Genomic DNA, 144179 nt, shown 5'->3' on the forward strand with positions numbered 1-144179 from the left:
CACAGTCAGGCAAATAGACAAATTGGACATTGGGAAGCACATCATATGTGCATGTGTGCAAGCCACAGATATGTCCATGCAAATGAAATGTGTACAGAGATGTTCACAAATTGTTAATCATGACACACCCAGTTAGCTGCAAAGGATGATATGGATAACGATCTGATTAGGATACACATTTCATGGACCACATGGAGTACCTCACATCAACACCTCAGTATTCAACATTTGAAATACAGCATTACAACTGCAAGTTCATGCTAAACATCATCAACATAATGTACAGCTAAATCAAATTCACAAGGATAAAGCAAAAAGCTTTATTCAGCAGATGAAAAATTAAAACTCCGTTCAAACCAAAGGCCATGGCCAGTACATTATCAAATTGCAAGAAGTGAACTTGAGTGACAACTATCACACGTTGCTTGCCTGCACTGCTGAGGACAGGGGACATCCCCTCGGAGGGGCACACATGGGGGCAGGCCAGGCACTGCAGGGACAGGATCAGGGAGCAGCAGAAGGAGACAGTGAAGGGGTGGTTGATGCAGGACAGCCACTGGCAACTGCAGTGGAGCTGACTGAAGTAGTGGGTGCAGTCACAACTGTGGGGCACAAGTCAGATGGGGTGGGTGCCGGCACAACTGCAGTGGGCAGGTCAGATGGAGTGGATTGGGTCCCCACTGCAGTGCCCACGTCAGACGGGGTGGTCGAAGACTCCACTACAGTGCATAACTCAATGTGAGCGGAATGGGGGTCAGGTGAGGTCGGCAGGACAGAGGGGGGACACGGTCCCCACATCAGTGGCACTAATTGTCTGACTGGGGGTGGAAGAGCAAGTGGTAAGGGGGAGGGCCTCAGCATTTTGGGGATGGTGTATCTATGGGTGGGGGAACCTGGGGCAGGGTGTGGCGGGGGAACCTGTGGAATGGTGGCCTGGGAGATGAAGGACGGAGACTTTGTCGTGGAGCTGCGGGGGTGGGGTCTTGCTCTTCCGGCTCCGGGGGGACTTGCGGGTGGGGGCCTCAGTCTGACTGCGCCTGGGGGAGGGTGTCTGGGTGTGAGGGCCACTCACCTCTGTGTGTGGGGACTTCCTCTTCCCCTTGTAAGATGGATCTGCTGGGTCAGTGGGAAAGAGGCCAAGGTCACAGAGGAAGAGCTTCTGGGGAGATTGGGTTGCAGGAGAGGCAAGGGAAGGGGTCTTGGAGGGAGAGGTATCTGAGGACTGCGGAGTGCTTGTGGATGACTGTGTGTGTTTTTGCAAACCATCCCCTGTGAGTGTGTTATCAGTCCCCTGAGGTTGCTTGTGTGCACGTTTAGACCTTGGTTTGGGTGTCTGTGTGCTGCCCGTGACTGTGGGTCTGGGTGAAGGTGCTGGTGTGTGTGTGCTTGGGACAGGTAGGGTACTAGGAATTGTGGGTGGTGCAGGGGTAGGAGGGGTGCGGGACTGTTGGAGGAGGGACACTGCTGCCATCAGGGAGGAGGCCACGGACTGATTGGTCCTCTGTAGGGCAGACATGTCTGATGAAATGCCCACCATGAATGACACCAGTTGTGTTAACAGACTGTTGTGTGCATGGAGGACACTCAGCATTGATGTCTGCCCTACATAGATCTGTCTAAGCAAGTCCACAGACTCCTCACTCAGGGCAGCAGGGGACACAGGGGCAGGGGGTGCAGTGCCTGGCATGAAGGAGACATGCTCCCGAACACGGGAGCCTCCATGGACCTCTGGGATGGGAGCCGGTGGGAGGGTGGTGATGGTGGTGGTGTGGGCGGGGGCGGGGACAGCTTCACTAGCTGGGGTTTAGTGACTGCTGACACTCGCCTCCACAAGGGAGTCATCCTCCGAGCTGCTGTGGCCCTCAGCTGGGGTGGATTGTGCTGAGGACTCCTCGATGTGGCTCCACTCGCCCTCCGTGCCACTGGGTCCCTCCGACTCCTTGCCTTCTGTCCCAGTCAGGCTCTGTGGCTCCTCCTGGTCCGTAGAGCTGTCCCCTACTGTGGCCGTGGATGTATCTGGATAGAATTAGGAGACAAAGAGAACAACATACATAGAGGAGTTGGTCTTACGGCTAGGGCGCTCGACCTTGGACCTGGGGGAACTGGGTTTGAGTCTCGGTAATGACGCTAAACATCCTGTGATTCTGGGCAAATCACTTAATCTCCCCGTGCCTAACAAAAAAATGAATGTGTGCCCTCATGTAACGTAACAGTAACTGGTGCTATGTAAAGCGCTCTGATACCTGATTGGAATCGGGTCACGTTCGCGCTATATAAAACTCTTAAAAAAAAACAAAAAACCCATCAGTCACCAATCATGTAAAGTAAAACAAATAAATACACTACAATACCCATAAACACCAGTGGGTATCACGTGACAACCATAGAGAAGACCCCTATATAAGGCATACAAGAGAATACCATATCCTCTTTCTTTGCAGGAAAAATAAACAATTAAGTCCAAGAATAATCAAAACACATGGTGACTTCCGGAAGCAGCTGAAAAGGCAGAACCAAGCATGGAAGGAAATCCATCAGCCAACGGGCAGGAACAAGACTTGAAGGCAGCTTCAATGGAACAGCTGCTCATGAAGAGATGTAAAACAAATCCATAAGCGAGGAAGAGTAGCAACTTAGTTGAGATCAGAACCTGAAATGGAAAGACAAGCCGTAATACCACACTCCCATTAAGAGGGACACATAATAACAAGGGGGAAGGGTAGAAGACAGCAGGAGCATAGAATGCGATATATACAGCATAAAAGCAGAAATATAATATAATACAGAATCAAGGGTTGGATAATCCTCGCCTCCGTGTACTTAATAGAATTGAAAATTCTTGTCACTTATGTTCGCAAATTTGGAATTCTATGTCAGGACAGGAGGCTCCGATTATGCTTGTTCAAAGCTGCGCCACCACAACAGATGCAATATTTACAATTGGTTTATAATAAAAAGTTTTAAATGTAGAATCAGATGACCAATCAGCTGCATTCATAATGTCCAACAAACTGACACCTACAGGAAAAGCTTTAGATGCCATAGCACCACGAGCAGAATGAGCACCAAATCTTGAAACATCAATACAAGCTTCTCCCAGGAGCCACCGCACCCATCTTGCTAGGGTAGCTGGGGTCACTGGTTGAAAAGGTTTTTGTAAAGCCATCAACAATTGACCCCCCATATCTTTGCGAAAACCTGCAGTACTTACCTCATAATCCCGGATACATTGTACCACACATATTTTAGGATTACCAGGAAACATGGGATAGGTGACAGAGGAGATGTTACATTTAGTGCGTCTGGTGATCAAGAAAGTGACACCCTCCGGAGAAAATCTAGGCCTCAGTCTGACTGCGCCTGGGGGAGGGTGTCTGGGTGTGAGGGCCACTCACCTCTGTGTGTGGGGACTTCCTCTTCCCCTTGTAAGATGGATCTGCTGGGTCAGTGGGAAAGAGGCCAAGGTCACAGAGGAAGAGCTTCTGGGGAGATTGGGTTGCAGGAGAGGCAAGGGAAGGGGTCTTGGAGGGAGAGGTATCTGAGGACTGCGGAGTGGTTGTGGATGACTGTGTGTGTGTTTGCAAACCATCCCCTGTGAGTGTGTTATCAGTCCCCTGAGGTTGCTTGTGTGCACGTCTAGACCTTGGTTTGGGTGTCTGTGTGCTGCCCGTGACTGTGGGTTTGGGTGAAGGTGCTGGTGTGTGTGTGCTTGGGACAGGTAGGGTACTAGGAATTGTGGGTGGTGCAGGGGTAGGAGGGGTGCCGGACTGTTGGAGGAGGGACACTGCTGCCATCAGGGAGGAGGCCACGGACTGATTGGTCCTTTGTAGGGCAGACATGTCTGATGAAATGCCCACCATGAATGACACCAGTTGTGTTAACAGACTGGTGTGTGCATGGAGGACACTCAGCATTGATGTCTGCCCTACATAGATCTGTCTAAGCAAGTCCACAGACTCCTCACTCAGGGCAGCAGGGGACACAGGGGCAGGGGGTGCAGTGCCTGGCCTGAAGGAGACATGCTCCCGAACATGGGAGCCTCCATGGACCTCTGGGATGGGAGCCGGTGGGAGGGTGGTGACGGTGGTGGTGTGGGCGGGGGCGGGGACAGCTTCACTAGCTGGGGTTTAGTGACTGCTGACACTCGCCTCCACAAGGGAGTCATCCTCTGAGCTGCTGTGGCCCTCAGCTGGGGTGGATTGTGCTGAGGACTCCTCGATGTGGCTCCACTCGCCCTCCGTGCCACTGGGTCCTTCCGACTCCTCGCCTTCTGTCCCAGTCAGGCTCTGTGGCTCCTCCTGGTCCGTAAAGCTGTCCCCTCCTGTGGCCGTGGATGTATCTGGATAAAATTAGCAGACAAAGAGAACAACATACATAGAGGAGTTGGTCTTACGGCTAGGGCGCTCGACCTTGGACCTGGGGGAACTGGGTTTGAGTCTCGGTAATGACGCTAAACATCCTGTGATTCTGGGCAAATCACTTAATCTCCCCGTGCCTAACAAAAAAATGAATGTGTGCCCTCATGTAACGTAACAGTAACTGGTGCTATGTAAAGCGCTCTGATACCTGATTGGATTCGGGTCAAGTTCGCGCTATATAAAACTCTTTAAAAAAAACAAAAAACCCATCAGTCACCTGCACTGACTGCACACACCACAGTGAGTACATCACATCACAGGGAAAGCCATGGCACCATCAGCTGAACACTGCTCAAAGTGCTCACACCGTTTAGAATAAGCAAATTGTCAGTCTCACCATCAAACATGGCACTCATACCCCTCCTGGACTTGCACCCATATGTCTGTTGCATGTTGGATGCTAATACCCCAATGTGTCAACATGCACCACCTACACATTTTTTGGACATGCAAGTGAACATGTAGGAGTATGTCACTATACATACATCACATCTCTTGCCACTCAGGAAGTACAGGTGTCAGGATGAAGGGATGGCCAGAGTCTCATTTCACATGCTTGTGATGCATGCCAGCAACACACACTATGATGTTCTCATGTCCTGATAGTCAATGCCACAATGGGGTTCCTGGAGCACACTTGAACCCATTGCAGGATCACTCTTAGCAAGTCAAATGCCATGGCACTGGCATGCCTGGAAAGTCAGTCAACACTGTCTCCTGTCACAGGGGCAGGGCATCCAGACAACAACAGTATGCACTGTGTCACAATCATAGCTCAGGGGTAAAGCAGACTCTGCAGCTGACAAGTGCACTTGCCCATCCCCTGCAAACAACATATCCTGGACCCAGAAGACCACACATCATACAAAACAGACATATGAGTCTCTGCGAACACAACTCTCTGTACATTAGCACATCACAGTCTGCTGTGCATGTAACACAGCTGCCTGAAGTGCACAGTTGCATACACCATTGTGCACTGTCAAATGATCACACACCTATATGTCACACAGGGCTTGTCTCTCATAGTCACATCTCAGATGTCATGCTGCCCCTCAAACTCATGAACACCCCAGTTGTACGTAACAGGAAGCCACACCACAATGACACAGAGGCAGACACCTGAAGGCACATGTCACTAAGCACAACCTGTAAATTGATACACAGGAGTGGGATTACAGAGTGTTTCTAAATTCCCTTGAGTAGGCATGACTGCCCAGGTCTACGTGAAACAGTGTTTAGCCCTGGACAGTAGTCAGGTGGCTAAGCAAGTGTGACACACTTCAAAATTTGCGAACATATGTGAAAAGAATTTTCAATTCTATTAAGGACACGGAGGCGAGGATTATGCTTCTCAATTTTCTTTACTGAAAATTCTCAGCAGCCAATCATGTAAAGTAAAACAAATAAATACACTACAATACCCATAAACACCAGTGGGTATCACGTGACAACCATAGAGAAGACCCCTATATAAGGCATACAAGAGAATACCATATCCTCTTTCTTTGCAGGAAAAATAAACAGTTAAGTCCAAGAATAATCAAAACACATGGTGACGTCCGGAAGCAGCTGAAAAGGCAGAACCAAGCATGGAAGGAAATCCATCAGCCAACGGGCAGGAACAAGACTTGAAGGCAGCTTCAATGGAACAGCTGCTCATGAAGAGATGTAAAACAAATCCATAAGCGAGGAAGAGTAGCAACTTATTTGAGATCAGAACCTGAAATGGAAAGACAAGCCGTAATACCACACTCCCAGTAAGAGGGACACATAATAACAAGGGGGAAGGGTAGAAGACAGCAGGAGCATAGAATGCAATATATACAGCATAAAAGCAGAAATATAATATAATACAGAATCAAGGGTTGGATAATCCTCGCCTCCTTGTCCTTAATAGAATTGAAAATTCTTGTCACTTATGTTCGCAAATTTTGAATTCTATGTCAGGACCGGAGGCTCCGATTATGCTTGTTCAAAGCTGCGCCACCACAACAGATGCAATATTTACAATTGGTTTATAATAAAAAGTTTTAAATGTAGAATCAGATGACCAATCAGCTGCATTCATAATGTCCAACAAACTGACACCTACAGAAAAGGCTTTAGATGCCATAGCACCACGAGCAGAATGAGCACCAAATCTTGAAACATCAATACCAGCTTCTCCCAGGAGCCACCACACCCATCTTGCTAGGGTAGCTGGGGTCACTGGTTGAAAAGGTTTTTGTAAAGCCATCAACAATTGACCCCCCATATCTTTGCGAAAACCTGCAGTACTTACCTCATAATCCCGGATACATTGTACCACACATATTTTAGGATTACCAGGAAACATGGGATAGGTGACAGAGGAGATGTTACATTTAGTGCGTCTGGTGATCAAGAAAGTGACACCCTCCAGAGAAAATCTAGGACCCGCGAGGTCAAGAGCGCGGATATCGGACACTCGCTTGCAGGACACTAGACAAAGCAGCATAGTTAACTTAGCAGAAAGTTGTTTGCGAGACAGAAACTGATTATCTGGCCAGGCGTCCAAGAAACGTAAGACAATGCAAACATCCCAAAGCTCTGAATACTTAGAGGAAGGTGGTTTCACCAACCGAATATCCCTGAGCAGTTTACCCAATAAAGGGTGTTCACCAATCGGTTTGCCATCAATTGGTACATGACCCGCAGAAATGGCTGACCGGAAATTATTGACAGTGCGATAGGCGAGGCCGGAAGCAGCAAGGGATGCAAGAAAATTCACTACCATGGAGACATCTGCTGAAGCGGGATCCACCTCCCGTTGAGAGCACCAATCACACCATCATTTCCAGGCTGTGGCATAACGCTTGTGTGTGTTGGGTGACCAAGCTTCACTGATAAATCGGGCAGCGTCTCGCAAAAGGCCTGGGACTTTCCAGCGATCCCCGAAATTCGCCACGAAACCAGCAAGAGTTGGCCGGATGTTACCACAGGGTGAGGGGACTTGAGAGGGTCTAGCAACAGATTCCACCGAAGGGGAAGAAGAAGGGGAACCGCACATAACATTTCCAGAAGTACTGGGAACCACGGCTGAGCCCGCCAAAGAGGAGTGACTAGAATCAACTCCAACTGATAATATTTGGTTCCGGCCAAGACCCTGGGAATCATTACAAACGGAGGAAATGCATAACAGAGAGACGGAGGCCACACCTGAAGAAAAGCATCCGTTGCAAGAGCCTCCGGGTCGGGACACCAGCTGAAGAATGCTGAAAGTTACGTGTTGAGTTGGGAGGCAAAAAGATCGATCTGACAAGGACCCCATGTGTGTATCAACAACCGGAACACTCGAGGATGAAGCCTCCAATCACTGAAATCCCGCAGATGTCGGGAACTCCAATCGGCAACTTGGTTGCTGCACCCGGGGAGATACTCCGCCACCACAAACAGTTTGTTTTGAAGGCAAAAGTGCCAAAAGTCCTTGGCAATCTCCGTCAGAAGTCGGGACCGAGTCCCGCCCAACTTGTTCACATAACGAACCGCTGACACATTGTCCATGCGGCGAAGAATGCAACAATTCGTCTGACGAGGAGAAAGGCAGCGAATTGCAAAGGAACTTGCCAGAAGTTCCATGCAATTTATGTGGAGATTTAATTCTTCCGGAGACCACTGGCCGCCCGTGGACACTGGACCGCAACGGGCTCCCCAACCCCAACGACTGCATTCGGATTCCATCACCACCTCCGGAGTGGTGCTGAAGAGGGCTCGACCATTCCATGACTCCATGTGTTCTAGCCACCACAACATCTCCCACCGCGCCTCCTCCGAGAGAGGAATCTGGTCGGAATACGGGAGGCCTTTCTGGAGATTTCAGATCTTCAGCCTTTGAAGCGCCCGATAATGAAGGGGACCCGGGAAGATCGCTTGGATAGAGGAGGCTAACAAGCCGACGATCCGGGCTACAGGACACAATCTGCTTGTGCAAAATCAACCTCAACTCTCTCTTGATTGATCTGATCTTCTGATTGGGCATGAGGAGTTGACAAGTAAGGGAGTCTACAAGAAAGCCCAGGAACTCGACAGACTGAGACGGAATCAACACTGATTTCTGAGGGTTGATCAAGAAGCCCAGATTCTGCAACAGATCTACCGTCCAAGCAAGATGTTCCATGACTAGAGGAGGACTCCGACCCATGATGAGAATATCGTCCAAATAAATGATCAGGCGAACCCCCCGGGCTCGAAGAAGCTCGACTACAGGCATCAGAAGTTTTGTGAAGCACCAAGGTGCTGACGAGAGGCCGAAAGGAAGGACTTTGTACTCGTACCAAATTCCCTGCCATTGGAATTGAAGAAAACGATGATGAGGTCTGTAAATGGGCACTGACAGATAGGCATCTTTTAGATCCAAGCGGACCATCCAGTCCCCTTCCTGAAGAAGATCGCGGAGAAGATGGATTCCAACCATCTTGTGACGATATACAACCCATCCATTGAACTCCTTGAGATTTAAAACAAGCCTGGATCCACCCCCCTTCTTCTGAACGAGGAAAACGTTGCTGACGAAACCCTGAGGATGGCGATCCGTCCTCTCTATGGCCCCTTTTTGAAGAAGAGACTCGATTTCGATGGAAATGAACTCTTGATCTTAAAGGGAAAAAAATCATTGGGCGAGGAGCGAGAGACTGAGAGGGGGAATGAAAAAACTCTATTTTGTAACCCTGTACTGATTCCAGGATCCACACATCCTGTGAGATTTTTTGCCAATTGTTGAGAAAAAATTGGATTCTGCTCCCAATTGAATTATGGAAAAAGGAAGCAGGCTCACCTGAGGTTGACGCATCACGTTGACCTCCCTGGTTGCCTCCATAACGACCTTTCCGGTTGTTGTTGCGGGAACCACGCGTTGGAAAGAAGGAGGAGGAAGAGTCTTGAAATTTGCCACGGGTGGTATTATATCCCCGCTGGGCGCCTTGTTGATAACCGCGGCCGAACGACCGCCCCCGATGTCGTCCGGCCAAAAACCGGGCGAAAAGCCCGCTTTAGTGAACCCTGTGCCTTGTCAAGGCCGCTGAATGTTGCGACAAACTTAGTTAGTTCTTTTAAAAATGGCTGCCCAAAAAGGAGACCTTGTGCCAAAGGACCAGCCTCAGAGGTAGACAATTCCGCCAACTTTGGGTCAAGTTTCAACAGAATAGAGCGGCGGCGCTCACAGGACATGGCACAATTGGCATTGCCTAACTGACAGATGGCTCGTTGAGCCCAGCCTATCAGGTCGTCAGGATCAATATTTTGACCTGAAGCCTTGGACTTGAATCCTAAATCTAATATTTTGGTAAGGGGACCAGTCAAATCGAGCAATTTATCTTGGCAGGAACGCCATGCCCGGTCGATTCCCTTTTTAGGATCCTTGGTATATTTCTTTAAATAGGTGAGCATAGAGGGGTCCACTTCCGGAGTGTCCGCGACCTTGTCCGCCAAATCAGGTCTGGGGCATTCGGAACGCAAGCACGCAGGGACATCCTGTGGAAAAGCTTGACGCAGGTGGGACTGCACATACTCAGCAACCTCCGTAGAGCGGAGCCAAGACGAGGAGTTTGGATGGACAATTGCGGTGGGCTCAAAGGTAAGTAAATGTGGATGGGTGGGAGCATCGACAAAACGTTCTTTGAGTTTCTTCTTAGCTGGGGAAGGAGAAGCCTCTGACTCAGAGGGCACATCAGAGGAGGAATTTCCATCATCTCTGAGGGGCGAACTAGAGGAAGCGTCCTTGGAAGAACAACCATAAGAGTGGTCAGTGGAAAGGTTTGTAGCCAATTTAGCACAATTCGAAGAATGCGGATTTGTTGGAAAAACCCACTCCCACGCCGGAAGGGTGGTGGTGGTGTTCTCCCAGACACGCTGTGGTAGCTTGGCTCGAGCGGTAAGGAAGGCACCGTGTTAAGCATACGCTATACCCACACAATAACCATGCGTGCATCCGTTCCAAAAACGACACTACACCTTAAAAATTATGAAAATATCTCTGTGTTTATCTTCTTTTCTCTTAGTTACTGATTAAATAAATAATAATACAATCACAGTACACAAGCTTCTCCTTAGAAAGTGCAGGTCAAATAAATAATAACACTTTACAGGTGCAATAAATAGGATCAGGTCAAATAAATACTGTGAGGGAATAAATACTGTACAGGAATAAGTTAGCTCAGGACAATAAATACATTACAGGAATAACTTAGATAAATACAATAAATACAGTACCCTCAATAAATAATATCAGCCAACAATGACATTTGTAAAATCAGATCACATTTAAAATACTATGGGCTGATTTGGCCCAGTCACAGCTTGTGGTTAGGTGGATGGCCTGAGGGTGTCTCACCTAGCTTGGGTAAGGCTGAGGCTAGAACTGAGGTAGATCAAGGGTAATCTAGGAATCTGGCTCTCCCAAACTACACAACCCCTCACACAGGTCACTGTATCAGTCTCAGTCCACCCCTGGCACTCCCAGGCTGGTTCTAACACCTCTTTATCTCTTAGGATGGTCTCTTAGAGCTCCACAGGGCCTTAGGCGCCCTCTATTCCACTTACTGCCCTTTTTATGAAGCTCCGACGCCGCTGGAGTCGTGTCGATGCCGTGAGGCGGTTCCGGTTCGATGTCGGCGGCCTCGGCTCAATGTCGACCTCCGGTTCGATGACGTCGGGCAGTCTTGGCTCGATGTCGACTTCCGACGGCTCCGGTTCGATGTCGGCGGCCTCGGCTCGATGTCGACTTCCGTCGGCTCCGGAGTGCGATCTCCACTCCCGACCTCCGGTGCTCCTCTCCTCGGGTTCCGGCGACTCCGGAGTGCGACCTCCACTCCCGACCTCCGGCACGATTCTCTTCAGGCCGGCGACTCCGGAGTGCGATCTCCACTCCCGACCTCCGGCACGCTTCACCTCGGTCTCCGGCGACTCCGGAGGGCGGACTTCACTCCCCCGTCGACGCCGCACACTCGACCTCAGGTGACTTCCTCCTCGACCTCTGGTACTCTCTACGACCTCCGTCGGCGCCCTCTCTCGACCTCTGGCGGCTCCGGGTACGACGTCTGCTTTCCAGTCAGCGCCGCTTCTCCACCTCGGGCTCCAGGTCTCTAGGCTTCACGACGTCGGACTTCAGGTAGTTACCAGTAACCAGGTCAGGAACTTGCTGTTCTTTACTTTTAAGGCCTGTTCCTGCTGTCCAGGTCCTTAAGATGGTTTTTCTTGCTTTCTCCCACACAGGGCTCCAGGCTGGGCTCAGTCAGTAGGGACTAGTATCAAGGGTGGGTTTATGGACCCCACTCCAGGCACAAGTTTCCACCCCTGCTGCCTCACTCCTTCCTCCTTCAGGTTTCTGCTGCTCTCTCTTCACCAGTCAGGTGCCAACTGCCAACTCCAACTGTCAACTCTGGCTTAGCTTCCCAACATTCTAAACCGCCTCCAACTGTCACAGGGTTCCAGAATGTTGCAGAAGGTTCTAGTAGGTTCCAGTGGGTTCTGATGATGTCACAGGTGGCCACCATTTTGTGCTCCAGGCCCTCAGACAGAAGTTCCAGGGGTAGATAAAATGGCTCCCTGAATCTGCATCAATACTAAAAAGTCTGGTGGTTCCCAAAAAGGAAAAATACTAACAGGGTTTGAGGCAAAAGTGGGACAAAATAAATAATGATGAGGAGGGACCACCCAAAGGGCTGACAGGTCTAACACGCGTCCCCCCCAGCTGAAAGTGGGGAGAGCTACCCAACCCCTTGGGAGTTCTCATCACTAAGGCGGAAATACCTTGAGAGACCGTCTGCATTGGCGTGGTCCACTCCAGGCCGATGTTCCACCTGAAAGTCCATTCCCTGTAGGGAAATAGACCACCTCAACAACTTGGGATTCTCCCCCTTCATCTGCATCAGCCAACGAAGGGGTCTGTGGTCGGTCTGAACTAGGAAGTGCGAGCCAAACAAGTATGGCCGCAACTTCTTCAGAGCCCATACCACTGCAAAGGCTTCACGCTCTATTGCACTCCACTTCTGTTCCCTGGGAAGTAGTCTCCGGGATAGGAAGACCACGGGTTGATCCAGACCCTCTTCATTGAGTTGCGATAACACTGCCCCAATGCCATGTTCTGATGCATCCGTCTGGACAATGAACTCCTTGGAAAAGTCTGGGGCCCTTAAGACCGGGGCATCGCACATGGCTTTCTTCAGTCTCACAAAGGCCTGCTGACAAGCCTCCGTCCAGACTACCCATCGAGGTTGTTTCTTGGACGCGAGCTCCGTGAGGGGGGCTACAATGGTACCGTACCCCTTCACGAAGCGGCGGTAGTATCCCGTGAGGCCCAGAAAAGCTCGGACCTCAGTCTGTGTCTTGGGGGGTTCCCAGGCCATGATGGCCTCGATCTTCGCCTGGAGGGGTTGCACCGCTCCCCTACCCACCAAGTGTCCAAGGTACACTACCGACCCCTGCCCGATCTGGCACTTGCTGGCCTTGATCGTCAATCCAGCTTGTCTCAGGGCCTGGAGAACAGCTTGCAGGTGACGCAATTGATCCTCCCAGCTGTTACTGAAGACGGCTATGTCATCCAGATAAGCAGCAGAGAAACTCTCCATTCCGGTGAGGATCTGGTTCACCAGACGCTGAAACGTGGCAGGTGCGTTCTTGAGCCCAAAGGGCATCACACAGAACTGGTAGTGGCCATTGGGCGTGGAGAAGGCTGACCTTTCCCTTGCTCCATCAGTCAAAGAGATCTGCCAGTACCCCGAAGTAAGGTCAAAGGTACTTAGATATTGGGCAGCTCCCAGCCGGTCAATCAATTCATCCGCCCTAGGGATCGGATGAGCATCAGTTTTGGTTACTGAATTCAGTCCCCGGTAGTCCACACAGAACCTCAGTTCCGGTTGGGCACCCGGTGGTGCAGCTTTTGGTACTAACACCACCGGACTGGACCAGGGGCTGCTAGAAGGTTTGATCACTCCTAGCTCCAGCATCTTAGTGACTTCACTGTGAATGCTGGCCTTCACCTTGTCTGACATCCGGTAGATCTTGGACTTCACAGGTGGGCTGTCTCCTGTGTCCACGTCATGGACGCACAGGTGAGTCCTACCCGGGACAAGGGAGAACAACGAAGAGTACTGCCCCAGGACCTGGCAGCAGTCCTCCTGCTGTTCAGGAGTTAGAGATGGGGAGAGAATCACTCCCTCCACCGACCCATCCTTCTCTTGAGACGCAAACCAATCGGGGAGAGGCTCGCTTTCCACGTCCTCTGCTCCGTCAGTCACCATCATCAAGATGACTTCGGGCCTCTCGTGGTGGGGTTTGAGGCGGTTGGCGTGCAGCACCCGTAGGGGCTGACGAGGGGTCTTAAGGTCCACCAAGTAGGTAGCCTTACCCTTCTTCTCCAATACCTCAAAGGGTCCTGACCAGCGATCCTGGAGGGCGCTAAGCTCTCCTGGTTCGATCACCCACACTTTCTGGCCAGGCTCCAACTCCACCGGGTGAGCGTTGTGGTCATACCACGCCTTCATTACTGCTTGGCTGGCTTCCAAGTTGTCAGAAGCTTGCTTCCACAACTTAGCCATTTGGCTCCGGAAGGCCAGCATGTAGCTCACCACATCCTGGGGAAGCTTTCTGGGAGTTCTTTCCCATCCGTCTCTCACCAGGTTGAGAGGTCCACGTACAGGGTGCCCATACAAAAGCTCGAAGGGGCTGAAGCCCACTCCCTTCTGTGGCACTTCCCTGTAGGAAAACAATAGACAGGGTAGGAGGACGACCCATTTCCTCCGCAGGCTTTCAGGCAGACTTCTGATCATGCCTTTCAAGGTTTTGTTAAACCTCTCCACCAGACCATTGGTCTGGGGGTGGTAAGGAGTTGTGAACCGGTAGGTCACTCCACACTCCTTCCACATGGCCCGCATGTATGCTGACATGAAGTTGGTCCCCCTGTCGGACACAACTTCCTTGGGAAAACCCACTCGGGTAAAGATTCCCATCAGGGCCCTAGCCACAACAGGTGCTGTTATGGTCCTCAGAGGTATTGCCTCTGGGTACCGTGTGGCATGATCCACCAGGACCAGGATAAACCTGTGACCAGCTGACGTTGGCGGATCTAACGGACCCACAATGTCGATGCCCACCCTTTCAAAGGGGGTGCTAACGACAGGAAGTGGTTCCAGGGGAGCTTTCAGCTTCACCCCTGTTTTCCCACTGGCTTGGCAAGACACACATGTCCGGCAGTAGGTATCGGATGACACTTTCATTTGAGGCCAATAAAAGTGTGGGACAAGACGGGCGAAGGTCTTGTCTTGCCCCAGGTGTCCTGCCAAGGGGATCTCGTGAGCCAACTCCAGAAGGAAGGCTCGATAACGTTGAGGGACTACCAAGGCTCGTGACGATCCATGTAGGGGTGCCTTGGGTTCACTGTAGAGGAGGCCATCCTCCCAGTAAACACTGTAGTTCCCTTCAACGTTCCCTGCTGCCTGGGCTTCGGCCTGACGCCTCAGCCCCTCAAGGGTAGGGCACTCCCTCTGGCCCTGGCAGAATTCCTCCCTGGACGGGCCTCCCTCCACGTGCCACTCGGCCGGGATGGGTAGGTCCTCCAGTTTGGTAACATCCCCCACCGCAGACTCCTGGTACACCACCTCCGGTGGCCTATCCGTCCTACGGGGTGTGGACGCCGAGGCAGGCTCCTCCTGTCCTCGGTTCTTCCCTTGACTGGCAGCTGGCTGGGCCTTTGTTCCAGGCTCCAGCCGAAACGAACTCCCTCTCCGGGTAGTCGCGGACCCTGTGCTCACACAGGCCCAGTCAGGTGTACCCAGCATCTCAGTATGAGTCCGGTATTCCACCTCCTTCCAAGCATTGTGCTCCATGTCATTCCCCAGCAGACAATCAACTGGCACGGCAGGGCTTACGGCAACTCGAAGTGAACCTGCAACCCCCTCCCATTCAAAGGGAACCTCGGCCACCAGATAGTGGCCTGTTCTGCCGTCAGCCATCGCGGCTGGGTGGAGTACATCGGGAATTACCTGCTCTGGAGACACCAGTTGGCTACGTACCATAGTCATACTGGCTCCTGTGTCTCTCAGAGCCTCCCCTCTTTGGCTGTTGATGGTGACCCACTGCCCATACTTTACGGTATTTGCGGGCACCTGGATCTTAGGAACCATCTCCCGTTCTCCCAGGGACACTAAAGTGACACCCGCCCACTCCCTTCCCTTAGTTAAGGGCATCTCCTCCCCGAGCACTGCACTAGCTACTCCGGGGGTCTTTCCTCCAATGGGAGGGGGTGGTCGTTTCGGGCACTTCGCATCTCCCTTATAGTGTCCAACGCCACCGCACTCGTAGCAATGGACAACCCTTGGCTGCTGACTCTGGCCAGGATTAGGGTTTCTGGGTGGGGTAGCCCTAGGGGTGAATCCTGTTCCCTTTCCTTGGAAATTATTTTGGGGGCCTTTGGAGAACTCCTTTTTCTTTTCCCCTCCCTCTTTCTTCTGGGGGGCGCCCTGTCCGGCCTTTTGAGTATCCCCTCCAGTCCCCCTTGTGGACACCCGGTTACTAGCCCAAATGTCCGCCTCCTCAGCAAGCTTCCGGGGACTGGTCAGCTTGCTATCCACCAGGTGTTGACACAGTTCAGGGAAACATTTCTCGAGCAGGTGTTCCTTCAGTACTAAGTCAAACAACCCCTCGTAGTTCCTCACTTCACTGCCCTGAATCCAACCCTCTAGTGCCTTCTTTGCATAGTCCAGGAAGTCCACCCAATTCTGTGTGCCCAGTTTGTGACTACCCCGGAACTTCTGTCTGTACTTTTCGGGTGTTAGTCCAAACTTTCTTATGAGCGCCAGTTTCATGGTGGGGTAGTGGGTCTGCTCATCCTCCTCTAGGGCCAATAATGCATCCCTACCAGCTGGAGGCATGTACTTGTACAATCCCCCTCCCCAGTACTTCTCTGGAACCCCATGGGCCTTTAACGAGACCTCATAGGCCGCTAGCCACTTGGCGATATCGTCACCCGCCCCATAGCTAGCTACTATGTCCTTTGGCAGGTAGGGTTTGGGTTCCCTGGTGATTTCTTGGTCTTTGCTGCCACCATTAGGAACAGTTTGTGCCCCGATCCTTAGGATCTGAAGATCTATCTCTTTCAGCCTTAACTCGTGAGCCATCCTCTGTTCCTCCTTCTCTTTCTCCAGCCTTGCTAAGTCCCATGTGAGCTGTCTTTTCTCCCTCCGGTCTGTTAACTCCACTTCAGATAAGCCACCGCTAGAGACAGTGCTGCCCTTCCTGGAAATGGTTCTGGGCCCCGCTACTAGGTTCCCCACCTCAGGTTGGTACATCCCAGCCCCCTCGCTGTCAGGCTCTCCATCCCTGTCTTCCTCCTCAGCCTTGCTTTCTCGTCGTGCCTCCCCCCAAGCCCTTAAGCTGGTTTGTAATTCAGCCTTCTTGGCTCCTGGGGGACAATACACCCCCTCTCTCTGACAGAACTCTCTGAGTTGGGCCACAGTATAACTTTCCACATTTTCTAAGACAAATTCCATTTTGCCCACTCAGAACAGAAGACAGGTTTTGACAGAAGCAATGCAGGGGGGTACCTTATATAATACCTCCTCCCACCACCAGAGTAAATTTGGAAAAAACAAAAACTCACAATTAGGAAGGCCGCTTTGAGAAAACTCCAGGTGTAGGCCTATGGACTACCCACAGTTATTGTCGAGTATACGTAGGCACAGCTCAATCCCGCCGCTGAACACCAATCATGTTGGAAAAACCCACTCCCACGCCGGAAGGGTGGTGGTGGTGTTCTCCCAGACACGCTGTGGTAGCTTGGCTCGAGCGGTAAGGAAGGCACCGTGTTAAGCATACGCTATACCCACACAATAACCATGCGTGCATCCGTTCCAAAAACGACACTACACCTTAAAAATTATGAAAATATCTCTGTGTTTATCTTCTTTTCTCTTAGTTACTGATTAAATAAATAATAATACAATCACAGTACACAAGCTTCTCCTTAGAAAGTGCAGGTCAAATAAATAATAACACTTTACAGGTGCAATAAATAGGATCAGGTCAAATAAATACTGTGAGGGAATAAATACTGTACAGGAATAAGTTAGCTCAGGACAATAAATACATTACAGGAATAACTTAGATAAATACAATAAATACAGTACCCTCAATAAATAATATCAGCCAACAATGACATTTGTAAAATCAGATCACATTTAAAATACTATGGGCTGATTTGGCCCAGTCACAGCTTGTGGTTAGGTGGATGGCCTGAGGGTGTCTCACCTAGCTTGGGTAAGGCTGAGGCTAGAACTGAGGTAGATCAAGGGTAATCTAGGAATCTGGCTCTCCCAAACTACACAACCCCTCACACAGGTCACTGTATCAGTCTCAGTCCACCCCTGGCACTCCCAGGCTGGTTCTAACACCTCTTTATCCCTTAGGATGGTCTCTTAGAGCTCCACAGGGCCTTAGGCGCCCTCTATTCCACTTACTGCCCTTTTTATGAAGCTCCGACGCCGCTGGAGTCGTGTCGACGCCGTGAGGCGGTTCCGGTTCGATGTCGGCGGCCTCGGCGCAATGACAGTTCTTGACGACGCCGGTAGGCGGTTCCGGTTCGATGTCGGCGGCCTCGGCTCGATGTCGACCTCTGGTTCGATGACGTCGGGCAGTCTTGGCTCGATGTCGACTTCCGACGGCTCCGGTTCGATGTCGGCGGCCTCGGCTCGATGTCGACTTCCGTCGGCTCCGGAGTGCGATCTCCACTCCCGACCTCCGGTGCTCCTCTCCTCGGGTTCCGGCGACTCCGGAGTGCGACCTCCACTCCCGACCTCCGGCACGATTCTCTTCAGGTTCCGGCGACTCCGGAGTGCGATCTCCACTCCCGACCTCCGGCACGCTTCACCTCGGTCTCCGGCGACTCCGGAGGGCGGACTTCACTCCCCCGTCGACGCCGCACACTCGACCTCAGGTGACTTCCTCCTCGACCTCTGGTACTCTCTACGACCTCCGTCGGCACCCTCTCTCGACCTCTGGCGGCTCCGGGTACGACGTCTGCTTTCCAGTCAGCGCCGCTTCTCCACCTCGGGCTCCAGGTCTCTAGGCTTCACGACGTCGGACTTCAGGTAGTTACCAGTAACCAGGTCAGGAACTTGCTGTTCTTTACTTTTAAGGCCTGTTCCTGCTGTCCAGGTCCTTAAGATGGTTTTTCTTGCTTTCTCCCACACAGGGCTCCAGGCTGGGCTCAGTCAGTAGGGACTAGTATCAAGGGTGGGTTTATGGACCCCACTCCAGGCACAAGTTTCCACCCCTGCTGCCTCACTCCTTCCTCCTTCAGGTTTCTGCTGCTCTCTCTTCACCAGTCAGGTGCCAACTGCCAACTCCAACTGTCAACTCTGGCTTAGCTTCCCAACATTCTAAACCGCCTCCAACTGTCACAGGGTTCCAGAATGTTGCAGAAGGTTCTAGTAGGTTCCAGTGGGTTCTGATGATGTCACAGGTGGCCACCATTTTGTGCTCCAGGCCCTCAGACAGAAGTTCCAGGGGTAGATAAAATGGCTCCCTGAATCTGCATCAATACTAAAAAGTCTGGTGGTTCCCAAAAAGGAAAAATACTAACAGGGTTTGAGGCAAAAGTGGGACAAAATAAATAATGATGAGGAGGGACCACCCAAAGGGCTGACAGGTCTAACAGGATTCTTAGAACTTTTGCCTGCAGTAGAACGTGACGTAGACCCAGGAAGCCAACCCTATTGTAGGGCATAGTTACACAGATGGCGCTTTAAAGGCTCAATAGCCTTGACCATGGCTTTATTGACAGAGTGCTGGTCTCCTGCATCAAGAGCCTCGACAAGCTCATGCTCCAATGACCCCGAAGGGTCGTCTTCATAATAATCCTCTTCATAATAATATTCAGACATTATGTCACTGGAGTAGAGACAGATATACCCACCAGAGGATAAGTACGGAGCAAATAACCACTGTCTGCGCAATAAGAGGAGACCCTGAAGTTGCGAGGGACAGACAGTGACGTAATAAGGGGGAGTGGAGAACCCCAAGCAAGCCACAGCAGTACAAGTATGTATGAATACACTGTGCACTGTAACTGTTTGAATGTGGAGGGAGGGCTTGCCTATGAACCCACTCTAGGCAGAGCCTATGCGTCAGTATACAGCCCAAGGCACATAAATATATAAAGCCTGAGCGTCAACAGGAGGTCTGGCAACAATTGGTGGGTGAAGGGCACTGTCAGCTGCCCTTGCGCTCTGTGAGAATCTGAAAACCGTTTGAAAAAACGGTAGAAATCACTGAATTCGGATTCAAAATGGCCGCCGCGCATGCGCGGAACGGCCCGAGAATTGCACCTGAAAGAGGATGCGCATACCCACCTCCGTCTCCCGCTTCACAATAGTGAACGGGGGCGCACGGCGCCCGGTCCGGGAGGTGAAACGCGTTCCCAAATCGCCAGAAAGCCAAACAAACAAGCGGTAAGGGCGCGCGTCAGTAACCAGGAAAGCCGACGGCACACCAAAGGCGTTAAGGCACAATACAACAAGAAAACGAAGGAGTGCAAGTTGCGCATAGTAAATGCAAATTAGCCAAACTTGTAACAATGAAGAGCAAGCGCATCAAATCCCAGATTAACACAGCACAATGAACGTAAAATAAGGAAGTAATGCACTTAACTGCCTGCGGAGCAGCATAGAAAGAGGATATGGTATTCTCTTGTATGCCTTATATAGGGGTCTTCTCTATGGTTGTCACGTGATACCCACCGGTATTTATGGGTATTGTAGTGTATTTATTTGTTTTACTTTACATGATTGGCTGCTGAGAATTTTCAGTAAAGAAAATTGAGAAGCATAATCGGAGCCTCTGGTCCTGACATAGAATTGATATACAATCTCCTGAGGCACACAAATTGGAGTCCCCTCATGGCTTTGTTTGAAATATCCCAGCCACATGCGGCAAGTCAGACCAGCAATTGGAACACATATCAAGGGCACACACAGATCACATGTCAGATCTCAGGCATTGGGTAAACAATTGACCCACCCATGAAACACACAACAGAGTCACCGGAACAGATGCTGTCCGGAAGCTGAAGCATAGCTGACTGCAGGGACACAGTGCCCTAGTGACACAAGCAACAGACTTTAGGGGCCACACCTGTGGATCAGATGAGGAGGGTGAATCACACAATTGAGGGACATGAATATTGGACTACAAGACCTACGTAATGTGGAAGTGTGACCAGGCCAAAAGACTGCAATTAGCACGTCAGACATAGTACACAGATTAGGCATGGACTTACCCCCTCCTTGCTGCTGTCTGGCCTTCAGCTGCCTATCCAGGTCCGGGAAGACACTGCCAGTATCCGGAGCATGTGGGGGGTCAGGGCCCGGTGTCCGCCCCTCCTGCGAGGAGGCGACAGCTTCAGCTGGACCCTTGCGATCCTCCGTGTCCAGCCCCGAAGGTCCTGCCACCTCTTCTGGCAGTTACGGATCCGGCGCTTGTAGACCCCCACCGAACTGACTGCCTGGGCGATGGTCAGACATATCTCCTGCCTCTAGTGGGCATCAACCTGTGAGGATGACAAAGTTAAAAGTCCATTAAAACAACACAAGCCCCATACTTGTGCTGCACACATTTGGATATACATGTCATCATCACAAAGGAAGATGAGTGACACAGGCAGTGCACCCATGGAAAAGGACAAATCCCCTGCATGTCTGACATGTTAACAATGCCTGGGAAGTTTAAGCTTGCACAAATGCACTTTAGCTGCAGAACACCTGTTCATTATATGTACCTACACACTTTGGGTGATGGAAGTACTCAGTGAGTATGCTTGCCACTGGTGTACACACTGCTAGTACTGCTAGTCAGACAACATGCATAATTAGGAAGGCAGTGGACTGCACACTCACCTGATCCCCTGGTTTCTCATACAGCTTGCTGTACTGTGGAAGGAGTCCGTCCAGCAGGGCCTGGTTCTCCTCCTCAGTGAAGGCTGGGGCCCTCTCCAGAGTACGTGCCATAGCAGGAGCCAGAGGATGCAGAGACAGTAGCAGTGGTAGCAGGGATGTGGTCCAGTAGCATGTAGTGTAGGCAAGTGAGCACCCTGGGGGACAGCCAGCCTTATATCTGTGCCGCAGAGGCAGACTCTGTGTCATGTGTCCCCAGTGATAGGTCCAACACGGTTGCATTCTATGAATCTGGCCAATCCATGGAAATGTACGACTCGTACACGTCTTCCGCATCGTTCAAATCTTCACCTTCATGAAACCCTAGCAATTGCAACATTGTTGTAGGCATCCAACTGAATTTCCAGTTCACAACTCGTGCATGTTTTGAATCTGCATCCGTCTCCATGACAGTCCAGAGCCAATGGGTGCGCCCGGCTCGGTCAACTGACTGTACAACGCATATTTTGAAAATACACATGCACCCGTCTCCATACGATTCAATGGCCAAGGCGTACGCCTGTCTCGGACCATGCCTGCCCGACGCGCATGCATGATAGTCACCCATGTTGGACCCCATTGCAGTCAATGGCAAAGCGTACGCACGGCTCGGTCATGAACCGTGCAATGTGTACGCATTGTCACCTACGTCGGGCCTCATTGCAGTCAATGGCAAAGCGTACGCACAGCTCGGTCATGAACCGTGCAATGCGTACACATTGTCACCCCCATCGGACCTCATTGCAGTCAATGGCTAAGCGTACGCACGGCTCGGTCATGAATTGTGCAATGCGTACGCATTGTCACCCGAGTCGGACCTCATTGATGTGACTATTTGACGGCTTCAACACACAATTACTTGCCAGGGACACATGTGCACACCTACCACACTACAAGATTGGCCACGCAGTGTCCCATGGCATGTAAGGCTGCATTCCCTGTGTGTTGGGGGGCAACATTTTGTTTGTTGGGTGGCACTTTTGTTCAGCCACTCCCAGGCTGTGCACGTGTTCATGGGGGCAGAATCCTTTGTGTGTTGTGCACATTACCATTGTGATGTGCAACTGTACAGTTATGGGCATGAGTCAGGGACACAGTTGTAGGTTGGATATGTTTCGGACATGTCACATACACCCTGAGTCCTGGGGGTGATGGCATGTATGTCACAGTGAAACCTGTAACCACAATTCTGATGTACACCCACAGTTTATGTGCATGTTGTGTCTCAGATGTGGCTGATCAAATGTGCCCAATGGGAGACAGTCTCCACATCCATGTGGTATGTGCAGCAACCTTGCTGTTGTGTGTGTGTCTGAGAGACATCCATGTAGGGCCTGCATAGACAACAGTGGCCACTACCTGTGGGACTCACGCTTGCCTTGTGGCGTGTACGTGATATGCCAGGTCATGCCAGTGTCGATGTGGCAATACAAGGACCCTGGGTATCTGCATGGCAAAGATCTGTGATGCCTGGGAGACCTCAGGCCTCACTTGTCACTGTGCTGTGTGTTTGTAACATCACAGCAGTACATAGTTAGGGTGACACAGCCCAATGATTTGCCATTGCACTACATGGGACTCATGTGGACATGTGGTCATGAGATGTGAGGTGATGTCCATGTATGTGACATATGTGTCCATGCCCAACAGCCCACACCTCAGTACATTGTGTATTGTCATGATGTATCATGTGATATTTTGCTTGGTCATGGCCACACGGGTGGATGAACTGACAATCTTCCTTTGTGCATCTCTGTACTGCAGGGCACCAGCTGTCCATAGACCATTCTCAGACCTTGCGACCACGCAGGAACGCGACTGCATCAGACGGTACCGCTTCACCAGGCCAGTGATTGAGGAGTTTGTGGAGCAGTTGACGCCACATCTGTTACCTGGCGGGACATACCCTACAGCACTGACCCCAGAGGTGATGGCAGCCCTGCACTTCTTTGCTACTGCTACCTTCCAGTACACTTTGGCTTCTGCTGGCGGTATGTCACAAACAATGTTCAGTGGTGTGCTACGCGATGTCTTGGAGGGGATGTTGCATTTCCTTGACCTGTACATCAAGTTTCCGAGCCCAGGTCAACTCACTGACATCAAGGATGCTTTTTATACACTGGGGAGGATGCCGAACGTCATCGGATCTATTGATGGTACACATGTGGCCCTGGTACCGCCACGGGCACATGAGCAGGCATACTGGAACAGGAACCACTACCACTCCATCAATGCTCTGGTGGTATGTCTGACAGACATGTGTATCACACATGTGTGTGCACGTTTCCCCGGTTCTGCACACAATGCTTACATCATGCGGAGTAGTCGATTTGCAACGCTGATGTCACAGATGCCAGGCCAGCATGCCTGGCTTGTTGGTGTGTACTGACTGTTTGCCATTGTGTGTGTTTGGCAAAGTTGTATTCCACCCTCTTTCAGAACTCAGCTAATTGTTGAATTGTTTGTATGTAGGTGACTCGGGATACCCCAACATGCCGTGGTTGCTGATGCCCCTCCGCAAGCCTGACACACCAGCCGAGCTGCGCTACAATGGGGCACATGGTCGGAGCAGGAGGGTGATTGAGCGGACTTTTGGTCTCCTGAAGACCCGCTTCCGCTGCCTGGACAAGACCGGAGGGGCCCTCCCATATGACCCTGCAAAGGTGTGCAAAATTAACCTTGTATGCTGCATGCTACACAACCTGGCAGTGCGGAAGAAGTTACCTCTCATCCAGGACGTCGCTTACCTACCTCCGCCACCTGTGGAGGATCCAGGCCTGGGCCACGATGCCAGTGATGATGATGATGAGGGTGACGTCAGCACACAGCTCATCAACAACTTTTTCACCTGAATGTGAGTTCACAGGTTTTTAATGTCAATGTATTGAGTTTGCCTGAGATGTGTTAAGGCTGCTCTGTTGCTGTTTGAGTGTGTCTGTGTGCTACTTGACTGTATGCGTGCAGTGATGTGTCCTTTCAGGTGGTCTGTACTCCACAAAAGTGTCGAACTGCTAACTTTTTTCTGTGTAGGTTTCTTTTGACGTATTTTGTGCATGTGTATTGCATTTCCCTCCTGTTCTGCTGTGCTTTTGACTGTGTCTTGTGTCTGTCCTTCTCAGTGTACTTTGCCTGTTGTTTGGTCAACACTGACCCCCAACACCCAGAATCCAACACCAGTGTGGAAGTTGTCAATTCCCATCAACTGATGTACCACAAATCCCTGGACTTCAATTCTCTGACACTTTGTGACCATGTGTCCACTGTCACGTAGAATTACCTTGCAAGTATTGTGGAATAAAGATGTTGCGGATGTGTAATGAACCTGTGCTACGCTTTGTTATGTGCGTTGTCAGTCTTCCCACATCTGACTGACATCTGCTTACCTCACCTGTGGACTTGTTACCACTGACTGGGGTTGGTGTTGTGTCTGTGCATGCCAATGTGTTTCAGGTCAACTTCATTGTGTGGGATGAGTAACATGGCCATGGTGAGTATGTGTTGTGGTGCCATAGTGGTGTGTCTCCCTCAAATGTGTTACGTCACCATGACTCACATAACGGTGGTCACGTTGTTGTAGTATTTGGCATGCACTGTGTTGTTTAGCAGATCCACAACTCCATGTCACATGACAAGTTGGAATCACAACAGAGGCAAGTATGGTGTACTGGTGAGTTTATTTACGAACATGTCTGAGGAAAGTGCACAGAATGGTGGGTGCTGTACATTGGGTTTTGAATCCAAAGTTCACAGTAGAGTTGGAAGTGTTGGTAGATGAAATGTCCAGAGTAAAGTCCACAGTCGTCTGCTATATTGGACTTACATGAACCCTCTATGTCATGTGGGCGAGTTGTGTCGAATCGGACAAGGTGAACGGGTTGCGCACAAATAACATTGTCCAAAACAGGTTTAGAGGCCCTGGAGGATGTGCAGGGACATCTGCCTCTCACATGTCCTTCTTCGGACGACCCCTCTTCTTCCTGGGGGGGGGGATCCTCAGATGCAGGCCTCTGCAGCGCAGAGGACCCTCCTCCCTCCCTGTGGCACTGGCAGATGGTGTGGCAACAGATGTTGTGGCCACACAGGGAGGTGTGGACATGTTTGTGCTGATCTGGCGGAGGCAATGGAGTATGTCCCGATGCACCGCAGTAAGTGCATCCCACTTTTCCTCCATGCAGGCATGGTGGGCAGCCTGCTCCTGTTGTATGTCCTTGAGGATCCCCACTACCTGGCCAAATCCTCCGGTGCTGTCCTGGTACGCATCTATGATGCGTGACAGTTGGGGGTCATCATGCAGTCCAGACCCCTCTGCAAGGCACGCCCTCTGCCTCCCACCCCTCCCAGCACCCCTATCAACACGGGCAGGAACAGCGGCGGCACGCACAGGTGGCACTGGGACCCCTTGGGTGGTGTTGCTGGTGGTGTTGGCTGCAGCTTCCGGGGGGGTCCTGTGTCCCTGTGCTGTTGGTGTTTTGTGGACTTGGTCTATCCGTGTTGGCGGGGGTGCCTTGTCTGTTTCCAGATGCTGGAGGTGTGGGTACAGGGGGTGCAGATGTTGGTGCTGCTGGTGCTGCATGATGACTCACACCGGAGGTGCCAGGTCGTTCGTCGTCATCCGAAGAGGACAGAGACAGAGTCAAACCAGAGAGCTTAGTGCCCGCCAGAGTCTGGGACTGGGAATCCTCGTAATTTGGTGCTGTGTCCCCAGCACCACCTGTGTTTGGAAAAGACACACAATGTAAGTTGGGTTTCTACAGGCATCAATGGTTCACAAACATGACATTTTCTACTGTACGAACGGATGCCTGCCTGTACACTGCTTTGCTCCGGGTTGTCACGGACAGGGATTGATATTGTTGTTGCACATTGCCCAGCCAAGATGAAACATTACAATGTGCATGTCAAAGTGTGTGCATGCCCGGCTCATGGATAGATTTGTCTGTACATGACCATTACTACTCAAGGGCCATCACATGCGGACACAGGTGTGTCATCCCTGTACACATGTGAGATTTAACAAGGACATACATGCTATTCCACTGGGGATCTGTTGTACTATTGGGGCATGGGTGGTAGCAGAGTTAGCTAGTCATTGTGTGCCACATTGGTGTATTGGTACGACATGGTCACAGTCCGGTATGCCTGTGATCTCTTTGGGGAAGTGTTTTTTCCTGTGTTCCTAGTTCACATCTCATTTCATACAAGTGATGATGTCACCATTGTTAATGAGTCTGTGCTGAGTTTTGTACGTGCATATGTGATTTGACTTGTCAATGTTCTCCATGTTGACATGGACTGGGCAAGGTAGCAATCTGGCTTTTCAATGCTCATGACAGTGAGGGCCGGTGGTGTGTGTGTAGCAGCTTGGCTGATGTGAGTAGCATGTCTCCTCCAATGCTGTCCAGGTTTGACCTTGAGTCTACAGTGTCTATGTCAGTGAGTGGTGTGTTGTGTGAAGGATGCCTATGTTTCAGCATGATGTAGGAGTGTGATGCAGCTCACAACAGCACCAAGTGTGAATGCAAACATGCTATGGTGTCGGCTATATTGGTGTGTCCATTCCATTCACTGTCAGATGTCCCCTGTCACTGATGTATATGTGAGTTCCTGTGTGTTTTGTGCAATGTACCATTTATGGTTCTCCACATTTGTCATCTGCAAGACACACCTCCCCTGCCCGGCCAGGGGGCACCCCTGGACACTGCATCCCCAGAAAATGATTTGGAACATATTTCATTCAAAAGGGTTCAGCACCGTTCTAAAATAGTCAATAAGTGTTCAAAGAAATGTTCAAGACGTCAGTCATTTTCTTGAGAAGATTCTCTTTTTTTTATTATTGTGCAGTCACATGGAAATGAAGAGTCATATTCACATTTGACATGAAGGATCTTAGCCGACGCGTTTCGTCTCTTACAAGGAGACTTCTTCAGGGCTAATAGAAAAACATATATAACATACAGTTATCACCATGAAAAATAAAGCAACATGTGCACAAATACAATTATCGAACTACACATACCTAGAGTATCAAAGCTAGTAAAACAATTCCAATATGAAAAAACAGAGCCAAGAGTGTATCTACGTCATAAATCATGTCTATGGTATAACAAACCCAAGTTAGAGATATATATCATGTGAATATAAATGTTCAAATTAAAGAATCTCTATAACCAACACAATAAGAGATGTTGATCATTTAGCGCGTCAAATCATTATCTTTCACCATGTGAGTATTTAATTTCATACCTTTCTGTTAATGGACAATTATGATATTTGCCTATTCCAAGAAACATGGCTACGGCACATTCCAGTGAGGGCGGGCTACGCATCTTTTTCTGTTCCTGCGGTCCAAGGTTCCAGGGTCAGACCTTCGGGGGGGTTAGTTGTTTGGGTTGCAACCCACTTAGGTTGCTCTGTAAAGCCCGTAGATTCAAAGTCCCCTGATATCTTGTGTCTGTCACTTACCTTTCCTGCCGGATACTCGCTGGTAGTACTAAATGTCTACCTGCGCCCCTATCCGGTACAGCTGGGTCTGTCGATTCTGGGTGCTATAGATGATATATTACATTCCCTTCCCCCTGCGTCTCATAAATTAATAGGTGCGGATTTTAACTGTCACTTTGAACCCCTCCTTGGGATTCCCTCTCCTACCTGTGATGAGGACGAAAACTATAAAATTCCAGACCCTACCATCTATCCTGCCAAACGTCTTCTCCCACTAGCCCTCGAGATCAACAAGCTTGCCATCGCGCATTCCTTGAGGGCTTGCAATGGTAGACTTTTTCCCGATGTACCGGGTTCATACACCTTTAATAGACCCGGGAATTGTTCGACTATCGACTACATCCTGGTGAATGTGGAATTTTTGGGCTATTTAGCAGCTTTTTCTGTTATACCTAGGGTCGATAGTGACCACAACTTATTGTCATTGGAACTGGTAAATAATATTGGTGGCAGCGTAGTCCCACAGGGCCTAACACCATCAAATAGTGAGAACTTGGTGCTAGCTGCAGGAGGTAGACGGATTAGGTGGGCAAGGGTCGTGACCGATGAGACAAAGCTTGCAGCATTATATAGCAGTGTCACTCGCTCCCTGGAGGTGGTTTCCCACCTTTTGAGCCCCAATGGGGATATCCTGCAGAATCATCTCCTAGATCTCCAGAATATTCATAAGGAACTCCTCGGTGGCCTGGTTGGCTTTTTCTACAGTTCTAGTATGCCAAGGCCAAGGGTTTCAAGGCCTGAGCATTGGTACAATAGCTCTTGTAGGCTGGCCAAGACTGCCCTGATTAAAGAGGTAAAAAAGGGTACACAGTCTAGTATCCAAGCTGCGAGGGCCTTTTACAAAAATCTGATTAAGGAGGCAAAATCTGAGTGGGAGGATCTAAGGTGGCAAAATATGAAGCAAGCATTAGCAGATCGTGATTCGAGGGCTTTTTGGAACATTGTTCGAACCGGCACGGCAGCAAGCAGCCCTGCTATTATTCCCAATCTCAGTGAGGAGGTTTGGCTTGCGCATTTTAAACCCCTTTATTCTCTCAGTAACTCTAGTGGTGGATTTGACCCGGTAATCCAGCCTAACGCCACTGTAATGAATCAAATGGACCAGGAAGATTTAGTGAGTCGATCCTTTTCCCTTCCAGAAATAGAGTTGGCCCTTAGCACCCTATCAGTAGGGAAAGCTCCGGGGCTCGATAGGATCCCTGGTGATCTGTATAGAAGCGAATTAAAAATTTGGGCCCCCTACATTCGGGTATACTTTAATGCCATTCTGCAGGGCCTTGAGATCCCGGATACCTGGTTGGGAGCAGAAATTATACCCATTCATAAAAAATCTTCCCCTTTGGATCCAGCTAATTATCGCCCCATAAGTTTGATCGATGTCTTACAGAAGCTGTTTGCCCGAGTCCTTTTAACAAGACTGCAGACCTGAATGGAGGACCATCAAATCCTAACCTCCCTCCAAGCGGGGTTTCGAGCAAAGGTTTCTACCATTGATCAATTGTTTAGGCTTCAGTTAATTTATTGGAAGACAGTCTGTATGGGTGCAGGCAATCTTTACTTGATTTTTGTGGACCTTCGGTCCGCATTTGATATGGTCCAAAGGGAAAAACTATGGGTTCTATTATTAGAGATGGGTGCTCCCCCCTACCTTTGCCATCTATTCAAACGTCTGCATGAAGGCACTTACGCAAGGGTGAGATTTGGGAGATGCAGGGAAATTTCAGGGCCATTTCCGGTTGAAAAGGGTGTGAGGCAGGGTTGTGTCCTGGCCCCCACACTCTTCTCCATTTTTATTAATGGGTTGATTGAGCATCTCTTGTGCGCCGCCAATCTGGATTTCCCAATCCTAGCGGGGCGTAAGATACCGGCCCTAATGTTCGCGGATGATACGCTCCTGTTGTCTAAATCTTACATGGGCATCCAGCGTACATTAGAGGCTTTCTGCTCCTTCTGTAAAAAAAGGGATCTGGAACTGAACCTATCTAAAACAAAATTTATGGTTTTCAGCTCTAATTCAACCAACTGTCCCCACCCCAAGATGGGAGATGTTGAGCTGGATAGGGTTTCTACTTTTGATTATTTGGGGGTAACCCTTAATGACAAAATGAAATGGGGGTCTCACATGGCGAAGGCAAATTTGAAGCTAACGCAATTAGTGGGGGGTATCCTGAAGGTTTTTAATAACACTTCTTCTAAACCTCTGGGCCCCCCCATGGAAATCTACAAATCCCAAGCAAGAGGGGGTGCGCTTTACGGCGCTGAACTCTGGAGATATTGTACTCCTGCTTCTTTATCGTCAATTGAGAATTCTTTTATTAGGCGACTGCTGAAACTACCCGTGAGTACCCCCTTAATTCCCTTGAGATGGGATCTAGGTTTAGTTCCTATCGAAGAGATTGCGCTGAATTGCCCTCTCCTGTTCTGGAGACGACTCTGGTCAACGCCCGAGCTTGCAAGTTATAGGCATGATCTCGGCGATATACTGTCAAGGGGGAAATTGGGAAAAATTCCTTGGTTAACATATGTAAAGAACCTTTGTTATCTCATAGGGATGGGGGACCTATGGTCCGCACCGGAAGAGACAAGCCGCTCACTAACTAAGAAATCACTGCGGGAGGCTTTACAATTGTACCGGAAGGAAATTTTACTGCATTCCTCTTTGGGAAGGCTTACTGACACCTTTCTGGATATTAAGAGTAGTCCCCAGTTTGAAGTTTTCTTGGATGTTATCCAACCCCCTATGGCAAAGAAACTTTACATTCAGTTTAGACACGGCTCGTTACCACTGAGGGCCTTTACACATAGATGGTCCAATGCATCTGACCCCTTAAGCACATGCCCTGAATGTATTGATATTTGTGAAACAGAGCTGCATGTTGTTCTTTTCTGTCCTTTATATACCAAGGCAAGGAAGAAGTGGATCATCCAGCTCTGCAAGTCTAGGGGTCTCAGGGACTATCAGGAGGTGTTTAGAATCCTGAAGTACGACACTACCCAATTGATAGTGTTTGCGATGGCTAAATATCTTCTTTTTATGTGGTTCACCAGGTCCGAAAAAATGCTATCTGCCACATAACTCTCTTGCTTCTAGTATTGTTATTACTGTTATTATAGAAGCTTGTGGTGTAGTGAGAACACTTTGGGCCTTGGATATAGTTCCAACAATATGTTTTTATGTGGAAAAACCTTGTTTTTAATTGTCCGTGTAATTTTTTCTTACAAAAACTTTAATGTTTTGATGGATTATACTCTATGCAATGTCTATTTAATCATGTTTTATTGTACATAATTATTTATGTCTTTTTATGGTATTTTACCGAAATAAAAGCTTTGACTGACTGACTGTTACTTTTGTTTAATTTTGCATATGTTTTACTGATGAAAGGTTTACGCATCATTTCATGGAATGTTAAAGGTATTCGTAACCCTGTCAAGAAACAGCGGGTGCTGTCTCACCTTGCTAGATTGAAATGTCATGTAGCACTGTTACAAGAATCGCAACTTAAGGCACAAGATTTGCCCTCACTACGCAAATAATGGGTGGGAGAGATTTATTGTTCTCCTGCTGTTAATAACAAAAATGGTGTCGTTATTTGATTTCATAAATCTGTGAATGTTCTCTTACAAAATGAACTTAACGATACCAATGGTAGATGGATTTTTTTAAACACCAAAATCAATAATACTCAATTTTCTTTCTGCAATGTATATGGCCCTAATGGTATTGATCTATCTTTTTGGAATGAGTTCTCTACTCTTCTCTCCTCCCATGCAGATGAAAATCTGATAGTAGGTGGTGACTGCAATCAATTTATGGACCCCTTTCTTGATCGGAAATCCCAAACCAAATATATACCCAATAAGATGCAAAAGATTTTTCACAAGGCTATTATTTCCAGAGGACTTGTTGACGCATCGAGAATATATCATCCTGATGTTTTAGAATTTTTCTTCTTTTCCCCAGTGTACAGATCTCACTCTCGCATAGACTACATTTTTCTTACACAACCAATCTTACAATTCATGACCAATGTAGAAATTGGCTCCATTCTTATTTCAGATCATGCCCCCGTTATTTTAGATATGGAATATCCCTCACCTGCACCTACATCTCGGCGCTGGCGTTTTAACAATTCCCTTCTCCTGGACTCTCAATTCGTAGAACATTTCATGATTTTTGCTCAGGAATTCTTTCATAACAATCTCTCCTCTGTCTCTCAATATCATTTTATTTGGTACGCCTTTAAAGCGGCCGCTAGGGGCTTCATAATAGATTTTGTGTCACGGAAAAAAAAGAAGGCTTTCTCAGACTCATCTTCTGTTCTGAAACAGATTAAAACTTTAGAGCATAAATACTTTACTTCCAATTGTCCTGACACGTTGTCAAGTCTTATTAAGGCAAAAATACAATATAATAAATTGTCTTGGGACTCCGCTTGTAATAATCTCCTTCAATTTAATGCGAAAATGTATGGTGGTCGGAACAAGGCTGGTAGATCTTTAGCCAATTATCTTAAAATCAAAAAACAAAAATCTAAAATTGTGGCTATAATGGATAATTCTGGAATTCGGCGTACTTCAGATACTAAGATCTTAGATTGCTTCACTGATTTTTATACTTCCCTTTACACTCCGGAGTACCCCCGACTCCTGATCTAATTGACTCCTTTTTCCAAAATATTCCTAAACCCCCAGAGAGTCACATTGATCTCACATCTTCGAATGTTCCCATTTCAGAACAAGAGATTATTGAGGCAATCACTCTTCTACCCAAGGATAAGACACCAGGCCCTGACGGTTTGACTGTTCGATTTTTTCTTCACTTCAAATCATTTCTGGACCCTCAGCTCTTCTCTTTGATCAACCATTTTTACACTATTGGCACATCACAAGACTCTTTTACCCAGGCAATGCTTTGTTTAATACGCCAAAAAGATAAGGGCCCCTCCTTATGCAAAAATGATATACCCATTTCCTTGATTAATACAGGCTGTAAAATGTTTGCTAAATTACTTGCCCTTCGTATCAACAAAGTAATCTCTGACCTTGTTAATATTTACCAATCTGGCTTTGTCAAGGGACGCTCTATCACAGACAACTCACGAACCGTTCTTAATATTATTCACTTTGCTTCTAAAATTGACTCACCTATCGCCACTATGACATTAGATGCTGAAAACGCGTTTGATAGGGTTAATTGGGAATTTATTTTTTGGTGCATTAAAGTGGCATGGTTTTAGCCCTCCTATCATTAATTATAACCGATGCTATATTCTGCTCCCACTACTTCTATTTGGGTGAATGGTAGTCAACCTCGTCATTTCCCCCTCCGTAGGGGGACTAGACAGGGTTGTCCCCTTTCCCCCTCTCTTATTTATTCTTGCCTTAGAACCCTTTTTAGAAAAAATTAGACATTCTTCACACTATACGGGTTTCCAATTTAATAAAATTGATATCAAGTTTACTGCATATGCAGACAATATTTTATTATACATTTCCAATCCGTCTACCTCCTTACCGGCTTTCTTCTCCTTGTTACAAGAGTACTCTAACATTTCTGGCTATAAATGGAACATAGACAAATCAGAAATCTTGCCCTTAAATAAGTTTTGCCTTGCTTCCATGTTTCAGGATACTGGCTTTGAATGGAATTCCAAACATATCAAATGTCTAGGCATCCTTTATGCTAATACTATTCAGGAAATTATTAAAATTAACCTTGCTGACATACTTAAAAAATTATCTGCTTTGATTGATGGTTGGTCTCCACTTTTTCTTTCCTGGTGGGGTCGATTAGCTACAATTAAAATGACGCTCCTTCCAATTATTAATTTTTATCTTTCTATGCTTCCTGTGTCTCTTACTAATTCTTTTTTTAGTACTATTAATAGTTCCTTGTCTAAATTTCTCTGGAATAATCGTAAACCCAGGATTTCACTTGCCCGTCTTCAATTGTCTAAGGAATTGGGTGGTGTACACTTTCCTAACCTTAAACGATATCACTCCACTTTTACTTTGAAGCTGATATGGCTCTTTCTATCTGAAACCACAAACTCTACTATAACAGCGTGGAGCTCGCTGGAACAGGCCCAACATTCTCCTTTCTCCTTTATTTCAGCTACTCGCCTCTCTCAACCTCCAAAGCGTTTCTCTTCTCCTATTTTTGTTCACTCCAAAGCACTAGCTATCTCCTTGCTCAATACCCTCTTCTATTGATATAACTTCATGTACCCCACTCTGGTACAATAAGCATTTAAAGATTCATAATAGAGCTTTATGTTGGAAAGAATGGATTGACAAAGGCATTATCACACCTGCTCAGCTCATGAAGGATGGGTCCTTAATGGACTTTTCAGATATTCAAAATGTTTACTGTATTTCTTCTTCACACGCCCTACATTACCCCTTGCTTAAGGACTCTCTTATTCGTCTTTCCCTCCAGAGGAACCCAAGTGTCACATCCGATAAAAATTCCCTTCCCTCCTATTGACTTCTCTATTCAATTTAAGGCTGCTGTTACATATAAATTATTATCTCACCCCTCTAAAAATAGAACTAAATCTAGTCTGGAGCTTCAATGGGAAAAAGACTTGGCCTTAGATCTCTCCTTTCAAACATGGGACCCCCTCTGGTCAAAAATTCATACCTCCTCACGCTCTGCTAGCGCAACTCAGACATCATGGACTTGTTTTCACTCCCACTGACCTATATCGATTTAAACTACTTGATTACCCAAAGTTTTGGTCCTGTCTCCACGATCACAGTGATTTTTTACACATGTTTTTCCACTGCCCATTAGTTAACTCTTTTTGGTCTCGTATTTGATTGAAATTGAATGAAATTCTATCAACTAATGTCACTTTCGATATCATACATGTTTTTCTAGGCAGCTGTTCGACTGTTTGGACCGCCCATAGTAATGTGGTTAAATTTATTGTTTATTTTTAGCTATTACTTTTCAGATTATAACTACTAATTGGAAGGATACTTCAAAAATCTCATTTCAAGCTTGGTGGAACTTACTTTGTCATCATCATAGACTGGACCGTGCTTATGCCACCTCCACTGCTTTGTTGATCAAAAAAGATTTGTTATGGTTACCATTAACATCTTTTCTTTCCAGGTTGAATAATTGATTTTGCTCATTCAAAAACTACTTATTTCAATTTTTACATATTTATATTTCTAATTTTTTTCTATCTTTTTTCTTATTCTTTATCTCTTTACATACTCTTTCTAAAGGATTTACCTTTTTTCCTTCTTTTGCCCTTCCCCCTCTTCTTTCTCTCTCTCTTCTTTTTCTTCCCTCTTTTCCTTATCTTTCTATCTTACTCTTAAAACACTAAAAAGCATTTTGCCTTTGTACAAGTTTTTCCATTAGAGGATGTTGTTTTCATATTATGCCATTGTCCTTTTTCATATGTATCCTCTTGCTATATGACTTTGTACTGATGTTTTACATTGTTTATTACTTCAATAAAGCATTTTAAACTTAAAAAAAACATCTTTAACAAATAATACTCCTTGTCCTGAGCTTCTTCCTTAATTTATTTCTGAAATGCATGTAGGGGGCAGGTTGCTCTAGCTCTCAAGTTTTGTTTCTTACTAAACTATTTATTTGTCAGTGAAGACACATTTTACACACTCATAAGAGGCTAGTTGTCTGCTGTTTGAAGAGTGTTTCTTTTTTGTCAATTGCTTTATTTTTGCCAGAGGGGTATCAGCTTGTCTCCACCCTGAACTTTCGAACCTAAACAAACTCATTGGGTTTTTTTCCCTGCTAATTTAATATTGTAATTCCACACATTGGCAATATAGGTGTTAGTTCTGGTCGATGTAATGAGTCTCAGGAATGTTTATGTTGAAAAATTGGTGGTCAAAGGAATGGTTGGTCTACATTTTAAGGTACAGACAATGTGAGATAGGTGAAAAAGTCTTTCTCCTAAAATCCTTTGAATAAACTGCATTTCAGGTTTTTTTTCACTGAGGGCCTCATTACGATGTTAGTCAGAAAGGCTCTGAACGTCATTTGGATTTTCCTAACCTGTGTCGGAACCCATGTTTCCGGCCAACTCGGAAATGTTTACGACCGACCAATTATGATGGAAAGGTAACCATTTGGTCTTTCTGACTCAGTTCCGACTGGTATTCTGAGACTTCGAGTCGGTTAGAGCCGAATCGTACAAGTCTATGGACCGTGCTTCAGACCAACGTATTACGATGTTGGCCAATTCTCTAAATAATTCCCACTTTTAGTGCAAGTTTTCTCGATTTTCAAAAGGTAGAAGGCCCAGAACCGCTTTGCCACCTTTGCTCGCCTACAACATTTCTGCTGACTAGCTAGGCTTTAACTCATGACACCAGAACTGTGAACGGACAGCAGCCATTAGCCCTAGCCTCACACCACCCTATGCACTCACGGATGACTTAATATCATCGGGCCCGATTCACAGAACTAACTTAAGACAAAATCCTAAACTTACTACTTTTGGTATTCACAGAAGTTAGGATTTTGTCTTAAGTTTGTCTTAAGACAAACTTAAGACAGACTCAAGACAGACTTAAGACAAACTTAAGACAAACTTAAGACAGACTTAAGACAAACTTAAGACAGACTTAAGACAGACTTAAGACAGACTTAAGTTAGGATTTTGTCTTAAGTCTGCCTTAAGTTTGTCTTAAGTTTGTATTAAGTCTGTCTTAAGTCTGTCTTAAGTTAGGATTTTGTCTTAAGTTTGTCTTAAGACAAACTTAAGACAAAATCCTAACTTCTGTGAATACCAAAAGTAGTAAGGTTAGGATTTTGTCTTAAGTTTTTCTGTGAATCGGCCCCATCCTCACTGCAGATATGGTAGCACGCTCCAATGAAATACTGTAGAAACATTAGAAGAGAGACTAGTACTATGCTAAAACTGTTGCTCTTGATCAGTTTTTCAGTTTTCTACAATGTTAGTGCTTAGCGGTTGATTACAATATTAAATGACATACATGCAGACTTACATACACACATGCTGGATCACGATTCCTATGGGCTACATAGTTGCTTCATTCTGAAATTGCAGCTGCTTCACTGATAAATGCAATAACCACTGTCTTCAGTAGAGAATCTTCCAGTTGACCCTCTTGAGTCAGACTTCTTGTGTTTGACCCCACAACTTAATTTTGCATCCAAAAAATTGGAGACTTGCTCCAACTCTGGTCATAGGTAGAAAGTGGCAGAGAGTGTCATTCTCAACAAGACGTCTGAGCCCACTATTCAAGACTGTGTCAGAGATACTGTGATTACTGGATAGTTCTTTTTTCTAAGGAACCATTGACAAAAGAGCCCTTACATTATTTGACCTTTTATTGGTATTTGACAAAAAAAAAAATTCATCCTGTTTTTTTATGCTAATGATGGTGCCAAGACTTTAAAAAATGACATTCAACTCACTCTGGGACAGACACTTGTCTGCCAGAGTTGTCTTTGAGGATTTTGTCTTCATAATTGTTTTGATAAATTATATCTTTGGCAACATTTTTTCTCTATTATTTATTTACAGAGGGATCTCTGCCTCGTCTACCTATCTCCCCTATCGCTTAATTTTGTTTTCTCATTCTGTTAATATTATTTTTATTGGGCAGCACCACAACCCTCTTCTGTCTCCACTTCCAAAAAAGATAAGGGAGCCTGGGGTTCACTGTCATATTCTACTGTAACTTATGTCTCTTAAGTCCTCATTTATTTCCAAACATTGAAACAGATAGTGAATTTCTGGGGTACACCTTAGCTCATAATTTCCTTGCTGTTCATGATGAAAATATCAGTTGGTATGAACAATTCTCAGAGACAAATTTAATAATTGACAATTCATCATTGTGGCCTTTAACATCAAAACATAGCCCACTCCTGTATAACAGAATAGGTGCGATGCAGGAATAATGCGGCGACCAGATTACTTGCCAAGCTGAATAAGAAAAGTGTATTTGTTGCTATTATTATTATTATTATTATTATTATTATTTGTACTGTTGTTGTTATTCAGTTTTTTTCCAGTGGGCTTCTTATGGGCACATGGGGCCAAGATCTTATAAACTCTCTATAATGGGGGCTTTTACTCCTTGTCCCACAAACATAGGAACTATGGGCCTGTTCAAATATCCCCTCTCTCCCCACCCTTTGATTACCACGACAAATACTATGAAGGTAAATCCCTCTGTGCCCTTGCTTCCAAAGCATGACACACATTTCCAGGACATATCTGCAACATCAGTTATCTCTTCCATTAACTCATCACATATATGTCTGACGAAGACGAGCGGCAATCAACGGGGAACACATTAAGCACTGATGTAAATATTATTTATGCAATAAAACAAGAAAAGGCATTTTAGATTGGCAGTATACGTACATATTTTCCACAGTTCAAGCAAACACAAAATTACAATAAATTAGATTCAAGTCAAGGAAGTGTAGGAAAGGACGTGCTCTGCTGTGTGCTCCCTTAAGTGTGACCTGTTGAATGCCTGCCATTCACCAGCACCGAGGTCCCAACATACATATAGCATCACACTCACACACATTTCTCGACACATGCTTATAAAAGCTCCATTAGTCCACGCATCATGAATATGAGCACCATGATGAGACTATTAACATATCTAGAGTTAGTATCGCAAAGGAGGAAGGTCAAAGGTCGGTGAAAGATTGTCATTGCAAGGTGGGTGAGTGATACAAAGGTGGCTAATGGGACATTTCAACGACCAGTTACAATTTTCTAAGAAATACATTTGAGAGTCCATTCAATGAAAGAGGCTGTTTATTAGCCAGCGAGAATTTTCAAGCGGATGAACCACGATCCTTATCTGCAGTGATCATTCTTGGGTGGTCAGTATCCTCTAGGCTAGTTCATTGCGCATGCCCAGAGTCTATCAGAAGCAGACGTTTGTGAGTTACAGGAGCCTCAGTCCCAGAAGTGAGAGCTGCAGTTCGTTCACTGTCCAGATTCAGGAGAAGTCTAGAACCCAAGCATCAATAGGGTAATTAAGTAATCAGGTTTACTCATTGGCATATCACACATGACAGAAGCGAGGCCAGTAGAGGAAGCATACCTTTACTTTGAAGACCAGCCTACACCGCTGCCTGGAGTTCAGGCTGGCAAAGTACTCATGGGCATTGTTGCAAGAAACATCATCACCCACACAGTATGTACAACAAATGGGAGTAAAGACTTTGTGGTCTGTAAAGCTATCCTCTGTCATCTCTTAAAGCTTCAACTGCTAATCAATTGCCTGCAGTTCAGAGGAAATTCTTATACATGTATATTTCAATATCTGTTCCCAACATCAGTTATGCATAGTCCTAGCCCTGCACCTATATTGAAACTTCTAACCCCATAAACACAACAACCACCATTTTCTCTCCCCTAGTAGATAAACATCCTCCCCTTGTCACAAACATGCCACTCCTCTACACCTATTGGAGGTAACTCTTTCTCTTTCTCTGGCAAATACATCTCTTGATACTTCACTCATTAGTTGTTTGTTAACCATACAAATAACATTAGAGAGTCTGTAAATCTTGTCTATGTGTGAGTGTCTATTAATTAATCCAGGTGCCATTCGCCACTCACAGTCACAACAAATCATTGGCAGCGGTGATCAGAACCCACATATCAGAATTGCCAATGAAGCCATGACAACTCATTCATAGAGCGTACTGATGCCAAAAAAGTCCACAAAACTTAGTTGATCATTCACAATATTTCAAAAGGAGGCCATTACATTTCACTGACAATTTTAACATGGCAGCCATCTTTGTATGGGGCAGCCATTAGACCTGCAGATACGCTCTACACTGTGCAGGAAATTCAGCTTCATGTGGTATCTTAGGCAGTTTGAGACACCAACTCAACTAAACAACAACAAATGTCTTTCTTAGGTAGTGTTTTCTTAATGAAAAAAATACATTTCATTTTTATTATTTATAAAGTTACATTTTCTGATCAATGAAGCATAAGGACATTGGAAAACAAAAGGGCACACTTAAGGCTAGAAGCCTCATTGTATTCTTTTGGGTTACCTATGAGAAGAATACACTATATGCTTTTTGAGTCAAACATATATAATCTTTATTATTTATTGCACATTTCAAACCATATTTGCAACATTATATCATTTGCTTGTAGTTTCAGTAGAGTGTTTTAGGTGTTTCACCCCTCAAATGCATTCTTGGTTTGGTAGTTGAATCAGTTGGCCCATATCTGTGTTGGTTTTTCTGGTCATTCTCGTTGCACTTTGAGCTTTCAGCTTGTTTTTTAAGGGTTTTCGATCTAAAATATATATAGTGTCTGGTTTACCGAAAAAGTAATATATCTGCGACCAGAGAAGTACTCCTTGAATGGGTGCAAATATTCTTCATTTTGGAATTCACAAGTTTTGGCAGCAGCAGGCTACGAAAGCTGTGCCAGTATCATGTTTCCAGGAATGATATTGGCAAAGCAAACATCCGAAGGGAATGGAATGAATGCCTGAAAATAGTCTAATCAGTGGCAATTGCTCAGGGTCGCATTGCAAACCACTGTTTGTAGCCCACTGTGCCACTCTAGACAGAGGTCCACCTAAGGCAAATTAGTACAGTCCATGCACCTCATAGAAACAATCCATCCCAAACCTTGGTCATCTTACCCCACCCACCCTGCAGCAATCCATTGCTTTTTCAGTTGTGATATTTTGGATTTACACCCCCTGAATCTCACTAAGCTATGCCCCTAACACCCAGGCCAGGAGGAGGTCAATAGATTACAAAAAGAGATATACCTGACTAAGTAAGACTTTTTTTTCGGCACATGAGGAATATATTCATAGTTTTAATGCCAAGACTTCATTGGTATGCAAGTTGGTTCCGAGCATAAAAAAACTGTCAGGTATGAAGTTGAATGGGTCTCTCTCCAAAGAATAGCCCCTGCAATACTGTTCTTCCCAGTGGATGTGTGGAAGTTTCCGATGGCAGACTTGCCTGAGGCCATCGGAAAAACAGCAGTTCCCATGACTCTTAAGGATGCGCGAGAAACAGCAAGAGTTCAAGCCACCATTTTGCGTAATTTTGCTTAATTTTGTATTATTGTCCGTAATTTTGCATAATTCCTGCTTAAGGAAGTTACACAAATGTTACCCGGTCCTATTATCAAAAGATTAGAGCTAGGGAAATGCCCATTTTAAACGATGTCCCCACCACCCTCAAGTCTAGCTCTTCCTCCAAGTGCAGTGCTCACTTTCTGTGTCTTCTGTCACTCAGACCCTCATTTAAAATTGTGTGGACCAACAGAAAAGTGCCTGACAGAGTGGAGGCACTGCCTCTGTTGAACCAGTGGTCCACCCAATTTACAGTTCCCTACCTGTTCATCACTTTCAGACAAATCTGTCAGTGCCGGTCAGCCTGTGATGAACATGCCGGCATTTTTTTCAAAAATCAACTTCTAGTGAATGGTTTGTTGTTGAAAACTTAATGTTCCTCTTGCACTGGGACTTTTCTGCCAGCGTGTGAAGAATACCTTTTCTATTCTAGGACCACCAGGCTGTTCACAGGAGGCAAAACCAAGAAAAAACGGTGGAAATGGCATTAGAAGTCTTGACGTAAATAGGCCATCACACGCTGTTGACAATGGTGGTTCTGTGGCATAGTTTTTATTAAGCCTGGATGGTAAACCCCACTCTGCTCCTGGGGTTTGCAGAATTTGGGCACTCTGCCCTCCGCAGAGGAATGTGGAATTTCTGAATTCTGCCATTCGGATGTGAAGCAAAGGCTTTTTTAACGCTCACGCCCAAGTTTTCTTTTGGCACTCAACTGCAAGCGCCAAGACTCTCGGGCCGCTTGCGAGCACACACAAGACTTCTCACACTGCTAGGGAGCTCCTGCAAGACTTTGCACTCACTAGCATGGCTCGTGGCCACGACGGCACCAATCTAACATCCTTAGTGCTGATCGCAAACAGTGAGCAGCTTTTCTGCTTGAGAATGCAGTTGAGAGGCATTTGGAGTGGATTTTCTTTTCAAGCTGGCCGTTCGAGTTGTTTTTTTTGGGTGAGAAGGCATTTTTATTAAACTTTTATTTTCCAAACCAGAAGGTAGTGCCCCAGAGACTCCAACTTCCTTTTACTGTCCAGCAGGCTCCTCACAGTGCTTTTTCTCTCTCCTGGTCACCTTTCATTGGGATTTGGAGTTGAAGTATCACTCTCCTTGTCTGCTGCATATATAGCATTGGAGTTAAGGACTTTGTTTATGAGATATTACAAGTAAGATGAAAAACTAGTGTATAAGAGTGTTGCTTGTTTGACTGGGGGCATGCAACTGGATTTATTTGTACTTTTATTACATTTTTTAAATATATTATGGTGGGTGGCCTACAGTTTCTGTAGGTGGCTAGTTATTTTTTTGCATTTGATTTTTCTTTTTTTGTGAAGGAAAAAAGTTGTACAGTTTACTCCATTTTCTCCCTGTGTTAAAAAAAAAAATTTGCAATACTGATTTATATCATTTTGTGGGCTTGTCTTCCAATGGGCCTTCCAGCCCTTAGGCTCTGTACTATTCATGGGTGCATGAAATATCTGTTTCTGTGGAGTCTGTTGAATTGAAACATCATTTAGGCCATGGATAACATTGGATTAAAATACAAAATGTATTTATGTGGGATTTCACGTTTTAGGTTGGGTAATGCCTTTGAAGGATGTGTGTTGTTGTGAACATTGCTAGCCATGTTACTTTTCGTTTTTGACATTGCTGAATTAATGTGTTACCATGCCTCTTGTATGTGTGGTTGGCATAGGCCACCATTTGTCTTTGTTGTTCATTATGTCATATGGCCAGAAACCATTTTGTATAGTCAGTGTCCATCCTAGGCCTGCATTTGTTCTTTGTATTCCAGGCCTCCTGTTTGTTGTTGTGACCATATGGCTGGGGGCCATTTTGTGTAGGTAGCCAGTGTGCTTTCCCCATTGGCCTGCATGTCTTCTTTGTTTGTGACCATGCCTCCTTGCTGGTTGTTGTTGTGACCATGTGGCTGGTGGCCATTTTTTATAGCCAGCCAGTGTGCTTTTGCAATAGGCCTGCACATCTTCTCTGTTTGGGACCATGCCCCCTTGCTGGCTGTTATTGTCTGACCATGTTGCTCACGGCCATTTTGTGTAGCCAGCCAGTGTGCTTTTGCCATAGGCCTGCACGTCTTCTCTGTTTGCGACCGTGCCTCATTGCTGGTTGTTGTTGTTCTCTGACCATGTGGCTGGCAGCCATTTTATGTAGGCCTCTTGTATGTGTGGTTGGCATAGGCCACCATTTGCCTTTGTTGTTCATTATGCCATGTGGCCGGGGACCATTTTGTATAGTCAGTGTTAAACCTAGGTCTTAATGTGTTCTTTGGATTCCAGGCCTCCTGTTTGTTGTTGTGACCATATGGCTGGGGGCCATTTTGTGTAGCTAGCCAGTGTGCTTTCCCCATTGGCCTGCATGTCTTCTCTGTTTGTGACCATGCCTCCTTGCTGGTTGTTGTTGTGACCATGTGGCTGGTGGCCATTTTGTATAGCCAGCCAGTGTGCTTTTGCAATAGGCCTGCACAGCTTCTCTGTTTGGGACCATGCCCCCTTGCTGGCTGTTATTGTCTGACCATGTGGCTCACGGCCATTTTGTGTAGCCAGCCAGTGTGCTTTTGCCATAGGCCTGCACGTCTTCTCTGTTTGTGACCGTGCCTCATTGCTGGTTGTTGTTGTTCTCTGACCATGTGGCTGGCAGCCATTTCATGTAGGCCTCTTGTATGTGTGGTTGGCATAGGCCACCATTTGCCTTTGTTGTTCATTATGCCATGTGTCCGGGACCATTTTGTATAGTCAGTGTCAAACCTAGGTCTTAATGTGTTCTTTGTATTCCAGGCCACCTGTTTTTGTGACTATATGGCTGGGGTCCATTTTGTGTAGCTAGCCAGTGTGCTTTCCCCATAGCCTTGCACATCTTCTCTGTTTGTGACCATGCATCCTTGCTGGTTGTTGTTGTTGTGACCATGTGGCTGGTTGCCATTTTGTATAGCCAGCCAGTGAGCTTTTGCTATTGGCCTGCACGTCTTCTCTGTGTGTGACCATGCTTCCTTGCTGGTTGCTGTTGTTGTCGCCAAAATATGGCTGGTGGCCATTTTGTGTAGCCAGCTAGTGTGCTTTCCCCATAGGCCTTCATGTCTTATTTGTTTGGGGCCATGACTTCTTGCTGGCTGTTATTGTTGTCTCACAGTGTGGCTGGTGGCCTTTTTGTGTAGCCAGCCAGTGTGATTTTACCATAGGCCTGCATCTCTTCTCTGTTTGGGACCATGCCTCTTTTCTGGTTGTTGTTGTCTGACCATGTGGCTCGTGGCCATTTTGTGTAGCCAGCCAGTGTGCTTTTGCAATAGGCCTGCACGTCTTCTCTGTTTGTGACCATGCCTCCTTGCTGGTTGTTGTTGTTCTCTGACCATGTGGCTGGCGGCCATTTCGTGTAGGCAGCCAGTGTGCTTTCCCCATAGGCTTGCATGTCTTCTCTGTTTGTGACCACGCTTCCTTGCTAATTGTTGCTGTTCTGACCATGTTGCTGGTGGGCATTTTGTGTAGCCAGCCAATGTGCTTTTGCCATAGGGCGGCACTTTTTCTCTGTTTGTGAGCATGCCTCCTTGCTGGTTGTTGTTGTTGTCTGACCATGTGTCTGGAGGCCATTTTGAGTAGCCAGTCAGTGTGCTTTCGTCATTGGCCTGCCCACCTTCTCTGTTTGCGACCATGCCTTCTTGCTGGTTGTTGTTCTGACCATGTGGCTGGGACCATTTTGTACAGCCAGCTGGAGTGCTTTTGCCATAGGCCTGCATATCTTCTCTATTTGTGACCATGCCTCCTTGCTGGTCGATGTTGTTCTGACCATATGGCTGGCGGCCTTAGGTCTGCATGTCTTCCCTGCATGTCTTCTCTGAAATTGTGACCATGCCTCCTTGCTCAGTGTTAGCTGTTGTTGATAACCATGTTGCACTGGCTGGCAGCCATTTTGTGCGTCCAGCCAGTGTGGGTGTATGCCATAGGATTGCATGGATGCTTAACAATGATAGCAGTTTACTAAAATTATATGCCTGCGGACATTTATTATTGTTTACTTATCTTCATTTTATTTAATTTTTAAATTTTTTACTTGTTTCAATGTTATTTTTTTAGTTTTACTTTTTAATGTATTTATTACTTTTTTAAATTATTTTGATTTTTTTATTTAAATTTTTGTTGTTTAATTTTTTTATATTTTCAGTTTTTAAACTTTAAAAAAATATGTATTTTAATATTTTTATATATTTTTATTTATTTTGGTATAAAATATTTTTGCCAGTCTCCTAACATCTGGCATCAACCCCATGACTGAAATAGGTGCACTGCACAGCAGCATTCATTGTCTAAGGATTATTCTATTGTCATCTGTACCTCCCTGAGTGCCACATCCCAACATGACGCACATAGAGCAAAATGTTACATCAGTATGTTGCTGTTGTTGCTCTTTGTGATCCTTCTTGAGTGTACTGCACACAATGAAAGTTTGTTGGTGTGGTTTTACGAATGGATAGCTAGACTGTATTATTGCTAAGTCACCACACTAAATGGTATTGTTTGTTTGTACATCTACTCAAACTGCTATAATGCCATGCTCCACTGATGTTTTTCTTGCTTATTTGCTTTTAGGTGCACAAGAGAAGGGACATCATCCACAGTACTGCCAGACAGAAGGCTTGTGCATGAGGTGACGTGTGGCTGACTACGCAACATGTTCATCTATTCAGCTTTTTGTGAAGCTAAGTGCCACTGCCAACTGACAGCTTCAAGATGGCCCCAAAGCAAGGTGCTGCCAAGAAAGTGGCTAGTAGGGAGCAGAAAAAGCAGATTTCCACCACTGGCGTGCAGACTGCAACCTTTTTCTGGAAAGTTGTGCCTGCAGCACCACCCTTTGGCATTTCTATTCAACCAGCTCCAAGTGATGTGGCACAGGTAGTATCGCCACCAGCTCCAATATTTGGAAAGCCCCAGCGGAGACCTGCACCAACCCCTGCTTTAGGAGAAGCAGAGAGGCAATCAACGAGATGCCCACCTACCTCCAGTTCTTTTTCAGGCATTGGCAGTGGCCCAGTAAGTACTTCTCCCCAGTTTGGGACTTTTTTACAGTTAGCAAAGAGGGGAGGCACTTTGCATTATGCACCATTTACCACACAAATGTTCTTCAAGCTAAGCCTGGAACACATTATGGTACTGGAGGCCAGATGACCCATATGAAAAAACACTACACAATGAAGTGGGAGGAGAACCTTAAAAAAATTGCGGAACATTGTCGTGGCAGTGGGGAACATCAGCTACAGGTCCAATCACAGGAGTAAGTGATGATGATGAGGAAGAAGAGGGTGAGATCTTCACACAAAGCAGCCCTGTCCCCAGCAGTGTGCCAGCAGATTCACCCACCTCAGCGATTTCACAATGGCACAAGAAGACTCAGAGTGGGATGATGGAGACACCGCAGCATAGAGTAACTGCCCCACCACCACAACACACATTGAGTCTACCACTAGCATATACTTCAATGTTATTTTTTTAGTTTTACTTTTATAATGTATTTATTGATTACTTTTTTAATTATTTTGATTTTTTTATTTCCATTTTTGTTGTTTAATTTTTTTATATTTTCAGTTTTTTAAACTTTAAAAAATTTACATATTTATATATTTATATTTATTTTTATTTATTTTGGTCTAAAATATTTTTGCCAGTCTCCTAACATCTGGCATCAACCCCATGACTGAAATAGGTGCACTGCACAGCAGCATTCATTGTCTAAGGATTATTCTATTGTCATCTGTACCTCCCTGAGTGCCACATCCCAACATGACGCACATAGAGCAAAAAGTTACATCTGTATGTTGCTGTTGTTGCTCTTTGTGATCCTTCTTGAGTGTACTGCACACAATGAAAGTTTGTTGGTGTGCGTTTTACGAATGGATAGCTAGACTGTATTGTTGCTAAGTCACCACACTAAATGGTATTGTTTGTTTGTACATCTACTCAAACTGCTATAATGCCATGCTCCACTGATGTTTTTCTTGCTTATTTGCTTTTAGGTGCACAAGAGAAGAGACATCACCCACAGTACTGCCAGACAGAAGGCTTGTGCATGACGTGACATGTGACTGACTACGCAAAATGTTCATCTATTCAGCTTTTTGTGAAGCTAAGTGCCACTGCCAACTGACAGCTTCAAGATGGCCCCAAAGCAAGGTGCTGCCAAGAAAGTGGCTAGTAGGGAGCAGAAAAAGCAGATTTCCACCACTGGCGTGCAGACTGCAACCTTTTTCTGGAAAGTTATGCCTGCAGCACCAGGCTTTGGCATTTCTATTCAACCAGCTCCGAGTGATGTGGCACAGGTAGTATCGCCACCAGCTCCAATATTTGGAAAGCCCCAGCGGAGACCTGCCCCAACCCCTGCTTTAGGAGAAGCAGAGAGGCAATCAACGAGATGCCCACCTAACTCCAGTTCTATTTCAGGCATTGGCAGTGGCCCAGTAAGTACTTCTCCCCAGTTTGGGACTTTTTTACAGTTAGCAAAGAGGGGAGGCACTTTGCATTATGCACCATTTACCACACAAATGTTCTTCAAGCTAAGCCTGGAACACATTATGGTACTGGAGGCCAGATGACCCATATGAAAAAACACCACACAATGAAGTGGGAGGAGAACCTTAAAAAAATTGCGGAACATTGTCGTGGCAGTGGGGAGAGCCGGGGAACATCAGCTACAGGTCCAATCACAGGAGTAGGTGATGATGATGAGGAAGAAGAGGGTGAGATCTTCACACAAAGCAGCCCTTTCCCCAGCAGTGTGCCAGCAGATTCACCCACCTTAGCGATTTCACAATGGCACAAGAAGACTCAGAGTGGGATGATGGAGACACCGCAGCATAGAGTGACTGCCCCACCATCACAACACACATTGAGTCTACCACTAGCATATACTTCTCAAAAGACGCCTGTGTCAGTGCCTCAAGTAAAAAAGAAAATCCAGGCTACTTGTAAAGGCATGTTTAGGCAGGAGGGCCCTTCGAGGACGCTGGCAAAAATGTTAGCACTGGACCTTGTGCGCCTCTCTTTTGTAGAAGGGGTGGCATTCTTAGAACTTGTGGCAGCCATCTACCCAAAATGGAAGGTACCAAGTAGGTCCTATTTTGCCAGAGTGACTGAACCAGTGCTGCATTGCGATGTGCTGCAGTTGGTTGGACAAGTTTTGAAGCAAAGTGTTGTTCACACCATCCACCTGACAACAGACATGTGGACCAGTTGTCAGGCAAATGATCACATGTGCATCACTGCACACTGGATCTCTTTTGCAGGGCTAAAGCAAAAGATATCTTGAGATCATGGCCTAAAGAAAGTTTCAGGGCCCAATTCACAGAACTAACTTAAGACAAAATCCTAAACTTACTACCATTTTGGTATTCACAGAAGGCACTTACTCATTTTGGTATTCACAGAATGCACTTACTCATTTCGGTATTCACAGAAGTTAGTAGTCCTTACTTTAGGACTCCTAACTGCCTTCTGTGAATACCAAAAGTCTTAAAGTTAGGATTTTTCTCAGTTTAGGAGTAGTAAAGTTAGGACTCCTAACTTTAGGACTCCCAAATGCCTTCTGTGAATACCGAAAGTATTAAAGTTAGGATTTTCTCAGTTTAGGAGTAGTAAAGTTAGGACTCTTAACTTTACTACCCCTAAACTGAGAAAAATCCTAACTTTAAGACTTTTGGTATTCACAGAAGGCATTTAGGAGTCCTAAAGTTAGGACTACTAACTTCTGTGAATACCGAAATGAGTAAGTGCATTCTGTGAATACCAAAATGAGTAAGTGCCTTCTGTGAATACCAAAATGGTAGTAAGTTTAGGATTTTGTCTTAAGTTAGTTCTGTGAATCGGGCCCTTAGTTTTAAGAGAGTTCAGCGTCATGCAACAGTGGCCAGAGTAGTGATTGAGAAATCACATACAGCTGTAAACATCTTGGAGGAATGTAGCAGAAAGGTGTATGAATGGCTGCAATCCAGACTTAGAATTGGATTTGTTGCCGCGTACAATAGCAGTAACATAGTCAAGGCCATATCGGATGGAGGCTATTTCAGGGTCCTTTATTTGACCCTTTGCCTCAACCTGGTGGTGGAAGACTTCCTAAAAAAGGAAGGCATACTCAGCAACATACTGACCACCTGCAGAAGAATATACACCCATTTCAGCCATTCTTTTAAATCCCGGAAGCTGCTGCGGATTTTTCAGCGTAATAATAGTGCACCATTTAAAGCCCTGATACAGGAGGTGCCAATACATTGGACTCCCCATTTACATGCTGCAACATCTATTTGAGCTGTTCTACCATATCAATGACTATGTCATTGAAAGAGGAAGGTAAGCAGTTGGGAACGCTATGACCACGGATGCGGACAAATGGGGTCTAGTCAAATACCTGACACAGATGCCACTCCGTTTTGAGTTTTTTATATGGGAAGTTAGCAAGGAGGACAGAACAATGGGCCAAGCTATCCCGTTGTTGCATTTCCTACAAGACCAGGTAAAAAAAGAGTCTGAAAAGTTTGCCCCTGCAGTTGTGAATAAAAAAACAGAAGCATATGCCTTGGTTGGGACCTTAGTCCTACACTTGGCTTCTAATATAACACAGCCATTTGACATCATTGAGTGCAAAGAGTACATATGTGTCACATCACTTAATCCACTGTATAACAAAATCTGCCCACTTTCATTCCTTTTTATGAAGGGGCTGTTTTAAAATACAAGAGGCTGATTGTTAGACCGGGGATACCTGGTTGGCTGAGGTAGGTACCTTAGGCCAAATATGGACCCTCCTTTCCACGTCAGGGAAAGGAAGTACACCTTCTCAGATAGCCCCTGCTCACCCCCTTGGTAGCTTGGCACGAGCAGCCAGGATTATCTTCTAGGCAATTGTGTAAAGTATCTGCAATCACGCTCAGAGCAACCCGATGATGACACCACAAATGGACTCCACACGAGTTTCATAAAAACGATTATAAATTTATATAAAAAGATATACGATAAGATCGCACGATATAAATCCAACATATGCATATTGGTTCTATTCCTCCTGGCCGGTGGTTAGGCCAGCCAGCCCTTGTAAGTCCCGGCGATATTAATGCGCACTTCTAAATGTTCCACTGCAGTCCTAGTGCTATGCAGTTCGCAATGCTAGAATCAGGCATTTGACAATCTAAATAATGCAGTCCGTAATAGTAGAATCCTGCACTTTGAAATGTAAAAATAATGAAGTGCGTAATGCAACATTCAGGCACTTTTCAATGTAAACATAATGCAATGAGTAACAGAACAATCAGATACTTCGTTATGCAGAAATAATGCAATGAGTAATACCCTAATCAGGTACTTCTTTATACAGATATAATGCAATGCGTAATACTAATCAGGTAGTCCGTTATGCAGAAATATTGAAATGTGTAATACAATAATCAGGTAGTTTGTTATGCAGCAACAATTCAATGCGTAATACACTAATCAGGTAGTTCGTTATGCAAGAATAATGCAATGCGTAATACACTAATCAGGTAGGTGTTATGCAGGAATAATGCAATGTGTGATACATAATCAGGTAGTTCATTATGCAGGAATAATGCAATGCGAAATACACTCCAGCACCGGTCACGGTGCCTTCGGCGGTCTCTCCACCACTCGTGCTGTCTCGCAGTCAGCCTCTTTCAACAGTTGACCCCACACGGGTATAGCATAACCAAAAGTCCAGCTCCGCACTCCAGCCCCGGTACTGCCACTCCTTTAGCAAGTACGGGCCACGAATCATACGAGCCGAAGCAGAAGCTCGCGCTGCCGGAATAAGAGAGGCTAAGAGCATCTCCCTCTGAGCCCACACTCCACCCCAGGCGTCGACACACGTTACCTAGGGGGCAAGACCTCACTCTCCTCTTCTCTTCCAGCGACTTGGGCCTCCAATGCAATCTTTGGGAATTCCGGGCAGCGGGACTCAGTTCCTCCCTAGACGAGGTTGGCTCGAGGTCTAGCTCTGGCAATGGCAGGCTCGGGCCAGCGGCTCAGCTCCTCCGGGGCTGAAGGTCTGGGCCGCTGACACTAAGAAGATCCCAGGCTGCCACAGGGCACATGCACACAGCGCCACTGAGACTCACTTGACCTTTGGGTGTACGATCACCGGGCACTCCTCCCGAAGGTCTCAGGCTGCACAAAGCACAAGCACACAGAATCACTGAGACTCACTTTAACTCTGGGTGTGCACGATAACAAGGCAATCCTCACGAAGGTCTCATGCTGCACAAAGCACACGCACACAGCGTCGTTGAGACTCACTTGGATTCCGGGTGTGCACGATAACAAGGCAATCCTCATGAAGGCCTCAGGCTGCACAAAGCACATGCACACAGCGTCGCTGAGACTCACTCGGTGCACAAGATAACAGGACAATCCTCACAACGGGCTCAGGCTGCAAAAAGCACACTCACACGGCATCGCTGATCCTCGCTTAGACTTCAGGTGTCCACGATCACAGGGCACTTCTTACGAGGGTCTCAGGCTGCAACAAGCAAACGCACACAGCGTCGCTGAGACTCTCCTGGAAACTTTTGTGTTCCTGAGTTTCTGCAACAGGGAGCCAGCTCCCCTCAGGCATTTGAGATAAGTTACTTCAGGGCACAGAACAGCAAAGTCCTTTCAAGCAGGGGGACACAGCACACAGCAAAGTCCCTTTAGCTTCTCCTTGGTTAAAACAGAAAACTTCAGACCAGCCCCAGAACACACAGCAAGGGTCAGTCCTTTCTTTCAGTCTCTTCAGTTGTTTCTTCCTTGGCAAAGGTTCCTCTTGTCCACGAAGTAGCTTCAGTCTTGTTCTGTCTTGATCAATCCATTTCTCTAAAGTTCAGGGGTTTCAGCTCTCATAATTATACCCCTAAATGTCTTTGAAGTCTTTGGGTTCAGGGGGGCACTGACGATTGTTCAAACCAGTTCTAGGCACCTCCCTGCCAGTGACACCCTCTTTCTTTGATTAGTGGGGGTGTGGATTCTCAATCACTCAGCAGGAGATGGGACAATTCTTTCATGGCAGCAACCCAGGCCTCTTCACCTCGAGGGGCTACTCCTCCCCCTACACTCCAGATACAGGTCAGCCTGTTGCTGTCTCACCTCCTCCCCTGGGTCAAGACATTCCCCAGATCCTATCACTTTAAAATCCAGACAGTCAATCCACAACCAGGCAGAGACACACAGAAATGTTAGAGCACAAAAACCCAGCCACTTCTAAAAGAGTGGCTCTTAAACACACAATGCAAAAAACACCCTTATAAAAAGATGTGTTATTACATTGTGAGTTCAGGCATGCTAAGCTTCACCTCTCCATCTTAAGCCTTTGGGCAGATAGGCTGGAAAACATATTACACAGCCTCCCCATTCTATCCTATGGGCAAGATGGCCTTTCAACAGTGAAAAATGAAATTGAGATTATTTCACTGTCAGGACATGGTACACACCTTAGTACATGTCCTACCTTTCACATGCACTGCACCCTGGCCAGGGGGTACCTTGCACCTACCATAGGGGTGTCTGATTTGCATAGAAAGGGAAGGGTAAAGTATGGCAAGTGGGTGCACTTGTCAGAACAACATGGCAGTTTAACAAACTGCGCGCAGGCACTGCAATTGCAGGCCTGAGTTCCCTCTTTAAGGCTACTTGTGTGGGTGGCACAATTAGTGCTGCAGGCCCACTAGTAGCATTTGCATTACCAGCCCTGGCACACATAGTGCACTCTACTAGGGACTTTACTAGAAAGGCAAACATACCAATCATGGACAACCAATTACCATTACACTTTACACAGGGAGCACTGGCACTTTGACAATGATTAGAAGTGACAAAGTGTTCAAAGCATTTAAGTTGGCAACACATGTCAGAAAAACAGTCTAGGGCAGTGTTTCCCAAACTGTGGTCCGTGGACCCCCAGGGGTCCGTGACACATTCCCAGGGGGTCCGCAAGCAACAGTTTTAAAAGCACTTCAAAGTTCCTTGAATAATCTGTAGTTTTTGTGCAACTATAAAAGTGTCAAGATAACATACAGTGATTAATGTACCTGCTGGAGAGAGAAGCGTGTTTTGTTCAGTAGCAGGTTTGACTCATCTAAGGTAGCGCAGAGGGTTAATATGCCTACTGCAAAGAATGTGTACCATGCATTAAAAAAAAAAAAACACAGTAGTTTATGTGCATAGCTCAGTGGGTTACTGCTTTTGTCACAGAGATTCTTTTGTTATTGTGCAGTTTGAGTTACAATCATAATCTAGCACCTTAAGCTATGACCTGCCATCAAACAGCTGAAGGCAAACTGCATGGTTCAAGTTAGTATGCTATCTTTTTTTCCCAGTCTTTCATAATCCTCATTTTGCCAAAAAGGTTTGTTTGGGTAGAATTAAACTGTTATAATTAAAGTCAAAGCTAATCCCTATGTTACATTCTGTATCAAGATGTTGAGCTTCTCCAGGCCAAGCACTCTTAAAAATGCTCACCAGTATGGATGACATGTGAATCCTACACCTTGAAGTCCCCTTTGCCTTATATAACATCACATTTTCTATACACCGATTTACACACGTACGATTCATTGTCTCTGTGTATATGTGATGTAAAGTGCTCTGACACCCTACACTTGTATGAGAAATGCTATAAAACAAATTAAATACATGTGACAGAGGGGCTATTGAGAGAAGAGAGGCACTCTTGGAGAGTGAAAGTGAGGGATTCATAAAAGAGCCCCAATAAGATTGTTGTATTGGTGCATAGTAAGGTCATCATTTACTATGCTTTAAAAGCAAATTCAATTCAATATATAATGACAAATGTGTTGCAGAATGCACCATTTTTCCCCAAATGTCCTTGGTGGGAGAGCCCCCCAAAGTTTGCTTTGCAGTGGTAGGCTCACTCACTGCACTTAGTACTGGGACTGGTATGAAAACATTTGCCAGGGCTGCTTTGGGTTTCCAGTCTGGCCCTGGCAGGAGCCCCATAATGTGAAAAAGAACCAAATATTGAAAAGTTAGTTGCCGAGATGCAGCACTAGCCATCCCATTAAAAGTTTTCGATTTTGCTAATTCTTTCTATATAAAATCTTTAGTGAGTCGAGTATTTGTTTGGTGTGCACAAGTGTGTGTTTACTTTTTTCAAACTACTGTTTTAATGTTTGAAATTTAAATCGTACAAATTGTTTGGGGTTCCTTGGCTTCCAATAGTGACTCAAAAGGGGTCCTCAGGAGTCAAACGTTTGGGAACCACTGGTCTAGGGGAAAGCAAAAAGTTAAAGTAACTTTAGCCAAAAAGGGCCAAGTCCAACACAACCCCCTCCTAGTCAAAAGCCAGGGTATACCAATCAACTACCTTGATGGACTTCTCTACTTGGGGGGATAGAACATGGACGCAGGCCACCTACCACAGGGACACCCTCCCGTTCTATGCCTTCCTGACCCCACGGGAATCCCTTGGTCACTACTCCCTGGGCCAACTATGCCACTCCATGGGTACTTCCATACAGTTGGGGCCTCTCTAGGGGTGCTGGGCCCTTGCCAACCCTCACCTAGAGCGGTATCCCTGGAAGACCCATCAGTCAGGATACTGTTCCCAGTTATCCTGTCCTCCAGGTTAGAAGTGGGTTTACCCTGGTCACTTCTAGGGAACCTAGCCCGACTGCCTGGGCTCTGTCCCATGGGTTTTCCCACTGAGAGACACCTCCCTCTCTTAACCTTCCATTTAGATTTCTGTGCCTGCCATTTAGCAATGGCACCCACAAACTTCAGGACCGAGGGAGCTCTGGTGGCAGACACCCCACACCCTCCTGACGCTAGGTGTTCTTCCTCACACAGCTGGCAATTAGGCGCTAGGCCTCCCACCTTGTGCTCCTCTAAGGAACCCTTCAGTCTCTGGGGGTGGTGAACTCCTGGGGATGCTGCTCACACTCCCTTACTCTCCCTTGAGACAGGATGCTAGACTGCATGCCCCCCCCACTATTCTGGGACCTTACGGTTCTACTTCACCTCTCTTCTCTCTCTAAGGCCTTTTCAGACCCTTGGACCCATGACCAGGGGTCCGGCTCTTGTGCCAGCTCCCGGGAATGAAAGAGCTTGCACCCTAAGACGGGTTGGCACAATCCTGGAAAACAATTACCGAGCCTAGGCTCGCTAGGGGTAAAGTTGAGCAACCCCGTCAAATCATTTGCCATGCTCACCAACACCCAGTCATTCAGTGCACGCTTGCATTCATCCACACTTGGCACTGGCTTTATGCTGCCACCATTCAAACTGGACTCTGCCTGTTTAACCTTAATGTTTAGTTCCCTCATGCTTAACTCATGAGCTAAGATACTCTTTTTCTCTTCGAGGGCGAGAGCGTTCCTTCTCTCCTCTGCTCGCTTTTCACTTTCAATGAGCAGCTTCTTCTCTTCTGCTTGAGTTTTAAGTTTTAAAACCTCCAACTCATGCTCTCTGACCCTTTGGTTTTCCTCCAGCTCCTCTGGTGAAAAACTCCTTCCTGAATGGCCACAACCAGCCCCTGAGGCTGGTCCATCCACTGGCAAATCCTGTGGACCAAGTCCATTCCCTGGGTCATCCTGATCCACCTCATCATCACCCGCCTCCAGAGCCCCTTGTGCTTCCCACCAGGCCCTCAAGGCCATTTGCAGCTCCTCCTTCTTGGTGCTACTTTTCATGGGACATCCCAAAGCTCTGCAGAATTGCCTAAATTGATCATCATTGTAGGTAAGCAAAGCCTCAATGTCGAACTCTAGTTCTGCAGCCTCACTGGCAACTTGACTCCTCTGAGACATGATGTGTGGCTTAAAGGTTGCTCAAAAATAGAAGCAACAAATCAAGAACACAATATGTGGTTGCGTTGTGGTCTGCGCTAAACTTGTGATGTACACCAATCACTGTGAGTTTATTTGCAAATACACGTTCAAATACAACCGCTGACCACCAAATATTAGACCTGGTATCCTTGGTTGGCTGAGGTAGGTACCTTAGGCTAAATAGGGACCCTCGTTTCCACGTCAGGGAAGGGAACAACACCTTCCCAGATAGCCCCCACTCACCCCCTTGGTAGCTTGGCACGAGAAGCCAGGCTTATCTTCGAAGCAATTGTGTAAAGTATTTGCAATCACGCTCACAGCAACCCAATGATGACACCACGAATGAACTCCACACGAGTTTCATAAAAGCGAGTATAAATTTATATAAAAAGATATACAATAAGGCCACACGATATAAATCCAACATATGCGTATTGGTAGTATTCCTCCTGGCCGATGGTTAGGCCAGCCAGCCCTTGTAAGTTCTGGCGATATTAATGAGCAGTTCTAAACGTTCCACTGCAGTTCTAATGCAGTGCTATGCAGTTCGTAATGCTAGAATCAGGCATTTGGTAATAATAAAAAATAATGCAGTTCATAATGCTAGAATATGGCACTTTGCAATGTAAAAATAATGAAATGCGTAATGCAACAATCAGGCGCTTTGCAATGTAAACATAATGCAATGCGTAACACAACAATCAGGTACTTCGTTATGCAGAAATAATGCAAAGAGTAATACCCTAATCAGATACTTCGTTATGCAGAAATAATGCAATGCGTAATACACTCCAGCACCGACCACGGTGCCTTCGGCAGTCTCTCCGCCACGCATGCTGACTCGCAGTCAGCCTCTGTCAACAGTTGCCCCCACACAGGCATAGTGTAACCAAAAGTGCAGCTCCGCCTTCCAGCTTCGGTACTGCCACTCCTTTAGCAAGTACGGGCCGCAATACAAGCCGAAGCAGAGGCTAACGCTGCTGGAATGAGAGTGGCCGAGAGTGTCTCTCTCCGAACGTGCACCCCGCCCCAGGTATTGACACACATTACCTGGGGGGCGCGACCTTGCTCTCCTCTCCGCTTCCAGTGACTTGGGCCTCCGATGCAATCTTTGGGAATTCTGGGCAGGGAGTCTCAGTTCCTCCCTCGACGAGGTTGGCTGGAGGTCCCGCTCTGGCAACGGCGGGCTTGGGCCAGCGGCTCAGCTCCTCTGGGGCTGCTGGTCCGGGCCGCTGACAGTACGAAAATATCAGGCTCCCACAGGGCACACGCACACAGGGCGCTGAGACTCACTTGAGCTTTGGGTGCACGATCACAGAGCACTCCTCCTGAAGGTCTCAGGCTGCACAAAGCACACGCACACAGCATCACTGAGACTCACTTTAACTCCGGGTGTGTAAGATAACAAGGCAATCCTCACGAAGGTCTCACGCTGCACAAAGCACATGTACACAGCGTCATTGAGACTCACTTGGATTCTGGGTGTGCACGATAACCAGGAAATCCTCATGAAGGTCTCAGGCTGCACAAAGCACACGCACACAGCGTCGCTGAGACTCACTTGCATTCCGGTGCACACGATAACAGGACAATCCTCACAACGGGCTCAGGCTGCAAAAAGCACACACAGCGTCGCTGATCCTCGCTTGTACTCCAGGTGCCCATGATCACAGGGCACTTCTTACGAGGGTCTCAGGTTGGAACAAGCACACACACACAGCGTCGCTGAGACTCTCCTGGAAACTTTTGTGTTCCTGAGTTTCCGCATCAGGGAGCCAGCTCACCTCGGGCCCTTGGGGATACGTTACTTCAGAACACAGCACAGCAAAGTCCTTTCAAGCAGGAGGACACAGCACACAGCAAATTCCCTTTAGCCTCTCCTTGGTTAAAACAGCAAACTGCAGGCCAGCCCCAGAACACACAGCAAGGGTCAGTCCTTTCCTTCAGTCTCTTCAGTTGTTCTTCCTTGGCAAAAGTTCATCATGACCATGAAGTAGCTTTAGTCGTGTTCAATCTTGATCAATCCATTTCTCCAAGGTTCAGGGGCTTCAGCTCTCATAGTTTTCCCCCTAAATGTCTTGGGAGTCTTTGTGTTCAGGGGGGCACTGAACCCTGTTCATGCCAGTTCTGGGTGCCTCCCTGTCAGTGACACCTTCTTCCTTTGATTAGTTGGGGTCTAATTTCTCAATCACTCAGCAGGAGATGGGACAATTGTTTTATGGCAGCAACCCAGGCCTCTTCACCTCGAGGGGATATTCCTCCCCCTACACTCCAGATGCAGGTCAGCCTGTTGCTGTCTCACCTCCTCCTCCCCTGGGTCAAGACATTCCCCAGATCCTAACACTTTCAAATCCAGACAGTTGATCCACAACCAGGCAGAGACACACAGGAATGTTAGAACACAAAAACCCAGCAACTTCTAAAAGAGTGGCTTCTAAACACACAATGCAAAAAACAACCTTATAAAATATGTGTTATTACATTGTGAGCTCAGGCACACTAAACTTTACCTCTCCATCTTAAGCCTTTGGGCAGATAGGCGGGAAAACATATTACAAAGCCTTCCCATTCTATCCTATGGGCAAGATGGCCTTTCAACAGTGAAAAATGAAATGGAGATAAATTCACAGTCAGGACATAGTACACACCTTAGTACATGTCCTACCTTTCACATGCACTGCACCCTGCCCAGGGGGTAACTTGGACCTGCCATAGGGGTGTCTGATGTGCATAGAAAGGGAAGGGTAAGGTCTGGCAAGTGGTTGCACTTGTCAGAACAACATGGCAGTTTAACAAACTGCGTGCAGGCACTGCAATGGCAAGCCTGAGTTCCCTCTTTAACTGGGTGGCACAATTAGTGCTTCAGGCCCACTAGTAGCATTTGCATTACCAGCCCTGGCCCACATAGTTCACTCTACTAAGGACTTTACTAGTAAGGCAAACATACCAATCATGGACAACCAATTACTATTACACTTTACACAGGGAGCACTGGAACTTTGCCATTGATTAGCAGTGGCAAAGTGTCCAATGCATCTATTTTGGCAACACATGTCAGAAAACAGTTCTAGGGGAAAGCAAAAAGTTTAAGGAACTTTAGCCAAAAAGAGCCAAGTCCAAAACTGATTATAGAGCAAGCCAGAGACCTGGAAGAAAAATGGCTGGAACTTCGAGTACCACCACATAGTTCTGGGGTGCCACCTTCAACTTCCAGCGAGTGCAGTCTTGTCTCATAGCAGCCAACATCACCATTTACCAGAACACTGGCAACGACATCAAAAGAAGGACCAGACCCAACCTCTACATTGTATTGGTTTCAATTGGCTCAAGTCCAGTGCAGTGGCAATGGCAAAACCGTTTGAGCAAGTGGCAGAAACAATGATAATCTTCATGATGTTCCAGGAGTATCTGGATGATCCAAAAGAGGTCTATGTGGATCATAATCCATTGATGTATTGTTATGGAAGATGTGGCAACAGCCAGAGCTCAGCAGGCTGGCAATAAACTATCTGGCTTGTCCTGTCACCAGTTTGTCTGCTGAACAGCTGGTGCGATCGTCACAGTGAGAAGGCCCAGTTTCTCGCCTTAAAATGTGGAGAGATTGACTATAATCAAAGTGAACCAACAATTTATACTATACAATTACACAGTTCCTGAAACTGCAGTACAGGAGGAGGAAGAGGGTGATTGGTCTGAAATTGAATCAAATGTGTTAGCTGACCAACGTCTAGATGAACCACCTGAGTTTGAGGATGAACTCTACTTCCCGGACTAAGTATGCCAGTGCCCCCATAAAACTTTTTAATTGTTTTCAAAAACTAAAAAAAATTAGCTAGAGGAACATTATTATTTTTGTGTTATATTTATACTGCCCCGCTTTTTTTATCAGTCACATATATGCTGCTGGATTGCAGTCGGACCAGTGTGCATTGACGAAGCCTCCACAATTCCTTCATGGCATTGGGGACAATGCCTGTCCCCCTTGTATGCCTATTGCCTAATGCTTAATCCTTTTTGCATTACTTAGCACTAGAAGGGCTGCCCCATAAAATTATTTATTACCTACAAGACTTCCTGCCAAAAACGAATCCAAATGTGTTGCCTGCATCAAAGATGATTGAATATCTATCTAAACTACCCATGCTTGGGTTGGATGAGGTAACTTCAACTATTGTAATGGTGAGTGACTGATTGCGTGAGTGACGATTCAAGTTGATTGATGATTAATGTTGTGGCAGACACTGAGGGAGGGCGTGCGTTGAACCGTAATATGGGAAATTTCTTGAGATGAATATTGATTTGCAGTGATTGGGGCTTGAGTAATGGGCACTCATTTTTTTTCCCTGTAGGTGATGATCAGCCCTTTCATACTTAGCCATATTTAGTTAATTGCAGTGTATTCTACTTTTTTCTGGTTCTTCAGAGACCAGAACAGTCAATTTAGTTAACAATCCAAACCTATGCAAAAAATTGCAATTCTGTTTCATTCTCTACTTGTTCTTCAACAGCAGTGCACTGCACTCCACATCTATCTTGCTAGGGTCATCATGATTCACGATGATGATGATGACTAGTCTGGGACAGCGTTACTCAGTCAGGACTGGAGGAGTATCATGGAAGGACTCAGGGAGGGAGCTGCAGGACTACCTCATCAATAGCTAGAAGCAAGAAGTTATTGAGTACACTATGACTTTAGTTGAAAGGTAAACCAAGAGTTTGAGGTCTAGCACTCAGCTGTGTGGAATAGAGAGAGGTGCATTTGTGAAATGCTGTTGTGTGTGTGTGTGTTGGGCTTGTCGAAAAAGTGATGCTCCGAGTACCCCTTTTATTTTTTTTGCGATGCGTCTGATTCTTCTTGATACACTACTCATGAAGCTTACCTTCATTTTGTCCTTCTTGACTCTAAAATACAGTTTCTCTTTTACATTCCGCAGGCCTTCTTCTAGTCTCCTTCAGGAATGAAAGGCAAAACCTAGCTCAGCTCAACAACACTACTGCTTACGTACTGAACCAGTGCTGACAGGCCCCAAAGAGTGGACATTCCTGAGGAGAATGGAGACACACCCAATTTTGCATTACCGTGTCATTTTTTGTTTATTACTATCATATTAACTAAGAGAAGTTTGTGGGTGAGTTCGCTCCCCAACATAGAAGACAGAACATTTAGATATATTGTAAATTGGGTCTCGGGGGCAGAAGGACTGTTTGCAATGCATGTATCTATACTCTGTCATACTCATTCCTTCGTCTCCTTCTAACAACAGATTGATGGCAAATGATGTGCTGCTGCTTATTACCCAAACGAATGTTGGCCTTGTTTTGTAGTGTTTATATTTGTCAAACCTTTCTCCAAATCCCATAACCCATCCATTCATCAAACCGCTAACCCTCTTCCCCAGAGCTGTGTGATTTATTGAGGTGTGGCTTAAATTACACCATCAATGGATCACACACTTGGTGGGGCAGATGTGGTGAAAGTAACACCAACTTACTGCAGCATCTTCTAAGTAGTAGCCCACACCAGCCCATTACCAACCTGCGCATTAGAAATGATCCATAATTTTTTAGATATAGAATGAAAAACATCAGTCATCAGCATCATCATTCAGGCATTGTACTGCCTAACCATAAACGCCTAACCTAAGCATGTCCACTCCTAACTTTGAGTCAATTTTTTGCAACTTGAGGATTTCCCAAATAATGCTGCTAGCTCCACATTAGCCAAAACTTACTAGTGTTTCTATTTTTTCTATTTTAGCACAATCAGGCTTCTTATTGTGTCATCACTTAGTACTCAGGTGGTGTCAATTCTTTGTAAATCTTTAATAAATATATGACCCACTTACTCAGTCATTCTACTTACATTTAGTTGCCTATGATACATAATCAATCAATCAGATAAATCCTACAATTGGAGCTCACCTGGGTGGAACTGGAAGTGAGACCTTGCTTGTTAAATTGTGATGCCTCCCCTGTTATTGTTTCATGTATATAGATGCGAGACACCTAGTATGGATGCCATTTAACTTAGTAAGAAATAAAATAGCTTCTACTGTTATTTATATAGATAGTTCAACATTTCGACACAATATAGGTCATTATGGCAGCATTCCCCATAATGTTCAAGATAGTTACAGAAGTATAAGCCTAGACTCTATAAGTATATGCTACACTCTCTCTTAAGTTACAAGCACATAAACAGGCTGAAGACAGCAGTGCACTACTTCAGGCATACCTTGAGATTAGAAAAAATTGTTTCCTTCTTTGCTTATTTACAAAGCAACCTACCCTCTATATCCAAACATACCCACCCCTCTCCCAAACAAAACTCATCCAAGCCACAAAACTAAAAATGTACAAGAAAGTCACTCATGTCCCAACTCCCTTCCCACCCTCTCCACCCAGCCCCAACAAACAACAAATCCCTCTTCCCGTAAAGAACATTTTTTTTAAAGGGCTAAAAGAGGGCATTATGGACGTCAGTACGGAACTGGTCGAGGCTCTGCTCCATTGAGATGAGCTGGCCCTTGATGGTGTCCAGCTGCTGCAGGATGCGGTGCAGCAATGGCCTGTTGCCATTGTGGTTGAGGGCAGCAGTTGGCTGGTGGCTACGCCGGCGATGGGAAGGCCTGGAAGCTGGAGGCTGAGGGGGACCAGCTGCAATGGGACCCAGCTGTTGTGCATTTATTTCCCTTCTTCTACTCTTCCAGGACCACCAGCCACTGGTATTCCTGCTGGATATGCTCCAGACTCTGCCGTAGCAAAGGGGCTGCTCTCTCCTGCCTGTTGGTTGGTCCAGCTGGAACGTTGTGAGGATTATCATTGGTTCTGCCACTTACTCAACCTGTTTTGCCATTGCCAATACACTGGACTTGAGCCAATTGAAACCAATACAATGCAGAGGTTGGGTCTGGTCCTTCTTTTGATGTTGTTGCCAGTGTTCTGGTTAATGGTGTTGGCTGCTATGAAACAAGACTGCCCTCGCTGGAAGTTGAAGGTGGCACCCCAGAACTGTGTGGTGGTACTCGAAGTTCCAGCTGTTTTTCTTCCAGTTCTCTCGCATGATTAAATGTGCTCATGCTAAGAATGGATTTCCCAATTCCGTAGGCTGGGATGGAAGAACTTAGGAAAAAATAAAGGAGTGAATTACTACGAGGTGACTGAGTGGGCGAATGCATTGAAAACATTGTAAATAATGCATTTACTAAAGCAGACACACATTACACAGCCAACACTGCAGTCACAAATTGATTGCCCCATAGCGCACTTGGGTCATAGTTGGCAAAAATGCCATGAGCGGAGAGGGGATATGATGAATGATAGGTAGGTGAGATCTGACTCACTTAACAAATACATCATGTCAAGGAAATAGAATAAAAGAATACAAATAAATAAATTATCCCTACTTAGAACCATAGCTTTGAATGATAGTGATAACCCTACATAAACCAAGTATGTAGAGTAGGTGAGCAGCAGCATGCTTCTCGTGAGAAGGAGAGCTGCTTTGCTTATTCATCCAAACAATCCAAATATTCATTCATCCTTTCAATTCTAATTCACCCATAGCCACCATGATTAAGCGTTTCTTTCTCCAAAATGTCCAATACATTAGCCACCCATTCAATACATAGCAACCCTTTGTTCAAACCATCCTTTTGCCCATCCACTATGTACCCTTTTACCCACCCACCCATTCACTTATATACCATTTCTTTTCTTTTAAGTTACCTCCCATTCTTTCATGTCTCCCTCAAGCCATCAAAGCTCATTATGTGAGATTTTGGTGCATTACACATAGAAGAGGCCATAATAATAACTCAACCACTGCTGTGGCTGGGAAAGCTGGAGGGGTTTCACTTCACCATCATTTTTGATGGTGACGAGCAAAGTCATGGCAATAGCTAGTGAGCAGAGTAATTGCACAAAATTATGTAACTTACCAGTGTCTATCCATGCTGCCGCTTCTCCCCTTCCAACTGACCCATCGCCGTCTCCTCCTGCAGCAGCACTAAAGTCAGTGTCACCGGTGTTCTGTGTGGCTAGAATAAAACATTACACCTAATTTAGATCCATGATAGGGAACCCCTAACACAACAGCAATGCAGCACTACAGCTCAGTTAGCACGTCAGTATCTTCCAATTATCACTCTGGGTATTTGATTGGTTGGTTCACAAACTTAGACAAGCCTTGGGTGGAATAATGGTCAATTAAAGACATATGGTGTTGGTTGGCAAATGCAATGGGAGAGGGAGCTCATACTTTTTGCTAGCCTTTCTGCACTGTCATGGGAAACTGCTGTAAACTGTAACAATAAATGAACGAGTCTGCAGCACACTACGTTGGGGGGGTCCATGATGAGAATGATCATGGATACTCTCTCATGAACTGAACGGTGTTAGAGATAGGCATAAGCAGAAGAGGAAAGTCTTCTCAACAAACATACAAGGTGATTTGGATTTAAAATACTAGCTTACTTGGACCTGCTATCTGAATCTTCATGAATCACGATAGACATCACCAACATTTCAATACTCCAAGACTCTACCTTAAGAAGACCACAACAATCATAAAATGACTTACTCAGATCAGCAGAGTCCGCTGCAGTGGCTCGGACGGTCGGCGCCGGCTGACCATCTTGTCTGGGATCCTCCGAATCATCCCTCTTCTTGCCTTTAGGTGCTGATAAAATATATTAAGATACATAAAAATAAATTAATGATTCTGTTAATAATCTCCACAAAATGTTTTATCAAAAGCAAATGCAGTCACTAAAACAGATCACCTATAGTTCTTCTAGTTTTGACTCCAGTCTATTAATTGTCGTTAAATCCATATTCCACATCTCCTTAACAAAAACTACATTTGGAACTAATGCATTGCAGTGAATGATATTTGATTCTATCTGTTACCATTACTCAACACTTTTGATGAGCCAACTCAGTCCCCCTTTTTTGCAATGCATAGTCACATACTTCACATCATCACTGTGAATTCAAATAAATACCTTGAAACTGTATGAGCTACATAAACAAAGTCACAGAGAGAACTATAGTGACAGGAAACAGAACAGTCTGAAATTGCTTCTTAATTTATCAGCCAAAACGAGCACATGATGAGAGCGATTAGGTAGCGGCACCTACCTAACAGAAACTAGAAACTGGATCACACAATAATATTCCAGCGTAAACTAAACATAACTTACGTCCGAGTATGAGCAGCATGCTATTTGGATGCATTGTAGAGTACAAACACAACAAATAATTAATACTCACCGAGCCCCGGAATATCGCTGCCTAGCAGGTCCTGTTTGCGGTCCAGAATTTCTGCCCACTGATGCTTCAGCTGATGGGCGGTGCGCCGAACATGGCTAGTGAGCGGCACACACCTGCACACCATTTCCCAGCACCGCCGATGCTCCCAAAGGGTGTACCTTCTACTGGCCTTCCGCCGGCTGCCAGAATAGAGGGGAGGTTGCACTGCACAAAAAAAGATAGTGCTGCCTCCTCCTCTTCTCCAAAGATCACCCGGGGCTGCACAACTGGGTGGTGTTGCCACCCGCAGGGAAGTTACCCTTCTGCCATGGCACTAGGTGGGGAAATTATAACTGAGAAGGAAAAGGAAGGGAAAGTAAAGAAGAAATATATAAGGAACGAATGGGAAATAAGTCAAAATGTCACAAAAACGCAAATAAAATTTACACAAAAACTTAAGATACACAAACACAAAGACACAAACTGTTATAAAAAATAACATTTAGGGGTAGAAAAGTAATAAAGGAGGAGGATTACAAAGATTAAGGATAGATTAAAATTTAGGGCCAGCACCATGGAAGAGAGCAGAAAAACAAGATGGCTACGCCCATACGGCCCGCGTGGTGATGTTTGCACACATTTAGAATGCGAGCACACTTCAGGACCATGTAGTGATGTTCATGCATGATTTTTTAGCACCTGGACGCACTCTGCGTTCCCAATGCGAACAGGCGCGTCGGCAAACTGAGCCTGAAAGCGGAACGCCACATAGCAGGTGAAGATTTTTTGGCGACTTCGCAGAATTTCACATAGTAGGACTCTGCAAGCTACACCCACTCCTAGTTTTTATGCAGATAGGCAGATGCCCCATTACAGCCCAACTCTAAATGACCCACTTAGTCTCTAATTTGAACTTACAACCCTGACTGCTCAGTTCCTCCCCTCTTTCTTGTTTTTGTTTTTCATCTCCCCACTTCTTGAGCTAATGTATCTACGTCCCTGTTCTTGTAATCCTTTTTCCTCTCCCCTCATTCCCTGGCACATTTACAGTTTAAAAAATTCAACAACGATGAGGGTAACACTTTGTATGCACTGGTGAGATATTTCTTTAACAGTCCAATCGAATCCTTATCAGTTTAGGCGCTCCACCTCCTATGGCCCACCGTTAAGACCAATAACGTGTCAAAAACAAAAATAGGAATGGAAGGAGCGTCTGATTCACATAGAATCACCAATTAAATATTGAGGTCCGTATCAGTTTCTTTCTTTTCAATTTCTTTATTCGCCAAAAATATTTCTCCACAATTCAAAGCAAGAAATTTCAGGGAGTCCAAGTCCAAATTCCAACAGAAATGTTCATTAATTCATAAATCCAATTCAACGATTATTTCATCCAGATTAGTTTAACACAAACAGAACAATCTTTGATTAAGCACAGCCTACGCGTTTCATCCTCCTTAGGACACCATCAGGGCTCATAATTTTATAGCTCATTCAGTTGAGAATGCTAAATCATCATTATCAAGAGGCCAATCCCATTCATAAGAAAACAAGCTACTTACCTGTAACTACAGTTATCCAGTATTGGTATCTTTCATAGATTCACATGCCTGAATCATTCCCCGTCGCCGAGGCGGGAGTCTCGGTAGATAAAAAAGTAGTGCCAAAAAATAATTAGTAGTAGTAGTAGTAGTAGGCCCAAAGAAGAAAGGCCCTAAGGCCTATATCTTAGAAGCCTATCTACTTCGTTATGTAAAATAACCCAAGAATTGGTAGCAACCAATCAGACATCAGCACCCTTCTAGAACCCTCTCAGCAGAGCCAGCTCTCCTCAGATTTTCCTATCACGAGTGGGAAGCTTATATCCCAAACATAGAGAACTGACTCTCCGGGGAGGAGGGTGGGTGCATGTGAATCTATGAAAGATACCAATACTGGATAACTGTAGTTACAGGTAAGTAACTTGTTTTCTTATCCAGTATTGGGGTATCTTTCATAGATTCACATGCCTGAATCAGAGTAGCAAGCAGTATGCCAAGCATACAGTCGTTTGCGGATGGTGGGAGACTATTGCTGTACACTCCAATTACGCCCGCAATTTGATAAGTAGAAAGCATAAGATGTTTTCTGTTAAAATCCAAACATGTATCTTACATACAGAAAAGACAATGTAGCTTAAAATATAGCAATTATAAACAGTAAATTGAAGAAACATATATATCTGACCTTAGTTTAAAAGATGCTGAAGGACGGCTTGTCCTACCGCTGTATCTTCCTGCAGAGTAGATTGCAGACAGTAGTGCTTTGTGAATGTGTGAACATTCCTCCACGTTGCAGCACGACAAATATTCTCCAAGGATACTCCTGCGAACAATGCAGTAGATGCTGCCATAGTTCTATTAGAATGCGCCTTGACCTTTCTTTGTAATGGTTTATTGGCTTTATCATGACAAAAATGAATTGTAGAAGCCAACCATCTGGCTATAGTCGCTTTAGTCACAGCAGACCCAAGTGTAGTTTGACCATAAGCTACAAGCAATTGATTGGACCGCCTGATGTCCTTAGTCCTTTGCAAGTAAAATTTCAGACAGCGTTTTATATCCAGTGAATGCAATGCTCGCTCAGATGGAGTGGCTGGATTTGGGAAGAAAACTTTTAGTTTCACTGGCTCATTTAAGTGGAACTGAGTCGGAACTTTAGGGATGAATCGTGGATTTGTCCTGAGAGTAACAAAGTCTTTAGAGAACTGCAAAAAGGGTTCTGAGATGGTGAACGCTTGAATCTCACTGACTCTTCGAGCCGATGTAAGAGCCAAAAGAATAGCCACCTTCCATGTTAAAAATTTTAGCTCAGTCTTGTGGATAGGTTCAAAAGGCCTTTTCATCAATTGAGCTAGAACTGTGTTCAACTCCCACTCTGGAGGAGGTGCACGAATTGGTGGAAAAACACGGAATAGCCCCTTCATAAATTGTTTTATTAATGAAGAGGAACAGAGTGAAGGCTTAGAAGTACTCTTCCTGAATCTTGATAGAGCCGCAAGATGAACTTTAATTGATGAGAATGCAAGCCCAGATTTGGCTAGGGATAACAAATAAGGAAGGATTTGCTCTACTGGAGCTTGTAAAGGATGGACATCCTTCCCCTCGCACCAATGACAAAATTGTTTCCACTTCAAACGATAAGTTTTTAAAGTACTTTGTGCGCGTGATTTAGATAGAATATCACGGCATTCCTGTGAAATGGTTAGATCTTTGTATTCTAGGAAATCAGGAGCCATGCGTGCAAGTGCAGCGACTGTGGATCTGGATGGAGTATTTGACCCCTTTCCCTTGTCAACATCGTCATCGTTGGTATTAGACGGATGGAGCTGTGAGCTAGAAGAAGCAGCTCCTGGAACCAATATTGCCTTGGCCAACGTGGTGCAATCAGGATGAGGCGGCAATGTTCCATCTTCACTTTGCGGATCACTTTCGCAATTAGTGGTATCGGAGGAAAAGCGTACGCACAAAGCCCTGACCATCTCATGGACAGGGCATTTCCTCTTGATCCCTGTTGAGGGAATCTGCTTGCGTAATAGCGGCATTTCCTGTTTTCCTTTGTAGCAAACAAATCCAGTGCCGGTTTGCCCCATGATTGAAAAATTTCGTCTAGTTGCTTCTGCTCTATCTCCCATTCGTGACAGCCTGCCAGAGATCTGCTTAGGTTGTCGGCCAACGTGTTGTGAAGGCCCCTGACGTGCTCCGCTCGTAAGGTTATCTTGTGTGTTGTAAGCCATTCCCATAATTCCTGAGCTTCCTGCGAAAGGGACAGCGACCTCGTTCCTCCCTGTTTGTTGACGTAATACATGCTGGTCGTGTTGTCCGTCCGGACCAGCACTGAGGCCCCTGCAATCCTTGGGAGGAACGCCTGAAGAGTGAGAAAAATGGCGCGAAGCTCCAGTCTGTTGATATGCTGTTGGCGGTATTCCTGGGACCATCGTCCCTGAATCTGTAGATCTTGGAGATGTCCTCCCCACCCCTCCATGGAGGCGTCTGTTGTTACCACGAATTCTGGAGGAGATGTTAGAAAAGAAAGACCCAGAGCCAGGTTTTCCATCTGTGACCACCAATGCAGAGAGACCATCATGTGAGGTGTTATCCTGATGGAGTAGTTGAACGACCCCACGGCCTGTTTCCATTGTAGATGTAACTGTTCCTGCAGAGGTCTCATTCGGAGCCGTGCTAAAGGTACAAGATTTATAGTTGATGAACACATCCCCAGAAGAGACGCAAACCTCCGGACAGAAACTGACTTTCTTCTTGCGATTGAAAGTGCTAGCTTTTGTAAACGAAGCTGACGTTCCTCTGACAAGAATGCCTTGCATTGTTTGGTGTCCAGCATTGCTCCCAGAAACTGAATCCTTTGAAGAGGGAGCAGTTGAGATTTGCTTTTGTTGAGAGTGAGGCCTAAGTTTGAGAATAGACCTAGGCATGCTGAAACTGCCTCTACGGTAGTCTGCTTCGAATGGCCTTTGAGCAGCCAGTCGTCCAGGTACGGGAATACTTGTATTCCCTGTGATCTTAGAGTCGCTGCTACTGGTGCAAGACACTTTGTAAAAATTCTTGGAGCAGATTTCAGCCCAAACGGAAGGACTTTGAACTGATAGTGGACGCCAGCCACTACAAATCGCAGGTACTTGCGATGCTTGGGAAGGATAGGAATGTGGAAGTACGCGTCCTCCAGGTCCAGAGAAGCCATAAAATCTCCTTTGTTCAGGCAGCTCAAAACTTCAGCCAGTGTAACCATCCGAAAACTCTGCTTCTTTAGAAATTTGTTGAGCTTGCGGAGATCCAGAATCGGGCGCCACTCCCCTGACTTTTTCTTTATGAGGAAAAATCGAGAATAGAACCCGGTTCCCTTCTGGGGCGAAGGAACCTTCTCTATTGCGTTCTTGCGGAGCATTATTAAAGCTTCTTTGAACAATAAGTGAAGACGAGGGGGAGGGGGACCCCTGGGCGGGGCAGTAGGAGGTTGTTTTAAGAACTCCAGGGTGTGACCGTGTCTGACTAGGTCGATGACCCAACGATCCGAGGTGATCTCCTCCCAATTGTGTGCAAAAGTTGTTATCTTTGCTCCCACTGGGAGGGAAGGAGGGATGACTGGCGTCCAGCGTAAATCATTGCTTCTTGTTGGCGTCGCGACCCTGATTGTTCGATCGCCTTCTTCCTCCCTGACGAGAGAAACTATTCGAGGAAGATTGCCTGTATGATGATCGTCCATAAGGCTGTCTATATTGAGACTGATATTGTCTGTTTTGCTGACTTTGATAATTTCCCCTTGATACAAAGCCTCGACCTCTTGCGCCACGGAAAGATCCCCGTTTGTATTGGAGAGCAGCTAGTGACCTAGCTGTATCCGTATCAGTCTTGATCGCTAGGAGGGCCTCGTCTATATGCTTCCCAAACAAGGATTCTCCATCATAGGCCATATCAATGATTTTGGCTTGAACCTCTGGCCTAAAAGATGTTGCTTTAAGCCATCCTTGACGCCTAAGAACTGCAGCCCCTGCAAGTTGCCTAAAGTTGGTATTTGCAATATCCAGAGCACAGTCTATGATCTCTGATGCGGCTCGTTCTCCCTCTTGAAGTATTTTCCTTGCCTCTTGTTGACGATCTTCAGGAATGAGGTCTATAAATTCAGAGAATTCTGACCACATCTGGCGGTCATAGCGACCAAGAATGGCCAAGGAGTTTGCAGCTTTGATAGAAGTTGCCGCCATCGTAGAGAACTTCTTGCCGATCAGATCCAATCTACGCCCTTCCCTATCCGGCGGCGTTGATATCGGCATAGCCGGATTTTTGGACTTTTGTTGAGCAGCCTGTGATATAACGGAATCTGGTCGGGGATGACCGATTAGACAGGAGGGCGTCTCTGGAGGAGCACGATATTTCTTATCAATACGAGGGAGGACCGCAGGTACAGAAGCAGGTGTCTTCATAATTTTTAACCCCTCATTCCAAATAAAATCGATGATGGGAATTGCCCTGGTAATTTTCCTTTGCTCCTCTTTAAAGTCATGGAGGAAACAATCCGTATGCTCCACAGTGACTGGTAGTTGAAACCTGACTGCTGCACGTTGCATTAAATTGTGAAAGCCACCTATATCCTCTGGAGGAGAATCCGATGGTTGCGGAATAGGTGGAGAAGGCATGGGAATAATGTAATCATCCCAAGGATCCAGATTGGTATCTTTATCCGGTACTTCACCTTCATCGATATCTTCCTCATCAGAGGAAATGGTATCATGGTGCGATTGTGTCCCCGAACCAGCAGGGTGAAGCGGCGAATTTGGAATGTCCGTGTGTGGCTCTTCCGTCGGTTGTAAATTAGGAAGAGGTTGTTGTGGAGGAAAGCGTTGGCGGTAATCCGCCAGCATGGCCTGAAGGTCCTGAATCAGTGTAGGCGGGAGGTGACTCGATTCTCTACGATCCCAATCCCTTGAGGGATGCCTGTAAACTGGTGCAGCAAGGCCTTCCTGGTACGCATGCTCATGGTAGTCATCCTCCTCATCCTCCTCTTGACACTTAATATGCAACTCCGAGGGGTGCCTAGCTATCCCGAAAGGACCCTCATCATCCTCCTCTTCAAAATCATCACCTTCCGTATATGAGTCCAGGATATGCGAAGGCAGCAAAGGAGAAATATTGCTGTAATCCTGTTTATGAAAAGTTTTTAGCTGAATATGCGTGTACGCAATAGGCGTAACATGGGTAGTTGGTGGAATCGCTTTAAGGAAACCTCTCGTCGACGGGCTTCCCCTCATCGACGGACTTGCTGTCTTTTGAGGCGTCGACGGGATTGTCATCGTCGACGGGATTGTCATCGTCGTCGACGGGAGCGTCATCGTCGACGAGGTATTCGCCGTCGACGGGATGTCATCGTCGACGAGGTCTTCGCCGTCGACGGAATAGTCGTCGTCGACGGGGTCTTCGCCGTCGACGAGATCGTCATCGTCGACGAGGTCTTCACCGTCGACGGAATAGTCGTCGTCGACGGGGTCTTCGTCGTCGACGGGGTCTTCGTCGTCGACGGGGTCTTTGACGTCGACGGGGTCTTCGTCGTCGACGGGGTCTTCGTCGTCGTCGACGGGGTCTTCGTCGTCGACGGGGTCTTCGTCGTCGTCGACGTGGTTTTCGCCGTCGACGGGGTTTTCGTCGTCGACGGGGTTTTCGTCGTCGATGTTGTCATCGACGATGTTGACAGAACTTCCTTCAAGCTCGACGTCGACGCAATTGTAGACGGAGTCATAGACGTCCTAGGAGACATGACAGGTGATGATATCGAAGTAGTGGAGACTGTAGCCGTCGACAGAGGAGCAGCAGAAGTCACAGAGATAGTATAAGATGATCCCACTGACAAAGTCTTAACCTGAGATTTACTCACGGTTTTTGTAGTTGAGGACTTCTTGGATCTGTCAGAGTCTTGTGACTTCTGTGAATGGTCAGAAGTTACATGAGAGGCCTTATGATGTTTTCTCCCTTCACTGGAAGAACTATCAATTGATCTAGCTCTCTTGCTAGATGTCGAGGCCCTGTCATCCTCCTCAGCCGAGGAAGATTTCAACCATAACAATACTCTTGCCTCTCTGTCCCTTAAGGTCTTAGGAGGGAAAGTCCGGCAAATTCTACAGTCCTTAGCAACATGCTTAGGATGTAGACAATAAATACACTCCTCATGCTGGTCGTCTACATGGACCCTCTTCTTATCACAGGTCCTGCAGGGTCTAAACAAAGCTTTTTTGTCAGACATGACTGAAGAAAAGAAGAAACTGAGTAGGCACTCAGGGAGACTCCCTTCCACACGACGTGCGGTGAAAATCTGAGGAGAGCTGGCTCTGCTGAGAGGGTTCTAGAAGGGTGCTGATGTCTGATTGGTTGCTACCAATTCTTGGGTTATTTTACATAACGAAGTAGATAGGCTTCTAAGATATAGGCCTTAGGGCCTTTTTTCTTTGGGCCTACTACTACTACTACTACTAATTATTTTTTGGCACTACTTTTTTATCAACCGAGACTCCCGCCTCGGCGACGGGGAATGATTCAGGCATGTGAATCTATGAAAGATACCCCAATACTGGATAAACCTCCCTTCCATATATCTGTTAATATATATACCATTAATCTTCCTACAGAAAATAATGAAGTTCTGTGTCACTGTTCAGACCTCTAATCACAGTTCTACACCTACTTATCCATCTGGCTTCTTGTTGCCTGATACTCAGTTCCCAATCTCCCCCTCTTTTTCTAGGAATGATCCTTTGAATACCATGGAACTTGATGTTATCCTGCATACTATGATTTTCTTTAATATGCTGATACAATGGTGATCTACCATCTTGATTAATGATAGTGCGTTTATGTTCCTGTATGCTTAATTTGAGCATTCTTTTTGTGCTGCCAATGTACACTTTCTTACATTCACATACAATAGCATAAATTACCCCAATACTGTTACAATTGATGAACTCCTTGACAACGGAACTTCGATTGGTGTTATATGAAAAATCCTTTATTCTGTTAATTCCTAAACCACAAGCACTACAAGCTCCACAAACATAAAATCCATTTGGAGGCATAGGTAGCCAACTAGAATCAGCTGTTTTCATGGGCTCTATATAGTTCCTGGTGACCATTTCTTTAATTGTCGGACTTCTTTAAAAAAAAAATTCAAATTAAGAATACAGGAACATAAACGTGCGATCGTTAATCAAGATGGTAGATCACCATTGTATCAGCATATTAAAGAAAATCATAGTATGCAGGATAACATCAAGTTCCATGGTATTCAAAGGATCTTTCCTAGAAAAAGAGGGGGAGATTGGGAACTAAGTATCAGGCAACAAGAAGCCAGATGGATAAGTAGGTGTAGAACTGTGACTAGAGGTCTGAACACTGACACAGAACTTCATTATTTTCTGTAGGAAGATTAATGGTACACATATTAACAGATATATGGAATGTTGGTTTATGAATGGGATTGGCCTCTAGATAATGATGATTTAGTATCCTCAACTGAATGAGCTATAAAATGATGAACCCTGATGATGTCCTAAGGAGGACGAAACGCGTAGGCTGTGCTTATTAAAAGATTGTTCTGTTTGTGTTAAACTAATCTGGATGAAATAATCGTTGAATTGGATTTATGAATTAATGAACATTTCTGTTGGAATTTGGACTTGGACACCCTAAAAGTTTTTGCTTTGAATTGTGGAGAAATATTTTTGTCCAATAAAGAAATTGAAAAGAAAGAAACTGATACGGACTTCAATATTTGATTGGTGATTCTATGTGAATCAGACGCTTCTTCCATTACTATTTTCACATTTACAGATTCCCTTTCTAGCTTTCTCCCTAACCAAACAATTACTCTTTTCCCTGTCTTTCCTTCTTTCTCACTTGCTCTTATTTTGCATTCACTTTTCTCTCTCTCTCTCTCTCTCTCTCTCTCTCTCTCTTTCATGCTCTTTCTTTTATTACTTCCCACACTCATCATCTCCCCATCTCCCTTTATCTTTCTCTTTCAATCGTTTCTTCAATGATGTATGTCTTTCCATCACTCTCTTCCTCTCACGCGTCTTTCTCACCCTCTTACAAACACGGACTCTCTTGTGCTCTCTTTTTTCTGTCTTTCTCATCCAATCTCTCTATCACTCTCATTCTCCTACTTTTCTATCTCTCTACTCCCAGGCTAGCAGTCTCTCTCTATTCCTCCCTGTCTTTTCTCAATTTAGCTCAATCCCCCAAATCACTCATTTTCACAATGTCTGTCTTTCTACCCCAATTTCCCTGTCTTTCTCCCTATGTTCCAAATTCAGCCTATTCCCCTTTTTTCGGTCCCCAATTTCTTTCTGCATCTCACCTTTTGTCTCCCGTTATTCTCTCTGATATAGTACATAAGGTACCAAATCTCATGCCTTATCTATCTGCTTACCTAGAGGAATGAGGCCTAAGCAAGTCAGTGAATTACAGTGAAAACTGTGCTTATTTTGGCTGAGAGGAGTCCTGGGGCGGTAAAGAGGAGGAAAGATGTTAATACCTTGCTGGGACGGTGTTGTCATGTCCATCCACTTCATAACTTGTTCTTTTCCCAGTAAAAAGCGGCGACTGCAGCCACAAGGCAGTAAGTATGGGATCTGCAAAGCCTCATAAGAAGGGGTGGGCATAACTCATTTAATTCTGTGTAGCGTAATCATGTGGAATTACCCAGGAATTCCGTAAGATTATGTAGGATTATGAAAGAAGAGTAATTCTGCATGTAGCACCATTTCTTATCGCACAAATACACCCTAACTTCCAAAATGGACTTAGCGCTGAGAAATATCGCTAAATGCCACTGAACACAAAAAGTAAGCACAAGCACCTTCTCACTGAATGTGCTATTGGAGTAGAATTTACCCCAATTTACTCCTGACATTTATTGCTATTTTCTAAGCGCCCAATGCACTCTTGCATCCAAAATGGATGCAAGAATGAATTTTGTGCTAAGAAACAATGCTAAATGCTGCAGAACACAAATAGCAAGCATGAGCTGTCCCCTGCGATAGCTAAATGTGACCTTGCAGTAGAAATGTTATCCTGCAAACTAAGTGATGATTTGTAAGTGTATATTTATTGGTAATTCCACATCAAAGAGTAAAGCAGAATTACCATTATTACTCTGATTACTCCGCCGCAATCGAAATTCCGCACAGACATACTCATATGATGCAGAAAGAAGAGGTCTCCGGGTCCACAAATGGTCCCAACTGTGCAATCCTGCAAAGATAAGCAGATAAGCTGCTTTGTGGTGTTAGGGGGCATTTCAAATTGCAAAGGTATTTCCTCCATGACATTGTAAAGTTTTTGGGAGGTCTTTGTGTTTCCCTCTGTCACTCAAACACAAAAGCAACCTCTCAGCCATGTCATCATTGCCTGTTGTGTGTGTCTTTGCGCTGCAAAGGGAAAGATCTTCCTGCTGCACATATCCTCTTTTTTAATGACTTCGCTTTTTTAATTTGTAAGCTTCTTAATTACCATATCTGGTAGGCATTATTTAAAAACTGAAGTTGTGAACCATCAGGCTTTGCAACTTTCAACATCCCTAGTTATTAGAAGCCTGGGTAATGTATTGCCCTGCCTGTAACTTATTCACTCTGTACCAGGAATGGCAATGCAATATAACAACCAGTAGGAGGTGCAAGTGGCACACAGACAATGATATTGCCAAGTCTCCAGGGTCCAGCATTCATAGAAACCACTTTATAGCAGAAATCTGGTTCACTACATTGATTATGTATCACTTGTTTCTCTGGTAGGAACCCATGTAGTCTTGGCTGCTCCCTGAAGCTGGCGCTTAGGCACAACACATCCTCTCCATTGTGAGGAGCTCCACAACAAATACTGGCTGAGCTCTGAGAAACACTTCTCCTAAGACCTTTGTTTCATTATTGGATCCACAACACCCAGTAACATGGCTTCCATCCTGATACATGTGTATCCAACGGGGAACTCGAAACAAACATGAAGAAGACGTACGCTCATTTGACTGATTTTCTTGTCACCCCTTTACTCCCATACAGTGCCATTAGGATGGTGACCCCATGCCCGTGAACCGTCTAGCTACTAGTACAGCTCTAGCGCTACCAGCGATCCCGGATTAACAGCTGCTACTCAGGCTACTTCAATTCACAGTTGTGTTTCAGTCTCTATGCTTCTGAGTACAAACTCAAGGTTGTTTTGCAGCACCTGAGGTTTCACCAGTCTAACTACAAAAATGTTAGACTAAATTTTGATTTTACATTTTAATACTTTGATTAGATTGTTATTTGAGCCTCATATCGATACAAATAAATTAACATACAAATGTCCAAAAATATTATCAAGAAATAAAAAAAATAAAGTACATTAGTCCGTTCCTTTTTGTCCGCCAAAGACCACTTGGTGTAGCTTGCTGTGATGTCGTCAGGGAGCAAAGGTTTTTGCGATGTTAAGTCTTGCCCCTTTGAGTTTAATGAGATATGACCATTATTGTCCATGCCAACATGCTGCAACAGAAAACAAAGGGCATGTAATAACATTTGGTGAATGGCATACAAATGCCTGGGAGGGTATTGATCTGCCGTACCTGTGTAAATCATCTATCATATTTTGAGATTCCCAGCATGCGGACACATGCTTTTCCTCTACAGTGCTCCAGATGACAGTGTGAGAGCCAGTGAGCCACGTTTGGGAGAAAGCCCCCACCAGCAGGCCCAACAGTCCTTGGCGGTATTGTGGGACTGCTGTCACAAATGTGGTAAACTAGAAATATAACTCCCATACCTGTGGTATATTGTCAAGCCCCACTTTTAAAAAAATGTCCATGTAATATAGGTGTTTTCTCCTTGTATATCAAGTACAACTTGAGACTTTTCTGTGCAAAAAGGTTTACAAGGCTGTCTTACCCACAAGGACCAGCACTGGAAATAGTACCTAGGCAGCAGCCATAAATCAGGTGGGGGATCTGATACCATTGCTGGCGGCATCATGTCCACAGCTTCAGTCTTCCCCATTGTGTAGCCAGTGGTGGACCCCCACCCGGAACACTCTTTTCACCCATGCTCAAAAGGAGGCTGGAGAATACAGAGAATTGTGGGGTGGACATCACCATTTTTAGATGGAAGTCGTGTTACCACCTTCATCTTAATCAGGCCGTGAAGGTGAGTTTCCAACAGCGGTATGGATTCTTCATGAGCAAACATTCTCATGTCCCAGTGAAGAAAGGAAGCTAACAATGCAATGGTTGTGTCCCTGCACCACAGCCGGACCCAGGGTTACATTGCGTATTTACATCACATGCATCAGTCATAGCGGATCATTAGGTTAATTGTAATTTTATTTATTTTTTTAATGTTTGCATTTATTGAAACAAAAAGAAACCAATAAAAAAGTATGCTGTTTTGGGCAGCTTCCACTATAGCTGTCATTCACGCTGTGGAAACATGAACATTAGGAAAATAATGTTACACACCTCGCTGAAAAGTTCACCAGACAATAAGACTGCACTTGTTCTGATTCAGCTGCTGTTACTGCCGCAGGTCTGCAAAACAAAAGACGGAATTAAACAGCAGCATTCTCTCCACTGGATAATGATACAGAACTATCAGGTTTCAGGTTTCATATGTCTTTATTTCGACTTAATATCATAAAAGACGGTACACACAAGGACAATAATATATACATACATTACATTACATTAAAACATTAAAACCCGCCTATATTCAGCATTTAAAAAATCATTAAACAAAATATTATAGACTTGATATATGAAGAACCCTTATATTACAACAAAACAAAACAATCAGGCTACCTGGAAATGTCTGGCTCTAATGACCCAAGCCCACCCAAGGAACTTTGCAACACCTACTACCACAGTCTCCGAGGTATTGGTTTGCAGAGTCCACAAGGCCTCTGAACTCCTTCTCAATTTCAGCATTTGACAGATGGGCCTAATCCATCTATGCCTAGGGGCATGATAGGCAGGGCATGCAAAAAAGAAGTGCCCCACACTCTCCTTGTGGTCACTACACCAAGGACAAAATTCATTTGAACCAGACCAATTCCTAGAGAAAGACCTTACAGGTAGGGACCCAACTCTAAACTGATGGTATAATTTTTTATCCAGACTCTTAGTAATAGTGTCCCAATAGTTTTCCAAAGAGGAATCGGTTTTAAATACCAAAAATCTACCTGTTAGGGTAGCAGCACCTGACCGTGCAACAGAAAGGAATCTGGCAGAAGCCCAATAAAGTGCTTTAAAATCTTGTTTAGGGGGGAATACATTAGAACCCGGGGAAACCCAAAGTTGACTAAGACCCATATCTTCCAAAATTAGTTTCACCTCACGTAGCCATGGTATATTCGCAGAGCCCAGAGATGATCTAACTTCCGCCAATTCACTGGCAAAAAGACTGAGATCCGGCGACGTCCAGAGCCGTCTCCACAGTGCGACTAACCGATATCGAGCAATCTCATTAATGGGCTTACAGCCCATATCTAATAAGAGGGGTTTAATCGGTGTGGATTGGGGGAGTCCTACCAGTTTGCGCATAAATTTGTTCTGGACTTTTACCAAGGGGGTTAAATCCATATACCCCCACAAGTCAGCCCCATACAAAATGGCAGAGCTAATTTTGGCCTCATAAATCTTAAGTACAGGTGTAACCCATTTAGTTAAGGACATTTTTTGCTCCTGGATTAGACAGCCCGAGAGGCGGGCAAATCTTAATTGAAGGGCTTCAACCTGGGGTTTCCAACGTAGGCGATAGTCTAAGGTTACTCCAAGGTAGGTCATAAGTTCCACTTGTTCAAGACTTACGCCATTCATACTAATATGGCTTTTAATGGGGCGACTTTTCGTTAAGACCATAAATTTGGTCTTGCTCACATTAATTTGCAGATTATTAACTTGACAAAACTCCTCAAACCTATTTATAGCTATTTGAAGCCCCCTTCGTGTCTTTGAGAGGAGTAAAGTATCATCTGCAAAGATGAGCATAGGGAATCTTGTCCCACCCAATATAGGAGCATCAGTCTGGGTGTTATCAAAAAACTTCACCATCTGATCAATAAACAATAAAAAAAGGGTGGGTGCCAGAACGCACCCCTGGCGAACACCTCGCGTCATGGGGAAACTATCTGTCACCTGTCCTTGGGCTCCCCACCTCACCCTGGCAAAGTTGCCCTCATGCAATCTAATAATAAGTTCAAGGAGATCCAACGGCATCCCTAAGTTACCCAAGACTGCCCACAGCTTTGCCCTAGGCACAAGATCAAAAGCGGACTTAAGGTCCACAAAGGCAGCATAAATGGATCCTCCGCCCAACAGCACCACCTTCCAGTAAATCAGAGTAAATCTGAAGACCTGGTCGATGGTGCTGGTACCTGATCTAAAGCCAGCCTGTAATGGGGAGAGAATGTTCTCCATCTCCATCCACCCTTGAACTCTAGCAAGGACCATTCTAGCAAACATTTTCTGCACAGAGTCGATAAGGCTAATAGGGCGATAATTCCCCGGGACCGAACGGTCCCCCTTTTTAAAAATGGGAATAATTTCCGCCCCTTTCCAAGACTCTGGGATCCTAGCCCCCCTTGCTATGGCATTTGCAATCTGAGTTATGTAGGGAATCCAGAGTTGGAGATCTGATTTAAAAAGGTCTGCCGGGATGCAATCCATCCCGGGAGCTTTCCCTGCTTGAACCAGACATAGGGCTAACTCTGTATCAGTATTCGTAAACACTAATAATTTGCCAGGAGAAGTGGGCAGAGATATCCTATTCCCTGGGTCATTATGAAATTCTAGGTCAGGGTCCTTAAACTGGGATGAAAAAAAATCCACCCATGCTTCCACAGGGACATAATTTATTGGGGTTTGTGAATCAGGATTCCTACCCCATTTCACTACTTCCCAGAACTTCACCTGATTTGAGGATAGACAAGCCTCGTAGAGGTTGGTCCAATGGTTCTCATCCCACTCCCTCTTTGCCTCCCACTGGGCTTTCTTATACGTTTGGCGAGCTAATTTAATATCAGAGGTCACCCTGGATTTAATAGCTTTTATTAGCCCATTATGTGCTTCCCTACATTTTTTATTGTACCAATTTTTACGGCGACCTGTAGCATTCGCTTTTCCTAGCTTTATTGGAAGAGTTAAAAGGGCCTTAAGCTTAATAAAGCACTGTTCATGAAGGTTACAGATTTGATTTGGTGCCTCCAAATTTGGGAAAAAATTCAATATGGCACTCAGGGTAGATGCAACTTCCAACGATATGCCATCTAACAGGGCTGGGTCCGCCACTACCCTGCACCATTTAAGCCTCCTATCATTAATCAGAATAGCATCTGCTGTAATACACTGGGCTGGAGGGGACCTTCCGGGCCCACCTGGGAGATTTAACCTTAAAAACAATGGATTATGGTCACTCTCCGGACGAACCACAACTTCCATGTCCTCCAGGAGGGACCAATACTCCATTTTAACCAGAATATAATCGATTCGGCTTTTGCAGACCCCGTTATCAAAAGTCGGAAAACCGGCCTTATCCGAGGGGGTACGACCATTTGCTGCTCTCAATCCCCACTCCAGGCAAAATCCTGACCAGTGTAATGCTGCCTCTGTACCCTTTTTAATATTATTCAGAGACAACGACGGGATATTCCACACTACATCCTCATCAAATCCCAGACTCACATCCTCACATAATAAGGGTTCAAAGGTGCAGTTTAGATCCCCAGCTATAAGAATTATTTTGTCTCTCCCAAGCAATTCAAGGAACGAGTCCAACTCCTCTATAATTTTTGGTGAGCGCCCACCTGATCGTCCTCGGGCGTAAACATTAATAACAATAATGGCCTGATGGTTCTCCTTACATAACCTAATCCCCAAAATATCCGGGTTATTCACTAAAATTTCAGTCGGGCTATAACCAATAGATTGCCTGACCCAGATTACCAGGCCCCCTGACGCTCTGCCTCTTGTACCCTGTATGGCTGGTTTATAAAACTTTTAAAAACCTGCCCTAAATATTGGATCAGGGGCCCAGCTCTCTTGGAAAACCAAAATATCAAAGGTATCGATGAAATCTACCCAGTCCTCTGAACCGATCCGCCCCTTCAGCCCAGCTATATTCCATGAGGCAATCTTAAGTACCGTATCCTGACTGGCAGGAACTACTAAATTCAGGACATTCGGCTCTATTCCTATCTCCCCACCATCGGAGGAACAGGAGCCACCCCTCATATTGCCATCCATATCACTTGCAATGGCCATCCCCGACCCCTTCTCAGGAGGACCCCCCTCCTGACAAGTTGAACAAGCCATACTGTGGGCACCAACTACCACCTTAGCATGGTTACCAGGGTGGCCCCCTCCACCAGATACGGGGGGAAGTCAATCGATGCCCTCCAAACCAGATAACGGTTCGAAGCGATTACACAATTGGGGGAAAAAAGGAGAATGTAGAACCCATTCTGATGATAGTCTCCCGACAACTCTTCGAGATATTAGAGGGTTATAGTAGGGCACACCATGTCTTTTGGGATAAAAATAACTAAGTACCAGTGACTGCACGTCTCCCAATGTCCCATACCTAGCTTCCCTGCGTATAAAGTCCACCACCCATGGGTCTTTAAAATTTATGATAACGCAATCCCCCTCCAGATTCTTCGGACAATGACCTACCCAGTTTACTCTTCTCACGCTCAAGATCTTCGTAGCAGAGAAGGGTGGAAGGGGTCTATGTTTATTTAACCAATAAACAACTTTATTTTTGAGATCCCCATGAGACTCCGGTAAACTCCCCAAAACTGGAGCTACACCTGTCAAAATGATCGTGTAGGGGGTAGCTTCTAGGGGTAAGTCAGTGCTGAGGGGGCCCGGTTTGGTGACGTTCTGCGGGTGGGTGGAAGAATTTTTTATGACACTCCCCGATGCACCAATACTTGGTTTAGTCTGTATAGTTGGATTATGACTGCCCCTCACAGAATCCTGAGGCAAAGTGACATCGGTAGGCTTAGAGGTACTTAGCTGGGGCAGAGGTGTAGGTTTAAAACATGCCTTTATTTGAATCGTATCCTGAGCAGTAGAAACCGATTTGGGCATAATATCATTATGTGGGCTCCCACCCCTGGATACCGTGGAACCTATATTATTAGAGGCAGACCGGATATTAGTTGGTATACCAGAGGCTAAATGGGGCCTCTTAACAATAACAACAGGACCCTGTGATTCAAAGATACTAGATGGAATAGAAATTGGCGATGCAACTTGAGCATTTACTAACTTATTTAACAAGCCAGAGTTAGTATTAACAACATTCTCAAGTGCATCTAATTTAGAATTCATAAGTCTAGTTCTTTCTAGTAGGGGAAGCATAAGAGTTTTTAATAATACCTCCATTTTACCCAAAAGGTCATCAACATTATTATTGCTTCCAAGGCGGGGATCTAGGATCCTAGATAAATCATGGGAGGGCGGCAGTGTAGCATTAATAGCCGATACGAACTGAGAGCCAGGTGGCTGTGGTATACTATTTGTTTTAAGAGTTTTTGAGACTCCACCCCTCTTGCGGCCCTTACTTCTCTTCTTCTTGCGGGACAAATTCCTCGAAGATTCCCCGTTGAAGGACGAGTCCAATAACGGTGGGTTCGCTAATAGCACACTTCCCCCACCCCTACCATCAACAGAATCTCTAGCGTTTGAATCACTATTGAAGGAATTAGAAGGCAAATCCTCAGCCTCAGAGTGGACATCCACCAAAACTGTAACCAAAGGAGCATTAGATCTCGTAAGAGGTATTTGGGGGCTAGCCACTGAGGCAATAGGGCCTAGGGAAGAACGTTTCCCTGTAATAAGATCGATAGAAAGTCGTTTCTCAGCAAAGGCAATCTCCTTCTCTAGGATTCCTGTTGCTTTTATTAAAAATGCATCCAAAGGACCAGTGACTACCCCACTCGCAGTCTGCAGTTGGACATTTCGCTCCTTCCCTGAACGTAAAGACATAACTATAACCGACTAGTATAACATAAACAACAAAGAAAGGTAAATAAGCAAACAAACCAAGGGGGGTGTCAGCGGGGACGATGGCCTGATGAAATAGGGGTAGGTAATGGCTGGGGGGCGGGGCTATCAGGGAGAGCGGCCCAGGTGTTTCGTAACAGGGTAAGAGGGACTCCTGGGAGATGGAGTCCCTGTTTACAACGCTCGCAGCCCTGCAGCAGCAACCGCACACCCCGCAGCAGACTCCAATGGCCCAACCCCTCCTCCGTCCAAAGTCCACAGAATCAATCAGGGAACAAGATGTGGGGCTTTCAAGGACAGCGTTCAGGCAGCAGTGGAAAACTGGACCACAAAGACCCAGCAAATAAGCAGCAGCAGAGTACAGAACTATCAATCAGTGCCCAAAGGAGGATCTTACAATCAACCACCAACAGAGAAAGACAGCCTATTAATCCACCACCAATGGAGGCAAACACATGCCTGCCATTCACAATTACACCGTGAAGGCGATGCAAAATAAGCTTGCCAGTCATCCATTAATTCAGAATCAGAACATTATGCAGCCATCCATCAGCCATCATTGCATTAGGAGAGGACAACACATACCTATCAGGTTGGCACACGGCTGTCAAATACTCATCAGCGCAGGAAAGGGAATGACTATCAACCAATGGTGGTCAACAGCTCCTATCAATCCATCAGTTAAGTACAACACATGCTTACCAATCAGCCATCAAGAGAGAGCAGCACACAGCTATCCATCAATGATCAAAGTGTAAGAATGGCACAAAAGCACCAACAGAGGAGAGCACATGGCTATGAATCCGCCATCAGTGCACCAGTGGAGGGCAGCACAAACCTATGTATCAGATATCAGTGGAGCACAGTGCGCCTATCAACGGGCTATCAACAGAGAAAAGATGGCGCTCATTGGTCAGTGTTTAAGGGGGAGTACATGCTACAGAGGATAGGAGTGTCGAGGTTGGTCGGAAAATGCTATGATTGCAGCAGTACTCCTGTGGGGAGGTCTTGAACACTTAACAGAAGGAAGTTGCTGGGCAAGGGGGTATTGTGGTATCTGGTGTGGTTTCCTGTTCAACTGCCCCCTGGTATATAAGAGGAGTTATGCCCAGAAGCGAGGGGGAGGCGTAAGTGTCGGAGAAGGAGGGTTATGATGAGTGAGTGTTAGGTGAGTGCCCCTACATCAGTGTTGTGTCCTGCGAGACACGTTCTGAAGGACAGCGAGAGTAAAGCCTCCCGGAGAGCGAGCACGCCCTTGCCCACCAGCAAGGGTCTGTAGCCCCACCTCCAGCCCCCGCTCTGCTGACCTGCCCTGGGGACAGAAAGCTAGAGAAGGAGTGCCTCAAGCAGTGACGTGGGCCCTCAATGCTTGAGACACCTACAACTGTTCCCAACGCGACAGAAGCGACCGGGAAAGGTGGACCATAACTCCTGTACCTGAAACAGCCCCAGCCAGGCAACCTGAGGTACGTCGGCCGCCTTCTGAGGCTTTATCAGGAGCAATGTGGGGAAGCAGACGCATCGCACAGCCACCCCTGCATCCCGTGACCCCAGGCTCTATCTCCGCGCAGCCCACAGCCAGTGAAAGGGACTGCCTCGGAGAAGAAAGGCTTCCCTCAGCTACCCAAAAGCCGGAGAGAATGAGACAGTCTACCTGCCTTGAACAGTGCTGCTCGTGTCTGCAGCGCTACCCTAGAACCCCTTCTCACCTCGTCAAGCAGTGGCACGGATCGGCGCAGTGAAGACCCGAAGACAGCGCCACCTAGGGGTTGCAGGCCTACCTCAGCACGGCACCCAGACTAAAATGAAAAGCAACAACGAGGACAGAGGAGCCCGTGTGAACTGCCGTAGCCGTTGTGAAGCAGCCACCGCGCCCCCTAGAGAGTTTCACACTGCACCGTCCCACTTGCACATAAGAGAGAGAAACGGGCCGCACTATGAGGCAAACTGTATGACCTCCAATGTTACAGCACTTACACCACTTACCCGGGAATGTTCTGTGAGGCACCCCTGAGCACTTGGAGCATTCGGTGAGGACTGGAGCCGTCCTAGCCTTGCAGGTGGCCCCGCACCTGCATCGCCACTCCACAGCGATTACCAGCCTCGGCCAAAGCTGCCGGACCGGGACAAATAATTGCACGGCAGTGCCACCTAGTGGCCATTCGTGGTTACTGCGCCCCCACAATGAGAGGAACTTATAATGAAAAGGCCCGCAGAACAGAGGAAAGCTGCTGAAGCCCAACATTGATGAGGTGGCCCTCACAGGGCTAAGTTTGGAAAAGGCAAGCCACCTTACCACACCACCCTGATCAAGGAAATATACACTGGCCCCTGTATACTTTGTCTGCCTGCAGTATTGACCCACTGGTCCCCCATCAGTGACTGTACCAATGACTGTATGATTGAAGTGCACTTTAGCCACGTTTAGTGGTCGCTCCCTGTACTGCGCACAGTGAGTGAATGAAAAGGAGTGTGGCCCCGACTAGGAGCTAATAGCAGCAGTCACAGCCCACTGCATCGCCAGTGTGTGAGTATCAGATATCTGCTTTCCAGCAGCACCGTGCCCTGGGAGCACACGCGTTGCCCTAACTCTGTGGCCCTCCCACAAGGGAGCCGGGTAGCAAAACAAGTGCATAGGCTCCTTAGGCGGGCCTCTGGCCTTCAGCTGGGTGTAATCACCATCGATTGGAGAGAGGCCCAGGAAAAAATGGGCTTTCCGTAATGCTTGGAGGACCACTGCGGTTGGTGGCACCCCCCACCGGAATCACTGGTCGCGTACGGCAGCTGCAGGAGACTGGTGCTGCTGTCCCAATATCTGGGGTGTCAGCGGGGCAAATAAAAGGGGGCATTATGACAGCGCGCAACGCTTAAGCCAAACAGATTCCCGAAGCTGGTATGCCTAAGGGATCATCACTGAGGGATCCGTAGGGGCATAATTCCTATAAGGTATAAGGGATGGTGGGCAGGGGCAAGAGTCGCCCCTTGCCCATGGTCACGCGCTGGCAGTGAGGTGCACTCCTGTGCCCCAGGTTAACTATCTGAGGGGACTGTCCAAATGTTAAGCAACCCTTCTCGTCATAATAGTCAAAGCGGGCAGGCCCAGGATTGTGAATAGGTGTAACCTTCCCGCTGGGGAGGCGAATAGTTATCGCACATCTTCACAGGCCCCTCTATTTCAACAGATCCTATCCGATTGGGATAGCGTCTAGGGATTGGGGACATAGATGGGGCCATCTATAATCCAGAAGCTATAGCTCACTGGTATGTCTTGGGCCTGTGGTTATAAGGGATCTCACAGGGTTTGAGTCCCGCCCAAAAGGGTTTTGGGTTTTATTCCCATGAGATGATTCGGGGGAATGTAAAGGGGTACTTCGACTTGGATGGAGTACACCTCTCCCAAATAGGCATGGACCTGTTTTTATTGGATTTAAGCGAAGCAGGTAAAGAGCTAGGTTGGTGGGGGGCCCTGGCTGCGACGGTTAGCCGCCTCCAGGGCTGTGGCGGAGTTACAGGGCGATCTGGAAGCAGGCCGGTACAAAGGGTACCTCTGCGCGGCACCACGTGGTGCCTGAGCCAAAACGAGGAGCCTCCAGAGAGGTCCCGGAAGCCGGTCGGCGCCCCGCTAGGCCTGTGGGCGGTTGTGGGCCTGAACAACCGGGGGTTTGCTATGCGACGCTCCGCCCCGAGAGGGGGGGTGTGAGTAGAATCTCAACGGCACGTGATCGAAAAAAGAATCACTTGGGGGGGCAGCACTTGCGGGTCGTTCCCGTGCTGCCCGGCTCATCAGGCGGGGCAGGTGAAGTAGATGGCCGCCTGCCCTTGGATCGCCCGTAAGATAACCCACCTATTACATATCCTGGAATTATGTAATAAATCCTGCAGCATTTGTTACCCATTTACAACTGTTTCTTGTGTCTTCTTTGGGTAACCTAATTTGGGGGAGGGGGGAAAGCGGGGTGCCCCTGGGGGTACTATGCCGCTGACCGCGGCCCCCGCAGGGGGCCACTCGGCGGTCGGCGCCTTAGTGGCCCCGGGGCCCCGGTCACCCCTCCCCACTCCCTCCTTCGGGGGGGCGGGGGCGGGGATCCTGATTGTTGCCCCCCTCCGTGTCGGGGGCCGGAAGTGACGCGAAAGGCGCGTCACTTCCGGGCCCAGGTGTGAGGGGAAGGCTATTTAGCCTTCCCCCACCCTCACTGGCGACCTCTTTGTCGCCCACCTCGCCTTTTTACCCTCCCTACCGCTTACCCGGCGTGGTGTGGTGGGGTGGGGGTTTTTTGGTGAACGTTTTAATGTTTTTCTTTTCGTTGCAGGCGGAGTTACAGGGCGATCTGGAAGCAGGCCGGTACAAAGGGTACCTCTGCGCGGCACCACGTGGTGCCTGAGCCAAAACGAGGAGCCTCCAGAGAGGTCCCGGAAGCCGGTCGGCGCCCCGCTAGGCCTGTGGGCGGTTGTGGGCCTGAACAACCGGGGGTTTGCTATGCGACGCTCCGCCCCGAGAGGGGGGGTGTGAGTAGAATCTCAACGGCACGTGATCGAAAAAAGAATCACTTGGGGGGGCAGCACTTGCGGGTCGTTCCCGTGCTGCCCGGCTCATCAGGCGGGGCAGGTGAAGTAGATGGCCGCCTGCCCTTGGATCGCCCGTAAGATAACCCACCTATTACATATCCTGGAATTATGTAATAAATCCTGCAGCATTTGTTACCCATTTACAACTGTTTCTTGTGTCTTCTTTGGGTAACCTAATTTGGGGGAGGGGGGAAAGCGGGGTGCCCCTGGGGGTACTAAGGAGTGTGGCCCCGACTAGGAGCTAATAGCAGCAGTCACAGCCCACTGCATCGCTGGGGTTTCTACACAACCTCCAGTAGACAGACTGTATGTGCAGGGCTGACTGCGCAACCAGAAGCACACCAAAGAGAAGGCCATGTAGACAACACGCCTCCGGTGGGCTGCATAGTGTCTTGAGGGGAGAGACTGAACCCCTGCAGAGACAGAGAGCCACAAGAAGCCCCAAAGCAGCAAAGCTACGCTCAGCAAGCCCTGCTGGATACAAGTATCACTGCGCTACCCACACACACCCAAGGCTGTAAGGAGAATGTGCGTTGCTTATGTTTCCCCACTGCCTGTCTGACGCCACCACAAGCAAGGGAACTGTGACACACACCCCTGGTGGTGAACAGCCACTACCGCAAGAAAGAAGAGCAGACACACTGAGCACCAGCAGAAGACACCCAAGCCAGGAGAAACGAAAGCACGTTCTAGTGTCTCGACAGGCATAGAGTTTAGAGCCACTCCCCTATGGGAGTGGGCACACTTGCACCCCCACACGCATCCCACACAGGCGTCACGAGTGACGTGAGCCTGTTAATAAAAAGGCCCGAGTTAACGTGCTCCTGGCCAATTCTAGTAACCTACTGCTGTGGTCATTTTGTACACCATGTGGGCCTAGGGCCCAAAACACAACAATCAGCACCGCACCCCGACGGGAGTCCTCGATTACACTGCACTGACCCTGACCAATCCCCCACCCTCAGTTTGGTAGTTCGAAACCACGCTCTTCCTATTTGACATTCTTACCTTCCTTTCCCCTGCCCGAAGGCACATGGAGCGAGGGGCACAGAGCGGCTCGGGCTTCAGTCTCGGGTCCTTACCTGGTTACAGGGGTTGCTGGTGCAGATCTCCACCAGAGCGTGGAGGTAGACGCTGTCCGTGGCCGTGATCTGGAACGCATCAATCTTAAATCGAGACTCCGTGTCGATGCCGTTCTTCACGACGGTCAATAAGTCGCCCAGTAGAGCGCTGGGGCACCTGCGGAAGAGGTGGAAGAGGGAGTTAGCAGGGTCCTATCCAGACACTCACCACTGGGCCTACGCTGCTCCTGGTGTCCTGACTCCAGGCTGCTACTGCCCATCCACAGTCGCTGCGCTGCCCCCAGTGGCGGTGCCCGGTCTGTAAGGGCTGGTCGGATAAAGAGGGGCCGGGAAAACCCAAAGCAAGGGTTGGGCTCTGCGTTATGACGCAGCTCTTTCTGTGTCCCACTCACAAGACAAAGTCACTGCAGGATCAACAAGTGTCCTACTTCACCCCACACGGCAGAAAAAGATGGGAGACATTTAAGATAACGCTGCGGGAACACTGAGCCCACGACAGGTAACCTTACACTGACGGTTCAGTAAGTGTTGTATACTTTACTCAGTGCTCATGCTGCAGCAACAGAGAGGATAGGTTACTTCAAATCGCACTACAGGGATAGTTCACTTCGCACTACAGAAACAGCAGGGATATTTTCCACCTCGCACTGCAAGTACAGCGAGGGAGATATCTCACCTCACACTTTACGGTTGGTGAGGGGATACCTCACCTCACACTGGAGGAACAGCGAGGGAGATACTTGACCTTGCCCTGGAGGAACAGCGAGGGAGATATTTCACCTCACACTGCACGGTCAGTGAAGGAGATACCTCACCTCACACTGGAGAAACAGCGAGGGAGATACTTCACCTCACACTGAAGGAACAGCGAGGGAGATACTTTACCTCACACTGCAGGGACAGCGAGGGAGATATTTCACCTCACACTGCACGGTCAGTGAAGGAGATACCTCACCTCACACTGGAGAAACAGCGAGGGAGATACTTCACCTCACACTGAAGGAACAGCGAGGGAGATACTTTACCTCACACTGCAGGGACAGTCAGGGGAATACCTCACTTTACACTGCAGGAACAACAAGTAGAAGCTTCAGTTCGCACCGTAGGAAAATCATTAGATGGACCTTTTACACTTGGGGCCAGCCACCTCCCCATGCACTGCAGAAAGGCGTGTGTTTCACCTCATAGTGCAGAAACTGCAAGCGCATGATCCTTCACTCACTACACGTCGAGGGTGGGAATGAGTGGGAGGCACCTTTGCACTATTTTTAAAGATTGGACGCGTCCCTTCAGGTGAGATGTGTAACCAGTGATATTAATAGGGTCTGAATGTCACCTTCTGCCCTACCACACAAGCTGTATATACAATAAAGACATACTGCCTCAGACTTTCGAACACTTTCAGTGTGACTTCACGCCGGACGTTCTTAACCTGCCACGGAGGTTCTTTACTACCACAAAGCCAATGTCTTTATAAAAAGCACATTATACCAGCCTCTTAATTAGAAATGTTACAACTTTCAGTGATTTCATTTCTAACCCCAATTTGTTTTTCCTTATATGTGGAAACAGGCATATGATTTACCAAGAGTAAAACTGAAACTTACAAGGTGATTTCCGCATTTCTATATGTGTCTTGGCATATGTATAGCGCTCATACTGTTCGGAGGCGACGTCGGAGCACAAATATAAAACAAAACGTGACCACAATCCTTAAACACTAGGTCACATTTTTTATCTTTCACACACATTTTCCTTTCACTTAATTTGTCATCCTGATATGGCATGATGCGTTTGTGATATAAACTGTAACAGTTCAAGAGCGCGTGGCTTCATAAACAGATTTCCATATTTATTCATTTGAGTTTAAGTATCCGGTATGCACTATTAAACTGTGGCTTCAGTTACCCCCACCTGCACCCCCTTTCTCTCAAGCTCTCCTTGACATGGACCAGGGCTTTAAGTGGAATGAAAAAAATGGGGGTTCTCTCAAAGAGGCGTGGCCGATATAATTATGAGCGTGGCTTGAAACACTAAGGGGCAGATTTACAAGAACTGGCGCATCTCTGCGTATTAACAGAGATGTGCCAGTGAATTTGCGTCCCCTAAAAAAACCCTTGTGCCACCATGAATGCGTCGCATTTACAATGCGGCGCACCGTGGCGCAAGGATAGACGGATGCGTGACACATCTTCTGGCGTAAAGGCAGCGCACTGCTGGAGTCGTGTCGCAAGCACGACGCAACTCCAGCAATGATTAGGAATGCCTATTCCTAATGTGCTGTGTCACTCCTTACGCCTGCTTCAAGCAGGCGTAAGATTTTGACGCAGTGGCGTCGTAAAAGTGACTCCGTAAAATCTTGTAGATTTCACTGCTTCACTTTTACGAGGCTTTCTCACGTCAGAACGCTCACCCTGCATACATTATACCTGACGCAGGTATAATGTAGCGCAGGGCTTTACAACGTGACGCATCTCCCTAGATGGGTCACATTGTAAATATGTCACAACGTGGTGCATTGTTTACGACGCCGCTGCGTCACAGAAGTGACTCAACGGCGGCGTAAAGTTGTCTCAAGGGGCTTGTAAATCTGCCCCTGCGTTAGAACTCTCTGGGCCCGATTCACAGAACTAACTTAAGACAAAATCCTAAACTTACTACCATTTTGGTATTCACAGAAGGCACTTACTCATTTTGGTATTCACAGAAGGCACTTACTCATTTTGGTATTCACAGAAGTTAGGAGTCCTAACTTTAGGACTCCTAAATACCTTCTGTGAATGCCGAAAGTCTTAAAATTAGGATTTTACTCAATTTAGTAGTCCTAAAGTTAGGACTCCTAACTTTAGGACTCCTAAATGCCTTCTGTGAATACCGAAAGCCATAAAATTACGATTTTGCTCAGTTTAGTAGTAGTAAAGTTAGGAGTCCTAACTTTAGGACTCCTAAACTGAGAAAAATCCTAATTTTAAGACTTTCGGTATTCACAGAAGGCATTTAGGAGTCCTAAACTTAGGACTCCTAACTTCTGTGAATACCGAAGTGAGTAAGTGTCTTCTGTGAATACCAAAATGAGTAAGTGCCTTCTGTGAATACAAAAATGGTAGTAAGTTTAGGATTTTGTCTTAAGTTAGTTCTGTGAATCGGGCCCTCTGATTAGCATTATGTGTCGTCTGTCTGATATTTTGATGCTTCTTTCTGTCTTTGCATCCAGATATAATATACAAGTAACATTACACCTACAGCAAGCCAGGACTATTGGCTTTGTCATTGGTTGTTAGTTGCATATGATAAATAAGGAACAAAAAAGGCATCTTTGTATAAAATAGTTAAAATGCTTCAGTTCTGAAATGATGAGACTGAAAGAACTGTAACAAGTCTCTTTAAAAATACTTGAAAGGCAGTGAAGGACAGTACTGCTGCAAAATTAAGATTATTTTTTTTTCGCTCGGAGGGTGAGGACATTAAAAGAGAGCCCAAAAGGGACCCGTTTCGACACCTGCTTTTTAGGAACCGGCCCACTTAAAGCCCTGAGATGGATACGTTAGGAGGAGACCTGCTCACCTTTCCTCTGAGTCAATGTCTACACTTGGGCAGCCTACCTACCACAAACGGCGGGCCAGCTCCTGACCCCAGTGCCCTGTTCCCGATAGGCTCTTATCTGGTTCACATCCGGTACTCACTTGTCAGTGATAATGTCGTAGGACTGGGCGGTGTTGGGGTCACTGGTCCCTGTGGCGTACATGCGCGTCACCAAAACAGAGAATCGTGTTGCATCGACGTCTGGTATCGACACAGCAACATACAGGGGGTCCTGAACATTGACAGGCATTGTTGCCACGGTGTAAGGGACGGTGAAGGAGGAATCCGTGTAGGCGACCATGAGAACCGTCATTGCGCCAACCCCTCCAGGGGCTACGATGTGTGTCACACTGAAATAGTAAAAGACAAGAGTGAGTTGTCCCTACTGCTGCTGAATGCGTCACAGACATCTTTTGTCTCATGTTCAGCTGTTCAGACACCACCGGCTGCAGCCAGGGAATGTCAGGATATAAGCCCTCAGTGTCCAAGGTAGGTCCAGAACAGCTTGATACAAAGAAGAATATTGTGATATCCACACAAGATAATTTATATGCAAATAATCTAAATGGAAATCATTGATAAAGTAAGTGCTTAGCCAGAAAATGGGGTATAGATCCCACTCTCCTGGATCTACAATGCACTCACCCTTCCCCCACACACAGAATGACAGATCAAATATGTTATTCAGGGGCGGGTTCCAAAGAGCTGGGTCCTTTTGTCCGTGGTGGGAATTACAGTTTTCCAGTTAAAATGGTTTCTGCTAAGATACATTTGACACCGACTGACAGCTACAGTGAAATCAACTGATATTTTCACCATAGCAGTCAATAGGAGTCCAGGACTCATTAGGAGAGGAGCTAGATCCAGATCTGTACTGGCACTTTCACCACGGGACTTAGGGGAGAAGGGGCGTGGGCTGTAAATATAAAGCCAGGGATAGAGCCATTCACGTGTCAAGAGTCAGGTCTGGTGGAGATGGTCCTGATCCAGGCCACATTTCCAGGAAAAAATACTGAATGTATAAATGATTCCCTTTTAGATCTCCTGCATGTATATGTGTCTTTTGTCACATATGACAGTATCTGGCATTGACTGGGGTTGGACACAGCTGATCTACTTCTGCCCGTTCTTAGGGGAAAAGTTGAGCTTCTACCTGAATTTGGAATTAATGATCCCTTTTTACCAGACAAGGAAACACACTCGACTTCCACTGAACTGAAAAAAACATTTTAGGAGTGTGTATTTACCTCCCTATAAATTATTATTAATTACAATGTTTTACTGTTGTACATTTCAAACAAATGCATGTGTTCTTCCGCTGCGGTGCTATTGAAGGCAATTAAGCATGTTGGCCATAACAAGAAGGGGCCACTACTAAAGATTGAACCAAGAAAGAAAATTGGAGTAAAAGTAAACATTTATGAATAAACCATCTTTTTTTGTTTAAATGCCCAGTTGGAGACTGTGTAGCTATTTCCACCCAAACCTCATATTGGATTCCATGGTACTGCAACCCCAAGCGTTCAGATGGAAGTCTTCTCCTGGAACCAGATTACAGGAACAGATTACATTGTAGCTCACCGCAACAAAGCAATGTTGCACTGACATCTCCACTAACTCACCAGTGCAGATCATTTGCAGTAACTGACCGATAAAGATATGACATACTCGGTTCAAACTGAGGGAAAATGTGCCCCCAGCTGCCAGTGTCCACTGATGTATATTTTGTTTTTGAACTGGCTAGTCAGTGAAACTGTCAGTGTAAAACAGTCCTGCTGTGGGGCAAGTCTAGGTCACCTGTGAATGGGCCAAGACCACATTTATATAAAGGGTTAACTCACTCAATTACACACATGTTGCAGTCAGTACATCCGAAATATTACATACTCGTCCCCTTACACTCTCAGTGTAATCAGCCCATCCCACTCATTACAAGATTATCTCATCACATTAATTGTGTACACAGTTCATGACACAGATTACCTGCTCGCCCCATCACAATCATCGTGTGATCATCCCATCCCACTCATCACATGCTCGCCCCATCACACTGATTGTGTCATCATCCCATCCTACTCATTACGGGCTCTACCCATCACACTCACTATATCATCTGCCCATCACAGTCTTTACAGGCTCACCCCATCACAACTATAAGGTACTCACCCAATCACAATCATACTCACCTCATTGTTACACTTAGTGTCGTTGCGAGGGAGACGGGTATATTGAGAGGATATAAGCAGGAAAAGGCATAAGTAACGTTGTTCCTCACAACGAGCCCTGACGTAGCTACTTTTGCAGGGATTGTGAGATTATTGGAGTAAAAAACATGGGTGCTGTTGAACTGCAAGTGAAAAAAGAGACATTAAGAGATCACATCACTCACTCAGGTAAAGAAGGACATAATAGCAGATCAGGATGGCACACGCCAAGGGCCGTAAGAAGATGCGCAGACACTTGGTGGAGTGATTCATGGAGATCAGAAGGGTGCCCAGTCCATGAGGGCAGGAGATGGGGTCCCTATTAGGGCACAGTACAGCATCTCTGGGCATGCTGGACACTTTCATCAGATGAGTTCTTGTATAATAATTAAGAGGTTGCTGAAGAGGCAACAAGGTGCAGGGATTGAAACCATGAAGAGCTCCATTTTACCTAGGACTCTGCAAAGCCGCAGGAGAACCTTCCACCAGTTTTGAAACAAAAGCAGGAAGATGTGATTTAACCTACTGCATAGTTAAGACTCATCCACAATTTCATAAATATACGAGATAATGAATTTTTCCCCATTTCACTAATGCTGATTATAGTTTAACACACACCTGGATCTAACCACTTTTGCTGATTATGAATGACAAGAAAAGAAGGGGTTATTTAATGAACAGATGTCCATATGGGACATAGACCCCATTCAGCAGTCCCTTCCGCCGCTAGAAGGGCGGAAAGGTTGTCCCATCACACCACTGGAGCTCCCGCCTCAGTCTGTGACCTGTGATTGCCTGTGAACATGGATGTACCATGAAAAACTTTTGTGCCAGCCTGTTTTTGAGCTTTTTTAAAATGTGTTTTAAATATGGGGTGCTGGCTTCCCTTCCTCCCCCAATGACCCAGTGTGCGTAAATTATCGATCGTGCATGTATGGGGCGACTTCGCAGAAGGTGCTCTCACCGTCAGTTGGTTTCCACAGGTTGTGGAGGAGGTGGCGGTGGAGACAACCACCTGGGCAGTGCCCTCAACCACTCGTGCACCTGCGCAGGCCGGGTCCAGAAGGTGCAGATTGGATGAATCAAACTTGCTCTTCTCAAGCTGGCACTTGCTGACTTTCACCCTCATCTGGCCTGACAGGCACTGCACGATGGGGGGTGGAGGCAAAACTGTAGAGGAAGACAGAGGCAGGAGAGTTCAATAGAGGGACAAGCAGGAAACAGGTGAGGAGAAAAAAACAAACACAAGGCATTTTAAAGAAAATCACGGGACACTAAAGCTTTGCTCATTCATATTCTTTCTGGGGCTGTCCCTTGCCCACCTTCTTTTCTTCCCAGATATTCATTTTGAGGCTGAGTGCACGTTGATGGTAAACATATTCATCAAAATTAAGGGCAGGAGTATATACCTAGGTATTTTGTAGTAATTTCTAATATGTAGTACCTTCTGCTGCTGACATTTCTGATCATTTGCTGCTGGGTGGACTGCAGTGTGATGTAGGGTGTCAAAATACATTCTGTTGCCCACCTCTCTACACCTTTTTTTGTTATTGTTAATTAGCTCTTGTGTGATGCATAATCTACTCTTATTTTGGCCTTGTACTGAGCAAGGCAAGAAGTCCCCTAGAAACATTTGGACCTACTTGGTGAGCCCAAGGAGCCAAGAGCCTTACCATTGGGCCCTGGGGTTCCTGAGCGGGGCCGGAAGTGGATGCAGCACAGCTATTGGTTCTCAGTGGAGGAGGAAAACTGTAGGGGAGATTGGATAAAACCAGACAGATGTTTCGCTTCCATTCTCCTGGCAGAGTCAGCAGGGTCTTTATGCTCTCTGGGCCCAGGTGAGTAGGTCTTCAATCCAGGAGATGAAATGTGTGGCTAATGGGGACCATTCCCAACTGTGCTGCCTTTCTTAAATGTGACCACTATAGGCCAAGTGCAGTGCATTCATTTACTATGTGAATGTGCCATTTGCATTAAGAATGGGGGTGTGGGCTGGGAATATTGAATTCAAAATATTCATGTGTCACAATATCATGACCACAATATCGAGGGACAAACTATCTAAAGGTAAGATCGTTCTGCCTGACGCGTTTCGGGCCTAAATGAATACTCCACACAGCATACCGCGGCAGCTTTTTCCCACATGCTGATTACATTTACTGTCCTTCAGTGGGGCCTCTCAGGTGAGTAAACTTCACTGCGTGAATTGTGGGACTTGTAGTGTATCTATGCAATTTATACATTTTGAAAATGGATGTGTTCTTTTAGTTCTGGGAGTTTCATCCCCGATGACTCATTTTCACAATGTGGCCTGTTAATCAATATTTGGAATTTCTGGTATTTATATTTTCATGAAGTCCAGTGCCATGATGCCGTTTTGTTATTTCTTTTATGCAGTTTATAAATAAATAAATTCATAAATAAATAAGCAACCATTCTCGGAAAGAGGGCATGCTAACCTGTCACGTAATTCAAAACTCACCACCCGTTCCACCTCAAAGTGCCAAGGCCAAAGGCGAAATTCGAATAGTGCTGCCTGGCCATGGAAGGGACATCAGGATAGCTCATGGCTCGACCGGGTTATGGTCAATTTGAAAACCAAGCCCAGGACGTTGAGTTACTAGCTTAGACATAGATGCCCCTCTGTGATGGTATGGTGGTGCATGGCTGGAAGGGGTGTTAACCAGGAGGCAACCTGCCCTGGGATTATATTTGTGGGTAACTTCCTAACTTCGGGTGGTGCTGAGGGCTGTTAAACACAGTGGGACGTACACTTGCGGATTTTGTGAAAATCTGGGTCAACTTCGCAAATGTTGTGCAGTTCTTTGACATTTACAACGGTTTTTATGACAGTGAAGGAAAAATGATCTAGAGAGAAGAAACGTGCACAATTGTCTTTTTTTAGACTTAAATTTAAGCAAAATGTCTATTTAAGTAATAACATTGCTGCCCTCTATAAATGATAACTATGCTGGTGTAATTATATATACATTAACTAGTTGATAAAATTGCAAAATATTTCGTTTTTGCAAATAAAATCAATTTGCAGAGTTTATTCAGCAATATTATTTTGCGAAAATGTGTTTGATAATTGATGTTTTTGCTTAAATACTTAGTGAACAAATCTACATAATGACTTTTTGCTAATTTCGGTTCAAACAATGATTTAATTAAAATAAATGCAACAAGTCACGCTGTTGTTTCTCCCGAAGAGACTTTCTCCACACTTTTTCATCCCACAAAAAGAAATGCTCATGAGGTTTGCAAAGCTTTAATTGAATTTCAGGAACAGACATGGAAGGAAAGTGTGTAAACCTCCCAGATACATGTGCCTGTTTGACTGTCTCAGAGCTGCTTTGCTAAAGACCCATCACATGATAAACGCATGACCTGATGTACTCCTCCTGTGTGCATGCGCTGTAGGTTCGTCTCATATTGGCCTGAAGTTAAGCTGTTATTAGAGTTCCCTACTAGAGGTGCTCGTGTGAGCTCGAACAGGTCACCTCTTCTCTTACCTGAAGAATTGTACATGGTCAGGTTGCACAAACAGGTGTTTGTGATAGTATTAAAATACTCATCTGTGGCACATGTGTCAGACTGGGCCAAAGCTGTAGAGAAAGAGTGGGAAGGAGAGGGAGACAGAAAAGGTACATGTTAGTGAAATCACTCAGGCCCCTTATCCACCCCAAAGCCCTTCTTCAGCAAGGAATGTGCAACAATCCATAGGAGAACAAACAACACAGTTAACCCCTCTGGAACTGCCCAGCACTCGGTTATATTTTATAAAATATAATACACATCCAGAAACACAGGTTGAGAAGGAAAGAAAGTTGCAAGATTCCAGCAAAAAAAGCCCCTCTTACTGAACTTCCTCCCACAGATAAAAACTCAAGGGTACCTAGGAAAGGTGTGATGCTGTCCTCTTTCTCTGATATAAATGTATACAGAAAATCAGAGGGGAGACGGTGAAAGTTCAAAGGGGTTAAATCCTCACCTGTGTACAAAATGCTGACAAAGAGGGCAAGACTCAGCCAGGCCTTCATCTTCCAATCTATGGTGTGGTTGAAGCCTCTAGAAGACAAAGTTAGCTGTTAGCTCCTGTGTAGCCAGCAACGCATTGTGGTAGTGACCCTCATGGATGCATCTGCACAAATAACACACTTTGGGATCTCATGCACTTAGAAACTGTCTGCCCACTGGGACTGATAAGAACTTCTGTATTTGAAGCGTTTGCCTTAAATCCTCATCTTTGCACATCATTTGGGAGTAGAGACCCCCATACAGCATGTCCATCACTAGAACACATTATAGGATTGCATGCCCTTTAGGATTAGAAATGCAAATGAGGTCTGCCCCTGGAACTATTCTTTATAAGAACTTCTGTATGTCTGGGGCATTGGTCAGATCTTCTCAACTCGCACCCTACTGGGATTCAGACCGTGACCTGGTGAACCCATCCCCAGAACACATTGTAGGGTCACCCGTTCTTTAGGGATAATGGTAAAAGGGCAGTCTGGTCATGGGATCTTGCAAGAACTACTGCATGTACACAGCTTGAAGGAGACCCTCTATGACCTGCATCCCAGGGGGAGGGGGGTTTAAATATCTTCACATAGCGCGCCCACACTAAGGCACACTATAAGATTGCATACATCTTAGACCTAGAGTTATAGGAGCAGTCTACTCACATAAACATATAGGAACATCTGCCCCTGAAGAGCTAAGAGCAGGGCATCCCACTTCAGCAGCTGTGCTTATGGCAGTCACACCCGCTCACAAAAGCCCATTCATAAAAACTCTGCATTCATGCAAAGACTCCGCTGGCATACAGACTCCTTTCTCTTTGGAATTGCACGGATACTTTCGTTGTTTCAGCAGCTCCTGTGATGGCGTCCATGCAAGAACCAGTCACCGAGATCATGGTACCCGCTGAAGCATAGCACTTGCTGCATGAACCACAAGGTTCTAGACTCAACACTGTTCCCTTCAGGTGTGTACTGACAAACCCTGTTTTTCAATTACTACACAGCATTGGTTTATTCCACTTGAGGTGCATGTGTAGCATGGTTTGTGTATTGCTTTACAAAATGCCTACATCCCTATCAGGTGTGCACGTTGTATGGTTTATGTGCTCACACCTCACGGGAATTGACATCTGGTCCATGACCATACAAAAATTATTCAAAATACTACAGAGATTCATTGTGTGCTGTGCAGTAATGCACATATATATTCCTCACAGACATTTTCACATTCTGTGTGGTAATGTACAAAACTTACAACATGCGCACCTTACAAAGATGATAAATTCTGGATCAATGTATTGCTATTGTATCAAACACCCAGGGATATATACTGTCAGTGCGTTTGTTAGAACTGGGGGTCTCTAGTTGGCAGAGGTAGGTACCTTTGACCAAATAGGGACCCTTGCTTCTAAGTCAGGGAAAGGGGATTACACTACTGGATAACCCCTGCTCACCCCCTTGGTAGCTTTGCACGAGCAGACAGGCTTATCTCAGAGGCAGTGTGTTAAGCATTTGTGAACACATACAGTAATGCAGCGAAAACACTACAGATGGACACCACATAGGTTTTAGAAAAATAAGTATTCTTTATATAGACTTAACACAAGACCACAAACGACAAAAATCCACAATACTGTACTCAAAATTGACTTAAAAATGGTAGATGTGACACAGTTCTCACCAAAGTACCTGGATGCGTAACGCAACATATACAAAAGGCTCGCAGCGTTGGAGATGCGTCGGTTCCTTGCTTCGAGGGAGATGATGCGTCGTGCCTCAATGCTTGTGCAAAGTAGGGGATGCGTCTTGATCCTTACTGGAGAGGAGGTGATGCGTAGATTCTCGTACTGCGGCCCGGTTGCGATGCGCCAAGATGGCGCCTCGATGTGATGCGACAATCCGGTGCAATGCGATAAGATGGCGCCCTTGATGCGACGATGTGAAGACGATGCGTACACGCCCTGGCAGCCTTGTGGCGACTCTGTACTTTGGAGCTGCGACAGGCCCTGCGACACGCTTCTCTGATGATGTGACGGCGATCCTCACGGTGGCGACATGCTTCTCCGGTGATGCGACAGAAGACAGCTTCGATGAAGACACACTTCTGGGGAGATGCGATGACTACAGTTGCAGCAGTGACATGCTTCTTCTTGTTGCGTCACGCTTCCAGCTCCCAGCGACACGCAGGCTTCTGCAGATAGAATTCCCAGCAAGGAAATTTGGAGGGGAGCTGGTGGTGAAGTCTTTTGTCCCTGAGACTTCAGCAGGAGGCAAGCACAAGTTCAAGCCCTTGGAGTAATATTCTGCAAGATGATGAAAGTCCTTTGAAAGTTCCTTCTCCTCTCTTTGGCACTGAAACACCACTGTAGGCCAACCCTGCAACACAGTACACTGGCAGGGGGGCAGTACAACTCCTACAGCTTCCTTTGGTTCCTCTCCTTGGCTGAGGTTGTTCCAGAAGTGATCTAAAGTATTGGGGTCTAGGTCCCCATATTTATACTACTTTTCTCTTTGTTCTCTGAAGGCAGAGAGGCCTTTGCCTAGTCCAAACCAGTTCTGGTCAGGCCTGGAGCACTTTGTTGACAAGACTCCTTCTTTCCTTTCACAGTGCAGGCCAGGGACATCAGACGCTCCACAGGAGGTGGAGCCAGCATTGTGGAGGTAGGGCACAGCCCTATTCAGGTCCCAGGTGCAGCCCCTCCCACCCATCTACATGCAGATCTCTCTATTCAGCCCTGTGCTGACTCACCTCTTTCCTGGAGTCCCCCAGCCCCTGTCATTCACAGAACCAGACACACAATACACAACCTAGCAGAGGCAGGCTTGGACAGTTAAGTAAGAAAATCCCAACTTCACTAAAAGATGTATTTTATCATTCTGAGTTCAGGCATACTAAACTCGAATTTCTACCTAGTTCCCTGAGTCAGTTAGGATTATAAGATGTAATAATTAAACTGCCCATTCTGGCCTATGGGGGAACAGGTAGCCTTGCAATAGTGAAAAACGAAAATGGCTGTAATTCACTATTAGGACATGCTACACACACCAGGCATGTCCAACCTTATACTTACAATGCACCCACCCTTTGGGCCTACCATAGGGGTGTCAGATATGAAGAAAAGGGAAGGTTTAGGGACTGGCAAGTGGGTGCACTTGGCCAGTCAACATGGCAGTCAGAGACTGCACACAGGCGGCTCTGCAATGGCAGGCCTGAGACACACTTTATAAGCTGCTTCTGTGGAGGACACAACCAGTGCTGCATGCCCACCAGCAGCATTTGATTTACAAGCCCTGGGCACCCATGGTGCACTGTACTAGGGTCTGACAAGTAAATCAAATAACCCGATCATGGAGTCACTAATCAATACATCAATTTAACATAGGGAGCACTTGCACTGTGGCACTGAATAGCAGTGGCACAATGCCCAAAGCATCTAAACCAGCAAAACATATCAAAAACAGAGGAGGAAATCAGAAAAAATGGAAGGGAGACTCACGCCAATGGTACCAGGTCTGACAGTGTTGCATAAACATACAGCATACTGTAAGTATACCTGAGGCCTAAGTTATGACTGACCCAGAAAATGGCCATGATTTACCAATACTAGCTGTATCAGGAAATCCAGGGGTGGGGAAAATCCCCCTTTAAAATGAGGAGTTTTATATTGGGAGCAAGATGGCGGCTGTCTAACGGCCGGTGCAGTGAGGCGGTGAAGGCAGCAAGCAGAGGCAAGAGATCGATGGATGCCTAAAACGTGTGCGGAGACGAAATTGGAGTGTGCTTCCGTTGTCAATTCAGAAAATTAAGGACGATGCTGATATAGATATTGATAGTATCGACTCCACGAAATACTGTTTGTTGGCTGACTGAGGGTGATGTGAAGCCCACAGCGTCTTCGGTCCGGTGCAAGCCCCGCGGAAGATCGGGGAGGTGGAGCCTAACCAGAACCAGAACAGCACGGAGCTGGTGCAGCCAGGGCGGAATTACGCGGAGCAGATCGGAGGAGAGCTCGGAACACTCTGAGCGGATCCTGATCAGGACCGGAGCCGTGCAGAGCCACGATAACAGTCTTGCTATTTTATTTAAGACTACGGAAACACGAAGAAAGGCGAGGACACGAGGAAGCAGCATGGCCCCAAAAATTGCGGCGGGAATGAAAGCGGCGTCCCAAGGAAAAAAACTGCTTCAGGAGGATGGCGGACTCGTGGCTGAGGGAAAGGAGCCGCCTCTCGAAAGAGGAAGAAAACACCCGCTAAGCGTTACGAAAACAAGTCAGGCCCCCACCTCAATAGCAGATATCTTTCCAAAAGCCGGTAAGGAGGGGGCGATGGTGGCATTGACTGATACGGCTGTGGTGATCGAGGGCAATATCAATACACCGGACAGAGGGCCGATGGGAGGGCCGAAAATAGCTGATAACATTGATATAAATCAGGAGGTTGACAGCGTAATGCCTACCAAATTGCAATCTCAGGTTAAGGTAGTGGTAAAAGCGGGCATAAAAAATGTTCCGCATGCAGAAATTGACCAGTCACCTCAGTACCCCGTGCGGCAGGATTTAAATAAGCAGGGGCCAGAAGGTATCTTGTCAGTAAAGGGCCAAAATTCAATAACGCCAGTAGAAGATACTATCGAGATGGGAATATCAAGAATTGAGTTGGACTCTGAATTGGGTGATCCCCTCAGTGAAAAGGAGAAAGTCCCAAGTGAGTGCTTCTTTTCTACTTCGGAGGGGGCCGGTTGGTCGGAAGATGGTGAAGATAGTTCTGATCCTGAGTCTGAAGGCGGCTCAGATAGTAATTTCGAAGGGGATGCCCCAGTAATAATTACCAGACCCCCAATGGCGATAAGGCATAAGACTCAGGGCCGTATTGATACCAGTATTAACCAACCCCCTGCTCTTCCCCCCCAGGAGGATCCTGGTGTTAACAATACTAACCTCTCATTATTGGAGGTGATTCACCAAGAAATCATGGCGCATAGAGAGGAGACACGCCAGGACAATCGTAAGGCCCAGGCAGCGATGAGGAAGATGCAGGGTATAGTGAGAAAACTTTCTAAGGCCTGTGCTAACACCGGCGATAGAGTATCAAACCTGGAAGAGAGAATAGTAACAATAGAAGCTGAAGCTCTCGAATCTACTTCTAAGGTTGATGCTCAATATGCACGGGTGATTGATTTACAGTGGAAGACGGAACAATTGGAAAACAGGCTTCGCCAAAACAACCTGAGGGTTCTGGGGGTCCCGGAGGGGGTGGAGGGCCCCGATATAAAGGCCTATATCATTAAACTTTTTGAGCAGGCCTTTCCAGAACTTTCCAGCTGGAACTGGGTTACCGAGATCCAGCGTGTCCATCGTACACCCTTTAAAATTCGTAAAAATGCGAGAGGGGGTGATAGACCCAGAGCGATATTGTTTTTTTTTCGGAAATTATATCTTGAGACAGTCTATTGCTGAAAAAGCGAGGCCGGAAGCGAGAAGGGCTGGAGAAGGAATCTCGTTTTTCGTGCGTCCTGATTATTGCCATTCGACAGTCGAGCGAAGATGGAGACTAAGGGAGATGATTAAGCCTTTTCAGGAAAAAAAAATACAAGCTTTCTTGATTAACCCGGCACAGTTAAAAGTGATATCTGATGGCAAAACCCTATTCTTTAGTTCTGAAATCAAAGCTAAGGAGTACTTGGACTCCATCGACTTTACTGGCAAATAGACTTATAGCGACTCTTATAGTAATTTCTCATTGTTTTTGCACACTTGGTCTATGTATTGTTATCGGTTTTCGATCCTAGGGGTCATCTAGATTAAAATTCTTTTTTTTTTTTTTTTGCTCTTCACCGCTTCACTGCTGTCCATCACGTGCACAGACTAGGTCTGAGCGCTTCTCAGCTAGGGGTAGGTCAGGCTTGGGTGGTGGGGTGGCAGGATAGATGTGGGTGGGTGGGGGCTGGGGAGGGTGGGTGGGGGCACAGAATCAGGAAAAGTAAGAAAAAGTTGCAGTATTGAATATCATGGGTGGAATTATCAGTGGAAATGTCTTGTAAATAGGTATCAGCTCAGGCTCCTGGTAGAGCCTGTCTTCCTTGTTTTTCGAATAGCCTCATGTGATGTTGAATATTAGGATCTGCTCCATTAATATAGGAGGGTTGAATGACTTTAGGAAGCGACAAAAATTAGCCCATTTTGTGAGGTATAATAGATTGGATGTGTTATGCCTTCAAGAGACACACCTCCCATGGGCTAAAAGGAATCTCATGTATATGAGAGGTTATGAATTAGGGATTTGCTCAACACAATCCTCGATAAATAGGGGAGTCGCAGTTTTGGTCAGATCATCTTTGGGAGGAGTGAGACGGACTAAAGCAGACAGTAATGGGAGATGGGCCTTACTTGAGTTAGAAAAGGGTTTCACAATATGTGTTGTGTATGGATCTAATAATGACGATCCTGAGATCTTTGATTTTTTGGAAGTAGAGTTAGCCACTTGGGTAACCCCTATAATCTTTTGTGGCGACTTTAATATTTCTGCAGAATGGGATCTTAATAAAGTTTATTCTGGACGAAAGCACAGAACATTTAGGGCCGTCTCATCTCTCATAGGATCACATGGGCTTGTAGATGTATGGCAGATGAAAGAGCCTAAAGATCCAGGATATACATACTTTTCTTTTCCACATCAGAGATATACCAAATTGGATTATTTCTTTGTCTCAGGTTCAGAAAGAAATAGAGTAGCTATATCTAAACTCCCAAAGATATTATCGGATCATAACCCTCTGGTGTTAAATTACGAATTGGAGAGATCAGATAGGGCTCCCACCAGGTGGACTTTTGAAAGGAAATTATTACAAGATAAAAGATTTGTAGAGCATATAAGGAAATGGGTTGGGGAATTTTTTTCTGCTAATAGATATAGTGCCTCACGAAATATTGTGTGGGAGACGTTTAAGGCAGCATTAAGAGGAGAACTAATAAGCTGTGCTGCAAGATTGAGAAGAGAAGACAGGAGCGAGGTCGAGAGGCTAATGAGAGAATTAGCAGGAGCTGAGGAACAGCACATTCTAGATATAACACAAGGCAGAGTGAGTACTGAAAGCCAAAAGAAACTGTTAGTGGCTAAAGCCGATCTACAGAAGTTGATAACATGTAGGGCAGTAAGTGAGTTTCAAACCTCTAGGCTTCAACGCTACGAAACCGGTGAGCAAGCTGGCAGAATTCTAGCATTACAAATTAAACAAGAAAGAGTTCGAAATAATATTACCAAAATCGAAGATAATGGGATAGAGTATACGGAAGCTAAGGATATTCTCCAGGTCTTTAAGAAATTCTATCAAGATCTTTACACTGCAGAAAATCTAGGAGGTCCCCGAGCCGCGTTCATTGATAATGGTCCTTGGCTTGATATTGCTGCCAAGGAAGAGTTGGAACAGGACATTAGTGAGAATGAGATAGCAATTGCTTTGCAGGAACTACCCACAGGCAAGGCCTCGGGCCCTGACGGGATCCCTTCTGAGATTTATAAATGTATCGCATCGGAGATTATCCCGCTTTTTACCGACCTGTTTAACGGTGTGGCATTATCTGGGGTTACCCCAGATTCATGGAGGGAAACTAATATTGTGGTCTTTCACAAAAAGGGAAAGCCCAGGGAGAAACCAGGCTCTTATCGCCCTATTTCGCTAATTAATGCGGACACCAAATTATATTCAAAAATTTTGGCAAAAAGGTTGGGCAGGGTCATAGGTCCTTTGGTCTCCCCGTGGCAACATGGGTTTGTACCAGGGCGGGGTACTACGGACCATACTAGGAGGGCAATAACATTGTTTGATGCTCAGTCAGTAGTGGGTGACGAGATGGCCATGATCCTGCTCGACGCAGAAAAAGCTTTTGATTGAGTTGTTTGGAACTTCCTTTGGGGTATTCTCGTAGGAAGAGGCTTTGGAGAAAAATTTATAAGAGCACTTAAAGCAATGTATGTTAATCCAGTTGCTCGAGTTGTAGTTATGGGTCAGAGCTCTGATATCATAATAATAAACCGCGGTACACGTCAAGGTTGCCCTTGCTCTCCAATTCTCTTTGCTCTATATATCGATCCGTTTATCCAAAAGATATTAGGTAGCTCAAGAATCAGACCAGTGATATCTCAGGGGCATGAAACTAAGATCTTGGCATATGCGGATGATCTGGCTGTGATCACGCCTGATCCGCACCAAGCATTCCCCGAGTTGATACGAATGGCGGGGGACTTTGGTGAACACTCAGGTTATCTATTAAATGAATCTAAAACACAAATCATATGTACCAAAAATATTATCAAAACAGATGAAAGATTTGTAGATTCGGCGATATATCTAGGGGTAAGAATTAATGCCTCAATCGATAAAATTATAGACGAGAACTTTGGTCCATTGAACAAATCTATAGAAAAAGATTTAAAAAGAATCGATGCCTTACACCTTTCATTGATTGGAAGGGTTAATGTGATAAAAATGACAATGTTCCCCAAAGTCCTTTACCTATTTAGAGCCATACCTCTTTTGATAGATGAAAAAAGAATTAAAAGTTTGGAATTTATGTTTATAAAATTTGTATGGCAGTATGGAAGAGTCAGGCGTTCTACTAATCTCCTTTCTCTTCCTAGGGAAAGGGGTGGCCTGGGATTACCGAATATGAGGTTGTATCATTGGTCATGTCTATTGACACACATGTCTATCCTTTTTCGGACAGATCAACAAGTAAATTCGGTAGTCTATGGCAGTCAGAATCCTCCCTCAATATATGAGCTACTGGTCGGTAGAAAAGTATTCGGTCTCTTAATGCGGGAAATTGATCGTAGATACTACAGGAAGGCTCGCTTTAAGGTATTGGAAGGTGCATGGGGGGTCTGGAGAGCAATTTCAAAGTTTTGTCTAATCCCAAAGATAAATAGATATGTACATTTATATAATTCTAGGATATTCCCCCAGATGGTAGTAGATAGAAATATACAAGCCTGGGAAGATCTAGGAGATAAGACAATCAGTGATATAACGCAGGGAGGTCAGATCTTGGGATTTGAGGTTCTACAATCCAGATTCTGTATTCCTTTAAAACATTGGCTACTGTATAATAAATTGATAAGCTGGTTGAAGGCCGTAAGACCAAGGTTAGTATTCATAGATGAATTTTCCATTATAGACCAGTTGGTTAAAGGGAGTGAGAAGATCAGGGTTTTTTATAATATATTATGTCAGGAAATACAAGATGATTTAGGTAGAACAGAAGAAGCACTGGCTAGTAAACTGGGAAATCCTGATATTGATTTAGACCTCGCCCTCCTACTAAACAGAAAAATATTTCGCTCCACAAATTTTAGAGCACAGCATTATAAAACGTTGTTTAACTTATATCACACTCCCGCAAAGCTATATGCTTGGGGTTTAAGGGAGGATGATACCTGCCCCAGGTGCAAGGTCGGTGAGGCAGACCAGCTTCATATGTTTTTTGAATGTGGATCTCTCCTAGGAATACGGAGAGAGATAGAAAAATGTTGGGAGACACTCCTAGGGAAAAAAATATTTATGCCATCCACCTTGATGGTTCTAGGTATCGACAAAAGGTTAAAATTAGAGAAAACAGAAGAGGCCCTAGTGTTTATCTCTGTGGCGGTATTTCGACTACTAATTTCTGCAGGCTGGAAAGAAACAGTACCCCCCTCTTTTCAAAAGTGGCTTTCTAGAATATTAGGCATGCATAATATAGAAATTTCTCTTTATGCACAGAAAGGGAAAAAAGTAGGGGATTTTGGTCGAAGTATTTGGGCTCCTATAACAAAATGGAGAGAGGCTAGGTCTGCAGAGGTGTAGAGAAGGCAGAATTTGTGTTATGTATGTATTTGATGAATTGGAATGTATATTTTCTTTTTTTTTTTTCCCACTGATACTTTGTGTTAAGAGATGACATTTGTATATATTCACTGCAAAAAAAAAAAAAAAAAAAAAATGAGGAGTTTCCGGGGAATTCATAATTTTGACTCCGATTGCTCTGTAAAATCCTCATTTTCTCCAGGATTGTCAAAGGTTTCAGCAGCTTTCACTGTAGATCTCATAATTCTGATTGGCCAGTACCAACCCAATGGGAACTAAGGGGCCACTCTTAACGGTGGCCTCAGCCATGTATATACTGTGAAAAGTACAAGTCTGGCCCTCCCTTAAAGCAGATAGCTCAGCTGCACATAGGAGGTGTCATGAGGGGCTGGCCAATGGCAATGAGGCGCATATTATTTAAGAGCAGACGAGAAGATATTAAAACCTGTAGGTATTAGAAGTTCTCGTATCCCTGGAGACCTGTCTAGTTTGGGAGTGAGAATAATGGAATAGTGCAAAGAGGCACCCATATCTACACTAACCATGGTACTAGACAAGCCTGTATCAGACAGTGAGTCATGTTTAAATTTACTGATGTTTCCTTTCTTGATTGATGTCACATCGTCCCTCTTCCAAATAAATGACAGGGTGGGTGGGATGGCAGCGCTATTCCAGAAATGGGGGAGCAGACCAGAGAAATGGTGCCCATCTTGGTGCCCACCAGTACCCTTCTATGATCACTTGGCTGCCGAAATATTTTGCTGGCGTCTATGCCAGGAAAATGCCAGAATCTTTTCACGAGTATCTTACAGGGAATGGAAGATGTTTGTGAGTCAGGCCTGAGGCTCTGGAACCCACAAGGGCACTAGGTGTGTGTAAAAAATATTTGCTTGAAGGGCATAATTGTGTGCTCACCATGAAGCCAACGTCACCTGGACCAGGAAGAAGCTGTAGGTGAAAAGGGTTGAGCTGAGCATAGCACCCGCTTAGGAGTCCAGGAATATTTCTGGGTCCTGGACAACCGGGCAGCTGTAAGGCCGGCACCGGTAACAGAAAACCTATGGAGAGAGTACTACAGAGAGGCTTTCAGGGTTATGACTGATACCTGTTTCCAAGATCAATTATACCTCAGGAAACCTGACCTCATTAACAAACACCCATATTAGAAATATTTCTCACTGCTCACGTTTCAGGGGATCAATGTCTGCTACGCCAGTCCCATGTCATGTAGACCAGGAAATGCGGTCCAGTTACACTGCGGTTCTGGACTCGATGCCTCAACCTTTCTCTTATTCTTAGTATGAATAGACAGTGGTATACATTTTGGGGTGAAAATGTATGATTTCCTGTTTGTAGAGTAAACATGCTTATGTAGCACAGATGGCCCTTCTATAGGTCTCGCTGCTGTAGATAACAAGCGATGCTCCTACTGGGAGGGAGGGTCTCATCACAGATGGGTTTGCACAGCACCCCCGAAGCAACCTGGGCAAATACCTGCATTGTACTGGGTGTATCAATCCATCACGGTGCAGAGGCCATAGGCATGCAATTGTAGAAATATATATATATTGATATATTAGGTTGCCTTATGTACATTGTTGCAAGGAAAAGCAAATAACACTTTGCCACCTCCATTTTCATCAAATTCACAAACAATTACAAAGCTTACGCTGCAATTCACACAAACATTTGTGACTTTCAATGTGACTTTGATCCATTGCATTTTTCATTTTCACCCCCGCATATCCTGCCACTTTGCTCAGTGGTGGGTTTTCCGGGGTCAAAGAAAAACTCTGAGCACTCTTTTTACACCCATATGGATTCTCGGGACTGAATGAAACGAGATAGGGCAGCCCAGAAAAGAACTGAAATAAGAGTGTAAAAAAATGATGCAATTAATCTCTTGTGGAAGGTGAGATGAGACAAGATGGAAGGAGCTCACCTGAGGAAGGTTATTCCACAGCGCCGAGGCCAGCACAGAGAGGGTACATCCTCCCTTCTTGCTGCCTGCGGAAGTGGGGCACAGCCAGTGAAAAGGGGATAGCAGATTTAGGGGTACGCGTGGACACAAATAGAATGTTTGAACATTTAGGAGGGGGGTTGAGTTATCTGATTCTGATTACCACACAGGGAACTTTAAGGTGAATCATACAGTGGACACAAAGCCACTGAACACACTGAAAAGGGCGTGGCAAGATCCACACGACACCAGCCGAGCCAAAGTTTAGTGGTTGAGATCTGAATCATGTCCATGCACTGGGAGAGATGCTTTACACGCTTCAGTGGTGTCATCCAATATTTACTGACCACTGTGGTTACTGCAGACCTGCAACAACGAGGAATAAAGCACGACAGGATCCTTCAAGGGAATTTCAAGTGGGGGAAAAGATGCATCTGTGACCCCTTGTGGAGCAAGCAGCAGATCGTCACCTTGATTACTCAATGTCGTAACAGGTTTGGGGCAAGAGCCCATGCATGTTGCGCCGGCTAAACTATTGGTCGCAGTGTCCTCCCTATGGGACACACAGACATAACGTCAGCCTAGTCAGAGTTACAGTTGAAACAATTGTTAATAAAACAGCCACTGATATCTCGCGTACAAAGCTGGATTCAAGGTGCTGAGACTGTGCACATCAGAGGTGATACTAAATGTAACAGATTACGACAGAATGCTTATTATCCAGTCAGACAACAGGGCTGATAAATCAACACGGGTTCCCAGAGTATCCCTCTACATATAACGCACCAGTTAATAAACAGTATCAGATGAGGCACGAGATAGTTCATCCCATCTGATTACACATCAGCTAATGCGTTACATCTGTGCAGATCCCGCAAACCTTTGATGACGTAAACATTTTCAATCTGCGCGCAAAATAAAAATAAAGCCGATAAAAAGAAATGAATGACATCTGATAACATATCTCATCAGATAATGCATCGGCCAATATATCTCATCTTACAACACATCCCATCAGATAACTAACGAGATAGTAACACATCCCATCAGATAACATAATTGTTAACCCCTGAAGCCTCTCTCCATGACTAGTATTAATATTGTTTCTCACCGGCGAGTCTAGTTGTCTACTTTTCTGTCTGGGTCTCTCTGGAAATATTTGTTGGAATGTTTCTTCAGGTCACTCCAAGAGTCTCGCCGTCTGCTCTGTGCTCTACGGCCTCCTCTTTGCTATGTTATAGCCATGGAGAGAAGCAGGGGAGAGAGATATCAGTCTGGAGGCGAGGGGCGTGGCTTGTGAAGTTTACCACTGCAGGTTGCAGAGAGAGGCAGTGGAATGTGCCATTTGACCTTGGTGGTGACGTTCACCCTCCCCGAGGGTGACAGAGCTCCACCTTACCTGTGACACCAGTAGAACGGGATCCCCAGTAGCAAATGGAGCGGACAGGGTGCTGAGCATGCTGGCCAGTGGGCATAGTGAATACCTTGCTTAATAAGCTGTGCCTTTAGAAGAAATCTTCTAATGTCACCTATAATCAGGGCACAAGCCCTAAAGAAAGATGTGGGTGGACTAACCCTGTTAGACAGTATGCAAGTGACATCACGGCGTGAAACATCACGGCGCAGGACATCAAGGTGTGTGACATCACAGCGCACAACATTGCGACGCATGACATCACAGCGCATGACATCACACATGGAATCAGGAATTGACATCATAGGTAGTGGCATCACAAGCCATGACTTTACAGGAAGTGGCATCACAAGAAGTGACATCAGATCTTAAGCCCTCACATATATGTTTAGCAGGTCTAGCATGAGTACATTTGAGCTCAGCTTGAGTATGCATGCAAACGTACCTGATTTAGGCAGAAGATTCACAATTTTTAAGCTACTCTTTAAACAATGTTGCCTTTTGTCAGCGTAAAGCCTCCTTTACCCAAAGTTTGAACAGACTAACTCCACCGCCAGCTGACTCAACCAGGCATAATTTTCCATATGCAGCACATTTCGATTTAGATGTGATAGCTTTAGCTGCCTGGGCTCTCCAGAGGTGAAACCACTCTCCTATGCAAATAATTCTTACTCAGCCTTACCCGCCTCAGTCATTTTAGGAGATTGGGGTTCATTTTTCATCAACTCAAAGCAAGAGAGATAAGAAAACAATGATGAATGCATAAAAGGGGCTGAAAAAAGAACCTGCAAGAATATGCAATTTTAGGGTTGTGAAAGAAAAAAGGTTATTGCGACCTTGGCATTCATCAATAGGACCCTAAGAAAAAGTTTGCATATTTGTTTCCCCAAAACCACTCAAAAACTATTCTATGAGGCTAGTTCCTCTTTGTATATGCAAAGAGGAAATAACATGGCAAAATTGATATATTTCTTCTTGCTACGCCAGCTTCAGGTACTCTCACCAGTTTGCTGCAAACCTATATTTACAAGTCTTTGTAAATATGGTTCTGCGTTAAAATACATCAATGGATGCACAGAGACACCCTAGCACCACCCATATAATGCCTTATTGATGCAAGGTAATGCAAGGCAGGGCAATGTGTGGTACTTAAAATCTTAACAATCAAAAAGAAGAAAGGGGGACCAGAGAGCCATTAATGGTCCAGTGTCCAGGCTCCCTAAAATCATATCAAAACAAATAGAGGACACTGTTCCAAAGGTTGGATGTAAGTATTCATCCATATACCTTCAAGAATAGAGGAAGGAACTAAAGTTCTAGGTGGGGTGGTCCCATCAACCAAGGGAAAGAAGATATCTTGCCTCTTGTTGCCCTCACACACCCCTAGGGGTGTCATGCTTCATCATCGGGCAATTGCTCCTCATTGGGACCGGCGCTGCAATACCCAACGGGTCCCCCGAAGGGTCGCTTTATCGGAGATCTTTTGAGGCATGCCGGATGGTGCATGAGGGTGTGTGGGTCCTATATAGGGTAATATAAAATGTGAGTGCATAGTGATTTAAAACTGGCAAGGGGTGACCTTAAAAAAGGTAACAATAGGTAATTTCCCCCTTTGACAGAGTAAAAGACTCTGAGATGGAGTATAATCCCAAAAGGGCATATTGTGCCTTGTTGTCACAAAACGGTCAACATGTTTCGCGCCTTTGTTGCCGCAAAAGGTCATTGGCGCTTCTTCAGGACCAGGATTATGGAATAGTTGTGAAGTGCACGGGACAGTGGTTAAAAAGTAATAAATACCCATAATGCATGTCAGGGCGGGCCAATGTGCTGCTCCTGATCATAACCTAGAACAGAAAGGAAAAGACACATATACAGGATGTGCATTAGACTAGCTTAATGCTACATAGCGTGCCACAATCGTGTGCACAACAGACCTGTGAAAAGGAGAAGTGAGAAGACACGAGACCAATTGGAAATAAGAACTCCCCTTAATAAACTTAGGATATATTACGTTGCCGGAAATCAAAATGTTGGGCAAAGTAATCAGGAAGCCCAGATTCACAAAATCCTGCTTCCATAGTCATCATGCTCTATATAGTCGCGGATGACAAAACCCCTAAACACAATGGTCCCCACTATCTCATGACCTCTCACATCAAATCTATGGGTAGGGCTCTATCGAGAGAAATCTTACCTCCCGACTAACCGAGAGTTGCTCCAATGGCTGAGAGCGTGAGACGCCCGCACCTTGCTGGACTACTAGGAGAAATGTGATAGAAAACAGCATAGGTAAACATGTCCCAGAGTACAATCAAACGCTAGAAAACAAGTGGCTGCGTGGCTGCCTAACCTCGTCCCCATTATCTATACTCTTCTCACCGTAGTCAAAAGATGCCTGGGCCTTTGCACCTAGTGCGCCCCTCCACCAGCCGGTACAATACTCGTGGCAGAGGGGCGGTAGCTTTTAAATAGTAATGCGTCTCCGTGCCCGGGCAGACCTCCCTTCCGGGGCGTTCCGTAGTGTTAATGAAGAAAGCGCATGCGTGCATGCTAGCCCGCAATGCGCATGCGTAAACGGGGAAGACTGATCCCCGACGCGTGTCCGCCCCGCTAAGAGGCTAGTTTAGTGACAATCTGCAAGATATAGCATAGCCACTCCCCCGAGTCCGTGTGACGGACAGTAATCGGGAAAACGTGTGCTAATTAGTGAAGAGGAAACTCTCTTTTCTATATAAGGGGGACTCCTAAATAAAGTCAAACCACGTCATAACCAAAAAGAGTAATGTATATAGTCATGGTGTTATACCAATGCCTGATGTACATATATGCGTAAATAACTCCATTCTGTTACTTTCACGTAAAGTTAGTGAACAGAGAGGGTGGGGGAGTTGAAAAAGAGGGGGAGTTTAAAGGGTGGGGGGCCATCACCTCATATGAACCAAGGGTGTATCCCAGAGATGTGTTCCTGTAAGCCTCCCCACCCGGTCATTTCCAAGGCTCGTGTGTATGAAATAACTAGAGAAACAGTGAGGATAGAAAAGACAGTAGGTCCCTCGGCTCATCAGCCATGCAACTGCTCAATCAAAAAGAAGAAAGGGGGACCAGAGAGCCATTAATGGTCCAGTGTCCGTGCTCCCTAAAATCATATCAAAACAAATAGAGGACACTGTTCCAAAGGTTGGATGTAAGTATTCCTCCATATACCTTCAAGAATAGAGGAAGGAACTAAAGTTCTAGGTGGGGTGGTCCCATCAACCAAGGGAAAGAACATATCTTGCCTCTTGTTGCCCTCACACACCCCTAGGGGTGTCATGCTTCATCATCGGGCAATTGCTCCTCGTTGGGACCGGCGCTGCAATACCCAACGGGTCCCCCGAAGGGTCGCTTTATCGGAGATCTTTTGAGGCATGCCGGATGGTGCATGAGGGTGTGTGGGTCCTATATAGGGTAATATAAAATGTGCGTGCATAGTGATTTAAAACTGGCAAGGGGTGACCTTAAAAAAGGTAACAATAGGTAATTTCTCCCTTTGACAGAGTAAAAGACTCTGAGATGGAGTATAATCCCAAAAGGGCATATTGTGCCTTGTTGTCACAAAACGGTCAACATGTTTCGCGCCTCTGTTGCCGCAAAAGGTCATTGGCACTTCTTCAGGACCAGGATTATGGAATAGTTGTGAAGTGCACGGGACAGTGGTTAAAAAGTAATAAATACCCATAATGCATGTCAGGGCGGGCCAATGTGCTGCTCCTGATCATAACCTAGAACAGAAAGGAAAAGACACATATACAGGATGTGCATTAGACTAGCTTAATGCTACATAGCGTGCCACAATCGTGTGCACAACAGACCTGTGAAAAGGAGAAGTGAGAAGACACGAGACCAATTGGAAATAAGAACTCCCCTTAATAAACTTAGGATATATTACGTTGCCAGAAATCAAAATGTTGGGCAAAGTAATCAGGAAGCCCAGATTCACAACATCCTGCTTCCATAGTCATCATGCTCTATATAGTCGCGGATGACAAAACCCCTAAACACAATGGTCCCCACTATCTCATGACCTCTCACATCAAATCTATGGGTAGGGCTCTATCGAGAGAAATATTACCTCCCGACTAACCGAGAGTTGCTCCAATGGCTGAGAGCGTGAGACGCCCGCACCTTGCTGGACTACTAGGAGAAATGTGATAGAAAACAGCATAGGTAAACATGTCCCAGAGTACAATCAAACGCTAGAAAACAAGTGGCTGCTTGGCTGCCTAACCTCGTCCCCATTATCTATACTCTTCTCACCGTAGTCAAAAGATGCCTGGGCCGTTGCACCTAACGCGCCCCTCCACCAGCCGGTACAATACTCGTGGCAGAGGGGCGGTAGCTTTTAAATAGTAATGCGTCTCCTTGCCCGGGCAGACCTTCCTTCCGGGGCGTTCCGTAGTGTTAATGAAGAAAGCGCATGCGTGCATGCTAGCCCGCAATGCGCATGCGTAAACGGGGAAGACTGATCCCCGACGCGTGTCCGCCCCGCTAAGAGGCTAGTTTAGTGACAATCTGCAAGATATAGCATAGCCACTCCCCCGAGTCCGTGTGACGGACAGTAATCGGGAAAACGTGTGCTAATTAGTGAAGAGGAAACTCTCTTTTCTATATAAGGGGGACTCCTAAATAAAGTCAAACCACGTCATAACCAAAAAGAGTAATGTATATAGTCATGGTGTTATACCAATGCCTGATGTACATATATGCGTAAATAACTCCATTCTGTTACTTTCACGTAAAGTTAGTGAACAGAGAGTGTGGGGGATTTGAAAAAGAGGGGGAGTTTAAAGGGTGGGGGGCCATCACCTCATATGAACCAAGGGTGTATCCCAGAGATGTGTTCCTGTAAGCCTCCCCACCCGGTCATTTCCAAGGCTCGTGTGTATGAAATAACTAGAGAAACAGTGAGGATAGAAAAGACAGTAGGTCCCTCGGCTCATCAGCCGTGCAACTGCTCAATCAAAAAGAAGAAAGGGGGACCAGAGAGCCATTTATGGTCCAGTGTCCGTGCTCCCTAAAATCATATCAAAACAAATAGAGGACACTGTTCCAAAGGTTGGATGTAAGTATTCATCCATATACCTTCAAGAATAGAGGAAGGAACTAAAGTTCTAGGTGGGGTGGTCCCATCAACCAAGGGAAAGAACATATCTTGCCTCTTGTTGCCCTCACACACCCCTAGGGGTGTCATGCTTCATCATCGGGCAATTGCTCCTCGTTGGGACCGGCGCTGCAATACCCAACGGGTCCCCCGAAGGGTCGCTTTATCGGAGATCTTTTGAGGCATGCCGGATGGTGCATGAGGGTGTGTGGGTCCTATATAGGGTAATATAAAATGTGCGTGCATAGTGATTTAAAACTGGCAAGGGGTGGCCTTAAAAAAGGTAACAATAGGTAATTTCCCCCTTTGACAGAGTAAAAGACTCTGAGATGGAGTATAATCCCAAAACGGCATATTGTGCCTTGTTGTCACAAAACGGTCAACATGTTTCGCGCCTCTGTTGCCGCAAAAGGTCATTGGCGCTTCTTCAGGACCAGGATTATGGAATAGTTGTGAAGTGCACGGGACAGTGGTTAAAAAGTAATAAATACCCATAATGCATGTCAGGGCGGGCCAATGTGCTGCTCCTGATCATAACCTAGAACAGAAAGGAAAAGACACATATACAGGATATGCATTAGACTAGCTTAATGCTACATAGCGTGCCACAATCGTGTGCACAACAGACCTGTGAAAAGGAGAAGTGAGAAGACACGAGACCAATTGGAAATAAGAACTCCCCTTAATAAACTTCGGATATATTACGTTGCCGGAAATCAAAATGTTGGGCAAAGTAATCAGGAAGCCCAGATTCACAACATCCTGCTTCCATAGTCATCATGCTCTATATAGTCGCGGATGACAAAACCCCTAAACACAATGGTCCCCACTATCTCATGACCTCTCACATCAAATCTATGGGTAGGGCTCTATCGAGAGAAATCTTACCTCCCGACTAACCGAGAGTTGCTCAAATGGCTGAGAGCGTGAGACGCCCGCCGCTTGCTGGACTACTAGGAGAAATGTGATAGAAAACAGCATAGGTAAACATGTCCTAGAGTACAATCAAACGCTAGAAAACAAGTGGCTGCGTGGCTGCCTAACCTCGTCCCCATTATCTATACTCTTCTCACCGTAGTCAAAAGATGCCTGGGCCTTTGCACCTAACGCGCCCCTCCACCAGCCGGTACAATACTCGTGGCAGAGGGGCGGTAGCTTTTAAATAGTAATGCGTCTCCATGCCCGGGCAGACCTTCCTTGCGGGGCGTTCCGTAGTGTTAATGAAGAAAGCGCATGCGTGCATGCTAGCCCGCAATGCGCATGCGTAAACGGGGAAGACTGATCCCCGACCCGTGTCCGCCCCGCTAAGAGGCTAGTTTAGTGATTAGTGTGATTTAGTGTTTAGAAAACAGCATAGGTAAACATGTCCCAGAGTACAATCAAACGCTAGAAAACAAGTGGCTGCGTGGCTGCCTAACCTCGTCCCAATTATCTATACTCTTCTCACCGTAGTCAAAAGATGCCTGGGTTGTGCACACGATTGTGGCACGCTATGTAGCATTAAGCTAGTCTAATGCACATCCTGTATATGTGTCTTTTCCTTTCTGTTCTAGGTTATGATCAGGAGCAGCACATTGGCCCGCCCTGAAATGCATGACACGCGCCCCTCTGCCACGAGTATTGTACCGGCTGGCGGAGGGGCGCGTTAGGTGCAAAGGCCCAGGCATCTTTTGACTACGGTGAGAAGAGTATAGATAATGGGGACGAGGTTAGGCAGCCACGCAGCCACTTGTTTTCTAGCGTTTGATTATACTCTGGGACATGTTTACCAATGCTGTTTTCTATCACATTTCTCCTAGTAGTCCAGCAAGGTGCGGGCGTCTCACGCTCTCAGCCATTGGAGCAACTCTCGGTTAGTCGGGAGGTAAGATTTCTCTCGATAGAGCCCTACCCATAGATTTGATGTGAGAGGTCATGAGATTGTGGGGACCATTGTGTTTAGGGGTTTTGTCATCCGCGACTATATATAGCATGATGACTATGGAAGCAGGATGTTGTGAATCTGGGCTTCCTGATTACTTTGCCCAACATTTTGATTTCCGGCAACGTAATATGTCCTAAGTTTATTAAGGGGAGTTCTTATTTCCAATTGGTCTCGTGTCTTCTCACTTCTCCTTTTCACAGGTCTGTTGTGCACACGATTGTGGCACGCTATGTAGCATTAAGCTAGTCTAATGCACATCCTGTATATGTGTCTTTTCCTTTCTGTTCTAGGTTATGATCAGGAGCAGCACATTGGCCCGCCCTGACATGCATTATGGGTATTTATTACTTTTTAACCACTGTCCCGTGCACTTCACAACTATTCCATAATCCTGGTCCTGAAGAAGCGCCAATGACCTTTTGCGGCAACAGAGGCGCGAAACATGTTGACCGTTTTGTGACAACAAGGCACAATATGCCCTTTTGGGATTATACTCCATCTCAGAGTCTTTTACTATGTCAAAGGGGGAAATTACCTATTGTTACCTTTTTTAAGGTCACCCCTTGCCAGTTTTAAATCACTATGCACGCACATTTTATATTACCCTATATAGGACCCACACACCCCACACACCCTCATGCACCATCCGGCATGCCTCAAAAGACCTCCGATAAAGCGACCCTTAGGGGGACCCGTTGGGTATTGCAGCGCCGGTCCCAACGAGGAGCAATTGCCCGATGATGAAGCATGACACCCCTAGGGGTGTGTGAGGGCAACAAGAGGCAAGATATGTTCTTTCCCTTAGTTGATGGGACCACCCCACCTAGAACTTTAGTTCCTTCCTCTATTCTTGAAGGTATTTGGATGAATACTTACATCCAACCTTTGGAACAGTGTCCTCTATTTGTTTTGATATGATTTTAGGGAGCACGGACACTGGACCATTAATGGCTCTCTGGTCCCCCTTTCTTCTTTTTGATTGAGCAGTTGCACGGCTGATGAGCCGAGGGACCTACTGTCTTTTCTATCCTCACTGTTTCTCTAGTTATTTCATATACACGAGCCTTGGAAATGACCGGGTGGGGAGGCTTACAGGAACACATCTCTGGGATACACCCTTGGTTCATATGAGGTGATGGCCCCCCACCCTTTAAACTCCCCCTCTTTTTCAACTCCCCCACCCTCTCTGTTCACTAACTTTACGTGAAAGTAACAGAATGGAGTTATTTTCGCATATATGTACATCAGGCATTGGTATAACACCATGACTATATACATTACTCTTTTTGGTTATGACGTGGTTTGACTTTATTTAGGAGTCTCCCTTATATAGAAAAGAGAGTTTCCTCTTCACTAATTAGCACACGTTTTCCCGATTACTGTCCGTCACACGGACTCGGGGGAGTGGCTATGCTATATCTTGCAGATTGTCACTAAACTAGCCTCTTAGCGGGGCGGACACGCGTCGGGGATCAGTCTTCCCCGTTTACGCATGCGCATTGCGGGCTAGCTTGCACGCATGCGCTTTCTTCATTAACACTACGGAACGCCCCGGAAGGAAGGTCTGCCCGGGCACGGAGACGCATTACTATTTAAAAGCTACCGCCCCTCTGCCACGAGTATTGTACCGGCTGGCGGAGGGGCGCGTTAGGTGCAACGGCCCAGGCATCTTTTGACTACGGTGAGAAGAGTATAGATAATGGGGACGAGGTTAGGCAGCCACGCAGCCACTTGTTTTCTAGCGTTTGATTGTACACTGGGACATGTTTACCTATGCTGTTTTCTATCACATTTCTCCTAGTAGTCCAGCAAGGTGCGGGCGTCTCACGCTCTCAGCCATTGGAGCAACTCTCGGTTAGTCGGGAGGTAAGATTTCTCTCGATAGAGCCCTACCCATAGATTTGATGTGAGAGGTCATGAGATTGTGGGGACCATTGTGTTTAGGGGTTTTGTCATCCGCGACTATATATAGCATGATGACTATGGAAGCAGGATGTTGTGAATCTGGGCTTCCTGATTACTTTGCCCAACATTTTGATTTCCGGCAACGTAATATGTCCTAAGTTTATTAAGGGGAGTTCTTATTTCCAATTGGTCTCGTGTCTTCTCACTTCTCCTTTTCACAGGTCTGTTGTGCACACGATTGTGGCACGCTATGTAGCATTAAGCTAGTCTAATGCACATCCTGTATATGTGTCTTTTCCTTTCTGTTCTAGGTTATGATCAGGAGCAGCACATTGGCCCGCCCTGACATGCATTATGGGTATTTATTACTTTTTAACCACTGTCCCGTGCACTTCACAACTATTCCATAATCCTGGTCCTGAAGAAGCGCCAATGACCTTTTGCGGCAACAGAGGCGCGAAACATGTTGACCGTTTTGTGACAACAAGGCACAATATGCCATTTTGGGATTATACTCCATCTCAGAGTCTGTTACTCTGTCAAAGGGGGAAATTACCTATTGTTACCTTTTTTAAGGTCACCCCTTGCCAGTTTTAAATCACTATGCACGCACATTTTATATTACCCTATATAGGACCCACACACCCCACACACCCTCATGCACCATCCGGCATGCCTCAAAAGATCTCCGATAAAGCGACCCTTCGGGGGACCCGTTGGGTGTTGCAGCGCCGGTCCCAACTTTAGTTCCTTCCTCTATTCTTGAAGGTATATGGATGAATACTTACATCCAACCTTTGGAACAGTGTCCTCTATTTGTTTTGACTTAAAATCTTAAAACAGACTTTACGTCAGGGTTGTTCCAGAAAAGTGACTAAATCCTGGTGCAAAATCTGGGCCTCAACTTGTACATTTATTTTTATTTCAACTCTGCCACATAGAAAGTGGCAACAAGAAGAAAACTGAAAGTGAATCTGTTCTGGTTAATTGGTTCCAAAGACTGCTTATTTTAAAATATCTTATGGGGTTAAGGCACCTGTTGCCAAGATCTGTGTGTCCCAGTAATTCTGAATGAATAATAATTGTAAGATAACTCTGGATGGATGTTAATGCACTTGCTGAAAAGATCTGTGTTTTGTCTAGCCTCATTCTTAACTCAAAGTAGCATAGAGGGTCAATGCAAAGCACATCATGCAACATGTAAATGACAGATTTTATTTTATGTAGCTAGATAAGTGGATTACTGCTTTGAACACAGAGATCCTTATGTTACTTGCGGTTGCAGTGTAAACCTTTTAATATAGCACAGTGAGCCATGGAAGATGATATGTGACTTCTATACCTTATAATCCCCCACCGTTTTTGTAACAGATCCTGTACAATGATTTACAAATGCATATGATTTATGTAAATGTAATATGTAAGTGTGTTATCAAGTGTTCTGACACTCTACATTAGGATGAGTAGCGCTATACAGGAAAACACAGTGGTACTTAAATTATTTCAACTACTCCTCAGGGGTATTTAAGCGCTATATAAATTACATATATTTTGTGCAAATACTGGGAAAGACCAGCAAATCTGACATTCTTACAGTGCAGAGACTGAACAAAGTGAATAGCTGCCTCCTTAAAGTATGTGTGAGGTGCTACCAAGGTGTGAGCCTTTGTTTAATCTCTGCTGTAGTTGCTTCTAGGTGGAGGCTCCTGTCTGCTACCTGCCAGGGGACACAAACAAACGGAGTCCTGATGACCCCTCAAATTGGGCCTTTCTTATTGGCCCAGCAGGAGTCTGAAATAAGAATGCCCCGTCCCTGCCTGCACATTGTTGCTTATCGAAAGCAGACAACAACCTGCAGGCGCTGCTGAACGTGTCCACGTGTTCGCACACCATGACGAATTAAGCACATTATTCAGTGGGGCCCAACTTCTTGGCAGGGTGTACGGCATCCACCCTGTGAAAATAGTGAGTGGACCCAGTCCACCCATGTGTACCCCCGACTTGTGCCCTGCCTATAGTTATACGTCTCTACCTTATGTGAGGTATGTTGTTCTTGTGTGTGTGTGTACACACGCACACCCCACATTCCATCTGGACCCAGTGCTCCCTGCCATTACAGAGCAATGAAATACTTTTATCTATATCTGTAACACATTTTGCAGTAATCCAGCACTGATCTGTAACCAAAATTGTTACTCTAGCACCGACACCACTAACGCACAGCTCTGCCTCATCAGTGCACCCTTCTGCTGACCTGTTGACCCCGTCAGTACTTGGTCAATGATCTGTGGCTCCTTTTGTTTACTCCAGCAGGGACACCACTGATGCTCAAACCTGCCAGTGCACCCGACCTCTCACGTGTAGCACCACTTACCTCCCCAGCACTGAGTTGCAGTCTAGCACTCCTCCCCCCACTGCTACTCCACCTAATGGACCGCTGAGGCGCTTCTTCCCTTATTGCCCCAGCACTGAAGCCACTAAGACTCAGTTGTGCCAATGCAGACAACGGGTCAACCATTTACATATATACAAATGAGTGATATGTACAGTATTATTTATATACTTTCAGAGATTTGAAAAGCAGGTCCCTGCCCTCACACTAGGGGGCATAGAAATATATCTAGAGATATTAATGACACTGTCAGATTCATGAGTGTACTCTTCCCTGTGAATGTGTACTACTCACTTTGGTAACCGCACCAACGAGTGAGAAATGAGTAAACTAACGGACAGACTTGTCGGCTTGAAGTCTGAGTGCAGAGAGTGAAGCTTAATAACACTTGTTAGATTCTATTTCTATATTAGGAGGTCCATATACCCATCACTCATTGTGAGAAGAAATTCACAGATTCTTTTTATTTTTTGCGAAAATCTTTTTAATAAGGTTGTCATTACAACATAGGTCCGAAGAGACACAGCAGCAAATGTTCATTTTAAAACAGATATGCATCTCTTGCCCATTGGTCAACCCGCATTCTTTCACCCCCTTCCCTAGTCATCAGCGATGGCATTTGTGGGATGCATTGACCATGGTGGGCCACTAACCGGGGGGAGAGGGGAGTACAGATGCTACCCCTATGTGTGTTCCATTTTCCCCACACCTGATCCCACTTCCTGGGACATCCTCTTCTTGAGTAGAATGCCTTTTCTGCAGACATGCACCAGTCCATACCCCTCTCCCACTCTACTTGGGTCGGCATTTCGGGCACACCCCACTTGCGGGCAATGTTCCGCTTAGCATTTATAAAACCGATGGCAACCCATAGTTGATCCATGCGGGTCACTTCAGGGGCCTCCCATACACTGAGCAGACATAAGTTAGGTGATGGAAGCAGGGCACCGCCACTTACCCGGCCAACCAAGGCCGTCAATTTGCTCCAATATGTCAGGATAGCCGGTCATTCACAGAGTGTGTGATAAAAGGTGCCAATTCTCCCACATCTCCTACTGCCCTCTGCATTGCTACGTCTTACCATCTTGACCAGTGTAGTGTATAATATATACGCTCTGTGGAGGATCTTTAACCCTTCGCTGCTAGGCTTCCCCCCGTCCTGGCTATTTGGGGTACTTTGCGCTTAGGCCCCTGTAACGTTTTAACCACATAAGGTATCCACACCATATTTGTGTCCTTTTCTTCCAACATCATGGGAATTTTAAAAGCACCCAGGGTTTGTTGATTCCCATGGAGGGGACCCAGAAATTAGCCAAAATACAGCCAAATTATGGTTTCTTTGGAAAAATGGGAAAAGGTGCTGCAGATGAAACTGTCAGTTTTTTCCCAGCAAACAGTATCAACAAAGGGTTTGTGGTGCTGAAATCACCATCTTCCCAGCATTCAGGGACATACAGACGTTTGTTAGAAAACCAGAATGTTTTACACAGTTTTGGCGTTTTACTGAGACTTAGCATATTTTTGCTATTTATTGTGCTTTCAACCTCCTTCCAGTTAATGGTAAAAATGGAAATGTAAGCAATAATGGATCCTGGAAAGCTATACATTTTTGAAAAGTAGACAACACTTTGAATTCTGCAAAGGGGCATTTGTGTAGATCCTTCAAGGTTTTCTATTCGAAACTAACAGTTGAAAATTGGAAAAAACAGCCATTTGTGCCAATGTTTTCACCTGTAACTTCTTTTAAGTATGACCGATTTTTTAAAGCAATATACCGTTACCCCTGATGGACCCTTCTGGTTGTTGTGATATATAGGACTTGTAGAACTCCTAGGTCCCCTGCACACACTAGTGGTACATAGATTTAAGTTAGTACAGTAATGAGTGTAGCAAAGAAAGAAACACTGTTCATCCACTGCTCTGTGTTGTTCCAGGATTTATTGTCCTTGTTGTGCGTTCCTTGGTACAGAGTCTTAGCCTAGCCAACAGGTGCTTCGTGGCTACCATAAATTACACAGCAACTTCTTCAGGGCTAAATTCCTATGATTACGGTCCTTATTGTTGGTTGTATTTCCATCCCTAAGGTAAATAGTACTAGATGGTCTCAAGGGTACCAGAGACCAGAATTCCATTTAATTAAAGCATCCTCCTGAAGCAGATTCTATATTCTGTGATGCAGACGAGTATTCAGAATATGCAGCTACCAATTCTCGTGAGACCCTATTCGACGGGTTATGGCTGTCAGTCAGCTAAAATTGTGTTGCCGCTGGTCACCCGATCCGGTGAAGCAGCTGGTGAAGTCTCCTGCATGTGTGTCACAATAATTAGTAGCTGCATACTCTCAAATTTCTGTGATAGAAAGTTCTGAAATCTGCATGGATCCACATAATTCCACCAACCCCGCATTGCCCAAAGTCTTCCGATAAAAATGGTACCTCACTTTTGTGGGTAGGCCTAGTGACCGCGACAGGCAACAGCCCAAAACGCAACGTGGACACACCACATTTTTACAGTGAAAACTGACCCTTTTTTGCAAAGGACATAGCTGCAGATTTTGAACCCTAGCTCTGCCGGCATCTAGGGAAACCTAGCAAACCTATACGTTTTTTAAAACTAGACACCAAGGGGAATTCAGTATGGGATGACTTGTCCGACTCTCACCAGTTTCTGTTACCCAGAATCCCTTGCAAACCTCAAACTTTGTGGAAAAAAAAAACAAATTTTCCTCACATTTCTGTGATGGAAAGTTCTGGCATTTGTGTGAATTCACAAAATTCTACCAACCCAGCATGCTCCAAAGTCTCCTGATGAAAGTGGTACCTCACTCGTGTCGGTGGGCAGAGAAGGGTCCAAAACGTATTGTGGAGACATCACAATTACCTATCACAAAACGACGAGGTTTTGCAAGGGGGGTCACCTGGGTTTTTGGCCCTGGGATCAGTGGCCATCTAGGGTAACCTACCGAAGTGACACATTTCTGAAAACTAGACACCTGGGGAAGCCCAGGAAGGTGTGATCTGCCTGGATCCTACCCTGAAACCCCTGCAAACCTCAAATTTAGCTGAAAACATCACCTTTTCCATCATTTCTGTGTGGGAATGCTGTGGGATCACCGGGCTGACACAAATGTCCTACCACCCAGCGTTCCCCCAGGTCTTCCAATATATAAATTGTACCTCACTTATGTGATTGGCCTAAGTACCCGCGGCTGGAAAGGACCCAAAACGTATTGTGGAGCCATCAAACTTATTTTTCACAAAATGACCTGGCTTTACAAGGGGGTCACCTGCGATTTTGGTCCCGGACTCAGCGGTAAGCCTGGGCAAAGCACTACGCTACGCTCGTGTAGTTTGCGAAGTTTGCGCCACTTCGCACTATGCGAATTGCACGTAGCACAGTGCAAACACACGTAGCATAGCGTTCTGTTGTGCAGCGGTCCTTTTTTGCTTGCTCGCGGTCCTCAACGTCAAGTTGGTGACCGCGAGCAAGCAAAATGACATCCCGGCGAGACTTTTTCCTCGTTCGCGATCAGCAACATCAAGTTGGCGATCGCGAGCATGGAAAATAAACCTCCCGGCGAGATTCTCAACGCGGGGAGGTCAGGTTTCTCATTGCGAGTGGTCGCGTATGCTCGCGGCCGCTCGCGATGAGAAACTACCAGTTCGCGTTGAGAAAGCTGCCCTCGAGTAAAAATCTACTCGAGCGGCAGAAAACTACAGCTCGCACTGTGCAAGATGCTGTTTTCAATGATTGCACAGTGCCAGTTGCTTGTCCGCACTGTGCAATCATTGAAAACGACATCTTGCACAGTGCGAACAGGGTACTACGCAGTTCGCGAAGTGTTACGCGTAGCTCGCGTAGTGCGAAGTGCACTTTGCGTAGCTACGCGTAGCGCTACTTCGTGAACTACGCCCAGGGTTACTCAGCGGCCATCTAGGGAAATCTAGCAAACTCACACATTTCTGTAAACGAGACACTCAGGGAAGTCCAGGAAGGTGTGACTTGTGTGGGATCCCCAATGTTTTCCTGCCTAGAATCCCATGCAAACCTCAAATGTAGATGAAAGAAATCACTTTTTTTCTCACATTTCTGTGTGGGACAGTTGGTGGATCACCAAGCTGACACAAATTTCCCACTACCCAGTGTTACTCATGATCTCCCAAATACAATGGCACCTCATTTGTGTGGGTGGGTTAAGTACCCGTGGCAGGGAAGGCGCAAAACATATTGCGAAGACACCAAAAGTATCTATCACAAAATGGCATGGGTTTGCAAGGAGGTCACCTGAGTTTTTTGTTCCCGGGCACGATGGCCGTCTAGGGAATCCTACAAAACTCAGATATTTCTGAAAACTAGACACCCAGGGGGGTTCAGGGAGGTATGGCTTGCGTGGATCCCCCAATGTTTTCCTACCCAGAATTCCCTGCAGACCTATAATGTAGCAAAAAACCAAATATATTTTCTTCACATTTTTGCCTGGGATCACCGTGCCAGCACAAATGTCCTACCACCCAGCATTCCCCTTGGTTTCCAGAGAAAAATGTTACCTCACTTGTGTGGGTGTGTCATGCTGAGTCAAAATAAAAATGCATCTAAAAAACACATAGCATTTAGAGCTGGCTGTGCTATCCCCTCAGTCCCTATCTTTTTTGCCATTCCCAGTCGCAGGCCCTTGGCCCGCCCACATAAATGAGGTATCATTTTACTTAGGAGACATTGGGTGGTAAGTATTTTGTGCCAGCATGGTGATCCCAGACAGAAATGTTAGAAAAAACGATATTGTAGCTAAATTTGAGGTTTGCGGGGGATTCTGTGTAAGAAGCGTTGGGGGATCCACCCAAGCTACACCTGCCTGGACTCCCCTGGTGTCTAGTTTCCAGAAATGTCTGGGATTGGTAGGTTTTCCTAGATGCCCGCTGAACCTGATACTCCTTGCAAAACCAGGTCGTTTTGTGATAGATAGGGGCATCTGTGTTTTTGGCCCGGTCTTGGTGGCCATCTAGGGAAACCAACCAAACCCAGACATTTCTGAAATCTAGACACTTTGGGGAGTCCAAGGATGTGTGGCTTGTGTGGATACCCCAACATTTTCTTACACAGAATCCCCTGAAAACCCCTCAAATTTAGCTGATTTTTTCCCTCACATTTCTGTGTGGGAAAGTTGTGGGGTCACCGGGCTGACACACATTCTTACTAACATCCAGCATTCTCCCAGGTCACACGATATAAATGGTACCTCACTTGTGTGAATGGGCTAATTACCCATGGCAGGGAAGGCATAAAATGTATTGTGGAGATACCCAAGTTTCCCGCTACCTCACTTGTGTGGGTGGGGCAAGGACCTGCGACTGAGAAGGACCAAAAACATAGGGACTGAGGGGAAAGAACAGCAAACGCTAAGCGCTATATTTTTTAAAAAAATACATCTTTAGGCAATTTTGCATTGGACACCCACACAAGTGAGGTATCATTTTTATCGGGAGACCAAGGGAAACGCTAGGTGGTAGGACATTTGTGCCAGTGCAGTGACACCATACAGAAATTTTAAGAAAATGTGATTTGTTTAGCTAAATTTGAGGTTTGCAGGGGATTCTGGGTATGAAAATGTTGGGGAATCCACGCAGCCACACATCCCTGGACTCCCGCAAGTGTCTAATTTTCAGAAATGTGCAGGTTTGGTATGTTTCCTTAGGTGGCCGCTGAGCCCGGGACTGAAAACAATGTGTCCCCCTTGCAAAACCAGTAGTTTTATCATAGATAATTTTGATGTCTTCACAGTACGTTTTACGCCCTTGCCTGTCTAGGGTACTTGGCTCACCCACACAAGTGAGATACCATTGTAATTGGGAGATGTGGCGGAACACTGGGTTGTAGGAAATTTGTGTCAGCCCGGTGATCTCACAACTTTCCCTTACAGAAATGTGGGAACAATTTGTTTTTTCAGCTAAATTTGAGGTTTGCAGGGGATTCTGGGTAGGAAAACGTTGGGGGATCCATGTGAATCTTACTTTCCTGGACTCCCCTGGGTGTCTAGTTTTCAGAAATTTCTGGGATTGGTAGATTTCCCTAGATGGACGCCCAGCCCGGGATCAAAAACGCTGGTGACTCCCTTGCAAAACAGGGTCTTTTTGTAATTGACAATTTTGAAGTTACCAGAGTACATTTTGGGCCATTTCCAGATGCGGACACTTGGCCTACTCACACAAGTGTGGTACCATTTTAATCGGGAGACTTAGGGACATGCTGGATTGTGTGAAGTTTGTTGCTCCCCTTAGATTCCAGAACTTTCCATCACAAAAATGTGAGGAAAATTGTTTTGTTTCTTTACAAAGTTTGAGGTTTGCAAATGATTCTGGGTAACAGAACCCGGTGAGAGCCACACAAGCCACCCCATCCTAGATTTCCCTGGATATCTAGATTTGAAAAATGTTTAAGTTTGCTACATTTCCTTATGTACCAGTACAGTAGGGTCCAAAATCCGCAGCTGGGCACGTTGCCAAAAAAGGGTCAGTTTTTACTGCAAAAATGTGATGTGTCCACATTGCTTTCAGGCTGTTTCCTATCGCGGATATTAGGCCTACCCACACAAGTGAGGTACCCTTTTTCTTGCTTGTGGGAATGCTGGGTTTGTGGAAGTTTGTGTCTCCCTGCTGCTTCCAGAACTTTCCATCACGTAAATGTGAGGAAAATGTGTTAGTTTGGACAAAGTTAGAGGTTTGCAATGGATTCTGGGTAAGAGAACCTGATGAGAGCCACAAAAGTCACCCTTCCCTGGATTTCAATGAGTGTTTAGTTTTAAAAAATGTACAGGTTTACTAGGTTCCCCTTGCAAAACCATGTTGTTTTATGATAGATAATTTTGATGTCTTCACAATATGTTTTATGCCCTTGCTGGTCGCGGGTACTTGGCCCACCCACACAAGTGAGGTACCATTGTAATTGGGAGATGTGGCGGAACACTGGGTTGTAGGAAATTTGTGTCAGCCCGGTGATCTCACAACTTTCCCTTACAGAAATGTTGGAAACGTGTTTTTTCAGCTAAAAGTGAGGTTTGCAGGGGATTCTGGGTAGGAATACGTTGGGTGATCCATGCAAGTCTTACTTTCCTGGACTCCCCTGGGTGTCTAGTTTTCAGAAATTTCTGGGATTGGTAGATTTCCCTAGATGGACGCCGAGCCCGGGATCAAAAACGCAGATGACTCCCTTGCAAAACAGGGTCTTTTTGTAATTGACAATTTTGAAGTTACCAGAGTACATTTTGGGCCATTTCCAGATGTGGACGCTTGGCCTACTCACACAAGTGAGGCACCATTTTTACCAGGAGACTTAGGGAAATGCTGGATTGTGGAAGTTTGTTGCTCCCCTTAGATTCCAGAAGTTTCCATCTCAGAAATGTGAGGAAAATTGTTTTGTTCCTTTACAAAGTTTGAGGTTTGCCAGTGATTCTGGGTAACAGAACCCGGTGAGAGCCACACAAGCCACCCCATCCTAGATTTTCCTGGATGTCTAGATTTGAAAAATGTATAGGTTTGCTACATTTCCTTAGATGCCGGCAGAGCTAGGGTCCAAAATCCACAGATAGGCACATTGAGAAAAGAGGGTCAGTTTTCAGTGGAAAACTTTGATGTGTCCACATTGCGTTTTCTTTTGGGCCATTTTCTGTCACAGGTACTAGGCCTACCCACACAAGTGTGGTACCATATTTATATGGAGACTTGGGGAAATGCTGGGTGTGTAGAAGTTTGTCCCTCCCTGTAGATTCCAGAACTCTTCATCACAGAAATGTGAGGAAAATTGTTTTGTTTCTTTACAAAGTTTGAGGTTTGCAAGTGATTCTGGGTAACAGAACCCGGTGGGAGCCACACAAGCCACCCCATCCTAGATTTCCCTGGATATCTAGACTTGAAAAATGTATAAGTTTGCTACATTTCCTTACGTGCCGGTACAGTAGGGTCCAAAATCCACAGCTAGGCACGTTGCGAAAAAAGGGTCAGTTGTTCTGCAAAAATGTGATGTGTCCACATTGCTTTCAGGCTGTTTCCTATCGCGGATAATAGGCCTACCCACACCAGCGAGGTACCCTTTTTCTTGCTTGTGGAAATGCTGGGTGTGTGGAAGTTTGTTTCTCCCTGCAGATTCCAGAACTTTCCATCACAGAAATATGAGGAAAATATGTTAGTTTGGACAAAGTTAGAGGTTTGCAATGGATTCTGGGTAAGTGAACCTGATGAGAGCCACAAAAGTCACCCCATACTGGACATCCCTGGATGTCTAGTTTTTAAAAATGTACAGGTGTGCTAGGTTTCTCCAGGTGCCGGCTGAGCTAGAGCCCAAAATCCACAACTACGCACATTACAAAGAAAGGGTCAATTTTCTGTGGAAAAAAGTGATGTGTCCACATTGTGTTTTGGGCCATTTCCTGTCACAGGCACTAGGCCTACCCACACAAGTGAGGTGCCCTTGAGATCGGGAGAGTCTGGGAAATTCCGGGTGAGTGGAGGCTTGTGGCTCCCCACAGATTCCAGAACTTTCCATCACAGAAACGTAAGGAAAATGTGTTATCTTTTTTGAAAGTTTGGGCTTTGTAAGGGATTCTTGGTAACAGAATCTGATGAGAGCCAGACAAATCACCCCATCCTAGATTCCCCTGGATGTTTAGTTTTAAAAAATGAATTGGTTTACTAGAATTCCTTACGTGCCGGTAGAGATATGGTTCAAAATCCACAGCTAGGCACATTGCGAAAAAAGGGTAAGTTTTACTGGAAAAATGTGATATGTCCATCTTGTGTTTCAGGCCATTGCCTGTCACGGTACTAGGCCTACCCACACAAGTGAAGTACGATTTTTATTGCAAAACTTGTGGGAATGCTAGGTGTGTGGAAGTTTGTGGCTCCCTGCTGATTCAAGAACTTTCCATCACAGAAATGTGAGATGATTGTGTTTTCTTATTAAAAATGTGGGGCTTTGCAAGAGATTCTGGGTAACAGCACCTAGTGAGAGCCACAAAGGTCCCCCTACCCTGGATTTCAATGAGTGTCTAGTTTTCAAAAATGTACAGGTTTGCTAGGTTTCTCTAGGTGCTGGCTGAGCTAGGGGCCAAAATCCACAGCTAGGCACATTACAAAGAAAGCGTTAGTTTTCTGTGGAAAAATGTGATGGGTCCATTTTGCATTTTGGGCCATTTCCTGTCAGGGGCACTAGGCATACCCACACAAGTGAGGTGCCATTGATATCAGGAGACTCTGGGTAATGCTGGGTGGGTGGAGGTTTGTGGCTCCCTGCAGATTCCAGAACTTCCATCACAGAAATGTGAGGAAAATGTGTTTTTTTACAAAGTGTGGGCGTGGCACATCTTACCTTCCTGGCGTCCCGGACCGGTGGACTTTGTTTCCTGCTCCTGCTGCCCTGCTCCCTGCACCTGTCCCGATCTCCCGCCGCCGCGCAGACAATCATCGCGGCCGCAGTGGGGAGACGGGACCACACGCCCCAGCAGCCCCAGCAGTCACTCAGCTGACCAATAGGAGCGCGCCAGGAGGCGTTCAAATCTCCGGCGCTGCTCCGGCAGAGCGGGTCAACTCGCCAGAACCTGCGTGGCACATCTTACCTTCCTGGCGTCCCGGACCGGTGGACTTTGTTTCCTGCTCCTGCTGCCCTGCTCCCTGCACCTGTCCCGATCTCCCGCCGCCGCGCAGACAATCATCGCGGCCGCAGTGGGGAGACGGGACCACACGCCCCAGCAGCCCCAGCAGCCCCAGCAGTCACTCAGCTGACCAATAGGAGCGCGTCAGGAGGCGTTCAAATCTCCGGCGCTGCTCCCGCGTCGCGGGACCGCGCGCGGGTAGCGCCGGGAGAAGCCCGGGACAAGGGCGGGCCCTCTGTAGCCCTCAGGAGCCGAAGGAGGCCGGGCCGGGCTCACCCCCTTAACATTTGCTGGTACTGTTCACAAACCTTTTTCGTCTTGTATGACATTGTTGGACTGTGATATATCCTCTTTTGTAGCGTTGCATATGTCCATACAGTGGTGTTTTTAAATAAGTTACATTGATATGGCTGATTGCGCTAACAGGGGTACACTTGATGGTTATTTATTGAAAGTTCCCATGGGCTCAGATCGTGAGGCAACACTTGCTGAATTAAGAGTGAGGCGTCGTAATTCTATTGAATTGATCAAAAGCACGCCTTCACTCATGAGCCCACAGCATGTGGTAACTACTCCAGTTGAGAGTGGGTATTCTCCTAAAGATACTCCACTCCCTTCTGGTAAAAATGATTCAATCGTAGAACCCCAAAATGTATGTGTTGTTGAGACATTGATTGATTTATCCCCAACTGTTTCACATACATCCCCGAGCCAAACTGCCGAGCCAGCAGTTTTTAATGGGTCATCACAAGCCAGTAAGACCCCATCCCACAAGGCTAATCCATCTAGGCAATTTAAACCAATGGGTCCTTTGCCTAACAAACGGAGAAAGATAGATCCTGATTTGTCAAAGAATAGAAAGACAAAACGTAGCCGCAATTCTGGTATGGCACTCATTGACAAAGATCCTACTCATTGTGCAGTTAATTTATCTTCTCCTGGTAAGCTTACATCCTGTCTCTCAAATAACATAAATGTTAAAGAGTTAATGGGTAATATAGATCAGTTATTGAAATCCCTTTTGTTACCCGTTGTTGATAGCTTAAAAGCAATTGAAAAAAGGCTGGAGAAAGTGGAATTCTTAATGAACAGTAAAATGGAATCAATTGTGGGTTCCTGTACATCGCACACAGTACCTTTTGTTGGGCCAGGTTCTGTTGAAACACCTTATATTGCTCCACTTCCGGAGACCACTTTCCAAACTCAGTCGAGTACCAGTAAGATAACCTGCACAAATGTAGATGGCAATATAATGCAACCCACTACTTCGAATAATACCAGTAATTACTTGGGAGATAATGTTTTGCCACAAAATGGCCCAACGAGTGACAGGAAAGGTTATAAGTCAGCTCCTATTATCAAACCACATCGAGCTTCCTTTATTAACCTGCCACCGGAAGCTGTCCCTCTTGTGGTAGTTCTTGCGGGTGTTCCTACCCTAAAAAATGGCACAACAGAGGGATATTCTCAGCTAAAAAACAAGGTGATTCACTGGCTTGCCCAGAACCGCCCTCTTCCATCATAAATTAATGGGGATATTCTTCATGTACGGCGCTTACCCTGGCTGGGAAATACACAAAAAAAGATAGATGGAGATATTATTTTAATTAACTTCAGGGACCCTAGAGCTGTCAGTCATATTCTTAATTGGCATATTAATTACACAAGATCTTCTATTACTACTTGGGAACTGACTTTTTTCTATCCAAGAAGTGAGATAGTTCCCAATATTAACTTTGAGGCTCCACTTCTTAACCAATTCAACCCTCCTATCCCGCTCAGAAATCGTTATGAGGCACTAGCAAGTCTCGAGGATGTGGACTGACTTGATAGCCCTAAAGCTCCCCCTTTGGCCCTTGAACAGCCATCCTCCGATACACTTCTAGCTTCTAGTGACCCAAGTAAGCCAGTATTATTACGAGCAAGCTCAGATACTTTTAATGGCTATCCCCCTGCCCCAGATATTTCACCACCTGTTGACAGTTTGGTTGGTACCAAGACTATCATGGGGAACCTATTCTCCTGGAATATTGCTGGTTTATCCTCTAAAATGGATTCTGAGGATTGGATAGTTTTTGTTAATCGTTATGATTTGTGCATATTCCAGGAGACTTGGCTTTGTGAACCTCTTTTTGTGCAGGGATACCTGAATTATTCGGTGCCTGCACTAAAAGGACCGAGAGGAAGACCAATGGGGGGACTAACTATATGGGTCCGCCAGATTCTAAAATTAACTATTAAAGTTGTAGAAACTAATAATCGAGATATCCAACTAATTAAAGTGAACCTAGAAAATTTAGGTATGCTGGATATTTATAATATTTATGTCCGGAGGAATAGGGGGGGGAGCCTAGAGACTCTAGCAGTCTTGAGCCGCCTTCTTGACACCCATTCTCCAAACAATAACATTGTCATTGCAGGCGATTTTAACAGAACATTTGAGCCATTGATCAATGAAGACAATCTTTTTGGGGAGGAAGAGGATTGTCAATGGGGAGTCCCTAAACTAGAGCTCAAACCGGTTATGCGTTGGACCAGTGATGTTATAGCCTTAAATTCCATCTGCTATGAGAAGGGCTTAAGAGCTCTGAATGGAAGGTCTAACAGTGACAGGAATGGAGCCAACACATTTGACAATGGGCGTTAGAGTAGTCGAATTGACTACGTTTTATGTAGTCTTAGTTTGTAGCCCTCAATATGCGACATGGAGGTTGTTGGTAGAATTGAGAGTGACCATAATCCTCTGTGCATCACACATAAATGGTGGTCCCCTACCAACCGGCATGCTGGTTATTCTGAGCCGGTTCCTCCTCTGATTGTTCCAACCAACGATCTACGTAGATTAACTTGGGAAAAGATAGCAACTAATTGTCAAGATATTGCTGATATATCTGACCAGGTTGATCAAGCAATGCTGGCAATTGAGCTCTCTAACTCACTTGACACCGGTTTAGATAAGGTAGAAGGAATACATAATACCCTTTTCTCCACAATTAAAGATTATTTCCTCAAACCTGCAAAAAATAACGGAGCTAGAATCTTCAAGCCCGCCAAGTGGTATAACAAACAATGTAGAGAAGCACGTCTAGCCTTGGGTAATGCTATTAAAGGTGGTACACCCCTAGTAATTCAATCAGCTAGAAGGGATTATAAAACTAGCATATCAAAGGCTATGAAAGCATGGGACGAACACCATTGGTCTGAGTTACTGGTAGCCAGTAACAAACGGGACTCCCGGTCGTTCTGGCACATTGTCAGGTGGGGAAAATCTGGTTTTCCAGAAACCCCATACAATAATGTGCCTGAGGAAGAATGGGTGACATTTTTTAGAGCACAGTATGCCAACCCAAATAGTCTTAGCTTGGGGCCAGAAACTAGAGTAGAACAATTCCAGGAAACTTTTTTTAGTGTCTCTGAGATTATGATGGCCCTTGGTTCAGTGGCAAGTGGGCGTGCCCCTGGTCTTGATGGAGTGCCAGCGGATTTATTTATTAATGATAAAGAACGCTGGAGTAAGTACATTCATCTACTCTTGAATGCCATTGCTCTGGGCGCGCCGGTACCCACTTCCTGGCAAGGCGCAGTAATCATTCCTATCTTTAAAAAAGGCGATAGGTCCAAGCCAGGTAACTATAGGCCAATAAGTCTTATAGACACTATACAAAAAGTTGTGGGACGAGTTATCGTCAATAGGCTCCTGGATTGGGCGGAGGAGTTTAATGCTCTTTCACCCTTCCAGGCAGGTTTCCGTCGCTCCACCAGTACAGTCGATCAGGTTTTCCGATTCACACTGCTACAGTGGAAAACCGTATTGTTGGGCGAGGGAAGTCTTTACGCGGCTTTTGTTGATCTAAGGGCCGCTTTCGACCTTGTCCCTCGTTCTACGTTATGGTCGGTACTTAAGAAACAGGGACTCCCAAACGAATTATTATCCCTCATAATGAGACTTCACGAATCCAATTATGCTAGAATCCAATGGGGGGGGATGGGTTCGGTAACTGCGGACTTTCCAGTTGAAAGGGGAGTTCGTCAGGGTTGTTCGATGGCTCCTGTGCTTTTTACATTATATATCAATGACGTTGTGGGCCGCATGCTCTCAGCCCAAGTGGATGCCCCTTTTTTAGCAGGGACCAAAATCCCTATTTTAATGTTTGCAGATGACACGCTCATCCTATCGAAAACTCCTAGTGGTCTACAGCATGCCTTGTCTATTTTTGATCAATTCTGCGGGGAGTATGGCCTAGAGGTTAACACTGCCAAAACTAAGCTTATGATTTTTAACCCCCATCGAAGTTTTAAATCTAAAATTACTTTGAACAATCGTCCGCTAGAGGTAGTGAAAACCTTTACATACCTAGGTATACATATATCTAAAGAGAAGACCTGGTGGCACCATATTGATCTTGCAACACTCAGGCATAGGCAATTGTCTGGTGCTATCTGTGCAGAGCACAGAAAATCCTTAACTAAACCTGTTAAACCCGCCTTGCAGATTTATGAAGCAAAGGCTATAGGTTCTGCGCTATACGGCGCCGAGCTTTGGGGTTTTGAAAAGGTGGCAGCACTTCAAACCTCGGAGAATAAATTTCTCAGGGCTATAACTGGTGTTCCTAAAAGCACCCCATTATTGCCCCTACAATATGATTTGGGTAAAAGAGCAGTCACAGATTTAGTTAAGTTACGTCCGATTATTTATTGGCATAGGTTGTGGACCACCCCTGTACTTAAACATTATGCCGAGGGTTTTTTAGACATTATGAGTTCTGATGTATACCACAAAATTGGATGGCTGAAATCATTAAAGACATCCCTTATCGAGCTTGGTATGTCCCCACTTTGGGAAGATCCTATGAGAGCAATCTTCCCCTCCAAAAGTATCTTAAAAAGTGCTTACGGGGAGATGGTTGCCTCCCGACATTGGAGAAGCTCTAGTGCTGGTTCAATGTCTGGTGAATTTTTAGAGGCAAAAATGTATCCCTGTTTAGAATCGTACTGGGACACTATTACCAGGCCTGGAGATAGGAAGCTCCTCTTCCAACTTCGAGCAGGTGCACTCCCCCTTAAATCTCTGACAGCTAAGTGGAATGGTGGATCCTGTGACACCTGCCCTGTTTGTGGTATTACTAAAGAAACCATCGGCCATTTTTTATTCTCTTGTAAACCCTATGCGGTACCAAGGCGCATTTGGTTGTCCCCAATGTGCAAAAATTTTGGGACAGATAGCAGTACTGTGGCCCTGCGTATTATATGCACCAGCACTTTGATATGGGTCTCAGTAGCCACCGCAAAGTATTTAGGTTGGGCGTGGTCAATTAGAAGGAGATTGCTAGGTACTTAACTACTCTCCTAACTATTGCAGAGACTGCTAGCTATTTGACTATTCTCTGTTATGTTCTATTTTCGTGTCTTATCAGCCATTTTACAACTATTTTAACTCACGCTTTTTAATCATCTTTTTCTTATCAATACAAGTAGAACAGTACACGCATATAGGATTAATAATCTTAGTTAAAAATTCTCTTTTTCTTGAAGTGTGCTTTGCAATTGATGCCAATGATTGAAGTTTAATCTTGTTTTAAAATGTATGTATTTGTATTTGTTTTATTGTATTTTGTTTTTGCTTTTATGAATGAAATTCGAATAAAGCATACTCTGACTGACTGACTGACTGACAAAGTGTGAGGTTTGCAAGGGATTCTGGATAACAGAACTTGGTGAGAGTTACATAAGTCACCCCATCTTGTATTTCCCTGGGTGTCTTGTTTTAAAATATGTATAGGTTTGCTCAGTTTCCCTAGGCGCCGGCTGAGTTAGAGCCCAAAATCCACAGCAAGGCACATTGCAAAAAAAGGAGCAGTTTTCACTGGAAAAATGTGATGTGTCTACATTGCATGTTGGGCCATTCCCCGTCGCAGGCACTTGGCCTACTCATACAAGTGAGGTACTGTTTTTATCAGGAATAAAGAATAGCATAACAAGTATTATTACCCAATTGACCTTCTTTCCTGCCTTCCAAATGTAAGACAATGTGTAAAAAATTAGTCATTTTGAAAAATGTCCTCTAATTCATGTTTGTTTGGGTACCCACAAATTTGGAGATGTGCAAATAACCGCTGCTTCTAATCTCTATATTTTGTTCCCATTTTGGAAACATATATGTTTCCTTGGCACCTATTTTTCACTCTTTATCTTTTACCAGTTGAATTTCTATATACCCGGTAATAACCCCTGGGTGGAGAACTCCGCATCGCCAGCGGAGTTTACAGAGTTTTGCCTACCCGCGCTCCATTGAGAACGCAGACTTCTGGAAAACTCCGACTCCGTAGTGGAGCGGAGTTAGCAGGCCCCTCCAACCTTCCTAATTTAATTATATTTTAAAAAAGGCACTTACCTGCGGTGGCTTCTCCGGTCTGCCTCCTCCTTGCAGTGGCTTCCTCGTCCACGCAAAACCCTATATTGTATATCTTGCATGCTGAGAAGGGCAACAGTATTAGGAAGGAGGCTGTTGTGGTGTCACTGGATGCTAGGATGGCGTTTGACATGATAGAATGGCCCTTCCTATTTGCTATCCTCAAGAGACTGGGGTTTGGGGGAGGTTTTTAGCATGGGTCCGACTTTTATATACGGAACCCTTGATGGTAAATGGGGGAAATTGGCGGTTTTTAAATTACCAGGAGGGACAAGATAAGGATGTCTCCTCTCCCCATTGACCTTCACTTTAGTCTTGAAGCCACTCGCCGTGTGGATATGAGGTGACCCGCTTATTAGGGGCTCAGATTGACTGAAGGCTGGGAGGATGGCATCTCCCTTTATGCAGATGACATCCTTCTTTATTTGGCGAAACCTTACTTCTACCTACATAGGGTGCTTCATATCTTTACCCTATATCAGAAGTACTCTGAATACACCATAAACTGGGATAAATTGCTGATATACTTCCTTTATGGGCCGAGACCGAAACTTCCCAGAACGACCATAACAAGAGTTGTGACAAAGGGATTCCAATATCTGGGAATTTATGTTACTAAAGAGCCTATGGTATCTTATGAACACAATTTAGGCCCCTCATGTCATCTTCGGGAAGATGTACAACATTGGAGGTCTCTGCCCTTATGGTTGTTAGGCAAAGCTTCCTTATACAAAATGAAAGCGCTTCCCCGCTTCTTATACAGTTTACAAAACACACCCTACTTGGTCTCTCCTACATATTTTCCAGTGGTTGAAGCAGCACTCCTTTGGGACAGAGGGACTCCAGGATTAGCATTAAATAAACTGACTAAGAGCTGGTACGACTGAGGGATTAATCTTCTGTTGCTTTAATATTACTGCTGGGCAGTGCAACTTACAGTGATTAACCAGTAGGTCCATATCGCACATGACAAACCGGCATATAGGATGGACAGACACAATGTGAGACCAAGGGACTACCTTAGGTCATCAATGGGGGTAAACGAGAGACACCAGTAATCACCACAACATCAAGCACAGTTAAATTATGGCACACTGCGGCAGCGACACTAGGGTGGCGACAGAAAATCAGCCAAGCCCTCTGGTATGCAACACAGTAAGGTTGACACTTCTGGCAAACCACCCAGGTTTTGACAAATGGGACCCTATTGGTCTCTTGAGAGCAGGTGATCTGTGGGTGAATGTGAAGGTTAGGCCCTTTGTACAACTCCAGAGATACTACGAGTTTGTGTTATCTGAAACATTATGCTATCTCCAGCTAAGGCATGCTCTACAACTTGCCATCCCTAAGGGGATAGGTCTCCCGGTTTCCTACTCCCCCCGGAGGATAGTTTGCTAGACGACTTTCTGAAGGAAAAAAAAATATCTTTAACCTATTAAAAAATACTAAACAATTTCTCTGACACCTTGGTGGAAGTCTGTGCTAAATGGGTGTTGAACTTGAGGGACTTGAAGGATGAGGAGTGGCAAGAGGCGCTTGCGTCCCCCCGAGAGGTGGCCATACGTTCCCGATTCAGAATGGTCTAACTAAAGATTCTACACGGGGCATATTACAAATGCACGACATTAGTAAAAATGGGCATCCTCGAATCAACACAATGTCCTAGGAACTGTGGCCAAGAGGGCCTATTCTTAAACCTGTGGTGGGATTGCCCAATGATTCAGAAATACTGGATCGCTATTGTTACATGTATGATGACGCTGTGGGAAAAATATTAAACATTTGGGAGACAACAGATCTAACAGCTGGGGAATGAATATGGGTCACACCAGGCCTTATGGTGGCCAAACATAACAGAGCTAGAAAATGGAGGGCAGATGCGGGGTCCCCATTCTGGAATTGGGAAACTCACAGTGATTGGTGCATGCAGGCAGAGAAGGTGGCCTAAGAGGGGAGATGTTGCCCACATAAATAGACAAAGGTCTGGGGGGGGCAGGAATGAAAGTAGAGGGATTCTCTGCCTGCCAGGTGGAAGGACCCTTCAACCTGGGAGAGACTGAGGATTAGGTACAATAGCTTTATTGCTGAGATCTGAAAGTGGGGGAACGGACGAGCAACTCGACAAAGCAAAGGAGAGGACTGTCCTGATGTATGTAAGGCATGACATTTGTGATCTGACGCCGACTGTGATAATTACTGACCTCATGTGTTTCTTTTTCTTGATTGCAATAAAATAATGTTTTTTTTAAAAAATAGGAAAAATAGGCAATGTCCCAGGAAAATGCCAAAACTATGTAGAAAAGTTTGGTTTTCAGACAAAAGTCTGCCTGTTCCTGCAAGCTAGGAAGATGGTGATTTTAGCATCACAAACCCTCTGTTGACACACAGACACTTGCTTCTGGGGCACTTTTCCCCCATTTTTCAAACAAAAATTAGCTGTATTTTGGCCAATTTTATGGTTCACTCCTGGGGAATCCACAAACCCTGTATACCTTTAGAATCCTCAAGATGTTGGAAGAAAAGAACACACATTTGGCGTGGATACCTTATGTAGACAAAAGGTTACAGGGGCCAAAGCGCGAACTACCCCAAACAGCCCAAAACACAGGCGCAGGGGGGAAGGCCTAGCAGCGAAGGGGTTAACCACAGAATGTCCTTTGGACCGCCTATATTAGCACCCGCCATTAATACAACATAATATGAGGCGCAAGATGAGAAATAATTCACTGAACGTTTGCAATGTGAGTTTTCTAACTCTCTTATGTTATCTTTAAGACAAATGCTCCAACATGGCATACTCTTGTCATGCTTGATGTTAACTTTTGTTCATAAAACCCCATGGCATTCTCCACTATTGTGACTACTCAACTGGAAGCTGTCCCTTCACTACCCATACATTTCCCATAGGTTGATGGCGAGACCCTTAATCCTCACCCACCTCCTATGAGGCAGTAGTTATCTTTCAGCAAGGTATTTACTAATTTGTTATAATAGTATTTTTCAGTTCAAACGCAAATTTTTTCAGGCACAAAATTGAACAGACCATGAGTCACATAGCCACTCACCTTTCGAGAAGTGTTTTCTTTCAAAGCAGCATGCAACCAACACATTATAATGCATGGACACAGATGAAAAAAACGACATGGCGAGCGGGCACCAGATTCCATAACAATCCACTTTTGATAACATTCCAGGCTCACACCAACTCTATGTGAATTGTAGAAACTCCCTTTTTCCTCACAAAACAGAAGGAAAAAACTACAGTTCTGGAGTACACTGTTTTTATTTTGATTTTTAATGGCTTTAATGAACGTTTGCAAGGACCTTCTTATGCATTAATCGGCCAATGAGCCGCATCTCTTACAGATAACAAAAGAATTGCATGATTACCCAACAGGAGACGGTAGCTCTTGTGCAGCTCCAGAAAACAGTCTGCACTATCTGGGTGTATATGCATTCAATTAATGTAGCAATAATTCAGGATTATATGGAGACTGAAACTGGTAAAAAAACATATGTTTATTCTCTTTATGTATTTACAACCTGTTGTCTCCCTCCAATTGCAGGCAAGAGCTTTTTTATAAAACAGCTTCAATTAACAAAGACCGTAAGTTAGTGCACTCACCCGCACAAAATACTGATCAATTACTGCACAAGGGATCTGATTGAAATAGGTCCTGATGAAGACCACGGATCCGCAGGGGACATATGGCCAAAACATGTGATGCTAAGGACTGGTAACTTGTCTAAACCATATCCCCCTATCTATTTTTTTAACCTTACCCTAGCCCCTTTTTCATATTAAAGTTGATGTTGAGGCATAGGAGGTAACTTTATTCTAAGTTCACAGATCCCACCAGTGCCTTTTTCCAGACTCTTCCCCTCCCGATGGAGGTGCTACTTACCTGGAGAAGCAAATACCCAGTTGCGGAACCCGATAATGCTGCTACCCACTAAGTAACCCCAGTGGAGATAATATATACGACTGGTGGTTGAGGGTTTCCGAGGTGACACTGGTGGAAGTCTGGCAATAAGACCGGTGCATTCACACTTTTTTGGTTGATAACTGTTTTCAGCAATGTCCTTACTGTGTTGGCTCTGTGATGTATTACCTTGGATAGTAGGCAAGCCCTGGGAAGCCCAGTTCCGGGGCTACTTTGTGCTCTATAAGACAGTATAATGTAACATGTGTGTGTGAGGAGTTTGAATTGAACGTTCATGTATCAGGAGCCAGTGTAGTTCCCTGAATTATGGTGTGATGTGAGTTCTCTGCGGGAAGCGGAGTATGAATCTTGTTTGTCGATTTCTGGATGGTTTGTTGCCTTCTAGTGAGTTGTTTAGTGATCCTGGCCTAGAGGGTGTTCTCATAGTCCAACCTGCTTGTGACTAGGGTGTGAGTGACTGTTTTTCTAGTGTTACTCGGGAGCCATTTAAAGATCTTCCATAGCATCTTCTGGGTGGGGAAGCAGGATGCAGT

At 45.7% G+C, this 144179-nt stretch overlaps 1 protein-coding gene across 2 annotated transcripts; it reads right to left on the reverse strand.

Moving 5' to 3' along the window:
* Window positions 1-6053: 6053 nt before the first annotated feature.
* Window positions 6054-112104, reverse strand: LOC146857253 (uromodulin-like). 2 transcript variants are annotated; one of them, XM_085647759.1, is made up of 9 exons: window positions 111990-112104; window positions 99044-99120; window positions 98565-98657; window positions 96014-96219; window positions 95032-95192; window positions 92947-93195; window positions 89264-89420; window positions 78069-78137; window positions 6054-6141 (listed from the first exon to the last, which is right to left on the reverse strand). In XM_085647759.1, the coding sequence occupies exons 2-8, from the start codon at window positions 99090-99092 to the stop codon at window positions 78114-78116; spliced, it is 939 nt and encodes a 312-aa protein (XP_085503885.1). In that variant the 5' UTR covers window positions 99093-99120; window positions 111990-112104; the 3' UTR covers window positions 6054-6141; window positions 78069-78113. The 2 variants fall into 2 exon arrangements, with proteins under 2 accessions (XP_085503885.1, XP_085503884.1); XM_085647758.1 differs by lacking the exon at window positions 6054-6141 and adding an exon at window positions 76895-77103.
* Between the last annotated feature and the right edge of the window lie 32075 nt (window positions 112105-144179).

Source organism: Triturus cristatus, chromosome 3_2, assembly GCF_964204655.1.
Source record: "Triturus cristatus chromosome 3_2, aTriCri1.1, whole genome shotgun sequence".
Classification (NCBI taxonomy): Eukaryota; Metazoa; Chordata; class Amphibia; order Caudata; family Salamandridae; genus Triturus; species Triturus cristatus.

What these genes read in the sequence shown, in the direction of transcription:
- LOC146857253 (XM_085647759.1), bottom strand. Translation starts at nt 99,092, where the DNA reads ATGAAGGCCTGGCTGAGTCTTGCCCTCTTTGTCAGCATTTTGTACACA. An exon ending in CCTGTGGAAACCAACTGACG is followed by an intron (nt 95,193 to 96,013) that starts GTGAGAGCACCT and finishes TTTCACTTGCAG; the next exon opens with TTCAACAGCACCCATGTTTT. An exon ending in TACGACATTATCACTGACAA is followed by an intron (nt 89,421 to 92,946) that starts GTGAGTACCGGA and finishes CCTCTTCCGCAG; the next exon opens with GTGCCCCAGCGCTCTACTGG.